Below are 144,179 nucleotides of genomic sequence, written 5' to 3' on the forward strand. Positions count from 1 at the left end.
ATATCATCTGACTATTTGTCTCCCCCTCATAATTATTATACAATGACCAATAAAAGCAACAAATAAAAAAACAACAAATAAAAAAGCTTGGTAGACTGAATATAAGACAACTGGAAAAGAATACATATTGCCCCCACTTTCACCTTTAAGCAAAAGTGCTGATTTAGGCAATTCTAATCCATCTCAAATAGTCCCCAAGCATCTATTCACATCCCAGGCAACTAACTAACTGCAAGTAAATACTGCAATGCAAAAACACAGTAAAGGAGATGTCTTTTCAGCCAACACATTCACAACAGTTAGGAGTTTTAATGACATCCGTGAGCTTCGTCTGCTGCCAGTCATGGCTAGAGAGTTTTTACTGAGAGGGAAAGAATAACAGGAAGGGGAGGAGCAAGACTTGTAGGCAGGTGGGTCCAAGATGCTGTCAAAAGCCGTTGGCACTCCACTCACACAATACAGATGAAAATAGCTACTCTGTGGAAAGTACAGACCAGTCGACTGTGATCACAGCTCTGGACTCTGGAGAAATAGTGAAGAGAACTGCAGGGTTCTTCATATAAAGAGAAAATTGGGGCTGTAAACTGTACTGTCAACAGTGAAAATGTAAGATTAAACTGAGATTAAGATGTTTTAAACATGTTTAAAGCTACAATTACATGACACTGTTAGGTTGTTGGTGTCACAGTGGCCAATGCAATGTGCCTTTAATGCACATAGAACATAACACATAAAATGAATAAACCTTCCCTCATGGATTCTGGACAAACATGCAAATGAAGCAGGAGGCAGCACTCATATTAACATATCACACTTCGCCTGTCAAACAGGGAAGAAGTGAAGCGAAGTGTTTTAACAAAAAAGTCAGTTTTAACAAAAGTGAAGTGATTGAGCGAAGGCAATAAAAGGCCAATTTGGACGAGTACATGAAAGAACCATTATAATGAAATGTTTAAAGCTAAACCACAAGAGACAAAGTAGCCATGTGACTGTTTTATGAATAATTACAAATGGAGACAATACAATGGATTTATGAATAAATGAGTCTCTCTTATAATATACAGCAAATTCTCCTAAAAGTGTGTTTTATATTTAAATATCGAAACAACCCTGGTCTAACGGACACTAGGGGGAAATGGTTTATCTGGTTGTCATAGATACAACCATTTAAAAAAAAATCTCTGTGAACGCCATTGAAGCTGTAGCAGATGATTGACAGAGAGGAAACCTCAGTGCTTTAGGCGAGTGCATGCCTGACAGACAAGCCAGCGTTTGTGGTGTTTGTGCTGCCAGTGATAAAAAATGCACAGCAAATTTTAGGTTGATATTTTAGTAAACATCTAAAGTGAGTATTTACTTTCTGAGCCAGCTGCCTTATGAATATAAATGCCTCTTCCATTGTTGCAGCAAAATAAAACTTTTGTCATTTCATCCACAGCTTCCTGAATGCATTATTCCTGCTCGCCTCTGAACTTTCTTTGAAATGGGTATTTTGCGCTCCTCTCATTCATATCATAGCTGTCCATGCATCTAATATAAACAAATGGTTTGCCTCTGCAGATGTTTTTCTGTCTTATTAAGCTGCTTCTCTCATCATTTCTAGTCTGAAACTACAGTTTAGCTCATCTAAAACTTTACTATCCAAGTCCTTCTGTGGAAAGTTTTTATCACTTTGGCCTGTGTTGCTGTCGTATATTAGGCATTTTTCTCAACTGACACATTAACTTCTTACACACTTTTGTGGGGATAATTCAACTCTAAATCGAAAAGTCATTATTTTATAGTGCTGCTGTCCTTTCCAAACCAAAAGCAGGAAATACAACTTTTTACAAATAAAATAATTATAAGTGTTTTTATGGTCATCTTTTCCACCTTGGTTTTTACAATGTGTTCTTTATGGAGCTGCACAGTGCATTGCAAAGTAGCAATCAGCGCTTAATGCCGCGGAAACGTTTCTGTCTTGCATTGTTTTGATTTTAGTGACACCAGACTTTAAAGCACAGTCATGAATGTGTGTTTGCACCTGCTTCCTCCTCTTGATCCAGTCTGTCTGGTCATGCTCAGCTCATCCTCGCGGGAGACGTTTCCCCCCTCTCTCTCTCTCTCTCTCTCTCTCTCTCTCTCTCACTACACCGACTGGATTCTAACAGAGAAAGAGAGGACAGGGCAGATTATGCGGCCTTGTAATACTTTAATGAGCTGTCACGCCATCAGACTCAGATGGATAATTAACCTTGATCATTTGTCATGTCATAATATCAGCTGAAGGTTCCTCTGCGAGCCTCACTGCAGACTCACTCAATCAGCGTGTAATCTGCGTGTCTCCTGGCTGCAGGTACGAGGAGATGGAGGAGAGGAAAAAGAGGGGATGAAGGGATGAAGGAGGGGGGTGATTGTGATGGAGGTCAGAGATTAGGCCAGCGGATGTTGATTCCACACGGAGAGATGGTCCTCTGGGAAGTCTCATTCTTTTTATAGTCTCAGCGGGCCAGGCTGGAGGAGTTGATGAGATCCCTGAAACCTCATCTCTTCTTGCCTTCCTTTGCCTGCTTACATTTCCTTCTTTATCCATCTTTCTCCCTCTAAAGGAAAACCAACATACTGTTTAGATTAGACCATTTACAGTAAAGTACCTGTGAACTCCCCATGACTCTCCCTCAAAGTGGCAGATGGGACAAGTTGTTGAGGCAGTTTAGGAGACTTACTGTTTGTTTCACTGTTATTAGACATAAATGGAGTTCATGACGCATCCCTTGAGATTTATACAACGATCAATACATCAACAGAATATCTACAACAGGAAGAGTATACGCACCCGCCAGCAGTTATGTAAAGAAACATGTAAATCACAAATGGAATGTGAGAAAAGGCAAGGTAAGGCAAGGCAGTTTTATTTATATAGCGCATTTCATACACAATGGCAATTCAATGTGCTTTACATAAAACAGAAAAACATGTCATTTGAGAAACTTAAAACATACAATTAACCCCCCCCCCCCCCCACTCCCACCCCCCGACCCACCCATAATAAAAACAAAGTACAGAAAAATAGAAAGACATAAATAAAATGATTGCAGCATAAAATAATAATAAAAAGGCAGAAAACAGCTCATAGAATCACCCAATGTCAACCATACAAGCATGTGCGCATGTGTATTCCACCAACACACACACACACACACACATACACACACACACACACACGCTACAATCACAGTGAGAGGCTGCATCTTGTCTGTGGGTGGGACAAGATGAGCAGACAGTCCAGCTTAACAAGCTGTGAGATGGAGCTGGAGCTTTTAAGTAAGGAAACACAGAGGCGTTCCTCTCCTTTTTGGCTTTACAGCTTTACCTCTCGTCTCTCTACCTATCTATCTGTCACGCACACACAAACACATCTCTAAACACCGCAGTCCTCCATCAAATCCAACGACATCCTTCTCTTTTTTTTGTCCTAACGTTTTGGTTGGCTGCCCATTCCAAATTGGGAGTTTTATGGCTACAGGCTCATGCACAATATGAACAAGACTGCTTGTATGTGTCCAGCTTGTTTTTGCTTTTGTCTTCCTCCCTCCATGTCCGACTAGACTGAGCATCCATTGTGGATAGTTTGAGAGCAATCCTACAGGTCACAAAAGGTCACATGACCCATCATCTCCTCTTAAAATTGGTGGCTGAAGTTGACGAAAGCAGAAAAATTTTAAGAAGAGGATAGAAGACATACTGCTCTCTGTGTTACAAGCCCTAAAAGACAAAGGTCATGACCACGATTCCTCGTCAAGTGGACCCGTCAGCCATGTTTAGATGTTTGCAGCCCTCTAGTTTCTAACTTCACATTTTCTGCTTCCCCTGCCAGGATAACTAAAGGTTTTAAGGATCTGATACTAAAACACAGAAACACACACACACACACACACACACAAGCACGCATACTCAAAGAAAGGACCTCCTATGAGAACAGGATAAGCCCTGTAGTTTTGGACAGGCTGACAGAAAACAAGGAAACTGTCTACATCAGGGTTTTCATAATGTGCTGCTTGCTCACATTAGCCAGTCATTTACCCAAACAGCCATGAGTGTCTGTACTAATGGAGTTTCTTTTTCTGTGTCCAGTATGATTAAAGTGAAATTACCATTTCCTACTCAAGAAAACACCCATTGGAACAAAAGGGAATATTCAAGTTTAAAAAAGAAAGTGAGGAATAGCACTGAAGCCCTCATGGAAAGAAAAACAAAAGGTTGTATTTAATAGGCGCGCTAATGCATTTCTGCATTTCTGCAGCACAAACAGGCAATTAAAAAGAAAAGCGTACATTTTCTTCCATTGTTTTTATGTGTTACTTGATGCTGTAGCACACTGAAGTCAAACCTTGTATAACTGTGCCTTTTATAAGAAAGAATCACGAATATCACAAATAAAATAGAACTTTTTTGTTTTGATTATTGTAGTTATGGTGATTGTTATGGCATCATTATGACATTGCAGCTCATGTACAATCAGCTACTATTGACAACAGTGATATTAGAGTGTGGTGGTTAACCTCTAACATATGCCTTACACTGCCACCTTCAGCTTTTGGAACACAGCCATATACTGTACAGTATAATACAGTCCACAACAAACAGTTCCTCAATTCAGAACGCTATATTTTTAACCTGAAATGAAATCAGATTTTAAAGTAGCTACCACATAAATAAGAAGGCAGGGTTGAACTTTTCCAAGCACCTAGAGAGAGAAGACATGTTGGACACCGTTCTTCAGCTGGTGTTCTGAAAAGTCCTCAGGATGACCTACCAGTAGGTCAGGCTTTCAGACAAGTCTGATAAACTGACCTCCCCGCTCAGGATAACCTACCCTAAAGAAATCATGGTAGCTCATTCCGTCAAGTAGGGTAGCACATACTGTCAGGTAGGAAATATCTATCAGAATGACCTACTACCCATTATATTATGCAGTAGGTCATTCTGATATTTCCTGCCTGACAGTATGTGCTACCCATGGTTAAAGCACAATTTCATTATTATGGGCGGGTCCTCTGTGAACAGCACATACTCACATCGTGTAGGTAGGTCATTCTGAGAGGTAGGTTAAATTTTCAGAACACTGGTTGGTAAAATTGGCAGCGAAAAAACCAGAGCGGCCTGGTGGGGCGTTAACAAGCAGCACGCCGGCAGGTTTACTCCTCCAGATGGGAAATAGTTCAGGAAGCAGTTGCGTGTCTGATTAAGGGAGGAATTACTCATCAGCGGATCTGACAGTCTAACACAGGTTCACCTTCCATGTGTTCTAAACTTATAGGAAGCTTAAATCCTACCACACCCTGCTCTGTATATTCACTTTCATTAAGTTAATATGTATGTTAATATGCCTGTTTACAGTGTTTGACAACTTACATAACACAATAAAAAGGCATTAAGATATTCTGAAGAAAATGTTGCATAATCAGATTTCAAAGCCTTTTCTTCTTTTTTTTAGGACTGTCTTCAAATGTATTCACAGGTTCCCTCTCAAGATCAATCTCACAAGCACTCCAGCTTCTCCTTTCTCACACATTATTATTCAGACCTCTCATGTTTCCTACACTCCCTCTTTCTTCCCCTCTGCTTTATACCTGTGTGATCAGCAGCTTCTGTGGATGTGTGATTCTGCCAACTGGGCTCTGCAAAGTCTTCAAACACCTTTACAGATCTGGCACGCGTACAGGCAAATGAACTGTTTGTGTAAGTTTGCTTCATATACACTTTAAGAAGTCTTTTCCTGGCCTTTTTTCCTATGTTGATGTGATGGTGGATCAATACACATTTAGCCTCTGTGTCTACATTGCAGAAGCAAAATGTGATTAGATAATGATCTTCTGTGTTAAGCTTCCATGGCTGTTTTTCTTTTTTTGGTGTTGCAGCTGTTGTGCTTATCCCAACACTTGAAACGGTGTTGTGTTTTGAGCTTCCATCACCTACGCTACCGAGCTCCACAAAGCCTCACACAACCAGAGAAAAAAAAAGCTTACACATGATTTACTCACCTGCCACGTTTTCACAACCACATCATCAAACACCCTTGGTCACTGTGCACATGACATACACCGCCCACATGCACAGTACTTCACTTTGCACACACAAATACACTACAAACGTGACAAATGAACTTCTCTCTCTTGCCAGTCTCTGTCTCCCCTCTCCATCGCTCATGGTGTTTTTAAAAAAAAAAAAAAAAACACCCAACATGCACAATTTGAGAGAGGCCGCTGTCCAGCTCCAGCTTGCACCAGATTCAAAGTTGGGCTGAGAAAAGGGCTGAGGTGTTAAAAGTTAGTAGGAGGTCTGATCACCTATATGGGAGCTGCGCCGCGAAGCATCGAAGCCCCTGAGAATTGCTGCTGCCCACGTTACAGTCTTTAAATAAAACACTGCCCTGATTATACTGCTCTCTTCAGACACATGCAGCAGAAGGCAGCTTTGCCTGCATGGCCTAGATGCAAAGCCCGGCTCAGTACAGTAAAACACAGTGTGATGAGGTACAGCACAGGACGGAGAGTTGCATCAAAGGACTCAAACAAGAGCGAGAGCATTCAAATTACACTGAAGTGATGGATGTGTTGTCAGAGCGACCGACTCCTCTACTAAACTCTGTCAGTGCAGTGAGAGGATTTCACCTGTTTCCAATGCAAGTCAAATGGCAGTTTTAAAAGTTCCTGAATGATGTGAACACTGTGTTAAGTAAAGCAGGCTAAGGTGCATTAAAAGTAGGTATAGCTAAGTCACTGGCTGATTTGCTTTTCTCTAAACTTCAGAAAAACTAGATTTTAAAGGCGCACTCCACTAAATTTACACATGACATTCAGTTTATTTATCACAGTCAGCTTGTGTGTGTTTGCTTTGGCAAGGTGGTGAAAATGACCCCCTGATGATGTCATCTTCTCATCACAGTTGGTTTAGGCTTAAGATTTCAGTATTTAAACATATTTCAGCCCTTGCTACATCAATCACAAATCTGTCTCTTGCAAGTCCCTTTTATGGAAATGCAAAACTAAGATCTGTCTTTTTTTAATGAGGACAAAAGGACCTTTTATGAAAATACCTGTTGACTGCTGTGGGCTCTGTCACAGGCCACAGTCAGCAGGACATTAGGTGAAGGTTGGTGAACCTGAAGCATGCACAGTATTTGCCTAACAAATGACAGCAAGCAGGGCTGAACACTGAATGCAAACGAGGGTGAGATAATAGAGACTGGGGCTGCTTTCTGTGTGCCACACGCTCTGTTAGCATGTGTGTGTGTGTGTGTGTGTGTGTGTGTGTGTGTGTGTGTGTGTGTGTGTGTGTGTGCGTATGTGTGTGTGTGCATCATGGCTGTTACCCAAGAAGGTAAAAGATGAGCTGGCGTTATGATTCAGAGTAAATAAAAAAGGTCGGTTAAGGGAGAATCCAAGCATACTTTAGCTCTCAAAAGCCATTAAAGACAACTGCGGGTGACAAGTTTTGGATTTAGCTAAATTGAGAAACAATTTTCAGAAATGTGCCCTTCATCTCCCCATGGTGCAACCCCATAAAAAACCCTTTTCTGTTGTGCTTCTGTGTTTATCTTCAACCAGCACTTAAAGATGGAGATAATGACAGTCTTGAATAGAAACATATGCAGACATATCAGGCTCTATTTTAGCTTTGGAGTTATCAGACTCTAATTTGGATGGTAATGAGCAAGTGCAGTGGTTTCATTATGTGATTATGTCTTCAGATGAGGCAAAGCTCTTGATGTGAAGTTGGCACAAGGCCACTTTTGCAATCAGGCATGAATTCTCCATATTAGCGCTCCATGAAAACAGGCTCCAAGCTAATTTGATGTCATAGTGATGCAGTGTGTCTCGTGGGAATCACTTGGAAGATGTTAAGATGTGTTTAAAGGAAGTTCAGAATAAAGATGTGTTGAGAGGAAGCTCCCCATCTGCGCTACCTTGTCCTGGACTCCATTATAGTCTGTGTAATGGAACATTTTTCCGTTTATGTGCGGGCTCTCACACAGGTGGCTAAGACACCCGACTCTTAAACGCAGTGACAAACCAGCTGCCTCTGACAGACAGCCAGAAAGCTGCTTGCTACAGTGTGAGTACATTTACTCCATTACACACCCTCTCTCTCTCTCTTTCTGTGCCTTCCTGGCTATGTCACACACCCTCTCTGACTCTGCAACAAAATGTGACCATTTGGAAAAAGGGAAATCCCGACAAAATTATTGTCCAGGGTTATTTTTCCTCTCAGTTTTTTAATGATTTGTTTTCCAGAGTCATCCTTGCTGACTGAGATTTCCAATAATTTTCCAGCTATTACAGTAACAACAATTTAAGACCTTTTCCTTTAGTCATCTGTAAAAAGGTTTCCCTCTTCATAAAAAAACAAACTGTGTCTTTTGGACAAACACTGGCACATAACTGAACATAAAAGCACACACACGCGCACAGGCTCCAAGTTCAAGTAATAATAGAGATGGTCATTAACTATTAACCAGCTCCTTTCATTTATGCTGAGGCTTCTTTGCCTGTCAAGGTCATTTGGCGAGAAGAGATATCAAGCCAGGAGGGCTCTATAAAAATGAGGGAATTAAAATATCATATTTCACTGCAAGGCAATGACTCCACTGGACCGTCGACATTTGACCAGAATGAGTTCTAGTACAGTGAGCACCTCAAGAACATCATTGTGCGGCAGGGCTATGAGTTAATGATAGAGTTACAAGTAGACCACTGCAGCACATTGCTGTGCATCAAAGTGTGACCTGAATCCGGGGCGAGTGGATGTGGAACAAGTGAGGCACGAGTTGTGGCACGTTGTTACATTTTGTCAGGTTAGTTGGGTTTAAATTCCATGTCAGAGTAAAAAGTAGACATATATGTATGTATATGTATATGTATATGTATATGTATATATATATACACACACATGTGCATATATAAACTGTATTGTAGGTTACATGTGCACGCCCATGCACACGTGTCAGACCTTTCCATTTAAACCAAAAGCACCTGAGCTAAAATAAGTCCATGCAGGCTGCAAGTGACACACTTCCCATTCTGGCGTGGGCTCAGATTTATGCACGCGAGGTGTGTTTCTACTATAAAACATACACTTAGGAGACCGAGGCAAGGTCACTGATGATGTGCACAGCTTATTAACTTAATTAGATCCTTGGTTTGTACTATAACTACACTGCAGTAAAACACAGGTCTTTGTTGTCACATGGCTTGGATCATCTGTCTGATTTCTGCTTCTCTCCAACATGACGTGCCTTCACATCAATGTGTCCACCCCTAATAATGAGAAACATGCAGCCAAGCGTGTTTAAAGTTTGCAATGCTTAATGTGTGTGGGTTTAAATCTCAAATGTCGAAAGTTACTGCAATGCTGTACCAGCAATGACCTTGGAGATCAGAGGCTGGGATTCTCTACTGCGTAATGTGTTCTCTGTCCCTTATTGTCTCTGTCGCTCTGTTTTATGAACCCCAGTGTGTGGATTTATGAGGGAAGGACTATCCTGCCAATCCTCTGGATTCAGTTGAACAAGCTTTCTCCCTGCAGGAGGCAGATCTCTAGCAAAACACTCAACATTTGCCCAAAAGCATCTGTTTTGGACTCATGACAGTGTGCACTTGTACAGCTTCTGTGCTCATACTGTACACTGTAAAACATATGTAATGTAACACTGGCTATATACCACTTCTTCTACATACTTTTTTTTTTTACCAGTTGCATACATATTTAACCTGATGTGACTCTAACCCTTTAGTCTGAGAATAACTGCAGACACATGTGGAGACTTAGTGTAATAATATGACCCAAGCTGTGAAGTGTTCTTGCACCAACAAAGCTACAAGATCAATGACTTGAATGTTTTCCCACGACTTACTGTATAAATCCCTGATGTTTGTTGCTGGACTTATTTGTTCTGAAAATGTCGCAGAGGAGAATACAGAAAAAGGATGAAAAGAAGAGAGGAACATAAAGGCAGAGAGAAAAAAGAGAGAGATGACAGAGACAGCGCTGTCCTCAGGTGTTGGTTGATTCACCCGGCGTGGGCAGCCGACTGCAGCGTGGAGACACGCAACAGAGACTAATGGAGGGTTTATGATTCTCTATCAGCATTCAGCTGTCTCTCAGCGCCTGAAAGCCTCCTACAAGACATGGCATCATAACAATCAGGCCTCCTGTGTCACAAATGAGCAGTGAAGAAAGAATCAGGTAGAGGCTACGCAGCTGAATCTCCAGGATATTTCTCACTTGATCTTCTTTGCTGTGCTCGGTACAAGCCTTGAGATGTTTTCCACCACAAAGGAGAGAGCCAAAAACATAAACTCAACTCTCTTACAGAGAAAAAAAACAAAAAGGTGAAGCTGGTGACGGTCCATTTGAGGTTTAGGAGTCATCGATTTCTTTTTGAACCGTGTTTATGCTGGATGCAGAAAGAAGCAGCACACTGTAGGAGTTACAAGCTGGCGAAATAACATTTGGCTTGGCTGTTAGAGAAAGATGGGAACAAAGCACAAACACTGATCTCTCACAAGCTTAAAGGAATGGTTCAACATTTTGGGAGTTGGAGAGACTGTTAAATGAGAAGATCAATATCACTATCATGTATTTGCATTAAATATGAGGCTTCAACCAGGAGATATGTTGGGTGAACTTAGAACAAAGGCTGGATACAGCAGAAACAGCAAGTCCAACTCTGTCCAAAGGTTAAAAAATGTGCCTAATAATACTCGATAAACTGTGGTTTTTAGTGGGGGAATTATGTGCAAGACTACTTATTGGATGGGAGCAGTAACCTCCTATATGAAAACATGGATATATTACAGAAGCTTTTCATAATACCTCTATAATATAAACACAACTTATCTTTTATCAGCTTGGTTTACAGCATGTATGGATTAAACAAATGAGATGTAACATAGCCGTTTCCCTGTTTCCAGTCTTTATGCTTCACTAAGCCAACTGTCCACTGGCTGTAGCTTCATATCTGATACGCAGAAAAGAGATTAATATCAATCTTCTCATCCAAATTCTGTGTTATGCTAAAAAGAGCATGTTCATTTGGAGTATTGCGTCTGACCACATTGGAAACCAGATGTGTAAGCTGTTCCAAACAGCCACATTTTAAAATGGAAAGAAAGGCGCCTCCTCTCACAGAGAGGCGTGAGTTAATCTGGGGTTAAATGTGGGGATAAAGGTGCACATTTTGGAAGGTAGCTCTATTCATAGTGTTGCACCCGGCTGTGCATATAAAAAGCCTCAGAAATGGTTCTGAAAACAATGAGAAAAGGCAGCTAGAGAGAGAAAAACCTTCAAACCCTGCTTCCTTTTCCAATATGTAAGGTTCTGAAACCAACCAACCAACAAGCAGTCCTGATAGAATATACTGGAGCCTTAACTCTCAGCTAGAAAGATAATAAGCATTATCTCCCAAAATGTAAATAGCCTGCATTTATATAGCACCTTTCTAGACTTATAACCACTCAAACACGTTATATTACATGCCAACATTCACCAGTTCACACACACTTCCATACACTGATGGCAAGGTGCAAGAACTTTCTAATAATTCTCACACAGACACAGACACACACAGACACACACACAGACACACAGACACACACACACACACACACACACACACACACTTCGGGAGCAATTTGGGGTTTGGGGCCCAAGGAAGCTTTGACATGCTGACTGGAGGAGCCTGGAATCCAACCACAGATCTTCCAATTAGAGGACGACCTGCTCTACCTCCTTAGCCACAGCCGCCCCTGAAATGTTTAACTACCTCTTTAAGACAAACCTTACCTCCATTAGTGCAAAGTGAAACTTCAAACCCAAACTCTTCTCTGATTGCTTTTAAAAGACCAGTTGAATTTAATCACTCTGGACATGGATAAACACTAACACCATAAATATTTTAAGAACTAAAATCACAACATGTGTGTGTGATGGTGTACATGAGAATCTTTCACTCACACCAGCTGTTCAAATTCCTTCTCTAGGGACAAAATACCAAAAGCATTCAAGAACATCTGTATCACACGTTAAAGGCCTTGTCATGTTTCCTTCTCACATCTTAGCCTTTAAAGTGACAATAAACAATATTTTTTATATCAAATTACACAATATATCTTTTTAAAGGTGTTGCTGACAGTGATGAACCTACAGAGAATCATCACCCAACTCTGCAGCTTTCTTTGGCTGTACTGCTCTTAGTTTAGCTGTCCAGCTGCGACTTTACTGTTTTGCTTCACTCTCAGTGATCTCATAGCTTCATTTCTGACCAGGCTGCTGTTCTTTTTGGTGAAATAGCCTACCTGCTCAGCAACAAACAGCAAACTGACACAGTTAGCTGGAGCATTTAGCAGCTAAAGAGCCAGATATTTCCCTCAGGAGTTGGTTCAGACTGAGAAGCTAAAAAATGAAAAAGAGAATGTTGCACTTAGGATCACAAATAAGCAACGGTTTGCTACTAAGTTTGTCAAATCAACTTAAGTGATGATGATGTTGTGATCTAAACTTATCCTCCTCCTTCTTATTTAATATGTTTTTAGAATTGTTGATTTAACTAAGATTTCATGTCCATGTATGTGTTTATTTATAAAGGAGGAATTCTTCTCCAGGCAGATTCCGCAGCTCTGACTTTTTGCGAGCGCCTTCAAAGATCAGAGGCTTTTCTGCCAAATCTAACTGTGTAATCACTTGCTATTATTGGTTCATTCCTTGACGTAAGTGTCTTTGGCGGAGCTGTAGTGACTGTCAGCGGGCTTACACTGATGAATGGATAAAGACGGAGCAACTCAACTTTGTCTCTGTGCTGTTATTTCCAAAATAGCTAAGGTTCATGCAAGTATGTCATGAGAAGTGGAAGTTGTGGTTTGATGAGGTAGGCAGACGTCCAAAATCTCAACTGTTACTCACTGGGCCTGACCCAGTGTTATCTGATGTCCTCAAGCTAATTTGACTGTTAGAGACCACCAGTTGCTAACTCGGGTCAGAAACAAACATACGAGCTTCTATTTGACACAGGCTCAGGGCACGACAGGTCAAGCCATCTCTTCTCATCTCCATCACATTAAAGCCACTATCTCCTTTTAGTCATACACAGCCCTCCTCCTAATGATCCAAATGAGTTAACAGGCTTGGCACCGCGGCTGTCATGTTGGAAGCCGCAGCTATCCATTAAAACCTAGTCCTTCTCCTGGTGCCACAGGTGGCCGTTCCAATAACAGCCTGCCTCTAACCCAAATAGGAGACGGGAGAGAAATGAGATCAAAAACAGCAAGCTTCTCTCTCCCAGTGCAATCAGACAATAGCATGTGCCGAGCTGCTAAATATGGGTGTAGGGCTTCGGTGTGTCTTATTCTCAATGGGTTATTTAAACTACCCAATTATCACAGAGCCCTCAGGAGAGGTGACCCACACTGGCCTCCTGTCCCACGAGGATGAGAGGAAGTAGGTCTCATTATGACAAGGTGGAGGTGGGGTTTCCTCCAGCGTGGCAGAGGCTTCATCTGCGGGCTCGGAAAGGGTCAAAGGTGCACGAGGAGTGGAAGAGAAAAGGTCGGGAAATGACTGGAGAGGAGGAAAAAACAGCGAACCCAGACACTGATGAAATAACAGAGCAAATTGAGCAAACCTTGTACCAACAGACATTAGAAAATGGGGTTATTCACTTCAGGAAAATCCTTTTGAAGTAAGTTTTCGTTTCAGGGGATTGGAAACCAACCAAAGCTCGGTTGAATCTCCCTAATCCAATTATTACAAAGATTAAAGAGTAACTTTCACTCTAGCTGAAGAAATGTTGTTTTCACTGACTTTGAGGGGTTAAACTTGCTTGTCAGTACACTGTGATGATAGGAGTGGGTAACAGGTGCAACAGAGCACACCTCTGACCACACAGAGGAGAAACTGACTGGAAACTTTCATTACATTTGTTAGGTTTTTTTCATTTTATAGATAAAATGAAATAAAATAGTATATAAGAGGGTGTTCTATAAGAGGGTGAAAAGTTAGGATGATTCTAAGGGAAAAAGTATTGAAACATGAGTTAATTTATTAACATGAATTAATGAACTTATATTTTATTGACAATGTACTTCATTTTTCTTGTTTCTCTGTATTTCCCAAACACTGTGCTCTATTTACATGAAGTGGTTCAGTCCTGTCTCCTATTTTCACAGCTGGATGTCAGTAGATATTCTACAGTTAGTATTAGACTATAAGAGAGTTGCAAGTCCTCACAGGTTACAGTAATTATGCATGGTTGGTGTTGCCTATAGGTGTGGTGGTGGGGCCCAATGTGATATGGTTTCATGGGGGATATACATTTGTTTTATTATACATTTGTGTATTACTTCAACAGAAAACTTTTATATTTTTGGAAAAATGTTGACATTATAAAGCTAATCGGAATGAATTAAGACACTTTATTTTAGATATAAGTAATAATACCTAAATATATTTACTGTTCATCAAATCTAAGGAATTCTTTTTCCCTCATTTCTACATGTCTTATTTGAGGCAAAATGTACTATAAAGATACATGTATATAAACTTTAGGTGCAATAGTGTATGGAATTTACGTTTATATATGTTCTATATCTAAAATATCTTTATTATTGCTAAACAGAAATGTTAAAGAGACAGTGGGCACAAACACAAACAGCAATGTGGATGCTTAAAAAAAGATTGTTACATTAAAAATATAACTGGAGCTTTTAGGATGAGCTTTGCACCGGAGGCAGCATCAGACACGGTTCGCAATCAAAACAAGTGACCACGCGTGAAGGAGCATTTGTTTGTGTGCCTCCGAAATGACGCAAACAACACACTCAGCATATGCCTGCTGACAGCTAAGATCCCTCAAATTGTGGGGGAAGGAGGGAATCACCGCAGCAGGGGAGAGATAGGGGATACAGATGATGCAAATTTAGGGCTGTGGGTAGGAGGGGGTGGTGTTTTGCTGCTAAAGGCAAACATTTTTGGAAAACGTCTGATTCATTTGATACTCATGGTGGTTTGTGATTCATAAGTGTAAACAGCTGACGGAGATGATGATGAGATGCTGTCGTGCTCATTGGAACAAGCTGTGTCAAAGTGGATCTTTTTTTATTGTCTTTTTACTTCACTTCAGTGCTGGTGGGGTTATTACCGAAGTCTGTGCATGCTGCCACATCTACTGTCTTTAGTGCTTCCATCATTCTTTAATACTCGACACATGGACTGACTTTGCAGCGGTTCTCTCTGCAGTGGAATCCTGCAGTCTGACACTGAAAGTTAAGTTTAGAAAATATGACTTTACTGTAATGTACGATGAGGAAAAGACCATTCCTATGATCATAAATATCCAATTTTTAACACACATTCACTTACCTGTGCCAGGGCATCCCCCGCATCGTGAGGACATTATCGTTTTAAGCTTTTCTTTTCTCACTACCTTCTTTTCAACTTGGGTAAATGAGAGCACTGGGAACCTGGGTGAACAATGAAAAGACGCAGGAGACAGAGAGGAGAGGAGAGGAGCAAGAGGAAGAGGAGGAGGAGGAGGAGAAGGGAAGCAGGAGAGCTGACTCACTCCGGTGTGGGGGCTCCGGTGGCGCAGAGGGGCACTGAATCATCTGGAGCCTTATTGAATATTTCCTCCATTTGATGTCATTATCGCCCCAGTGATCATCACTCCCATCATCAGCGTTGGCCCCTACGACTCCACATTACAGACAGATGGGGGGAGGGGAGGGGACAGACCAGGAGGCTGAGGGACTTTTGAGATAAAAGCCACTTTGCGAGAAGGGAGTGAATAAACAGGCATAAACAAAAAGCAGAGGAGGACAGAATTTAAAAGAGCAGATGTGTGTGGATGTGTATGATAAAGTGAAAGAGGCGTACTTGTTTTCTTAGAGGTAGAAAGACAGTGTGAAAGAGAACTATCGATGGGTGAGCCTGCCCTTGCTCGCCCCGTGTACAGTACCTGCTAGGAGTGAGTGTGTGGGCTCTGATCAATGCCAGGCTCTGTGATCAATACAGTATTTGATGCCGCACAGAAATTCTCTGTTCAACCTACACATAAAAAAAGATGACAGCAGAACTGAAATCATATTTAAGCCATTTCTATTTTTATTAGAAATGGATCACATTTCAACCCAAGCAGTACTTTTTTCTTATATTTTATTTTTTTACCTTCAATGTGCCATGCATACAAAAAACCAGAATCAAAGTGTCCGTCTGTTAGTGCCCAGTAAAGTTTATACTTGTAAGGGGTTGATATCAAAGTCTTTCCTCTGTGCAATTATTCACAGATATGTACATTCAAATTAGTCAGCCTCGTGTCACGCATCCGCACAAAACAAAACAGAACTATTTAAAAGTAAAAAGTTACAAAACAACTTCAAATTAAACAATATATTTCTCTTTTTTTAAAATAGAATTAATAACTATTCCACTAACATGAATTAAATTATGATTGCTTCATTATTAACCATAGGCACGTCGTAGATATGTGAGGCATGGTAGAAGCCATAATGGCGGCCGTGTAAATCTTCCTGTCTCCTCACTGCAGCTGATGTTTGTGTAAACAAAATCACTGAGCTATCCTACGGCCATTTGTAGGACCACTTCGAAAAAAAAAAAAATAACAGAACAGAACAGAACAGAACCAAAAATAAAACAGAATAATGTCTTATTTCCTGTGCTCCAGCTTCTCACAGGGTAAGCTATGTGATATGTGATAAACTGAGAAGTAACTCTTCCAGGAGCTCCGTCGGAGATGTTTCATGGCTCACAATGATTGGTTTCTTTGGTATAAACCACCATGACTTCCTATGACGACAAAGAATCTCTTCATCTGAAATGAACACAGTAATGATTGCAAAAAAAACAAACCCACCATTATCACCCCCACTCCCAACCCCCCCATCTACTCACTCTCTTTTAAACTTTTTTTTTTTAAAGATTTGTCAAAATACAAAACTTGATGCCGTCTTTAACATGAAAGTGCATGTGACTGATTGAGATCTCTGTGGGTTTGGCTACAGGTGGATCTCACTTTGTATAAAAAGGTGGGGTGAGTGCGATGTCACGTTAAACATTTAAGGAAGTGTCACGCCGAATATCTGTGGATTGCAAAATATGAGGTAATTAACTATTCGGTATTAAAAAGGAACTTTTATCAGCTTAACAAATATGACGTGTGTTACTGGTGAATGAGTGGGATAAAATGTGTTTACAGTCATATCATTGGATCAACTTCAATTCTTTACATTGACAGTTAATCTGTGTATGTGTTATACATAGCATTCATTATAATGTATGGAGAGATAATCATGTGATAGACTTTTCATTCACCACCATGAAAAACAAACCTTCATAAGCTTCAACTTAATTGTACATATGGATAAAAAATAATAATAATCAATAAATAAATTGGAGGATAAAACTGAAGGCCTTTAAGAGATTCCGGGTTTCTTTTTTTTTTTGCTGCTATTCATTTTCATGAATGTCATTTGACATCATAATGGTCTGGAGTGAAAATACTACAACATATTTGTAAGATTGATGTGGAGGAATGCATTGCAACAGTATATTATCACAGTTTTCCCTCAGCTGTATTGGTAATCCTCATCTTATGCAAAGACTATGGCTATTGTGAGTATCATCTTTGTCCCGTTCAGCCCGATCACAGTTGCAATGTGAGTTTTAGATACACTGATCCTAACCTTTCAACAAGAACCCTAAAAAATACCGTCATCTTGTTTCTGTTTTTTGGAGAGGCAATAAGAAAGGAAGACGGGGAGAAGTTGAGGAGGAAGAAAGGAAGGGTAGATAAAAAGGAAAAAGAAAAGGAGAGGAATGAGCTTGTAGGTCAGTACTTTCTCCCTGTGGTGACTAATGAGACTCCACTGTCCTGGACAGTATTTTTAGGATGCTCTGCATGTCTACTGAGACATACGAGTCGCCAAGGTGACCTGTTTTCACCGTGATCAACTACATAACCCAAAGTGGCTGTTGTTTAGGACAAGAAAAAAGAAAAAAAAAAAGAAAAAAAAGGAATACTTCCCCTTGAAAGTCGTGAATTTGGCACACTTTTTGTCCTTAAGCATGGCATCTTCAAGTAAAAAATTATCCTCAAGTTTAAAAAAAGAAAGAAAAAGAAAGAAAAATCAAAACAAAACAGACCCCGCAATTGTTCCTGTTCCAGTGAATGCACATGCTGATATATTGGATTCACCTAAGGCAAAAGGGATTTTGAGTAAGTGTGAAAAGTGCTCTTTGAGTCCCCCTCCACAGCTCAGGTCTGGATACTGCAGAGAGTTACTGGTGTGGAGGGTGGAGGTGGTGGTGGTAGGTGGGGGTGTCCTGTTAGAAGGAAAGCACTGGATGCTTAGGGAGATTTTTTTTTTCTCTCCCTCACCTCTACCTTCCTTCTTCAAAGTGATCCAGCTGAGTCAGGATGTGTCGCCCCCCCCCTCCTCCTTCTTCTTCTTCAGGCTGCTCCCCTCCTTTCTCTCTATGGATGTCTCACGGGGACATGTTGAGTAGCTTAGTAGATTTATTGGGGTAATTGATAGCCAGGCTGATGGCGGCGATGTTCTTCAGAGCCTTCACAATAAAAAACAAAGTGCGTCAGTATGTGAATGAAATACAGAAGAACGGGCACAGGGAGAACAGAATGGAGCAGAATATATTAGTTAGAAAATGAGATGTCACAAACCTGGGCTGTGCACTGCATGTTGAGTGATGTTAAAGAGGTAAATTGAGGCTCTACAGATATATGCAGAACAGCAACTTTTCAGAAAAATCTCCTCAGCTTTTTTGTGTCTTAGGCAAAGCTGGTGTCAAAACAGCTGGCTTTCCCAATCGATAGTGAGGGCTATTTCTCTTGCCTATACTAGTAGAGGCTTACAACCTCCAGTGAGTCTGCAGCCACACTCTACTACAGGTTTGGCATCATCATGACTTTTCAGGAGTGTGTCCATTCAGGACATCTTGCTATGTTCTACAGTACAGATGTTACAGCACCCTCCCAGGCTCACTCTGTACTGAGTGTGGGGGTGACTGATGGAGAGGACTACACATGCTAGAGTTGTTTCCTATAATGGGCTTATAAAGTAATCTGGGAGTCAGTATATCTTATAGTGAGACATGAAACTATGCTATGAAAGAGAATTGTAGTTTATTTACATAACCCTGGTTTAGTGGAATGAATGAGTGTCTAACAAGACCACCCTCCTTGCAGGTGTGAAGCAACGAAGGAGTGGGTTAAGTCCTAAATGGTGAAGGACAGTATATCAGACTTTTATATAGGGGGGGTATTGGTGACCTCCTATCAAATACATGTTAAGACCAACCAATCAGCTGGCATAATGCACTAAAAGGCTTCTGTTGAGTGTACGCAGCTCACTTGTGCTACTAAGAGAACCAGCGTTATGTAAATCACCTAAAGTTCTTAATGGTGGCTAGCTGGGCTGATTAACATGAGTTTTGTTGCTGGAGGGACATTTGTTTCCCAGGTAATGCATCAAATACAGCTGGTGTACCAATAAAATAGCTAATTAAGTTAAGCTATGCAAACCTACATCATTTACAAGGTGAGGATTTTGGTAATCTCAGGATGCAATGTTAAAGCAGCCTAAATGAGTTTTTTGGCTACTTGGGGGAGCAGCAGAACAAGTTGTAAACACAACGTTGACATTATTACCCCATAAAGCAAACAGGAGCCTATTAACACATCCAGCAGACAAGGCGCAACATTAGCATTCATTTGAAGTCAATTAAGGTTTTTGGTCTTATTCCACTTCTCAGGGAAAGATACAGGTTTTTACCAGCTAAATGCTAACTTAACTTTGTTTGCAGCTTGGTGCTGATGGTGTGTGTGCAATGGGTTTATAAGAACTCGTTTGCTGAAAGCAGCTGCCTGCTGAGAAATGTTGATGAGACTGAGAGCTGAAACAGTAAAGTTGCAGACCAGAAACCCAAAACAATGAGTTAAAAGACACTAAAATGCTCCACAGAGCTAAGTGGAAGGTTATACAAGGTACCTCTTTCACATTACACACTGTGATCCATTGTTAATATCAAAATATGTATAGGTGCAGCACTAATGAGAGGTACTTTAATATTTTTCGTTATCTCCTCAAAAAATGTGCTGCAAAACACACCAAATGTATATACATTTAGGTTTTAGAATAAATAAATATGCACGTTCTCTCTTGTTGTTGTGAATGCTGTAATCTCTGTAAAAACTACTTTACTCAAGGTGATTTCCTTGGATCTGAGAACTCCAACACAGCTGCAGGTAATGCGCCAACACACAGCAACACTTGCTGATTCGGCTGTTAACACGCTAGGATGGTTTAGTGGGCAATTCATTTGCAAATGTCATATGAAACAGACAGGTATCTTACACTGTTAACTGGGTTTAATTGAGTGAACAACGGGAAAAATAAAAGCTAGGGAATAGCAGAGTGAATACCATCCTCTGAATCCTGCAGTTTGTGCTGTGTTGTAATAAACTCATCAAAAAAATAACAGGTTAGAGGAGGTAAAGCCTTCAAGACGACTGCTAGCAAAAAAAAATGCAATCATTGGAACATTTCTGGAACATGTTTTTCCAGCTCTTTGAAAGTGAACCAAGGCCAATTTTCACTGGGCATCATTGTTAGAATAATAGTTATGACTACTGCCAAGTCACCTATGCTTTTGATTTCAACCTGACAGGTATTTAGGTAACTGCTCAATAGAACCACCTATAATGTCTTTTCAACTCTCCCCCCTACCTGTCCCCCCGCACCCCTTCTGGCTCCTCTGCTGTATTACGGGGTCCACAGGACTCGCTCTGCCACAAATGCTAATGGACTGTAATTACCAAATACATTAGTCCTGAGTGTGGCCCACACGCATTCAAAAACAAGTGGAAAGGGGGTGCTGAGGGAGCTGCTGGGTGTCAACGACTTGATGATGCACAAGCATAAGAGACTGACTCACAGCGGCTGAAGACCTTTCAATCAACTGGACTGTGAGGTTAAGACAGAGGGTTGCATAATATCACTACACTTCAGGAAACAGTGACAACTTCTTGCTATTATCATTCGTGTTAGTTGGCAAATGACAAGTACAAACATCAAGTGCTCATGTTGGAATATTGTTCAAAGGAGACCAGAGAGAGAGGCTGTTCTGAAAGGAGTAAAAAGGAGTAATGGTCTTACCATGGCAGTGTGGTTGAGGAGCTGTTCGTCAGTGGTCATGGCTAGTAAGTACTCCTGGAGGATGCCCTGTGCCTGTAAAACACATCAAATGGTTGGTAATGAGGTCAACTTCTACCCCGCATTCCCCCCAAAAATGCAGCTTACACAGAATAACTTCACAGGCCAGATAACTGTCAGGAATAGAGGGAACTTCCCGAGACGGACAGCTGAAGAGGTTACATAAGGGATGCATTCAGTTATAAATGAGGCCTGGTTCCCTGACCGCTCTTCGTCTCCATCTCCGCATCAAACTGAACAGTGGAATGTTGGAAAAGTCATTCAAAATTATAAACAAACTGAAGAGCGCTTCCACTAAAGCCCCACGGGAGAGACGTACCTTGGGTTACATAAGCACATGGAGTCGAGGAACACAGATAAGACTACATAGAGGCTAAATGGGCTGAGACTGGCCAAATGGAGCTTTTTACAGCGCTGGAGACACAGTCCAGAGCCCTGGCCCACCATCCATTTTGCAGCACCCCAATTGTTTATACTGGGGAACATCCTAGGACGATTTGTACAGTCAGTAGTGCGTGACATGCCGTTTTGATTCCTAAATATAACTTTCACTTCCTGGGGTGGAGAGTTCATTGGATCTCAGTGGATCTGGCAATGTGTGTGGATGAAGAATGAGGGCTGTCGCTGAAATGTGATCAGCACCTGCTACTTAACCTTTCAAATATGCTAGTTCAAGGCTTCACTGAAGAATCCATGGTGTGTGTCCAGTCGCTCATAAGCTTCCCACGATTTTACAGTCGTGTCAACGTGGAGCTGTATGTCAACACTGCAGTTAAACCCATATGTCAACAAGACATGAGAGCCATCAACTTGAGTCTACTAAACTAATCCTTACTTTTTAGGAGAATGGTGACAGATGGTGTGCCACTGACCCTTACACAGCTTACAAAGGACTTTTCAAATATTTAAGTCCGCTTCTAGATTGACAGTGTTTTAAATGGCCTTTCCCCTTTATATTGAGTTCAGTACAGCTCTTCCTAGGAAGCTGGCTCATAATAAAATCTGGATAAATGCAGATGTGAAGATGTGATGTAGTGGATACAACACATCCAATCTAGATGGTGAACAGCAAAGTTGTTGCGTGTATAACCTCTTATTAAATCAAGTACACACTGGAGTTTATTCAAGTTTTTAAATGTTTTTGTTATAGTTTGAACCACATCATTAACCAAGTGCAACCACCCAACACCATTCACTGTGACAGCTGCTGCAAACAGTAGCAGGTGTGTTCTTTTCAAAAACTGACCAAGGATTTTGTGTTTATGTAAATGAGAAAAGTGAATGAATGTGCACGCCTTTCTTCATTCATGTATTCCTAATTTCTGCTAAGACCTTCAGCTCAAACGTATCTCAAGTTGTGGGTAAGGAGGTGGAGATGATAAACCACTGCAGAAAACACATCTGCGTGGTTGTTAAAAGACAGCTCATGCTCTATGGAGGTGCTGCAGCGTGTGCCTACCACTGCTAACGCAACCCTGGAGTGTCCATGAAGGGCATCCCAGACAAAACGGCTCAGTACTGCTACTGCCCCCTAATGTTTTCTCAGAGGTACTGCTCCACCTGAGCGTTTCATTCTCCCTCACACGCAGCAACACTCAGTGGGCACAGATGGGAGCATGAATCCTTCCTCAGTGAAAAGTCGACTGATGTAATTTATTGTCAGATCCGCAGCCTCAGCCCCTCGCCGGCCTGAAGGCATTGTGGTTTGCCTGGACTGTCTTGTTTAATCGCGACTACAGATGGGGAAACTCCTGGCTGACGGCATGCTCATAATCCTTCAGATTTCTCTTAATTAATAATTCAACACAATTGAGAGAGAGAGAGAGCAAGAAAGAGAGCGAGTGCCCATACACATCACAAAATGGATAGCATCTCTTCCTCTCCCGTGCGGTCTGCAGGAGCCAGTGTGGCACTGTGCTTCTGGCAGATGGCAGGGCTGGGCTTTGGCCCCGAGCCCAGCAGAAAACAGGTGGGATGAGGAAAAACATGCTCATCTCACAGAGAGATGAGATAAAGACAGAGAGACAGAGGCAAAGAATAAAGTGTTGAGTAAATTTTACTCATCCTATTACCTTTATATTGCCTCATACTGAATATTTGATCAAAGAAAAATAAAAACAATGAGCAGTCTCAAAGGAAGGCAGACCAAAACATGGTTTCTATACAATCAACCATGTTACATCTATTCTATTTAAGTTAATAATGCTGTCATCACTGCACAAACACCAACACTGCTAAATAAATGTCTAAAATGTCATTAAGCCACACCTCCAGCTTTAACAACAATGTCTGTACTATATCAGACATTTGTTTTGTTTACATTTTCTTGTGTGTGCGCTTGCGTGTATGTATTACTCACGATGGCACGGGCCTCTGCGATGAAGAAGAGTTCAGTGAGTGCTCTGTGAAGAGGCAGCAGCACAGTGATACTGGTGGGATCCTGGCTCAGGCTGTTTTCCATGGACATAAAAAGCTGCCACAGAGGTCGCAGCAGTGTCAGCTCACAGGCTCTGGAGTGCACACAAATCAATAGTTAGACAGGCCCACAGATTACAATGTCAAAACAGGACAATAAAGAGTTTGATTTTGAGAAAAGCAACGCAAAGCTGTTGCTGAAACAGAAACAATGGCAGCCTTTGTTGTTCAAATGGATGTGTAGATTGTGATAGAGCAAACATTAACAGTTCAATTATCCTGCAGCACAAAGTCAGACTTTGATTAATGGCTCAATGCTCCCACAGGTAAGAAAAACGTGAAATGATTAAATAAATAAAAGAAAAGAAATATTTGCAGGACGTTATTTAAATTGATGAGTGCAGTATCATCATTACATAATCATGCGTTTGCGATCTGCGTGAGCACCACCTTCTCATAAATTGTGCGATGCTGTCATTGTGACTTCACGGCAGCTGAATCGGTCTGCACACATGCAAATACCTAAACGCATCCTGTGTCTCACTTCCGTGGTGACTACCTGGACATGAAAGCTTTTATGCAAACCCTGGAGCTGCAAAACACACTGCTGAGGTAAAACATGTACTGACGGGCGTACTCAAGTGAGAATGATCGTGTACATTACGTTGGATGTCTACACATGACAAGATAGAACCACAGTTAAAGGCCCTTAGACACGCACTACAAATAATCAACAAAAATAAACATCTTTAAGTGTGATTTAGAGTTCAACACTCTGCTTCACCGGGACTGTGTGTCTATAGTTTAATCAGATTTGATCAACAGTGACAGTTCACGTAAGGCACCATCACTCGTACTAGGAAACCGAACTTTAAAATGATTTCACTGATGACAGAAGCAGTTTGAATAGCAATGATAATGATCAGAGGGAAATAGATAGAACTCTGTAAGCAAGGCTGAACTCTTACGTCTGGGATTGACACTGCAGGAGGCGGAGCAACAAGTGAATGGCTTTGAGTCTCTGGTTCCCTGTCTGGCGACAGGCCACGCCCACCTGCCACTCCCAGATGTCAGACAGTGGCAGGTGACAGAGCACTTGGTCATCTGCTAACATTTGTTTCAGTATCTCGAAACCTGATGAAAAACAAGAAAGAGTGCAGAGGAGGTGAGAACCTGACCAACCTGAGGATTCATTTTAAAGATTATTCTTCAATCTATTAAACAGTTGGAGTTACTCTTAACCAAGGAACTATGAAGAGGGTTCACACAAACAATACAATACAATAAGTGTGTGTGTACCTGTCTGAAAGCGTCCCCTGTGCCCTCCTGTAATGGTGAACTTGTAGCCCCACTCTGTGTTGCTCATGTCTGACATAAATCTGTAGTACAGGGTGTCACCTGAAAGAAACCCACACACAGGATATATATCATTAATCATGAAATAGAATTTAGTTGACAGTCAAATGATTCTAAATCACACAGATGCCTACACTTGGAGGAGAAAATTAACTATCTAAATTAACTTTAAAAAATGTTCCTCACCGGGGATCTCGAAATCAGACCATTTCTGAGGAGAGCCGCTGAAATTGTGGACATCCTGGAGGAAATCGCTGCTGCTGGACATGATGAGCTCATCACAGCCTTCTTCTGTGTAGCAGCGGGAGTCAAACTTTACTGACAGGTAGATGGCCCCTGGTATGTGCACCTTGTCCTTAAGAGAGAAAGAAATCATATCATATGGGAGTAAATAAGTTGAAAATTCAAAAACATAATGGCACACACGATCCTAATCTTAATCTTAATAAAAGTCAATGGACTTCACTTATGGCAGCTGACGATTAAAAAAAAAGAAATAAATGCATGAAAATCAACTAAAAGGGCAGTTAACTCACCTCAAAGTTGGTGTTGTTATCATACGGGTGTTTGGACTCTCTGATCTGCACGGCCATACCCGGCTCCTCCATGAACTGGCAAGCAGTGAGAGACAGGCTGCACAGCATACTCTGGCTGCAACCCTTTAGCACCCTCTGCAGAATCTGATTGGTAATGGAACGATCACATTAATACACAATAACGTCTCTAATATACTTCATATGTGGAAGCACATTTTGACTCCTTTCCATGCATGACAAACTCTAATTCACCAAGAGCAACACAAGGCAACACAACTCCACATGCTTCATCCGTTATACCCACCTTCTCCCACAGCGGCCTCTCCTCCAGCTGCATTAACATGTCCAGGATGTATGCCATGTGCGAGGCGCCGTTCAGCTCCAGGGCCTCCTCGCTCAGCGCCGCCTCAGCAGGCCAGTCGGCCAGCAGTGAGGCCAGCACGTGGCGGGCGTACAGCGTGGCGATGGCCTGGTTGACCTTCACCAGGTATTGACGGACTGCCCGATTGCTGCGCACGTCCAATTCTTTGTGCAACAGAGCCGAGCTTTTGGTACGCCTCTGTTTCGCGTAGCTGAGCTGCAGGTCGGTCTCTGAATTGGTGATGAGCTTCTGGGCCACTACATTGATCTCCTCTGTGGCTTTTTCACAGTGACTGGGTTTAGACTGAGGGAGGAGGGAGATGACAAGGATAAATCAAGAGTATTGACATCGCCTCCAAATTACTTTCCATTGTATTTTATCTCTCCTTGGTATAGTTAGTGTTTGTAATATCCCAAACAGCCATTCTTAAGTTGTGTTTTTTGACATTGCAACAGCATATCAAAGCAGTGACAGAATACCTCTATTTAATGTAGTTGGAAAATTATAACATTTGCCGTTTTTAAACAACTCACCACGCAGGAAACAACAATCATGTCAGTGTCCACAGCCTTGGTGTTCCTCTCCTCAGAACGCGGCCGCCTGGTTGGCTGCCATTTCTGAGCCAGCGTACGGATTGTCTCATCTGTTTTTATCTCTTCTCCATCAAATCTGGAAAAATCACAAAAGGCATAATGCATGACAAAGAGCTGGCATTTGATTGTATAATATGACCTTTTACCACAGTGGATCATATGAAGGGAGTCAATTGAAAAGAAATGATTGATGCTGACCTCTTCTGCACCTCCAAGAAGAAGGAATCAGTTCTCTTCATCTGTAACTCATACATGGCTCGCAGGATGGGCAAAGGGGCATTTAAGGCATCGTGGGTGATCTGCATTTGAAATATTAGCTTTAGATCAATACATCATACTTTATTTTGGTGCATGTATTATGAGCGGTACCCTTTGTCACCTGGAAGCAAATCTTTGTCTCTTCGTCCAGGCCCTCCAAGGGGTCGGGCTTATTGACATCTGTGTCGTCAGCGCAGCTACTGGAGTGGTCTGAGTCGTGCTCTTTGTCCTGCTCTCTTTGGTCTCGTTCTGGGTCCTGGGCCATGGAGTGGATCTCTCTCTTGGAGGAGTAGAGCATGATGGAGAGAATCTCTAGATCTCGCAGCAACCATAGTTTGCTGAAGCCTGTGCCCTTGCTGCACTTCCTCACCAGCAGCTGAGTCAATCCTGACTGCTGGATGGCCTCCTGAGCTTGCTCCACTCCATGCTTCTGCACAAGAGGATGACACTAATTGAGAAAACTGCCTCTGGAGTCATTTTACATTTGCTACGCCAGTTGTTCCTAGCCTAAGTCCAGATGTTGATGTCCACATCGGAAATTTTGAAGTGATCAGGAAATACATCATAATAACTGCTGAATTTCATTTTCACCAAAGAGTGAGCCAATGGATCTACCAAAGAGACATTTTCAGGAGAAAGAAAATCAGCTGCTGTTTTGTTTGCTTGTTGAAGACCTGCACGCTGCAGGTCATAATGGTACACAACAAAGCACCGCTGATGACCTGATTCATGGTGTGTGAAATAATATGTGTGTTATAGCTGGATGAGGACAGGTACCTTCAGTGTGTTGTAGAGACCTTTAAGGGCCAAGGACAGAACCCAAGAAGCCTCTACGGCATCAGGAGAGCCATTGTCTTGGCTTGTCTGCAGCAAGTGGCTGATGATAGATGTAAAATTGCTAAGGTAACGGCTGAGCAGGGTCTTTGGTGAGCCCTGGTCTTCTGATTGCCCTGGAAGGCCGGCTGTAGTGGAATCCTGAGACTGGATGAGTTGGTAGTCCTTCACTGTGAAACGGAGGGAAGCACAGAGGGTTAAATTCTATGTTTAATTCTGAAAGCTGGCAATGCTGTTCAGGTGATATTACTACGCTAACCTGTTTTCCTCTTGCGCGTCTTAACATCCACCACTGCAGCGTGGTTCTTCTCTGTGAAGTGCTTCAGCAGGATCATGTTGTGCTGTTCGTTGGCGTTGTCGATGAACACTGTCTGGGTGCCCACACACAGCACCTGACAGGCATACACATGAGTCATGACTTGGTTTGGAGAGTTAGGGAGCACATTCTGGTTACACTGTGATGTGAGCCTTTATTGTGCACAACCTTACGCAGTGGTACACTTCTACTTACCTCAGGGAAGCCCACCAGCACCAGCAGGGTGAAGAGGTTGGTGCGTTTCAGAGTTTGTGGCAGCTGCTGAATGCAATGATCGGTGAAGGCAGCGATGACTGTGCTCCACTCAGGACAAGCGTTGAGACTGTGTAAAATATCTGCCACTGTGCAAGCCCAGTCCAGACCAATACGACTGCAAAGCACAGGAAATAAAGATGAAATAACAATACCAGCTGATGGAGGTTAAATGTTTCAGCAGTTAGGACAAAAACAAATGTGCAAACATCTAAAGACAAACTTTCTTTTTAATCAAGATTTCAACTGTAAGAGATACCACCAGTATCTCCAGCTCTACATCTATTAGTACATGATTTATTACACTATGGTGGAGTTAATGAGGCAAATGGATCCATAGATAGACTACAATATCTTCCTGGTACCTGTCTAAACAGACTGCCCCCAAGCTGAAGAGCAGCTGAGTGGTCTTCCAGCCCTGAGTGTCAGAAGTGGCTGCCTCTCCTTGTGTCAGTATCTCATATTTGTCAGCCAGGGCCTCTGTGACGGCGGTGTCGGCCTCCATTGGAGGGATTCTGAGCAGCAGCTGGCCTAAGAGTCCCAGGGTGAGGTGGTAGGTCTCGTTAAGAGAGCCAGCATTGGAGATTACTGCCCGGAAAAGTTGGGGCAGGATGGAGTTCAGACTGGGCAGAGACAAGGTGGCACCCTGAGGATACAAGAAAGAAACAGTGGTATATTTTAATGTATATGTGTCAACAAAGTGGCTACTTAATATTACATACTACATCATCTTAATCCTTAAAAACTGGTGTTTAGTTTCACATACTGGTTTGGCTGGTGGCAACATAGCAGCTAGAAGTCCCAGGATCCTCTCTCTGGAGCACTCTGAGAACACATGCTCCAGGAGAGGAACCTGAGGCAGCCTCTCATCTGTCTCCTTGATGTCTGAGGTTGGAGAGTTGACTGTTCCTGGACCAGACTCTGAGGCTGAGAATGGTAATAATAAGACAATCACACACACACATTTAATCCAGGCAGTTACAGTATGTGCTAGTCCAAAATCAGTACTGTAATCAGCCTGATGGAGGTAGTCTCAGTACTTACGTCGGACCACTGGAGAGAGAGGGTCCTCACTGGACACAGAGGGTGTCTGGCTGAGGCTGGCAGAGTCCAAGGTGTCTTGTGTTACCAGTTTCCTTTTCTCTCCCTCTACAGTGCTCGGGGGTGATAACATTTCAGCAGGAGCAGAGGGAGGAGAGCCTGCCTCCTTCGCCTTCTTTTCCTTTCCTGATGGTTTAGTCTAGTAGTGAGAGGAGGACACAACAATTAGATAGGTTGACAGAATGAACAGTATAAGCCCCTGATCTAAAATACTAAATACTATGCTGGCACTGTAATGGTGCACTCCCTCAGCAGCAACCATTCAAGTCTTCATATTACTTTACAACATGAATCCTGTTCCTCACCTTGTCTTTGGGAGATGACGGGGAACAGATGGCTGCAGTGCTGCCAGGCAGAGAGGAGGTGTCAGTGGCCGTACTGAGCTCCTGGGAGGACTCGGGAGAGACTGGACAGATCTCGCTGTCAGAGGCTGATTCATTGGACGACAGCAGAGCAAGCAAGGCTGAGGAACGCAGCCCTATGTGGTGAACAGCACAAAAAAGGACAAAAGATGATCAAATAGAGATTAGCAGAATCTGAGACAGCATGTGACACCTGCGTTATTTTGAAAATGCTGAAATGTGGTGATAAGATGCATAGTTTGTTAAAAATCAAATGACAGAGGAAACATATCCCTCCTCTGGCATTTGAACATTTTGGTATGAATTTACCTTTGCCAGTCTGACCCTTTAGCAAGCAGTCAGTGATGAGCTGGGAGCAGTACGTCTGCAGGGCCAAGGCCTGGCTCAAGATGTTGAGGTCCAAAGACTCTCCATCTATCTGCCTCTCACTGTTCAGCTCTGAAGTGTAGAGGGCCAAAGCAGCAAAAAGCAACCAGGAGTAGTTGTGGATGTAGGGTTGGATCAGGCGGTGACGGTCACTGATCCGAATGGTCACCATGGGGAAAACTGTGATCCGATGGGTGGGCAGGTGGCTAAAGGTGGAATTTGTTAAACAATAATTGAGTTCTTTACTCAATGGTAAACTGCTAGAATCACAAAGTGTGTGGCAACAGTATTAATTTTAAAATGTGTTACCTGTCTGGATACTTCTTTGCATTGTAACAACCGAAGCACAGGTCAAAGTCTTCACACACGTTGCAGTTGATCCTGCTGCCTACAATGAGCCCCTGGCAATGGTCACAGGCGTACTCCATGTTCACCATCTCATGGTCATCCTCATGGCCCTCAGGCTTGGCACCACCTTGTTAAAAATCACAAACCGATACTTTCATTGATACAATTTACCCTGTTTCTCTAAACTCTTGGCAAACAGTTCCCCCTGTGTAACTGCTTATATAGTATAGTAGAGTGTATGAACTCACTGAGGAAACAGGTCTTGCAGAGGTCCATATCCATACACTGCAGACATCGGTAGCGGTGCCAAGGTGCCATCCTCTCACAACCGTCACAGGATATCACAACATTGAGAAGGTCACAATAGCGCGCAATGAACATGTGCATCTGTGGATATAAAGTACAGTATTTACATCAACTGATAAAATGAAAATATAACATTCACAACTCCGCTTAGCAAACCTAGCAAAGATCCTGACTCAATCATCTGGTCTCTACAGCTCACTAAACTTACATCATGTGTATTTTTTAATTGGGTCATATTCTCACAGGAAATACACAGGGATAATATAGTATCCACTGCCGTATTAACCATTATTTTGTGTATGTGTTTGTGTGAGCTTGTCTTTTTAATTTCAGTCTTCTTCCTCATCAAAAACCTGGTACCTCACAATACTTGTCCAGTCTGGCAGTTCAGCCAGAAATTCAGGTTATGCTAGTGGCAGCTAATGCAATGTCAAGCAGAGATAAGGAGCAGGCTACATCGATCTGGTAACCTCAAGTCATCAACTCTCCCACATTTTTTTCATTAATTCAAACCTGTCTTCAATCCCTTGAGGTAATTTATCAGATTCCAAACTCTCTCTGTAACCAAGAAAAGGTTTCTACAACTTCTCTCCTCACATGTTATGCAGTAGTACTCTTCAATGCATGTGCAAACTGTAGACTTTCCCTTTAAAATATAAGAATGTGACACTTTCATGTGATTTTCACAACCATGACTACAAATGTTAAACATATCTCTTCACTGAATGACTATATGTGCTGTATTCTTGGATTGTACTGGGAAGAAAATAGAGAGCAACCAGAGAGGTACTTGGGGCCAGGTTAAACACTGACTGAAAGCATTTTTCCCCAGACAATTTCCCTTGTTTTCTAATGATTACTTTGTCTTTTATACGCTGTGATATACCTTTCTTCTGTCCTCCACGGAGTCCTCTTCTTCGATTTTGTCGTACCACTTCTCAAACATCCCATCCATACACTCATCCATCCACTCCTGGTTCTTCTTGTAGTCTGCAATTTCATCTTCCTCTGTCCATTGACTGAAAATCAATTTAAACCACAGAAAAACAATCTATAAGCAATTTCAGCAGCTGGGACACAGAGAGGGATTTTAAATGGACTCATGAAGTGTAAAGAAGAAAAAAAATGAAAGTTGTGTCCTTTGCTAGCATCCCCAATCATTATCAATAAGAAAAGCCTATCTGCAAAACTAAAAGACTTTTTGATATGGTGTGATATTACCTGATGGCAATGTCATGAACACTAATGTTCTCCTGGGACATGTTGAGCAGGAGGTCAGGAAGTTTGATGTTCAGGAAGAGAGGAAGGTCGTGCACCTCCCAGCTCATGTCCAGCAGGTGCAACAAGCATGTCTGCACACAAGACAGGGCTGGTAGCAGGGCCCTGATGAAAAAGGGATGAGGGTCAGTTTGCACCACTGCATACACACTGCATACCACATTTACACTAATCAGTACTGCAATCACTTTAAAATTTCAGAGAATCTAGTCGGTGGATTATGAGCTTACTTCTCGTTGAGGCTGTTAAATCCTTGAACAGCCTCGACCAGCATGAGCACCAGCTGATGATAGGAGTGTCTCACTTCTTCTCCTAGTTTCTGCCCGCTATCTGACAACTGAGAGAAATAACTGAAAAAAAAGACAAAGCAAAGAAGAAAGAAAATCTTGAGTGAAATGCTACTGCACAGTTATATATCAGCATGTTCACACTTGCAGAAATGGAAACTAAACTTGTGCTTCTCAAATTTGAGCTGATATTCAAATCACATATCAAACTGTATTGGTGAATATTAACAATAACCTCTAAAGAAACACAAATGTGGAGCTGATTAAATGGAAACATTTGCTATTGATGTACCTGGTGAAGTCTTTCTGGCATGCTAACAGCTCCTGTAGGAATAGGATGCAGGGGGCTTGGAAGAGGTGTGGCTTTCCCAGGGAATGTAAACACTGTTGAACCACCTCCAGGACCTTGCACACACTCACAGCCTGGGCTTTGTTCAGCGACAAGGTCTGCAAAATGCTACAGGAAGAAGAATCTGATTACATAACCCTGTGTGGTATGAACTACACAAATACACAAATCTTATTCTGCATCAACAAATAGAGTTTGCAGGTCAGTCACCTTGCTGTTGTGAGAGCCTGGTCTCGTATAAAGTTTATGATGTGTTTCAGTATTGGGTAGCGATCCTTGACAGAAGGGGTCATGCGAGGCTCTTCTGTAGAGCGGCAGGAAAGGAGGCGTAGGCGTGCTCTGCTGAACGGAGCTTTACGAGGGAAGGTGGAGGGAGAGGCTGGCTCCCCCGGCTGGGATGAGAGACTCTCTGTGGACCCTCTGTTACCTCGCCTGTTGTGCCCACAGGTAGATGAGTTTTGGACTTGAGCACTGGGGGGCTGGCTCTGTGCTGCCTTGGCCTCACTGCCCTCATCAGCCCCAGAAGTCTGAGGTCCAGGTGAAGGACTGGCCTGGAAGTCCCCTTCTGAGATGGAACTTGAGCGGAGGAGTGGAACATTGCTGCCTTCTGCAGCTTTGGCAGAGTCATTGTCCTGGCATGGTATTCCACAAGGGGAAAATCTGAACAGCAAGAGGCTCTTCTCAATGCACATTTCAGCTAAAGAGAAAGAAAAGATCATAAGGCATCAAAAGAATATCATGAAAATAATATAGAGAGATTTGGTATTAAATTAGCTGGAGTCCTCACCTAGTGTCTCCATAGTAACCTCATCAGAACCTCCTTCCTTCTCATCAGAAACAGTCATTTTGCCAACTAAGTATCTCTGCTTCATCTCCAACTGACAAAAAGAAAGACCCCATCAGTTCAGTAGCATGTCCATTTATAAATTCAGCAGCAGATATTCAACAGATATAAATCCTGTCAGTAATACTCACCATCCACGTTCTGATGCTGTCTGCCAGTGAGTACACCTGCACAAAATCTTCACTGAGACAGGACTTGCAATCCTGATTAACTACTCATGCAGAGACAAAACAGGAGGAGAGAAATCCACAAAGTCAACACACCATGCAAAATGGACATGAAATAAAGCAAGAAACTGAATAAATAGAGCAGCGTTTGCTCTGTGACCACTGATAATAGCCAAGGGTTACCATAGGTCTTCAAGGCGTGGTTGAGGGCTGGTGTATGATATACCATCGCTGCCCAGATGGCATTCACAGCTTGGTCTGCCTTTGACCCAGCGGCTATCTCATTCCTCATAGTCTGTTTCCTACAGGACTGCATGAAGGTCCTCATCAGCTCTGTTGCACTGTCTGTTGGTTCCTGTGAAGGGTTCCAACGGGCAAAGTCCTCCAGGAAGCTCTTTAAGTCATCAAGAGTCCATGAATTTGTCTATCACACAGAAAAACCATACAGTGTTAGAGCTCTATCTGGTGGCTGAGGTCATTATTAAGCTATGAGATAACGTGAGCCTCAGACTGTGACTTGTACATGACTGGATTAAGTCCATACCGGTACTGTTGCTGGTTTTGTCCGATCCACATCTCTGGTTTCACACAACCCATGTCGCAGGATGGGTTTCCATAGAGGCGAAGACTGAACATGGGACATATTCCCTGGTGGAAGCTCTTTTAAAGTGCGGATCTCTGGAATGAGACAGCAACCCAAAATTATCAACATTCAATAAATCATACATGAGAAATGCTTAAAATTGTAAATCTGCAGTGAACTGTCTCACCATGAGGGGATTTTAGTGCCAGGGTTCTAGAGGCAAGACGACCCATGAGGCGAGCTACCAGCAGCTGCAGATCTGACATCCATGAAATGGTGATGTCTGGCAGACCCAGGGCTGTCACAGTGAATTTATAACCCCACTCGTTATTACTGCTATCAGAGTGGAACAGGAACTGGAGCTGAGGGCCCGCGTCAAATGTTACTTTCTAAAATGAAGCAAAAAGAAACAGACATGTTATAAGAAGGTAATAAGAAGCACCAGTGATTAATATGTGGAAATACAATGGTTTCCCTTTTCCTACCTTTGGCCACTTCTCAGTTCCAACTTTCATGTCATAGCGGACCTTTCCACCTCTAGAATCTGTGAATTCTAGGTAGTCGTATCTATGAATATCAAAAGCATAGAAGAAGGGTGATTAAAATTCTCTCTGGGGATTTCAAAAAACAACAGCATATTTTACATTAGTCACCTCTTTTCTGTCTCGCAGCGTTCGTCAAATTCCACCTCAAAGGAGGTAGCACCAGGACAGGCAAAGATGCTGGTCTCGTGGCGGCTATTCTCATAGTTGTGAGGGGACTCCATGTTCCAGGTCCTCAGCACCACAGGCTGCTGGGGTTGTTGCCAGCTCTCTTGATCCACCTGACAGAGGCATGGTATGCAATTAGTAGTGTTGCGGTAATTCAAAGCCCTACACGTCCAAAAATACTGGTCTGCCTTTTCATTTTTCCATTCATCGTCATACAGTGGGATGGGAGGCTGCATAAATCTTAGAGCACTATAACACACAACAAAGCCAGAGAGTAAACCGACCTTGGAAAAGATGTCTCCAGTGTCACTGGCTAGGCTTTTGAGTAGCTCGACCAGAGAAGAGAAGCTCCTCAGCAGCAGACTGTGAGGGATGTCCAAAGAGCACAGCTCCAGGAGGAAAACCATCTGCCAGAACAATCATTACATTCATTCAGCATGTTCAACTCTATAACTGGACAAGCAGGTGACTCAAACATCACAAAATAAGATTTAATTACCAGTTGTCTGAAGACCGTGGCGAGGATTGAGCTGCCTAGTTTGTTAGTAATTTCAGCACCCGTGTACCTCTCCAGCAGGGAACCAAGTATAGTCTTGACCCTTCCCAAGAACTGATCCACATCTGTTAAAAGAGAAGGGTGACATAAGTCATTTAGACATTCTGAAAGCATACCCTCTTGTCCACTTATTGAAGTTGAATGCTGGTCTTATGTACACTGAATTATTACATAACAAAATGTAATTCACACATTCTTTGATCTTTTGGACTCCAAAACTTCAGTGATCAGCATTACACTATGTGCTCTCCTGAAAACACAGAATCAGCCTTTTATAAAAGAAGCTGTAGGAAGTGTCAGCAATGTAATATTGTCACAATGTCTCACATTTTAAGAGGATGTCTCTGGCCAGGTCCATGGCAATGGGGGTGGAGGCTCCCCCTTTGAGCTGCAGGTAGCACCAGGAGAGCAGGCTGCCCTGCAGAGCCCAGAACAAGGACAGCAACACCGTCCTGCTGGCTCCACCACTCTCATCCACCATCATAACCTCACACTGACAAATGGCAGAGAGTTGAATATTAGTAGACAGAAACATGTGATTTCACTTGATTTGAACTTTGACTCAAGACCAGTTGATTGAGCACAGCTCCTACTAGGGACAAAAGCCATGTACCCAATTGGGAAAAGGCAGATTTTTGGGTCAGTGGTTAAAGTTGCAATACACATTCAGCCACTAGATGTCACACCAAAACAAACGTGTGTGACATTTACTCAGTGCATTGTGTATTTCTCACATCAAATTTTTCAGAAACATATTTTAGTGTAGTGTTAAGCTGTAATTTGAGAAAGTTTGTGACATCTTGAAAACGGATGTGGAGAACACAGTGGGACTCACATGCACTAATATGCACACGCAGTCGATGCGGCTACCACAACAAAGAACAGAGAAGCTCAGATAACCACACACACACACACACACACACACACACACACACACACACACACACACACACACACACACACACACACACACACACACACACACACACACACACACACACACACACACACACACACACACACACGTAGTGTGGCTTAATCCTCTGCTCTGATCACCATTACTTCACTATGTCTCTACATAGCAAATCAGTGAGACTCAATGTCATTCATTGCACCTTTAAGGTTAGGGTTAGGTCAAGGTTAAGGTTAGGGCAAGTGTCCAAGAAATGAATGTAGGCCTATGTAATGTCCCCAGAAGTGACCTAAGAGTGTGTGTGTGTGTGTGTGTGTGTGTGCGTGCGTGTGTGTGTGCGTGTGTGTGTAGTCTCACTTCTCTTGTTGCCACCAACAGCAGTATCTCCATCACTGACAGTATAGGGCTGATGTCAAAGTCTGAGGGAGCTCCTTTAGGTGGGAGCAGGAGAAGGCCACTTGGGTCCTGATCACTGCATGGAGAAAACAGCTGCTGCTAATCCATTGTGTTCCACATATACAAGAGGATATGATGATGTGTTTGTATATCTACAGTGTGCTTACCTGAAGTAGTTACAAAGTGATTCAAATGTCACTTTCACTGACTCTGGCTGATCCTCTTCTGTAATGTTTTTCTGTAAAAGATAACAATTAAAATTAATATTAACATTAACTGAAACTGAAATTAAAAATAAAATGAAAACTGAAACTAAAATATCAATGCACTCACCATCATGTTGAAGAGCTTGTCCCGTCTGATGTGTTTATCAGGGAAGAAAACAGCTGCTCCATTGAGAATGGCCTTGACTGCTTCCTTGCGCAAAGCTTTTTCCACTGATGTCTCACCCTCTGGACCATCCACAACTGAAACACAAGCATCACTGATACTGTCACTACATAGATTTTCACACAAAAAATGTTACAAATCAACCAAGAACTGTCCAAGAAGTCTCTATGAAAAGCTGAATGGCTTTTACCATGACACAGGTGAGTGTAGAGTTCCCAGACGGCTCGAACAGACTCATTCACAGGCTCTGCACTGCTGGAGGTGGAAGGGCAAGCTGCTGCTGCTGCTGCTGCTTCTGCTCCTTCATTTGGCCCTTTACTCTCTTCTGCCCCGCCTGTCTCCAGTGGGTTGGGCAGCATGGGGAAACAGTTCTGCATCAACTGGAGCAGAAGAACTCTGCTCTTCAACACGTCCTCTCCCTCACTGAGACACAGACAATTACAGGTGAGACTTTCATATGTCTGGATGTGTACCTCTCCCAGATCACTGAGCCTGATCGTGCCAAAATGGTAAATATTGCTGTAGTAATGGCTGCAGTGAGTGTATGCATACAAAAAAAGTACTCACATTGTCCGGAGTTTACTGTAAAAGTTCCAGAAGAGGTTCAAGTTGAGACCACCACTGAAGTCAAGAAGAAACTTCTGCTTGAAGTGAGAGGCGTCCTGCAGAAATGCAAAGAGGAAAATCTCAAAGACATTCTTCAACAAAACTAAAACAGTACAACCAATGTTATGTTGCATGCTGACACACAATATACTGAATAATAATATACTGAATAATGCAATGTATAGAATTGAGACAATCATATTGATGTATACTTCATATACATTAGTATTATTTTATATACTATATATATATATATATATATGTGTATATATATATGTGTGTATGTATGTATGTATGTATGTATGTATGTATATACATATAAAAGACATTTCAATGATTGGCTACCATGTCACGTGTGAGCTGTTGGATGAAGAAAAGTGTCTTGTTTAGTAGACAAAGGCCGGTGACAGCATCACGGTCGTAGCTCTCTCCCTCTGGACTGAGATCATCCAGGTCTCCCAGCCTCTCTGCCCCAGGGCACAGGTAGCCGCTGAAGCTGAGGGACTGCACCCCAAGGCGTTCAGCAGAGTCCTGCCTGGTGCACAGGAATTTCACCATCAGGAACTGGGAAGACAAGGACACACAGGAAGAAAAGTTATGCCGACTTGTTAATGTCCTTTAGCTATTTAGTATGAAGCCGTAGTTTTTTTTCTTTCTGTTTTTTTTTTGGCAGAAGCCCTTAATATTAAGTAGCAAAATGTCTGGTGGCATGAAAGCATAATTTAGGTAACACAGCACAGTAATATTGAGTCATTAGATGAGATACAAAACACCAAAGTTAAAGAATGAGGTTCGAATGAATAAAGAGAATAAAGAAGGGAGAAAAAGTGTTTTTTTGTTTCAAGTGGATGCAGTGTGTACCTTTGCAACGCGACACTGTTGCAGCTTGATCTCCACATCATTCCAGTCATCCTCTAGCTCGAACCAACCAATCGGCTCATCCTCGGACTGTGCTGGAATCCTCACACTGCGGGTCAGGTGACAGGCATGGTGTGACAGCCATTTTACATAAAGTACTGAGGCAGACCCCCACACTGCTGAGGGGTATCCATAACACAGAAAAACTAACTATACTACTGTCCGGTGTTGTCTTATTAGAGTGCATGCTTAATTGGGGTGCGACATTACCCTGTACTACATTTAGCCACATGCACACTTCAACACCAGTACTTTTATCATAGCTGTCATCTGTTATTAAGGTCTCACCGACTTGTTTATCAAGATCATGAGCACAAGTGCATTTTGAAATTAAAATATCAGGAGTAATACATCTCAGATGACCACTTACTTGTCTTGTACAAATTCTTTGTAGTCCTTGTGGTCCCAGGCGTCATACTTTTTGAACCTTTTGAAATGTTTCTCTGCATCGAAAGGGTCTTCCTCCTTGTACGCGAACACCAAGCCGCATTTTGCTCCTATGGCTCCTTTTCGCACCTTATCACACAAAACAGCAAATAAGGGTTACATACAGTAATGATCTATCTCTGGCACTGATATCAGCATTGTCGGTAAAAAATGGTGAAATCAAATGGAGCCTCACTTTGATCTTCATCTGAGTGACCTGGAAGTTGCTCTGGTCTTCTGTGGACAGGATCACGCTGGCTTTCTTCCTGCCGCTTTCAGTGAGGAAACCTTCGGAGGCACAAAAAACATCCTGTTACGCTCGAGGGCATTTTCATACTTTTAAGCTAAAGCTGCATTGTTATTTTCTTGTTGAGTGAGGATTGTACCGTCTCCGGTGGAAGATTCTGTGAGCATGTTTTCTGGTCCTGATTTCTCCTCTTTACTCTTTACATCACAGGCCTGTAAGTGCAGCTGGAGGGACTTCCCTGTAATGAGACGTAAATAATTATGACATGTTCTATGACACCACTATTTCATCATTTGCCATGCGGGCTATAATCACATTCTTATACTGGGTGGCAAAAATCACCACACTGCACAGCAGCTTTGTAACAAATTTATCACCTCAAATAAAATCTCTCTCTGTAAGGCTAAGCTCTTTCTCTCCTAGGACAAATTTTAAAGGAGGGTTGGTCACATTACCATTGCGATAGAGTAGTCGTAGTCTAACTGAGGCCATAGAGGTGATGAGGGGGGAGGCCTTGTATTCGGCCTCTAAATGGTCACTGATGCAGGACAGGGCTTGGAGCACTTTTGATACACTGCCTCTGGCCAGAGCGAAGGCCAGGAGGGTCAGCTCTGCGTCAGGGCTCACACAGCAGCTACACAGAAACAAAAACACAAACACAAGTTAGTTTTGAGGTGTTTTAGCAAAAGAGTGTTATTGCTTTTTCTTTTTCATATATGGTCATAGTTTTCTAATATAATTCCATATCTTAAAGCTGTCCTCCAGACATAAAGAATGAATGAACTGTAAGAATATATTTGTGACTAGACTTGGTTTTAAAAGTGCAATCGATACAGAGCATATTAACTTGTTGAATGTGACCCAGAGTTATTATCCTGAAATAGTTCACACTGCCTGAGCTTCAGAACTAGCATGTACTAATTTAGCATTTGGTTTTTCTCTTTCAGTTCTCCAATATAAGAAAATTAAAAACATAGGGAAAAGATACATCTCAGACTATAAGTTTTCCTGCAGGAACATCGCAATTCAAAACTGGGTTATCGCAGATTAATTCCAATATCCAATTTAATATTGTCATAATTCGCCATATTTTCCTGTTTCTAGCAGTAGGAGGAAAATATGGCATACATTGTCTGACTCTAACAAACCCACAGCCAATTCTGGTGTTACTGCTAAATACAGTTTGTTGCTATTTTTGGTACAATAATGTGGTTGTTTGAAATCTAACAAAGTAACGCTTAAAGCCTCACTAGACAAATGTATTTTCTTCTGGATAAATACAGGACAGAATGTACAATACCGTTCAAAAGTTTTAGGCACTTTAGATGTTTCGATGCATAATGCAATGCCATCAGGGAGGCATCTGACCGGTACCAAATGTATTCTGCAGCATCACAATGACCCCAAACTATCTTGAACTGAACTATCTTCAGCTACAAGAACAAGGGGTCCTGCAACTGATGGTATGACCCCCACAGAGCCCCGAACTCAACATCATAGAGTCAGTCTGGGGTTACATGAAGAGGGTTACTTTTAGAGCCTCAAACCTTTGCACAGTACTGTATCTCTGACAATGCTGAATGCATAAAATAAACATCTACAGTAATAGTTTTGAGGATGAATTGTTTGATAGGGTTATTTCAGTCGGGTTGTTGCTGCTGTTTAAATGTCCTGACTACGACTGAAGGAAATACAATACATCAAATGGAATGGAATTAGTGTGGCATCACCGCACTGAATCAATACTTTGATTTTAGCCTGTTTTCATTGTGATGATGTCAGCATTATGAGCTCAGTGTGGCAGTGACGGGCGAGCGTGCTGATGTAATCCCGGCAGGTCCTTACTCTGCTATCCTGAGAAGAAATCCATCCACCTCCTCCAGGATATTCAAAGAGAAGAACTTGGGGAACTCTGTGGATGACGGCGTTAGGGACAACGGTGGCATGTGACGTAAGGCTTTTCTAGAAGGAGAGCAACACACAAAAAAAGCACCTCTCAGAACCCGAGCATAACTGACTCAATGTTATTAGTACTGAGACATATGATAGTAGTAGCGTATCTTACTGTGTGCTCTGAAGGACAGTGTGAGCCAGTGCAGGGTTGGTCTCCATGGAGGCGGTGACCAAGGAGGTGAGGAGAGACAGGTACCAGATGGCCGAAGCATCCGAAACAGACACCTCTTTACTCTTGGTAATCTGATAGCCCAGCGTCTTTAAGCCGTGAATCCGTGTGTCACATCCATCGCTCAGGCACCGCTTGATGTTGATTTGGATGTCTGGGGGTTTGGAGACGAGGTAATGTCGTTAGCAGAGTGATGGAATACATGCAAAAAATGCCACAGCCCTCCGAGAATTACGTAACAATTGATGTTGATTAACAGAGCCACCAACAAAACAAGTTTTACTTTTAGTCATTAGAAGGTGGATGATGGATTTCACTACGCTCATTGAGATCTAGAAGAATCATTCAGTCACAAAGCACATTATCATTTAAAAATAATACAAGCCTATGACTGATGCAGCCTGTAGTTAGAGATACAAACCATAATACAGTGCTGAATCTGTCACCATCATCTAAACCTCTGCTAATATTTGGCTGTCTGTTCTTGCTTGCCTCAGTGGATTCTCACTTGATGTCACTCTCACTGATATAACGCTGAGAATAAACAGAGCTTGTGAGGTGTAGCCCAGCTTCTGAGTGGTTATATAACTTCTGATTAGGTGGCTGTGTGGCCAATTGGCTAAGCAGATGGTCCTTTAAGACCTGAGGCAGAAGACGGAAAAACAAGGTTTAAACCCTGTCAGCAACAACAACCCACACACCAGTTCTTGGATTGAATCCCTGGATGCTAGCTGGATTTATTCCTCCGCTCCTGACAGCTTGCATGTGAATCCAACAGTGAAAGTCAAACATCTATGAACTCTACAGTGATGCTTAAGGATAAATGGATGCTCAACTAATCAGACAGACTGACAGATGGTGACTCACAGGGGTGTGTGATGTTGGCATTCTCCAGGAGTGCTACGTAGCCTGTGACATTGCTGGGGATACGGATATCTCTGATCTCCTGCAGGGAACGTCGGTTTTTCCCCACGGCAACCGAGACCAGTTGAGGCATGTAGCTGTGGTCATTGGACGCCACAGCGATGGCTAGACGTCTCAAAACCACGTCTGGCTTCATTTTTAATCTGGAAACAGAAAAGAGACATGGTTCCACCTTAAAATTGATCATATACGCAAGTATCAGGCATACATGACAATCAGTTGCAAAGCCTTGAGTCACATATTCTGGAGGAGATGCCCTTGCCTTATCCAGTGTGAGCGTGCACTGCCGTCCGACTGCCAGAAAGATGCAGTTTCACCGTTTGTCATCTTGTAAATATCGGCAACATTGGATGAAGCTTCTATTGTGCTGTAGCACTGGGTGACCACCTTAACCTTGTCCACCTCTGGATCGCGGTCCAGCTCGGCTCTGTACTGGATATCTAAATCTGACAGGTAAAAATGCAAAGTTAGGGCAACTGTCTGAAGGTTGTGTGACAGTGGGAGACAGATTCTGCTTAGTATGTCTTCATTGTTCAGTTTTTGCCTGTGCGCTTAAAATCTAATGAAGAACATTCAGAAGTTTACGGTTCAAATCACTTAGTCTCCACATCTGAAGCTGTGGTGCTCACCTTTCTCCTTCTGCAGGAGGAATTCCAAAAAGTCCTGGACCACGCTGGACCTCATGGTGCAGATACTGTTGTAGCCCTCTAAAATAGGGAAAGGGATGGCACTGCTGGGAATACGATTCCTGTGTAAGTATTTGAGGATCTTAGAGGCATGCGCCCCTAACCGGTCTTTGGTCTTGGAGAATATGTCAACAAAACCTGTGGAAACAATAAGAGCAAAGTGCAATATTGATATTAAGGGTAAACTCATCTGACACCTGTTGACAATACCTATTCAATTAAGGTTACCCTTGTTCATTCCTGTACAGAAAACACATCTCATACCTGGGGTTAAGGAGCACGCCTGTAGCTGTCTTATCACATGACTCAGCTCTCCCTGTAGATTAGCTCCATTGGAGTTCTTCAGAGCGACGAGCATGCTCTCTACATCCACCACTCCGTCCCCCTCTGCATCAAACTGTCCAAAGGCCTGACATGGGGACAAAGACAGTACACATTGTGACATTTTATGGGCCCTGGCCTGCACACCATTACAAACATTTACACAAATGGGGCAACAGTTGCCATTCTTCATTTAAAAAGGCAAAATATTGTCTCCCTCTAGTGCTTATTATTAAGTTATACTATATATGTCCTTTTAACAACTTCCGAAAGGGCAGCTGATAGGTCAAAGTCTTGCTGCTCTTGTGGGCTAGATTTTTAATAAACTAATGTTATGTGTGGTATCTAAAGCGTAGCTGTGGCATTCCATGTCGACCCACACAAAGCCAGATGCAGACTAAAGTGCACATTCATTGGTTAACCCATTCATCTGCGACCTTTGGTTAAACAACAAATGTCAGCCAACAGACAACAAAAGGAGCATGTTTTTGCCACAAGAGGCCAAAAGTGAAACTCTAAGGACAATAATGCTCAAATGCAAATCTGTCATTGACTGATTCACTGTACATCACTAGGAATAACAAACAGATTACATGATATCACGCCTGTTCCTCTCATGATATCACTAATCAGTCATCATAAATCAAGATAACAGTTATAAACTATCCTGCCTGTGACAAACATGACAAGGATAGACATTTAAACACTTGTAGGATTGATTTTTTTCCTAACTTTCACATTTTATACCTCTTCACACTCATCTCTAGGCGCATCTCTGCTCTCCAACATTTCACAAAACTGTTCCACATTGACAGACTCTTCTCCTCGGTTTAACCGGTCCTCCAGCCACCGGACCAGAACTCCCTCATTCCCGGCCAGGACAGACTCCTGAATGGCGACCCCCGAGTCGCTAATACGAGCCGCTGCTTCTCTTAGTTTCACTTGTTCTAAGAGGACGCCGGGGCTGGGTGGTCCACCGGTGTGTACCGGCAGGCTATTCGATCCTCTTCCGCTTCTGCCAGACCCGGAGCCTCCACCGCCTCCGACACCGACGCCTGTGGCCGCAGAGGCCGGACTGTCTTCCGCGAAGCCGGGGCTCTCCGTTTCTACGTCCTCCTCGTCGCCGCTGGCTCCACCGCAGCCACTCTCTGCGTTCCCCATGTTTGTTTCACCAACCTCAGGCTTCTCCACACAGTCTCTGCGGCCTGCAGGGATTCAGTTTTGAAACGGTAGTACCGGTCTGTACACAGACCTCTCTAACCTACAGCTAGAGCTCTGCTGTTCACTCTACTACCGCATTGACGTACCGTACGTCAACCTGGCTGGAACGTCCCTTTGCGTTAGTAGTCTGCGCACGCGCGCTGACGTTGGGAACAGACCGTCATAACAACGGAAGCACCTGCTGTGTCACATTTTTTTTAAATAAGGGAGGCGATGTGATGTAAATGGAAGAAATGTTTTAACAAAGCTTGAATGAACAGTATGTTTAGCTATGCGTTGGTCGCGTTGCTCTCTGTGTTATTAGCGGTGTGGTTCATGCCTAGAGAATGGCCCTTCAGTGTTGGGAATGAATCGACCCAGAGGCTCCTGAGCAGGCAGGAACTGTCTCTGTACGACGGGGAGGAAGGCAGCAGGGGCGTTTACCTGGCCATTCTGGGCCAAGTTTTTGATGTACACAAAGGATACAGGCACTACGGACCTGGAGGTGCTTATCATGCTATGGCAGGTGATTTCCCGCCGTGCCCCCATTTCGTATTTCCCCCCGTAAATCTCCCCTATTTCCATTTTTAAATTTGGCAGTTATACAGGGTTGTTAGTGATGACTAAACGCGGTTTAACTACCTCTCAAATTCTGAAATAGCATTCACACAGCTGTTAGTTCAGACTGACTCCCTCAGTAGTTTGGAGTCTGTTGGAGCTTCTAGGAACGCTCGTTTTTGTTTCAACATTGAAACATATGAGACAGATGCTACTATTTACAAGTAGTGGCCAACAAGCCACCGCCCAGCCGTGCTACGAAGATAATTAAAACAAACGAACCCTCCCTGTTTAAGCCAACAGGCAGACTGGAGCCGCTGTCACGAGACAGACAGTGAATCAGAGTCAAAATGAATTATGAAATATGTACTGTAATTAACACCACGCAAGTTAAAGTTCTGCTTAATGCTCACTGGACTTTGAAAAGAAAGAGTTTTTACTTTTCCAGCCTGAGTGAAGAGAAAGTAGAGATCCGATTTAAGAAGGAAGAAAGTCAACTGATTTAAGATTGAAAGAAAAAGTTTAAGGTGGAGGAGAGAAACACATAAGCAACCCAGTCATCAGGTGATAGACATGAACACATTCAAAGCAGGAAAAGTTTATCTAGATAAATTACTGTTCTGGTAAATATTTTTAAATAAATTGACAACGTTCAATATAAAAAGGCGTGAACCATGTGATTACACAATTTACAGTAGACTTTGAACCATTTTCTCATATGACACGGAAGGCATTAAAAATTACAATATTTTAATTCAAATAATAGACAAAACATTAATATACATTTAATCATCTGTGTATTCAAACTTTAACCTTCATGTTTAATTAACAGAATTAAAACAATTAAAATGAAATTGTCATGCAAATCAATTGACTGGTAGCATGTGATATTTCAGTCAGACAGTCATTTACAGATGTTCCCTAACTCAATCTTATAGGTGGGGGTGTTGTTGCTGCATTCAGACTGAGAAACCAGTTTTTCAGTCTTTTGAACTGAACGTATGCTGTGTTGTTTTTAACACTAGAGCTCAAACCTAAACCAGGGACATACATTTAAAATGAACTAACAATGACACATTCACAGCTATATTTCATTAGTATAGGGGAGACCAGGTACAGTTGTAACACGGGAAGGTTGTAACACCTCAAATTGCTCCAATCAGAAACAAGCTAGAGTGATGACACTCACTGTGAACATGCTCAGTTAGATTGTCTTCTTGCCCTAAAAAAGGAGCCATATCTGCAGCACTCAGGAGATTTTATCTACAAAAGTGTGTTTTTGAGGTAAAAATTTAGATTTTTCTATCAGATGTAGTTTTTGGATACTGTCATGAGATCAAATATCTAAGAATTCAAACAGTTATTACTGAATTCACTGTTTTGTAAGCTAAAACTAGAAATGGTTAACATGTGTCTAGTCAGCAGTCAAACTCTATAGCATGAGGGAGAAACATGACATGTTACAACTGTCCCTGTGTCATGCAGTGTTCTCACTTGATGATGCACAAAAGCTAACCTTAGCTAGCATAACATCAGCTAACTAAATAACATCACCACAGCTAGCCAAATGGGAATGGTGAAATGTGATTGGTTGATGCTTCACTGTGTCTTAATACTTATTATTACTAGCTTAGGTTGGCTTATTTGTACACACGCAGCCACAAGTGTCAGGCGTCAGAAGCATAGCTCCATGTTGCTGGCTTCCATTCACAATGAATTGTAGCCTGTCACCTTGCAGCCAGTAGTGTGAATGCCTTCACAAGCCATGTTTGAAATGTCAAACATTTCTTTTAGTTTAATTCTCTTTAAAAACCTAAATGCCCATATAAACTAGATCATATGCTTGTTTTAATTATTAAAAAGTTGTTAAGAGATGATAATAAGTTGCATGATAATAGTCAGTGTAAACACTGGTTTGCTTACAGCATGCCAAATATCAGAAAGAGGAAGACAGACAGACCACAAAGTCCCCCTAACCCCACCCATGTTCTGTTGCCTGGTTAACATTTTTTGAGGACATGTTCTGTTCATCTTTGTCACACACAAAGAATGTGTAGTGAAATGCAAATGTGGTCTAATATGGACTACCAAGCCCCCCCCCCCCAACCCCCCTTACTCTTTTGTTGGGAATGTTGTCTTTTGTTGTTTGTTGTATTTCAGCCATGCCGTGTGTTGTTACAGGTAGTCTGTTCTAATTATACATTATGTTTGTGCTCCATAAGCCGTTATCTATGTGATCTAGTTCTGAGGCATGTTAAATTAAATGAAAAGGAATGTTCACCCCTTGCATGTTTGAACTTTTTTGAGAAAGCATGTTATATGAAATATAGACATTTCTTGCTTTACAATTTTTTTAATGTAATATGAAAGAAGTAACCATTATCTTAATTTTAACTAATTAACAATACCAATAACATAAATGCTAAGTAATATTTAGCCTTTTGGATGATGATTAATTATTTATTTCTTAATTATGTAGCCTTGTAGACATGTTACAACCGTCCCTGTACACTGGGACGGTTGTAACATTAGAGTCACTGTCTTTAGGTGCATTTTGCAACCTAAATATATTTCTTAAAAGCACTTTCATACATTGTTTCTGTAGTTGACACATTAAAGTTTTTAATATAGCAAATTGGCTGTTCCAGTGTAAACAGTTTCTGATTTATTGGGAAAATTGCTAAAAGTGTTACAACCGTACCTGGTCTCCCCTACACATGTTGTATGTGTCTGTATTTCCAGGTAGAGATGCTTCAGTGGCCTTCATCACTGGGGATTTCACAGAAAGTGGCGTGACAGATGACGTGTCCAGTCTGTCCCCATTGCAGATAGTGGCCTTGTATGACTGGCTGACCTTCTATCAGAGGGACTACCAACCTGTGGGTATGTGATATTTGTTCCCCAACTGTTTTAAACACTCTTCAAGCATCATAAATCATTTTTAAATGGTTGATCTGCTGTGTGAATTGCTTCAATTATATTTTCTTTTCTAGCTGATGGTTAATATCCCTCATCAGATAATTTGATTTCTCTGCAGCACTAAATGAAGGGGTCTACCACCAGAAATAGCAGTGAATGGTTTTAAATCAAGGAGTTCTCCCTTAAAGTCAGATGAAGATTTGACTTTTCAAAACAGCATTACCAATCTTTGAACAGATGAGATTGATCTATAAATGGAAACATCCTAGAGAAGTACAGTCTGTCTAGAAGCCCAACACAGTAACAGCTGACTTAATGTTTCACATCAGTGGACATCCATATTCTTCACTAAAACACAAGCCTCCTCTATGTTGAATTTCAGGTGTGGTAGAAGGCCGGTTCTATACAAAGACTGGACAGCCCACAGAGGTCCTGCTGCAGGTACAAGCATCATTAGCGGAGGGTCAACGAATCAAAGCCCATTCTAATGCTGAGAAGGTTCGCTTCCCATCCTGTAACTCAGAGTGGAGTGCTGCTAGTGGAGGAAGAGTCTGGTGCTCCACTAAAAGGTATGGATATCATTCTGAACTTATCAAATATTAAGAAGCCTACAGGACATATTATTGCAATCGTGATGTACTACTTACCTGTAATGGAGCATGCATTACACTAGTGGAGGATAATTGGTACATATCATGATTTACAGGACTGATATGTTTTTGTTTTTTCCAGCGGTGGAGTAGAAAGAGGCTGGATCGGGGTGCCACGGAAACTCTTCTCTCCAGGCTCCAGCAGTGCTCGTTGCGTCTGTGTGGAAGACCCGTCCGCAGCAGAGGAAGACCCCAACCTGCAGAAATATGATGGCTGTCCTCCACATGCCGACTCTTGTTCTGTTGGAGATTACTAGTCCCCGATCCAGCCAAGAAAATGGACCCATTCATGACTTGCTTTTTTTTGTAGCAGCACAAAACTCAGGACAAACACTATATGGCTTCTGCCAACAACTCACAGCACTGAACTTTCACATAATAATAATAAAGAAGTAAAATGAACAAACTCAATGCGTTGGTTTTCGATGACCTTTATGTAAAGTTGTCCTCCCTTTCTCTAAAAAGGATACACCAGGAAGAGACAGGCTAGATATCTGAGCATACAGATACAATACAATGTGCATAAAAGATTAAACAATGTGCATAAAAGATTAACAGAGGCAAGATTTAGGTTTGTCACAATGACAAGCACAAACTGCATTAAAGTACAAAACAGTTGTAGTGGTCAAAAATATCACACATTTATCTGTACAATTTAACAATACTTAAAGAGGCCCCATTACCTGGCCACCCCCCCACCCCCCCTCCTCCACATTCTCCCAAAAAAAATGATCAGACATGTCATGTGAACTTGTTAAAGTGCACCTGTTAGGCTTAGAAAATCAAGAAGTGTTACATGTGATGGGTCAAGACAACTTGACTTGAGGCAACATCGTGGGGGGTCTTAATGATCACAACTTCCTGCGAGGAGCTCGCAGCAGGTCAAAAATGGAATGTATTCGTTTGGTGACTGATTTTTTAAAAATACGATTCATGATTATGACAAAGACACGTAAAAAGGCTACAAATTATAATGACATGCATAGGCATAATAAGCATTTCTGTAACTGAGGAGGATTGTTGTGGGGATTTTTATTCCTCTGGTGATAGAATATGCTTTCTCAGGTCACATTGTCCAAAACTTGCCTTGTTAAAAAAGAAGCGAGCGTCTCCATTTCACGTGGCTGCTGCCCATAATGGATACATACACTATGTACCAGCTGTAGAGGAAAAACAGTTGTGCCATCTTTCACCTCTAATGGTGAAGTAATACAGTGTCAGTGTTATAATTCTGAATCTAACTGAATGGATTAGATCCCATTTGGATATGATGTTCATTTTAAAAAGTAGGTTGTGTTCCCTTTAAATCCTCCTCGTCTGTCCCACTTTATCCAGTAAGTACAGAATGGGGTTGACAGAAGAGTGAAAGATGAAATAGTACAGAGAACATGCTGACAGTTCTGTCCTTGCAGGTCCTGTGATTTCTGGGGGGTGATTTACAGTTACTCTGCTCTTGGTTGGCAGCAGCCTCTTCTATGAATACAAGTATTCATTTTTGTAGCATTGAATTAATTTTGTCTTTGGGCAGGTCACATAGCTTGAAGGCTGCCGATGGTGACATAACCCAACAAAGAAAAAAGTAAACAACCCACCCTCCTCCCTTCCAAAAAGGTGATTTGATAATTCCAATGTGTATCACTGATTTGACATGACCGTAGACAGCAGCTACCTGCGTGTGATAATAAGAGCTAATCATTACAAACATCAAGCTTGGGAAATTGATTGACAACTCAGTCCAGCCGTCACCGAGCTGGAGAGCTGCTACTATCCACTTCAACATACTTTGATCAAAAACAGAAACAAAACAAAAAAAGACAATGTTTCACTTTCTATTTGGAACGTCCCTCTAGACATGAATTGTTTTTTACTGGAATAGTATAAATGGTCCGTAAGTGTCGGGGAATCTCTCCGTTCGTATGTCCTGCTACTGATGTCCCTTCTCCTAGTATGCCAAGCTGGGCCCGGCATGGTCAGCGTTAGAGGGTGGAGGATATCCAGGCCACTGCAATTACGACACCCCACCCAGAGTTAGTACATCAAAGCAGATGTCACACACCCTCACCGGCTTGTTCAAGTCGAACTTGATGATGGGGATCTCCTTTATAGAGCACTTGTGGCACAACAGGCGCCCACAGTGGCGGCTGAAATGAACAGGAGGAGGAGGAGGAGAAGGGATTAATCACTTACTGAAATTAATTTAAAAAAAAATGTTTTAAAGCCACACTACTCACCAGTGATGTTTCCGTGTTGTAACACCAAACTTGGCAACACATTCGTAGCAGTTGGACCCATCACACCAAGGGGGCTCTTTGGACAGCATATCTAATCAAATGCAAAAAAAATAAATAAAAAATAAAAAATCCTTAATTAACTCGTTATCGACCCAAACATCACCAAGGCAGCCAAAAGTGTTGTAGCATATTTAATATATATAGTATTTAGTATATTTAATGTGGTGCTGAATGTGAAAGCTTACCTAGAAGGCGGAAGAGCAACTGTTTAGTTGCAACTTGGTAGTTGAAAATGTTAATGCCCTGATTATTATTGATGCCCAGTCGAGCCCCAGCCCTCACAATGGCACGGCACAGGTTTGCGTTTCCTTTCATGTAGGCCAGGAGCAGAACTGTGATAAAACACAAACAGGTCACCACCATCATATCACAAGTGTACTGCCAGAATGTATATACTGTTAACTGCAGTTATAATGAGGCAAGATGCAGTACCTGTGTTCCCTTCATTATCTGGTTTGTCCAGAGGGTATTCAGGCATACACTCCAGGAACAACTCAAAAATGGCAGCGGCGTTCTCTTTCCCGTAATGCCCCAGTACGTGCATTGGTGACTGACCCCTAAAAAAAGACATAATTATATGAAAAACAAGCTGGTGAGTCAACATTAGTCTACATAGTTATTTGTTATATTCTAACATGTTTAATTGTTACATTCATGTTTGAAAATATTCTATTTTTCTACATTCGATCATGTTAATGTTCCTGCTGCAATGACCTAATTTCCCAAAAGTCTTTTTGATGTGGAAGACTTTGAAGGAGCAGAGTTTACCTGAGATTGAAGGCCTCTGCATCAATGTTGGACTCTGTGAGAAGGGTTCTGACATTATTAAGGCGGCCCTGCATCACAGCCAGGTGCAAAGCTGAGGAGACAAGGATAAAATGATGCAACATGGTGGTAATAATAAACTGTTAACTATATAGAACTGAAAGCAAAATCTGCTGTAAACTCATCCATGTAAAACAACAATTAATAAAAAAACATTATGTTATGAAACATTTTAGTTAAATTACAACAATAACTAGGTTATTAATACAGCTAGACATCTGTGGTGTAAATGTAACATCCGCAGGAAGGAGCATCCGCCTCTGACAGTTGTGCAAATCACTGATGTTTGCATGGTCAGCCGTAACAGTGCTGTAATGCTAACACATCACTGGGTCTCTTGTTGAGTCACTGCTTTAATATATGACAGCTGTTATCTGGAACAAATGACACTCTGAACCTAACGGACATGAGTTTCACTTCTTCTAACCACTGATGACATAGAGGCAACCCTCTCTATGATGAGATGAGTATGGACTGATAATTGTTCTTTTTCTAAAGAACAGTGAGAGGTGAGAGAGACTGAAACACAGACCAGCCTCTCAGCTGATTGATAATATGATATTTGTTCAGATTGGTAATTTGTTTAATGGAAGAATCGCGGATTACAAATACAAGAAAAGGCTTCATGATACAGATTTTAGAAAGGTACCATTATTTCCGTTCTCATCCTCAGCAGCGAAGTCGACTCCATTCTCCAACAAAACAGAACAAATAGTGGCCAGGTCCTGCTGGGCAGCCAAATGTAGGGCTGTCTGTCTATGTTTGGTCAGCTCGTTGACTTTGGCACCGGCAAGCAGCTGCGGACAGAAAAATATAAAATAAAAACAATATCAACTGCACTGCTCTTTTAATTTAACTTAAATTGGCTGGAATGGTAAATGCAGAGAATTAAAGAAAAAAAAAGGTTATTACCAGGTTGCGGACAATGATCTCAGACCCAGCCTGCACAGCCAGGTGAAGGGGGGTGAGTTTGGCTGCGTCCTGAACCCTGGAGTTAACATTAGCTTGGACGCTGATGAGAAACAAAACGCTTTCAATATCCGAATTTTGAACAGCAACGTGGAGAAAATTGCGCCCTTTGTTGTCGACCTAAACAAAAAAAGAAGTTTAAAGTGAGGAGAGGCCACACATGAAGAGATGCAGACAAACTGGTTAATTCATATCTGTGCTACCTGTTCAGCAGCACCTGGCTCCCTCTTGAGGATAGCCTCTGCTGCCTTATTGTTCTTGTGTGTCATGGCACAGGCGAAGGGTGTCATTCCTTGACGGTCGCGGATGTTAAGACGAATATCCGGATGGGAAATGAGGAGCTGTATAATGACGTTGTGCTGATTGCTAATGGAAGGGTGGATGGGAGCTCTGCCCTCTGCATCCTGGTAGAAGGTGACAAACGCCAGAGAAAAAAAGTGTTAAAATGCAACACATTACGACTCATTTATTAATCTTTCATTAGCTGTATGCTTAAGTAAAAAGAAAACAAATGTGCAAGCAAGATCAGACGAAAATGGCTGTGATGGGACTGACCTGTGTATTAACATTGGCTCCAAACTCCAGAAGGCACTGCACCACCTCCTCCAATCCCCAGCTGCTTGCCAGGTGGAGGGGTGTTTGTCCATCTCGGGCTTCTTCGTCTCCCTCACCGTTAGGGCCTGGCTGTCTGGGGCTGTTCACGTCACAACCGCTGCACAGACACGAGACACAGAGAGTGAGTCAAAACAGCTTAAAAATTGGACGTCGTCGGCACATGTTGTTTTACATAAGGAGTTTGCTCATATGCAAAAGAGTGCCAGCGTAGGAAAATATGTGTATCCCAAACCCCTGATGAGAAGGAAAGCTGACACACCTGCGGATGAGGAAGCAAGCGGTGACCTCATTGTTTTCATCAACAGCTCTGTGCAGGAGGGTCTGCTGGCAGCCGGACGGGCCTGTGTTCCAACAAGTTGCATCACAGCCATGGCGGACCTAAGTGGGACAAATGGGGGTCAAGGTCAAAATGCAAGACAATATTATTGATTGACAGGGCAGAAATCTGTAAAGAGTAACTACAATGAATCGCTTTACACTGTACACATAACCATACAGGTCTCTGTTGGCATATGATGTTAATACAGGTGATTTTCCAGTGATACACATTGTGTTTAAAAACTACTTTTTTCCTCAAAATTTCCTTTATTTCTGTCTGCTCCGATTTTAAAAATTCAGTTCAGCTGGACCAACAAACAATAAAACGGGCAACACCCATTTTCTAAAAGCAGAAACCTCAAAATAAATGTGATAAGAGATAACACAGCGGTGACATTTTGTGCTACCCGGAGAACCATGGTTAGGCAAATCACCATAAGATGTATTTATTTACTGAGGTAGAACACAGAGCACGTGGTACTATTGATAACCAGCTGTGCTATATTCAGAGCTTTACAAAACATTCAGGGCTGACAACAGTATGACAGTATGATGATAAACAGCCGCAACAGCTACATACAGACCCTACAGACACTGGAGAGCCTCTCAGCCTCTCTGAGCCGCTAGCTCAGATACAACACAGGCTTGTTTACAAAGGGCAGTGAATAGACAGGCACTGAGAGTCTGACAGTGACGTGGCTGGTTAGCTCTGACTACCAGCTCTACATCACTGTTCCTGCCAGTCATCCTTTGCAGTCCTCTGCTGCATTTTTAAAAATATGGTGGGATGAACAGAGCAGAATTTGGGTGTGTAGTTACTCTTTAAGACATATACACAGTTTATAATCAGGCTATTGGTGTGAATTTTGGGGGTTTGTGCAGCTGTTTGGTATGTACAATAACTGTGTTTTCACTCCTTTTCTATGTCTAATCACAGATGACAGACATGAAGCTGTGCAAGATGTCAGATGTTATGTTATATTGACATAGAAACATCTCTACTGTTTCAATTTACTCAACTGTAATTTCATTTTCCCCATTAGGCCTGTCACAATTACTACTTTTGTTGGACGATATATTGTCTCAAAAATAATCACGACAAACGATATTATTGTCATTTAAAAGATCATTTTATACCACTGATATAATGATAATATAGTAGCATAATAATGCAAGGGAGACAGGGGATAGGATTGGAGAGTGGGCGCTATGATTCTGTAAAAACACAGTCTGCCATTATGGGCCAGGACAGCTTTAATTCCATATAAGTGGCACTGCACCCTTCTGCAGTCTCCACTCACGACGTCACAGTGACAATGGAGGCAACTACTCGCTTAGCCAATGTGACATGAATTGCCTCTTAGCTGCTAATGTGAAGTGTGGCAAAATTGAGGTAACAAAAATAATCAGGGTCATGTCCATGTATCATAGGATAAGTCCATATATAGACATGATGATGTTGATAATTACATTATTGTACGTTGAGTCCATAACGTAATTATTGTGACAGGCCTATTTCCTGTTTGGACAAAGTATTCCTGCCATTAAAAGTCCTTACAAATGTAATTTTAATGCTGCAATTTCCCTTTCGACTTAATAAAGTACTCTATCAATATAAAAGCGCTTAGAATTGCAGAGGATTCCAGGGACAACTGCTGCCAACAAGATAACCACACGTATCTCACCCTTAGCTGACATCTCATTAAGGTTTCATTTAACTCGAGTACGGTTTCATGGTGGTTCACAACAGGCAGTAAAAGCAATGAGAAACGAGGATGGAACTATGATCTCTAAATTGGCTGCAGTGCATGCAATTGTCTCACCAGCGTGGACGCGATATCTTCCAGGCCGTTCTCCAGAGCCAGCCACAGAGGAGGGTCCCCTTTGTCATCCACCACAGACATGTCAGCTCCTCGTGTGCAAATGGCATCCACCACCAGGGGCAGCTGGTTACTGATGGCCAACTGTAGTGCCGTTTGTCCCTCCTGGGTCCTGGTAGCAGAGAGAAAGAAAATGCAGGCATAAGATACAGAATAAGTACTAATCAGTATATGTATCAGTTGTTGGCAGGTTAAAATCATACCCTAAGATTGTGTCACATTAAAGACCCTTAATTGTAACATTATCAGAGACAGTGTATGTCCTCTAAAATAATGGCACATTACTCATGCATCAATCCAGTGCAGCAGTTTTATGTTTCAATTACAGTGTCACTGTATCTGCTTCAAACAAAAGATAGAGGCACAAGGCTCCATGGCTAAGCAGCAATAACTTCAATGTCGGTGTTAATATCACTTTGTGTCTGGCCAGAGACTTTTGTTGCACATCATTCCCCATCTCTCTGCTCTCATATTTCCTGACAATATCTCTACTGTCTGTTGACTAATAAAAGCAACAAACAAAATACACTCATAGCTGCAGCATAACCCAGGCGTTACCTGACATTGATGTCTGCCTGGTGTTCAAGCAGGAAGAGAGCACTCTTGCTGTCCTGTCTTAGGATGGCCATGTGAAGCAGAGTTTGTCCATTGGACATAGTGTCATTGATAGAAGCCCCTGAGCCTAGCAGCTGAGCCGCTATGGTGTGCATTCCTGACAGGAACAGAATATACATGGTAAGATCACATACACAGACAAGCAACAAGACTATGCCCTCCAGTGATTGTTTTGATAATGCACAAACAACTGGATTACATCTTTCCCATGAACATGTACTGCTGTGTACCTGTCCAGAGGGCCAAGCCTAGCACTGTCTGGTCCATGGAGTCTTTGAGGCCGAAGTCTGGAATGATCTGGAAGTTGTTGGTTGCATGAAGTGCATTTGCTGAAATAGAGTCAACCACATAGATATAAGTAGACACATTTCAGGACATGTGAAGACAGTTATAACATGGTGAGGTCAAGCAGACGTCAATTAACACACCTGCCATTTGTTTGCAATTCAGTTACAGGTATTCAAATGTATAAAACACGCGCTGACCTTTTTGCTCGAGGATGACAGAGACCACGTCTGGGTGGTTGTGAGCAATAGCCATGTGGAGGGGGGTCTGCAAGGCCACATCAAGGGTGTCGTCAGAGAGAGACTTCTGGGTCTGCAGGTTGGGGTTGGCGCCCTGCTGGAGCAGCTCTGCTGTGAGGCTCGCCAGGCCACAGCGACATGCTGTGTGAAGCGGGCTCTCACCCTGGAAGAAGGTAAAGGGATAAATAACATCTTTTATTTGTAACTAAGAATTTCATCTTCATCTGAAGTTATTAAGCTCATTTCTTTTAAGGCAGATATCAAAATGCTGGCTACCTAATGAATGCCAATTTATGACTAAAAAAACTGATGTGTATAATCACATATTCTAATTTACACAATGAATACAATCTAATTTTGTCTCTTGAACCCATGAATAAAATAAGGAGGATGGAGAACAAAGCTGGATTTGTCATTTTCTCCAGGTGGTACAATTTTGATTAAACTCAGAAAGGTTGATGCATTTTGTCACTGTGATCTGACCTTTACTACAGTGGCCTCAGCACAATCACTGTTTTTTTCCAAACTGTTAAAAAGGACAAACTACCTGGTCTGTTTTTATTTGGAAGCCTCACACTACTAATTGGTCCACTGAATACCCACACATACTATTATTGTTTTAGGTAATGACTAGTAACTAGCACAAATCTCACCTGTGAAATATTAATCAAACCTATGGCATGTTATGTTGCTATAACGTCTTATGTAACTGTCATACATACCCATTTGTTGATATGGTTGACCTTTGCCCCGTGTGTGGCTAGGAACAGAGCAGCTGCCTCATTGCCTGCCCGTGCTGCTCTCTGCATGAGGCAATTTTCTACAGGAGATAAAAATGAAAGGAGATGAAGATAAAAATGGCAATTAAAAAAAGACACCGTACCATTCAGCACAGTGAAGTTAACACACAGCACCTGTAGTGGAGTCAGGTGCATCAGGGTTGCTTCCTCTCTGGATAAGCTGGGCTGCAAAGCTGTTCTCATCGAATGAGGTGCCATTCACCACTGGAGCATCATCCTCAAACGGGTTTACTGAGTTGTCTGAAGACACAGTGATGTACTGCAGGGCCAGCCACAGAGCTGTGCTGCCCTCATGGTCTTTAAGTTCCAGGTCAAGCCTGACAAGATGGGACAGATTACATGCAGGATTATCATTAGAGTTTTACTACTTACACATTATGTGTTCTGAAATATTGGTGCCTTCAAATAATGTGTCCAATAGAAATTTGGAAATTAAAATTGCCTGATGATGGCTTTAAGTTCACAGGTTCTGGTGTATACTGATGTACTTAAAATGACTCAGCCTTTGACACTAGGTTACATTTGCCATTTGTTCATATTGAATTAAAAAAACATAAATTCAATATAAATTCAATAGGAAATAAGAAGGGATCATACATTGTGCATTTTAGACAATTACTGAGCTATGGTGATCTTATGACTTCATATAATTGAAGACCAGACACGCTGTGTGTGACTTTCTATATCAGAAACAAACTCACTAATTCCATTAAAAGGCAGAACAAAACTCACTGTTTGCACTGTAGTAGCTGGTTGAACACCGGCTCATTTCCTGAAGCCACAGCTTCATGCAATGGAGTTCTAAAAAAAAAAAAAAAAAAGACAAAAGACAACATATATTTTAAAAAAGCCCGCCTTCGACCACCTTTGCAAATCTCATGAAAGTCCATTAACCAAGAGTCACATGACCTACCTGCCCTTGCTGTTCTGCATGTTGGGGTTGGCTCCGGTTTTGAGCAGAGCCTCTGCGATCTGTGCCATGCCGCTCATCACCTCCACCGAGTGTTTCTTTGGGCTGAAAGAACAGACAAGGTGCAGTGGGGTTTCCACCGCTCCAACTGTCGCTGCGTTCACCTGAGCCGAGTGGCGAATCAGGAAGATGGAGGCAAATTCATCGCCTGGAAGGAGAGGAAGAAGAAAAAAAACAGTAATTAAAAGAGAGAAAGTTAATCTAGTGGATTTGCTGTTTTCATGCATGAACTTGAAAAATCTGTTATGGACACATCAACCAAGTCTGGACAAGACACAAGCTTGAAAATGGGTAAAGTTTGATTTGATGAAGTTTATATCTTGGCTGATGTATTTCTAAGTGAAGACCCTTGACAACTTGGGCACCCGTATATTTTTTTGGAAACACACAGGAAACAAGATACATATAAACACATGGGTGAGAAAGAGCTTTACTGGAGAAGTGACCACACACCTCTTTGGATAGCCTTATGCAGAAGACTCCAACCACTCTGGTCCACCATGTCCACGTCAGCTTTGTTGTTGACCAGAGTGGTGGCGATGCTTTCCAGTTTTCGAGAGAGGGCCAGGTCTAGTGCCAGATCACCATTGTTGTCCAGTTCATTCAGCTTGGCAGGTAACTAAAACCGAGATATATCATCAAAAACAACATGTTAAACCTGTTTATCGCATAATGACAAATGTTTATTCTACCCTGCTGGTTACACTGTGACAAATGGGTGGGAGAAACACTAGTTAGTAAGCAGTTATTGAAAGGATATCTGTGGGGAACTGACCTGTGAGTCCATCTCAATGAGATAGAGAAAGACCACATCTTCTCTTTCGACTTTGATGGCTTTGTGGAGAGGATACTCTGTTTTAGACTTGATCATCTTGTAGAGAAGTTGGGCGCTCATAGTGCTGAAGTCTTCTTTCCTCAGATCATCCTAATAAAAAGAGGGGTCAATGAACCACAACGCACTGTCAGTGTTAAATATTACAACAAGACAAGAGTCACCTATTTTCTAAAGATAGAAGCTGCGATATAATTCTGTATATATAAACAGACATGAGGGAGAGAGAGAGAGAGAATTCCTCTCTTTTGTGAGAAATGATAACAGTAGAAAAAAAGAGACTGAGGTGTGAAAAGCTACTGCCAGTTAACAGCCATTTTGTTACTCTGAGTCATAAAAGACAACCTTGACAAGTGTCGAGCTGTGGCCGGTCTGGATTTATTGTGTCGTAAATGATGAGATGACACATTTTTGATGTGACAAAAAGGCAGTACATGTGAGGAGATTAACCCGCAGAGAAACACAAGGTAAGGTTAAAAAGAGTCGTTGGTGGGTTCAAAGGTGGCATACTTGTGAAACAAAGACATTTTGATCGCATAATCCACACAGCTGCTAGCAGGAAGCAATCTGATAATAAGGTTTGGTGACGCAACAATTTCCACGCCGGCAGCTCTGTGAATACGTCAGTGAAAAACAATCTCAACTGTTCATCCATCCTTCACACCTATGCCTAAGCACACTCTGTAAGTTGGCCAGTTGGCCACACACAAACATTATCTGAAGGTACTCACCCAGTGACTGGCTATGATCTCCCCACAGTAGTTCATCAGGGTTGTAGCATTTAGCTCCTCAGCTGTTTGGTAGAAGCGAATGCAATTCCTGACATTCACTGAGGACATCACGCCTTTTTCACACCTGTCCCAGAGAAGAAAGGAAATGTATTTTCAGACCATTACGCTGCCACATATGTCACACTATAAAATGTGATGCAGTGGCTAGCAACAGTTTAAGCCTGTAAAGCAAAACTGAGCATGTGTATGACTGGTCCTGACCTCTCTCGGAGAAGCTGGAGCTGGAATCGGTTGGCCAGCTTCATCAAGTCAATAAGAAAGGCGTCGTCCTGACTAAGTTCCAACTCGTCGGTGTATGCCCAGCGCAACATCGCCATAGCAACCTCAGGCTTGCAATCTGGAAATGCATCGTGTCACACAGTCAGGAATTAACAAAGTGATTAATTACAAAGCTGCAAGATTACTGAGGATAAATTGTTTTCAGTCTAAAACAATCAAATTAAAGATGACAAGCAAAATGACATCCATTTACTGCTTTATTTTGATAAACTAGGATACTCTCTATGAAAACACTTGTTTAAAGCTACATTCACATTTCTGGAGCAGTCATTTGCTCACATTCACATGAACACAAACACTACTGATTCCCTTACTGCAAAATCTGCATGGAGGCCAAAACCTACCCTGAGCTGAACTGTGTCCAATGTTGGACTTTGACAGTCTGCACAATTCACTCCAAAATAAATATTCAGTTGTCATCTATTAACTGTTAAGTGTGTTGACTGAGACAGGGGTGAGTGGATAATACTGGATTTTCACTATGATTTTAGCTATTACATTGACACAGTGATGTCATGACAAGGTTGCGCACCAGATAGGTCCAGTTCAGAGGTGGAGGCCAAGTTGGCCAGACTCCAGACATCACTACGAGCAGCCAACACAAACTTATGGGCACGGAGCTTCTCCCCTGCGACGTTCACATTCAGATCACTGCAAAACCAACACAGTCATCACTGAGAGACCAAGTAGATATTATAAATATTCTAGTCCTTCAAAAACATCTATGTTGCCAAGAACACTCAGCAAATGTAGCAGCATAGACCGGCTCTAACATCAACAGACACCAGAGCAGAAATAACAGAATAACATTAGCAGGACTGGTGGATCTGCTAAATCTCAAATAAAACATGTACTTATTCGTTACAGCAATAGTGATCCTCACCTGTACTGCTCCTGCTGATAGAGGTCAGCCACGATGTCCAGCAGACGGCTGATGAAGGTGTCTGCAGCTGCGGGGCTGGGGGCACCCTGGCTCGAGGTTTGAGCAGCGAGCACGGCACAGCGCCTCTCTGTGTCGGCCAGCTTCTGCTGCATCTTCACATACTCTTGCCTGAGCAGGGCCAGGTGCTTCTGCAGCTTGGCCACCTCCTCTGTCCCATATCAAGGTAAAGAAGACAGACGGGAGGACAAAACAAGACGCAAGATTAAAAACAAGTAGGTTAGAGAGGTCTATTTATGAACACAGGTTAGAACTGGACTATCCGAAGCACTTTTCCTGTTTCCTGTGTTTGGGATTTATTTTACATTTATTTCCACCAAAATGTGTTTTTACCAAAACTGCTGTTACTGCTGTTTAAAGATGATTCTTACATCACTGATTATATAGCAGAGAAGAAACATACTATTAAGGGTGTGAACTGGATTTGAACACACAGTAAGGGTTGAAGAAATGTGACGAGAGCCATGATTACTTTCCTTTTCCTAGATTCTCACTATTTCCTGTGTAAAGCATGCATGAAGCAAATTGTTGACACACAACTACAGCAGAACTGAAAGATAAACCATTCCCTATTACTCTACGTGCAATTCCCTTTTTTTAATTTACAGTGTCATGTCTCAGCCAAGAGTCCACCAAGTTTCACTGAGGCCCACTTCCTTCCTCTAAACCAGTAAAGTTTTAGTGAAGAGAGACTGCTGAGACAGCACGTTACTTTGGCCTCCCTTGTAAACCGTTACTGGCACAGCTACTGGTCATGAGGAACAGGAGGAGGGGGTGTCTCTGCAAACCACCTGATCAGCTCAACGCAGGAAGGGCGATAGTGCTGGAGCAGCAGCTTAACACCAACTGACCAGCCTGGACAAGATTCTTATACAACCCACCTACGTTATGCATAATTTAGCAGGCATCCCTAATTAATCTGCAAAGCAAATACACAAATCCAGCTTCTGGATAATTCATACCAAAACAGAGACACAATAAACAATGCATCCCAAACTTTCAATACAGTCTATTTTATCAGGACTTATGCACATTATACAGTCTCTTCTACACTTGGCAAAGCAACAAGCCACTGTTTAAAAAATAGAAAAAACACTGTGAACATACTATGAAACTTATGACAAGACCATTCTGGAACAGCAGGGACATTTTTTTACACAAAAACATGCCATCACTTCTTCGTGTATTATTGATTAGTGTAAGTGAAGGTCCAAATGTCCAAATAACTGTTTTTTCCCCTAGTAACAACAGAGCAGCTGCACACTCAACACTGACAGCACAGATCGGACTGTTTGTTCTCTGGATTCAAGTTGGTAAGTAGATTTCCCTTAAGGAGCAACACACAGCAGACGTTCCCTTATATCTGGGTGGTGTCCTTGGCCATGGCACTTCTACCAGGTGGTGCAAATGATACCTGTCAGGGAGTGACACCCTCCCTGCCCTGTGAAGCCTCCCGTCCCGCTGCTAACCCTCTATTTAACGGGACAGGCGTCTAATTGTGTTTACAAAGCATGTATTCAAAAGCAACACAGCGACAATTAACGTTCACTCACTAATTGAAACTAATGTTGACAATATGATGCGTCCAGTAACGTTGACGTTAAGCGAAAAAAACTGGAGCTAGCCGAGATAAATTACACATTGCGTAAGATAAAATAGGCTTTATTTTTTCTTAAGTAGCTAAAAAGAAAACTGACATAACAAAAAAAATATTCTCCGCAGTCCAACCCATCAACATCTCTTGCTCGGTGGGGCTAAATCGAAGCTGTGAAATCCAGCTAGCAACATCAACGAGAGCTAACGGCGGAGGTTGCTCACTGAGACAAGACGACTGTCGCAGTGCTCCGTATTTTCAACTACAGACAGCGTACGGGTCATTAAACAGCCAGGACACTAGTTGATTCAGCATGATAGAATAACAAGCATACCAAGATAAAGGGTGGTGTACCAAATAGTAAAAAATATCTATCTCATACCTTCCGCCATGTTGCTCAGCGTTAGCTCCGTGGCCTGACGGTCTCTATCGCGATAAGACAAGCAGGCAGAGAAAGGAGAGAGTGCTGCTGCGTTCAAGTGTTGCTCAAAATCACGTTTACTGACCGCTAATCACATGATGACCATTATCATTCCTGCAGTGAATTAACTGTATAATTAAGGTATAATTTGAGTCGTGTAGGAACTTGATAACAGCGCTAATGTGGATGCTTTTCCATAAGCTGCTAAAAACTAAAATGTGTTATTACATGGATTTTTCTCCCATAAAAATAAAGTTGATGACATTTTATACTGCCTCTCACGAGTTGATTGTGCGCATGAGAGTACGGAGGATTATCTCCAATGACGAGTTTAAAAAAAGACAGCATGTACATCCAGATCATCCAGAACACCGGTCATGTTGCCTTCAGGTGCTCGTATTACAGTCCTGTCACTCAGATGAGAAGACGTGATAATAACAGTGAACAGTGAAGACTGGATTCCACTGAAACCCCCATACTTCATTGCTCATCTTACTTTTGTACAGGGTTGAGTATCAAAGTGGAGATACGACAAATGATGGTTAGAAAGGTACTGCATACTCAGTGAAAACTACAGACATATTAACCACAAGCTAAATTTACATATTAGACCTCTGTTGGTTTTCCATTTTGTCACCAACGCTTGATTTTGTTCACCATAATAACAATAAATGCAAAGGCTGACACATCCTATTTATCTGACTCTTCTATTAAAATTCCCTGCAGTATGTAGGATTTTTTGCAGCCTGTAACAATTAAGCTCTCAAATCCATGCAGATACATTTATCAAAGTACTGTATGGTGGAAATAGGACTTCTGTTGTTTGCTGAGCTATAATCAAACATAGCTGAAGCTCACTTCAGCATTAAGTATATTGTCTTAGCCCAAGGACAGTGAATGCAACAAGACTGGAAAATCTTGTGGTTCTCAGTTTGTGTGAATTTCATATTTCTAAAATGTTTCAGGTTGACAGCGATGTGTTTGTGGAGAGGCAAGACTGAACAGAAGCAACTGTGTACACACTTACTGGTGCCTGTGAACCACAACTAAAAGCATATTTTGTATACAGGTAAGAGTGATTTTTACCTCGCATGATTCAAATATTTGGCAGTGAGCCTTCATCAACCACAGTGGATTCATTTAGTGACTGTAACCGGAAAAGGACGTCAAAATCTATGCATTAAAAACAATTACTGACTAGCAGAGTTCAGAAAAGATAAGCAGAAAAAGAGGCACAATTCCCTCGATCCATAATAAATGATTACTGTAAAGAATAACATACCATAATATATGTTTTATGATATATGATTGTCTTATCTGTCAAAGTCTGTAATATTTAAATCATGTTTGATTTTTGATATACTGGAAAATACCAGATCTTAAAAATACCATTCTAAAATGATTGAAAATACTTTGTGCACATGAGGTTTCTGTCATCTTCATCATGAGCGATATGTACTTCATGTATCCAAAACACACCTGAATGAAATACACAAGTAAATATTGAAAAAAAAGTCATATTTTAGAAGAACTCACTACAGGTGACAGGTTTCATAACATGAAAAATATACATCAGTATTTTGTCTTTGTACATTAGGCAAAACTGCAATAGTTCAGTGAGCAGAATAATCATGAGATTGTGGATCAGGGGAAAAAAAGAGCAACGAAACAAAATGGGCACACATACTGTACACACAAACACTCAAACATTCGCAAAGAAAAATTCCAGAAACATTCAGCAAAAATAAAAATAAAAAAACAAAAAAAAAGTAAGATAAAGCATGCATAACAATTCCTACCGAGGACAACACAGACGAGGAAAAGAGCGGCTGCTAAAATAACAGAATACTGGAGAAGAGGAGTTCAAATTGTATCAGGATATCAAAAATTAAACGGGTACACTTCATACTAGGGAAGTTATTGCTACACCAAATTGTTTCCAATACCCTAATTATACAGATTCCCTTGTGGACTGGCTATTAAATAAATTCATACATGGGTGATACACAATATTTGCATCTTTTTTTCCAACATTTTCGAACACTTGTTCAATGCAGGGTGAAGTGGCCAAGCATTTTATTAGGAGGCACTTTTGAAAAAAGATAAACAAAATTTCTGCATGCACAAAAAATGATCAGGTATACGTTGCTTTTCATAAGTCAACTTGAGTGGGATGGTAAGACTTATAATTGATAAAGAAAAACTAAACCATTCAGGGTACACACATATGATGATGTGGAGTTCGGAAAGTGTTAAAGAATCCACGACAAACAGCTGTGTATTTTAATATGGCGGTATTCCATGGAGAGAAAAAAAAAGCCTTCAGTCACATCATTCATCTCGCTTGAATCAAATTGAGCTCTTCACAAGTGACATTCCTCAGACAGCGTCACACTTTTCTCTCTCTATTTAAGACCTGTTCGAACAATCTAAAGACAACAAATGCATGCTGGAGTTGAGAAGAGGGAAAAATGGACAAAAAATAAATCTATCTGAACCAGCGCTATTCATTTGGTCTAAGTGTCTTGATGGATGGAGAGGGAGCTTATATATTATCCGGTTTAGTCTGTGCTATATACATGTCTTTACAATATCTTCCTGAATGTTGAAGCAGTTCATAGACTTGAAAAATGTTTGTTTTTTTAATCATCTTCTGTTTGTTTTTTGTTTTTTTTGTTATTTTTGAGTTGGCACTTGCTTGGCGGTTTTCTGTCAGCCTTGGTAGTCACTGTTATGTTCTATTGCAGCCTACAGTAGCCAGTCTGTTCCTGCCAGAACAAAAAAAGGAGGACAAGCCTGGCAACAGGGTGGAAGAGTGCAGGAAACAGTGCCATGTTGATTTTCAATTGGAGACCTGTGAGAAAGCACACACATACATACAAAAAAGTAAGAAAGAAGAAAGACCAATCAGCAAAGTCATAATATCTTCAAATAGAGGCATAAACAATTAAGGAAAGCTTGATCACACATCCAGTTAGTGTACCAGTCTGTGAAGGTGCTGCTATGATTTCTACTTCAACAGTAGTATATTTGACATTCGTTGTTGAGCTGCACTGTTGGGTTAGAGAACACAGTATAGAGACTACTTCAAACTAATGCCACCAACACATCTACAGTCAAAGGGATGAAGACAGCATCAGCAACACCTGTCTGCTTGTTTACATTTATGCTTATGTAAAATTTTAAAAAGAAGTTTCTGACTGAACTCGATGGTCATTTTAGTTTTAGTTTATGGGCTAAAGAGAAGAAGAAAGGGTAGATTTAAGTTTTAAATGGAATAATATTGTAGTGATGAAAACCTGCAGTGTGGAACTTTCACATATAAATGAACGTCTATAACATTTAAGTCCTTGCTGAATGAGTTCACACATTGCTGACTAAGCTTATCGCCACCAGACAAATCTGTCTATTTCACAGTATTCACAGTTTTTAAATCTGGTGTCTGTGGTGATATTACTGCGGAAAATTTAACTGTGCAAGCTCTTCTAGACTTCCCAAATGTTACCAGACCCAATGGATCAAATCCTTACTGCCGTTGACATCTGAACTGGATGACATTTGTACTTAAATGTACCTGATGGAACATATTTTCATAGTTAGTTGTGAATCTAAAGAGTAGCTAAGATTTGAAAAGGTTAAGAGTTGAGAATACTTGCCCTGAAAACATGAAGCTAGATCCTCGCTAGACATCACTCAAACGCAGTCTCTTGGCTTTTTCGTACACAACGTGCGACTTTCCTTTTGAATGCGCCGTGTCTGTCCTCCCTCCACTCTTTCTGCAGAGGGGAAGGGGGAAAAAAAAGAAAAGACAATTCAGTAAGAAAGGCACATCAGTTTATTCAAAATCTATTTCTAAATCACCTTTTTTAAACAAGTAAACTTACTGCAGCGTCCACGTTGGCTGGCGAGTCACCATTTGGGTCTGCCAGCATAGAGATAACACTTATCATGATGGTTTCCACTGTGTGGATAGGCAGCCAGCGCTCCTCTGGTTTCTCATAGCCGTACTTGTCCTCCCCGGGCTCGTGCAAAATTGAAATACATACATCTCCATTCTTGTCCACTAGAAAAAAAAAAAACATGAAGGGGAATAAAACTTATGAAGCAGAAAATGCTTTCTCTTTCCCCATAATGGACGGTAATGTTTGCTTTTAATACTGATTTCCATGTGAAATTTAGTAAGTAGTAGCAGTGAGTAAAAAATAGCCTTTAAATCCTGCCACAAACTCTGTATTGGACCAAGGTCTGGATTTTGACTTGACCACATCAGGATATTAAAGGATTTGGCTGGTGATTTTCTATATTTTTCCTCCGTTGTTGTCCAAAAACTATTAAAAACATGTCAATGAGTCACACCGTTGCACTTTGTCACATGTTCCTTCGTCCCTGAAGACAGTAGTACCCGTAGCTTGTTTGGAAACAGCTCAAAAAAGCAAAAAACAATGATAAGATAGTAACAATAACGACTGTGCAGGATACATACATACGCACACACACACACACACACACACACATAAACACAATACCGAAAAATTCCAGCCAAACCTTGTAACACTCTCAACCTGAAACTTGTTTTTTCTCATATTTGAAATATATTAATTACATAAAGATTTTCTGATTAAGTTACTTACCAGTGTCACAGCGTGTTCAACAAATAGTTGAATGCACTGTTTATACTATGTTTATAAATGATTAAGCAATGATGGTTTATTTTATTTCATAAGCAACAAAACATATCCTGTCACACATACTGTAATAAATACATTAGCATATTTTATAAAGAGTAGTGACTTAAATACTATTTATATTAAACCTACAGCTACTCAGTTTTCTCCTAAGTGACAATGGTGAATTATTTTTGATAGATCAATTTAATTTAAATCCAGATTCTTTCATAATCTGATATAACTGTTAAAAGTAGGCTCTGGTAGTCTGCTGTGAAAAAGTATTCCTCTGGATGTTTCTTTAATTTAAAAAGAGTCAGCTGAAGATTAAGAATCAAGCATGAAATGAAAACAGGTTATCTGGGGGGGGAAAAGCAAATATCATCCACAGTGTAAAACACCTATACCTACCGTTAGGGTGCCAGATATCTGTGATAAATTTCATTTTAGGAGGCCTGAGAGGGTAGTCTTTGGGAAATGTCAAATGAGCTTTAAACACACCACCTTCACTGTAGATCAGAAAGAAAGAAGAGAAAGATCAACATAATATTGGGTAAATACTGAGTATGCAGATCAATAGAAGTGATAAGCATTGCTCAGAGTACAACAAAAGCAGCTCTCCTGCTATATCCCGTATGTAAGAGAGTGATAGACTTACTATAGTGTGTCTGGTGGCCCAATGATAAGGACTTCCCATCTGTAGAGATCGCTATCCTCGATCAGTCCTGCTGAGAATCCCTCCACTGGGTTTTTATTCAGCTCTAGATAGAAAAACAAAAAGCACAGGTATGACAAATAGTCACTGGTTCATGTCACAGTACCCACATTATGTTAACTAAGCGTATGTGTGTTTCTAAAGACCACTGAGGAGACACCATAACCCACATCTCGCTTGAGGGTTGAGTAAAGAGCAGTGTGTTGCTGAAACCACACACCACACCAATAGTCAGCAGCCAACTCATATTCACTCACAAGCAGGGCACAAAATTAGAAGCAGCCACCAGACACATGCTGCTCATATATGCATGTGGCTGGTAGATTTACATCACCCACCAAAAAAAAAAAATCAATGATAATCTACTGAGCAGCTGGTCAAATCTGAACATTCACTAACTATTTGGCTGGTGGACAAAAAAGTTAATTTTGCACCCTGCTCACAAGGCCACACTACAGTTCTTTAGGTATATACTGCACTTTGTAATGACTCAATTTAAACATAATTTCATTTTGAATTATTAATTATATAATAATTACAAACTCAAAGTAGCAGAACCTTTATATAGGCGATGTTAAAATACCTATTCTTCTATCTTCTGCTTCTTCTGTAAATAGGTGTCGTTTGTTTTGTATCTCCTGCATCACAGTGCTCCCATTTGTCTCAGTTTAAAATGACATTTAAAATACTACTTAGAGAACGACTCCACCTGCACTTTTTTCTGGCTTGTTGAAATGGAAACGTCCACTCAGTCGTTACCAAAAAGCAGACACGTGCAGTTTACCAACAGTGTCGTCCTACCATACTCGCTCGCTGTATGGTAGTTAGCTGCTGAGTGCTCAGAGCTGTGAGGCACTAAGAGGTGGATATATTGGTAGCAACGTCATCATGCAGAAACCTACATCAGGTCACATGGGAGTCATTTTTTTGAAGCGCTTGGGGAAAATGACATTTTGATGCTGAAACAGTAGAAATAAAAGTATGATATAAAAACCTCTTTATAATATTTAAAAAGTAATAATAGACCCAACATTTGCATGATTTCAGTTAGGCTTAGTGGTAGGTACACAATGGTTTAAGGATGAACTGATAAGTTTTGATGCAGATATACCAATATGTGGTCATTTAGATCATCTTCCACTTATGCTTTCTAAACTGAGCCCATAAAGTAATCTTAGTTTTTTCTTAGTTTCCAGAAATCTAGTGAAAACAATAATTTTCCATTATTTTAAAAGACACTTTTGTCACAAGTCTTCTCACATATCTTATTCAATTGTCATCAGATTTGATGGTATGTAACCATGTATGTATGACCATCCCATTTTGCTGAAACTCTTATAGACTTGGCCAATTTACCATAAAGTATTGTCATTCTTGAATGTAGCGTTCAACTATAAACACACAGATCACATCCACATAAACTCCAATCAGTCCAGCTTCACTTCAACAACATGACCAATTTAAAACAGCCATAAACATGTAATCTTGAGTCCTTCTCAAGTTTAACATTTTGCACCATGAACTAGTTTTAAGAACTGTCCAACAATCTGTACAGCTGTGTATTTATATGTGTGTTTTGATTTATTGGGCAGCCCTGGCAGATGTGACAGTATGTGCTCTGAGCGCTTCCCAACTATACATAATTTCTTGGTCAGTTGGCAAACTAACTGCTATTCTTCCTTTGTTTTGTACATTCAATTATTGTCATATTTTTAGAGCAGCTGTCTCTGTGTTACAAGTGAAGTCTGAGATCTTTTGAGGTAATACTTGATGTCTTGATGTCAAACGTGGCATGGGTGAAGGCTTTGGTGGGTTTCAATGCCACTAATTTTAGACTTTAAGCTGTTTTATGTCTACAACAAAGGACATGAAAATAAAAGCTCATTTGTATTTATTTCAGCAGCCTCTACAACAGAAGTATGAGCAGTTTCTGTCAAATGAAATATTTCCTTATTAACTGTACAACATTAAAGTGTGTGTCATTTTTTAAGTTCAGGTTTTAATGGTCAGTTAAAAAATAGAGAAGGCAAAAAATGCTTACTGTAATTAAGGAATTGAATTTAGACATAAATTATTAATTTCAATCAAATCCTACTCTAAAAATAATCAGGTCCAGATTAAATACCCACAGAGAGACAATATCTGAAAGACTACAAAGGAGCACATTATGTCCCTGACAGTTTGCATAAGAGATTCACAATCTTAAAACAAACCCTAACATTTGCTTGAGCAATGAGCCCCAAAGGATACGACTGCTTTTATAAAGTGACTAGTACTAAGGTGGCTAAATTAACTTCGCATTAAACTGCTAAAATAGCGAATAGTGGCAATGTAAGACTAACTAATTAGCTGGTTAGCTCTGCGTGTTGCAGCTAACCACAGTGACAGCAGCTAAATATATCAACTCTTATATGGTTTACGAAAGAAAACGGGTCAACTAGTGAAACGTCACTTACGTTTTATGCATAAAACAGTCATTATCATCGCGTTAATCACATATAACTACCAAAAAAGCGTGTCCAAAAATGTCAAACAACATGTTATGTCGGTTAAAATAGATGTAAACACATCGAATCAGCTACAGGCTAACGCTCGGCTAACTGATTGCTGCTAGCCGGGTTGTGGAAAGTCGTTGGGACTTGTGACAGTGGCTTTCTACTGGAATCCGTAAACAACGTCGAAACGTATGATTGTGAGTTTGTCAGGAGTTTATACCAACATCCTCTGCTGTAATACCCCTCAGTTTGTTTGTCACGGAGCTGTAACGTTGATGTGGAAGGTTCAAGAAAACTGTTTCAATCACAGCTAACGGCAGCGTTCGCGAAAAATGCACCGTTAGCATCAGTTAACACCAAGGTTTAAATTACCTGCAAGCTGTCTCCTGAGTAACAGCGCTGACTGAGGCTCTGTCATAATTTAGCAAGTGTAATGCCGCTGTGTTCAATGGTGAATGTTTCGAGGTAACAGCGTAAAATGAACGATCGTTAAACAGTCCTCCGTCCCCTCTATTTTCAGTTAAGCGTTCTCGTCATTCTTCTTCGTCGTCACCTTCTCCTGCTGCAGCGTCTTCTTCTTCTTTTTTGGTTCTTTAATGGCGGTTGGCAAACAGCCTTTAGGCGCGTTACCGCCACCTTCTGGATTAGAGAACAGTTACTTTAGTATTGCATTATATACTCTTCTTTTTAAAAAATCTGAAAATAGCCCTGTGTCCTACATCGTCTGGACTCCTCTGCAATATTTCTCAAATAACAAGTGCCATGTGATACCTTTGAAGTGTATCTTTAACTTTGTAACTTTAAGTGTCTGTCTCTTGCTGATATCCAGGACAGTATAAAAATAAATGTCCTGTAGCCCACAATGTTCACATCTAACTGTAGCCAATTCATCACGTTTAATGTACTGTCCAAGTCGGTGTGATCACATCGCATCCTTGATATAATATTCTCCTCCTTTCAAATTATATTGTTTCCTCTCATTTCTTTTCTTGAAATGCTGTAGTAGTTTTGGCCCTTCTGCTGCTGCAACATCTACTGCTGTTGATATCCTTATTGGTGCATTACTGCCATCTTCTGAATATGTCTTTAGTTTGAGTTGTGCGGGTTAGTCCTTGCATCATTCCTGTCCTGAATTAAATGCAACCACACAAAGCAGCCATATATAATAATGGAGGTCACAGAAGGCCAATGCTTTGTAAACATTTCCCCTATCACAAACCCCCCAGACAAACTACTACTACAAACATACTAATGTCCTGCTTCTGGCTATGTGCAAGATTATTCTGTCATAGACTCCTATTGGATGTCATTTTGATTCATAGATGCTTTTACGTGAAATATTTGTTATTGTCGATATACAGTAGTATAGTGTTATAAAACTGATGGTCTCTTGTCTTTCAAGGCATGTATCCAGTATGTATGTATGTATCCAATAAGCTTTTACTGGGATGTACTATAGAAACAAATCTTGCTTTTTTATGTGAAACAGAAATTGATGGAGTCTACCTTTTTACCTGTCACTGATTATGGGGACGTGTTGTACATGGATGCCTCTGCTGGATATTGTGTATAATGGGGCTCTGAGACACATACAAACTGTGGATCACTTACTCATTATTGTGTATTAAACTCCAAAGTCAATTGACCTGTTCTATGTGCACGCTGCCACAGTCATTGATATGTTTTGATTTACAAAGCCATTCCTGTCAAATCCCCTACTTACTTATCTTCTCTTTTAAACTTCAAATATGGAAATTACAGTCTTTGTTCCCATGTGATTTGTAGAGTTGTTCCCAAAGTCTGAAGAGAACTGTGAAAGACAGCTTTTAGGCTTTCTGCCACTGCTGCATGGAACAATCTATAGACTGATCTTAAACGTCAAAACATACTGTAGTATCCCTAAACTATTAGTGTCACTGTAAAACTACAGTGAAATGTGTGGAGTCCAGGTTGTCTGTGTACAAATGTTTTATCTGACCATTTTAATGTGACTCAAATCTAGGTGCTTTTATGTTAATTTAATCTGTTGCTGCTATTTGGCCAGGTCTCTCTTGTAAAAGAGATCTGAAGGGGACGAACCTGGTTAAATGAAAGAGGAAGAACTCACACACAGTACCAGGAAGCAGCACCTCCTGATTTTGCTGCTGATTATTTTTTGTATGTTTGTTTGGTGTAAATAACAGATTAACACAAATAGTAAGTTTGTCACTTACAGACTTATTGACAAAAGAGCTGCCGGCTACTGCCACAAGCCACACACTCAAACCACCAGCCATGATGTATAAAATAAATATACTAAATTCAATAGTAGTAGTAGTATTTTCAAAATCATTCAACCACTTTCATGGCATTTCTTGTGGCAAATTATAATAGCTTACCTTATGTGTAAAAAATCAGAACAAATTAAATGTAAACACAGTGTTTTCTTGCTTTGGAAGTTATGAACAGCCATGCTTGCAATTATTATTATTTTAAAAGCCATCGTCTCAGGATCATGGGTTAATTTATCTCATTGTCTCAAAGAAACAAAAGGCTCATTTCCCAAGATAATGAGATCATTTATCACAAGATTTATCGTGGGTGGGGCTCATTGTCATTTGTTTATTCCTGTCTTCTCCTCCCCATGTCTCCCTCACACTTTGTGCTATTTATTTACTTTCTTATATACTTCTTGATGTGACATTTTTGACTTAAATCAGTTGGTACAGTTGTCAAGATGCCATTTATGCATGCTGGCATGGAACTCCTGATCTCTTAACTACAAACAGTAAGTAATAAGAGGAAATAACCTTCTGTTTTCTAGTGGTAATGGGTTAAATATCTCAATGTAGATAACAAAGCTCATTTTGAGATAATGAACTCTTGATCTTGACATAACTGTTTTAAAAACATTGCACAGCTGTTCTGGGTTGCAGTACCTTGCTTGCATTACAATTCCCCATCTAATCAGTTAACCCACAAGATGAGACTAACTCTGAAAGGCCACTTGAACACACAAAGCCCTCTATGAAGCTTTTCAGCTTCACCATCAAACCAGTTTAATCTCATCTTAATCTCATCTAATTTAAATGTTTAATTTAATCAACCCAGTGTCAGCTGTACTACATCACAGTAAACACTAGATGGCAGCAACTGATGTGATGCTAACAGAGCTCAACAAAATTTACTACGACAATTTACTTTTGTTGTACTCCCCTATGATACTTTCATAACGACTGATAACAATATCAATAATAAAAATTGATCATCACAATATTAATGAAAGTACATAGAGTTGTGTTGTTGTTGGGGAAATAACCTCCATACAAATATATAAGCATAATATAATCTAATAAATGTTTTTAGATTATTTTACTTTTTTCAGGTCAACCCATTTTTTCTGCAGCTCTTACAGTACAGTGTAAGTACAGCTCAGTTTGGTTACTTCTTAATTTAAAAATGAGGAATGATCTTAAAGTTTGTAATGATCTCACTTGTGTTAAGAGTTAAGGAGGAAGTTAATTGGTAGATTGTAATTGCAGATTCTCACAAACAGTGACCACAAATTCAGTTAGCTCTGTCGTGGTCAATGTGTGTCTCTGCTCTTGTCATGGAGTCATTTTTAGTAAAGGAAAGCCACTGAAATATCTGACAAAGTGGCCCCGTGACTTATCTGAAGAGTCCATAATTGGATCAAAGGTTTACCATGTAGAAATGTAGACTTATATAGACCATTTCTATTTCATGGGAATGAACTTGATGTTCTTACTGTGGGCCACCGAGATACATTTGTGAGGCTTATGATATGTAGAGATTCATTATCTCAAGTAGGAATGTCCAAAGTATTCCACAAAGGGCTGTGTGGTTGCAGGTTTTCATTCAGCCTTGAATCATTTAATCAACTGATCTAAGTCTTCAGACAATCTTCAAACTGGCAGACACATGGCCCTTCATAGAATTGTTTGGACATGCCTCAATCTGTCGACAAAAACAAACAAATCTCTAGGCTTAAGTCTTGAGACAGAGGCAATTCTTTCACAATGTCCTGTTAAAGATTAGAAGCTTTGCAATCTTAGTTGAAGCAATCAAAAAGCGACCTTTTTAAGGTCACCTTGACAGAAAACAGAAAACATTTGAAGGATGTGTTGAAAATAGTGATATTCTGGATAAAATTGTTTCATATTAGGGCTGCTCAATAATGAGCCTATAGACTTCATATGAATGGTTAATATTACTATTGAACATCCATATGAATAGTGAATGGGTTTTGGCAGCAGTTTATAGGGATTCACGTAAGGAAGGAATGATCATATAAAACATATATGTGGAAATCTTTCACATAGCAGATTAATTTCACTTAAGCATCTGTTTTGAACATTCAAATTGGAAAGAAAGTGGTTTCTATGGAAGAGAAGGTACTGAAGATTCATTTGTCTAAGGTCACAACTTCACGTGACTGAAATGAAATATTTATTTTTACACTTTCAGTGTTTTTATGCACAGGAATGTAATATCAAAACCGACATAAATGACCAGAGCAGTGGTAGTACGCCACCAATTAAACAGCAGCAGGGTTTCAGATCACAGCCTTGCTCAGACCTAAGTAAAGTTAACAATAAAGCAGCAGTTTTTATTAGTCCTATGAGGGGGTGCCTTGACTAAAATATTATATCCTCAATGCAATCCGAAAATTCTATTTAGGGTATATATACCTCAGCAAGATTTTGAAGACAGGCATTTTAAACAAAGACATCAAACAAAGTGTTTTTTTAGCTGTGGTGGAAATGACCATCATCATCCTTTGGACTAACACACACTAATGTATCAGAGGCAGTATCTCTCTTTAAACATCCAAATACTGTATCTAAGCAATTCCTGCTTTAATCACGGAGCTTGCACCACTGATGAAAGTCACAACACATTCATCTATAGTTTACCACCTAACACCCACATCTGCCATCTGAGCCATTTTGTCCTGCTGTTGTGTGAGTTGTGTGTATAAACATAAAGTTTTTTTTAATGAATCAGGCCAGTAGCATTAATATTCTTTAACATTCATGTTTATTATAAGAAAGAATGAAAGAAAAAGTATAAACCAGACAAGAGAATGAAAATGGTTATTTGGCTTGTTTACTGCATTACATCACAGTGAAAGCCTGTGTGAAAACATCTGACCAACCCAAAAGGGGCTGGTCCCCTGCTAACCTAATATCTCTTTAGGCATGTTCAAGCTCAGGCCTCATTTCGCTTCCTCAAGCCTCAGAGACACACTAGAAACAACACTGTAAGCTGACAACTGCAACTATGGAATGAATGGAGAAGACTGCATAAAGTAGACATCATCAACACGTACGTGAGGCTATTTATCATTTACATTTATAGAGACTGTTCTGATAGCTATGGGGTTGTACATGTATGATAATGTAATAAGTACCTGAAAGATTGAATCTATAGTGAAAAAATGTTGAATTCTTGTCAGCTCATTTATGCTCATATATTGTAATCCATGACCTTTACATGTCTTTTTCTGTAATTATTTTGTAGTTTTAACTAGATAACATTTGTTAGGATTCTACATTGTACACCCAGTGTCTTATTACTCTCTCAGACATATAGCTCTGAATTCCCATAATCACGTAATAATTGTCTAGTGGTTGGTTACAAAGCTATCATGTGGTGTTGTGAAACTACATGCTGGAGGAAAAAGCTGAAAGACTAAGAATCTTCCTTCTCCTTTCTCTGTCTTTCTTGCATAGTTGCAATGGTTTGTTCTCAGTTGTGTAGTTGCCTTTTGTGTCATAAGGACTATTTCAAACGTGGTACCACAAACCACATTATCTGATTTCCTCTAAACTAGATTACTCTCAGGAGCACAGGAGTCAAAAAGAAACCCATAAGAAATCCTTTGGAATATAATCTGAACACTTCTCACAGTGAGTCATGAGTTGGATAAATGTACAATGGTATAGAGACAGTCCTTTATTGTTCTGTGAAGTAATAAGACCTTATTTTAAAGATGAAAGCAGAAAGTACAATTTGTAGCCACTTGATAAAATAATTTCACCCACCCTATATACTGTATAATCTATATCACTCTGTATACTGTGAATCAATCCTGTCTGAGCTGTATTGAGTTGTCCAATAAGACTTGTTTCCAAACTACTGTGTGCACCCTCCAATATGAGTGTAGAGGAAGATATTACTCTAAAACTAAGTCCTGCATTCTCCATTTCCAGGTAAAGGAAAAGCTGCTCACTATGGAACCAAAGGGATCCATCACGTCCCCCAAGGACAGACCTCAACGGAGTCTGAGCACCAGCTCTGGTCTACGCTATGGCTCTCTTGTTAACAGCGTTACATCCCTTGCACCGGAGCTGGCGGACAAACCACCCATATCAAATACACGGGCCTACATAGCTGTAGCTGTGCTTTGCTACGTCAACTTGCTCAACTACATGGAGCGGTACACAATAGCAGGTTAGATGAGATCTTGTGTACACACGACAACAAACACCATGTACTGCTTTTAATTTGGTGGTCTTACATATGAATTGTCTTTATTTGTATGTAGGTGTCCTTCCCATCATTCAGAAATACTTTGACATAAGTGACAGTACAGCTGGACTTCTACAGACAGGTATGATGATGCATCACATTCACACACTCACACATACATATATAGGATGTGTTGTAGATCTCTTACTGTCATGTTCTTTCCTAAGATAGAATTTTGCAACATGTGCTGCAAGTAAATTGCACTTGCTGCACTGTTGGTTATTGCAAGACACTTGGTGGTTCAAAATTAGATTAGTCATCAATGCTTTTATGAATATACTTTGTTAATCCTTGTTCTTGCAGGGTTTCCAGTGTGTTTTCATTCATTGTTAAATTATAAAGTCAGAATTTCTTCTGAGCATTAAATACTAATGTACTTACAGTTTTCATCTGCAGTTTCTTACTTTTGGCCCCTTTCTTCGGTTACCTTGGTGACCGCTACAACCGGATATACATCATGGCTGGTGGTTTGAGTGTGTGGCTTGTGACAGCAGCCGGCAGCTCTTTTGTCAATAAGTCTGTAAGTGACAAACTTACTATTTGTGTTAATCTGTTATTTACACCAAACAAACATACAAAAAATAATCAGCAGCAAGATCAGTAGGTGCTGCTTCCTAGTACTGTGTGTTAGTTCTTCTTCCTCTTTCATTTGACCCTTATCACATGCTCAGTCCTCATGCAGATGAATTTCAGGGCAGTTCAGACAGGAAGTTTTCGATGAGTTTGTTACTTTTTTAGGATACTCATTCTTAGGGCTGCAACTAGAAAAACCACAAAGAGGTGCTCAAACAAATATTGTATGAGTCAACATATTATATTTGTTGTTGTTGTTGTTGTTGTAACTGTTGTTGTAAATTTGTTTAGTGCACTACATGAAGTCAGTATGAACATGAAGTAGAAAAGAGCAATCCTGCAGTTTCTTTAGGAAATAAATAAATATACATTAATGATTAATTGGCTGTAAGAGCAGCATTATGTCAAACTGTGAGAGGGTCTCTGTGGTCTTTGGGATTAAACGTTGTCTTGATCTCGGCAGAACTTCTGGCTTTTGGTGGTGCTGAGATCTTTGGTCGGGGTAGGAGAGGCCAGCTACTCCACCATTGCCCCTACCATCATTGGTGACCTCTTCACTGGGCCTAAGCGGCTCATCATGATCTCTGCCTTCTACATCTTTATCCCTGTTGGAAGGTTTGAAACAACATTACTTTAGGTCCACAGCTGCACAGCACATTTTAACCCATTAACTATACATGTACACCTTTTTTTCAGGCACATTTTCTTTCAAAACAGCAAAAGGCGTTTTCACATTTGACATTGTGATATGTTAAAGTAGGAAAAGGCAATTGATGGTGTCAGAACTCTGGCATAACACATGTTAGCTCATTACTGCACTGTCAAGGCTTAGTGGGACACTTGAGTAACACCAGAGCTTTTTCTGCAATGACTAGACAAAATGTCAGCTGTAAAACAGCTGTGGGTTCATGTCAGTACAGTATTGAAATATATTACGTCACAATAATTGGCCCTGATTTATCTGCTTTTTGAAGCAAAGTTACAATGTGTTGCTGTTGTGTGGGAATGCAATTGAAAGCATGGATTGTTCAGACATGCCATGTGAGCGCTACATTTACTGGTGGTGGGAAACTCCGGCGCCTGAACATTCACAAACAGTGCTGCTGGAAAATCAAATCAGAAAGATGGACAATAAAAAACCATGAACAGTGTAAAAAGGATTATGGGAGATAACAACCCATGACAAGAACTTCCAATCTCATTTTGCAAGTTAATTTTGCTGAAAACATTCACTTGGTAAGCTGTGAAATTAGTTGGAAAATGAGTTTTTACCATATCAACTACTGTCCAAATCCAAAGGTGATTTAAACTGTTCAAAGTTAAATCAATATGCAAAGAGGTTTAATTATTATGTAAATACCAGGGGACAGGCTACCACATTATCAAGCTTGTTTATTATTGCCATTCTTTCTTATTTTACCCTTCTATGTGTTTTCAGTGGTCTTGGATACATAGTGGGGTCATCAGTTACTCATCTCACAGGGGACTGGCACTGGGCTCTCAGGGTGAGAACTGTTGCATAATCAGTCATGTAAATATAAGTTGAGCACTGTCCATAATAGACATCTTTGATATTTTTTTTGTATTATCAGGTCACTCCCATCTTGGGTTTACTGGGACTTTTGTTGTTGGTGCTCTTATGCCCAAACCCACCCAGAGGTGCTGCAGAAACCCACGGAGTCGGAGTTACAGGGAAGAGCTCTTACCGGGAGGATGTCAAGTACCTTTTAAAAAAGTAGGACATTGAAATGAATAATAGATACAGCTATATTTTAAGAGTAAAATCAGTTATCAGTTATTTTGGTTATTAAACAATTTTAACCTAGATATTATGTGCTGAGCAGGACATTCACACAAATAATTATGTCAGTGCCCTCTGGTGGATAAACTATGCAATAGCATCACTGTCTCTAAATGATTTAACTTAAGTTTTAATTTAAGTTTCTTAATCTCCAAAGTATTTAGGTATTGATATATACTGATATATCTGCAATAAGCTAATATTGGTAGATATATTGTCACAGCTGATTTATTGATCAGACATTCATTAATGCTGTAGTATTAACCCTAACATTAACAGAGATATTATATTTTCTAATCCTATTGTTTTGTTACTCTGACTCTAGTAAAAGTTATGTGTGGTCATCGATGGGCGTGACAGCTATGGCCTTCCTCACTGGAGCTCTGGCTTTCTGGGTGCCTACTTTTTTGTCCAGAGCTCAGGTCAGTGCAGGAATCCGGCCGCCGTGTACCAAAGAGCCCTGCAACGCCCAAGACAGGTGCAGTGTGACCTTTGACCTGCACCCCTCTTCATTCACTGCATGTCCTTCAAAATGTCTAGAAAGTTTTTACAATGCCGCTTTCCTCTGCTCCCTTTACAGTCTTATCTTCGGCGGTGTGACGGTGGCCTCAGGCATTCTGGGAGTGTTTCTTGGCACCACTTTATCCAGATATTTTAGGGACAAAGTGTCTTATGCGGACCCCCTCATCTGCGCTGTGGGCATGCTGGGATCGACCCCCTGCCTATTTGCTGTCATCTTTTTGGCATCAACTAGCATTCCGGTTACTTATGTAAGACAAACTTGTGTCTTTGCTGGTGGCCTCAAGTGAAATATTTATTTTAAACAATGGATTTAGTTACTTGAACGTCTGTGCTACAGTTTCTGCAGTGTTAGAAGCAGGACAAAACTTAAAGCGTAAATTCACAGAAATGTTATTAGTCGCTGTTATCACTGAAGAAATCCTTACTAGATAAGTTTCCAAATCTTCTCAGACAGCGTAAGTGAGTACCTTCCAAAATTAGTCTTTTTAGTATGACATTCCCCATGCTACAGCTCAGCACAGAAACACTGTGTGTGGAAACACAAAGAGGGACATTCACACGAAAAAGACTCTAGGAAGTTAGGCATTTGCCTTACTGAGACTTCTGGAGCCTCACATTAGGTTTGGCTAAGGTGTGACAGGGCATTTTGTTCAACATTAAGAGATCTCTTCACAATAACTATGGTCAGGAAGCATGATTACAGCAACCAATGACTGTTTCACTATACATATGAGAATATGAGGATTGTTTTAAGAAAAACTTAAGAAAATGTGAACCTATCCTTTAACAATGTTCAAACTCTCTCCTTGTGATTCTGATTATGAAGAGCCGATTTATGTCACACAGCGATCTAATAAATTAACTCTAATCAGCAGCCAATTATCCAGCTGAGACCAATGACAGCTTCTCTAACATCTGGAGTCTGCAACAGCACCGTTTCAATTTTGTCAATATTGAACAGTGTCATCACCCAACAGACATTAGACTTTAAAGTCAATCTGTTTATTTGTGAGAGGGATGTTTGCCCTTTAGCTCTTATTAAACATATTACAGAACATAATTTTAAAAACACTTAATAAATCAAAAATGTAATTATTAATCATTTTAATGTTATTTATTTGATTCATTTTGCAATATTTGTAATTTTTGAAAAGTTGTTTGATCTTTTTATATATTTATTTATTTTACTAATATGTCCAGATGAGCTATGGGTAATATGGACATACAATGATGCACAAAATCAAATGTAAAAATGTTTAAATCATATATTAGTGCAGTTATGGCATGTGGAGTTTTTGCTCAATCAGTATAAGTATTACAGCTTCAAATAAATGCTGAAACAAGCTCAAGAAGAATATGTGATAATGTAAAAAAGTGAAAATCAAAAATCAAGCTGCTAATTTATTCATTAAGAGATAAGTGAAGAATTGATGAATTTATAAGTGGATCTATTGCTTAATGATTGTCTTAAATATGCCCCTAATTAATGTCTCATGTGTCATTTCAGATATTCGTTTTCTTGGCTGAGCTGCTGTTGTCACTGAACTGGTCCCTCCTGGCAGATATGCTGCTGGTGAGTGTGAATGATGCATTTGGAAACAAAAAAAAAGATGAAACAGTCTACTGAACCTTGGAAGTCAATTGGTGTTTTGTGTTACTTTTCTCTTCAGTATGTTGTTGTACCGACCAGAAGGTCCACAGCCGAGGCTCTCCAGATTTCAGTCTGCCATCTTCTGGGTGACGCTGGGAGTCCTTATCTAATTGGAGCGGTGAGAACCAGTTCCAATTACCCACATTCAACTTGTTTTTAACTGTATTGTTTCATCACAGCACCTCTGACAGCTTCAGTAAACCAGTGGTTCTCAAATGTTTTCACTCCAAGGACCTTTAAACTGACACAAGTTTAACCACAGACCCCCATTTAATTAGATTTTGTTCCAGTGTTCCCCATCTGAGAAGATTTTTTTCTTTTAGATGTTTTATTACAGAAATAACTCCACTATGAGAACCACAGGAGTAAACTACTTTGTTTGTGTATGACTGAACACTAATGCTGCGTTTACACTTGTGCCAGTAGGTTTCTGATGCTATACGCAATTCTAAACCTGCAACCCCTCAGTGGAGCTTCCGCAGTCTGAAGTACAGTTTCCTGATCTGCCCATTTATCGGAATCCTGGGCGGACTGTTTTTCCTCATGACTTCCTTCTACATTACTGAAGACACGAAGGCAGCCCAGCAATTGGTTGAAGGTAAATTGATGGTTCTTTGAGTCTCTTGAGTTGCCATTGGGTATGAAATGCGCCATATGAATAAAGCTGCCTTGCCTTGCCTTGTGAACATGGTGAAAATGGTGATACGGAGTCAACCAAGGCCCAAACAGAACAATTGTCTGCAAATTCTACTATTCTTTTGAGCTCTGGTAACATATTAACATCTAATATTCTGAGAAATAATCCACTATAAATCATGTGGCAGAACCATAAATAGCCTATTATCTTTTTTTATTTCATGCATTCTTCCTCCTTCCCAAAGCCTGGCACCTATATTACCCACAACGCAACTCAACCACCAGATTCAAGTGTGTTATGCTAATTGTGGCTAATATAGCCTAGAGCAGAGATGAGAGCAGCGGTTTACAGACGTCTGGTATCCTGACTTCTTTCTAATTGTACACTCAGATTAATTTGACTTTATTAACTTATAGTCTTCAGCCCCAACAGACATCATAGGGAATTTATCACACTCTGCATAGCAGTAGTTTTCACTCATGAAAACTACGCATCAGGCTTTTTGTGCAGGCACATGATTGAGTATTAAGTTTGATCACCAATAAATGTGTTTCTTAATGTAACACTCATGCTGCAGTGTCAGTCTAGCCCTTCCCAAACAATAATCTTTATTCAACTCACGTATTACTAAATAGTAATCCTCCTTATGCAGTTAAGAACAAATTCCCCTTTTCTGCACACATGCCACACTAACACTAGCAGTCTTGTAGGTTCTCTAACAAGTGAAAGCCAGAGATGGGCCAAATTTTATAAAGACAACATTGTCTTTCTAGTTTGGATCTGAGTTGACTACATACTCTCCATTCTGCTGGACTGTTTATCAGTGTACGCATCACAGCTGCACGAAGAGGCCTACTTAGTAGATAAGAACTGGTTCCCTCCTAACATGGTCTGACACACAGTTTTCTCATCTAGAGCTGCATGGAGTAGTCTATTCATTTATTATTTAATTAACAAAAAAAGAACAACTATTTTGATAATTAGTTAATCATTTTTTAAGGTGATTCCAGATTCTTAAATGTGAATGTTTTCTTGTGCTTTAGTCTTCTATGATAATAAACTGTATATATTTGGGTTGTGAACACAAAGACAAAACACAAGACATTTTAGGTGTTCGAGGAGCAGTGATTAACATTTTTCACTATTTTCTGATGTGTGTGTGTGTGTGTGTGTGTGTGTGTGTCTGTGTGTGTGTGTGTGTGTGTCTGTGTCTGTGTCTGTGCGCTTTAACAGGAGACCCCCCACCACAGAACGGTCCTGTATTTGAGCCCTCTTTGGAAGTGAACAATGATAGAAACAAGTAAAGCTGAACAAAAGCAAACATGCAATAAAAGTATTTGTTAATATGTGAAGTTGAATATAAAAAACACCAGTGTGGAGACCGGGACGTTGGAGCTGCCTTTTTCATCATTTTACAGGCACACACTGATGACAGATGCAGACAAATTTGTGTTAATTCTCAATGTCAGATCGAATACCATATTGTGTAGATGTACTTAATACTTAATTTAGGCTTGAATCATAAAGCCCAAAATCACAAATAGGTTTAGATGTTTAGATTTTATATATGACACCCTCTATTCTTACACCCTATATTTGGATAAGGATGAGCCCCCTTGCAAAAAAGTGTTAAAAAAAGTAAAAATAAATGTGTAAATACTGTCATTTTTTACTTAACTTTGTAAAAAAAAAAAAAAAAAAAAAAAAGTGCATCTCATTTGTCTCAGTGTAAGTTCATAGTGGGAGCAGGTCACAAGCTATTCAATGGATGAGTGAATGTGTACTATACTGTACTTGAAAATGAAATGCTTATATTTTCTGAATTGAAATGTTTTTTTAACTTTTCAATAAATTTGTAATAGCATTTGTAAATAAATGAATTCTTTTATCACCAAACCGTATTACTTTAAACCATACATCTCCTTGTTTTTGCTGAATATGTCAGTTTCATAGATGACGCCACAATATCTATCTATCTTTCATCAAAGAAACAATGCATAAGCTGACTCTACATCCATAAAAAATATATACCTCAATAAACATTAAGCTTTCAGCAGGTGATAGTTCAGCCTCCATTAGAATTACTTTGCTGACATGAGAATTTCAGGTCTGAATGATGATAATCTACTTGTTTTTCTCCCGAATTTTGCTGACACCCATCTATACCGAGATAGCCAGCTGAAGATCCCTGATTCTGTTACTCAATCTAATTCATAAACCCAGGGCAGAATATGTTGATTTTGCCCATGTATCCATATTGAGAATCATCAGATTAACCTCTCCATCTATGAAAGTCCCAGCCAGAATGCAGCTGCTGCCTCCTAATGAGGTGCAGAGGGGCCTCAGGCTGGACCACAGCATATGCAATTATAGTGGAGTTAAAGATGGCCATTCTCTACTTTCTGTTTTTAAAGTAACTGTGTGTTGGCAATGCATCCAATAAATTCCATCTCAGTACATATTTCAGTTGATCCACCTTGAAAGTGTCTATTTCTATTTCACCTCAAGATCAAAGCATAATCTTCTAGTTTTTTAAAGTGTCCACTAGATGGCGCAGCTGCATCACTGTAAATAGATGCTATTATGAGGATGCCGGTTGTGTAGTATTGGAGAGGTGCAGTGGATCTGCCAGATGTTTACTGTTTAGGGACCGCCTGTAAAGCTGACCTAAGCGTTTTCTTGGCAACAATTGTGCAGAATGGCCTTTATAATGTCCCTTTTGAACAGCATTATTACATGTAATGACCTCACTCTAATGATATGACCTAAGTCAGGGGTTTTTAAAGTCTGAGACTTTTGGCCTACACTGCTGCAAATCTTGGAAGAAAGCACCCTGCCACCCTCACTCAATTCCTAGACGCCTATGGGATCATGATTAAGTTATTTGATCCCATAGACTCTCAACAATTGAGCCAAGATAGCCTGATTTGCTGTTTGACAAGACTTCAGACTACACCCAACACATAAAAATGTCTGTCTGAAGGCATTTATTAGTATCTGACTCAGGGGGTTTGAGAAAAACAATAAAACTTCCCAAAACTACAGTGTCTCTTTAACTAAATCACACATTTATTCTATGCTATTCTATAGCTAATGTAATAATTAATTCATAACTTTTTTTTTCACAGTTTGAAACAGTTTCTCCAAACAGTTTCATGGGAGGCCCAGTGGGGGGCTCTAAACCACATCCCACGTTGAAAACCTCTGACTTAACTAAACATGTGTTTTTAGAAGTTATTATTCACTGCCTGGCAAGCAATTACTTTTACCCCATGTCATAAGGTAATAAAGGGAGGGAGACAAGGTGTTTGTCCTTAAAGTGTTTTTTACTGTAAGAGTAGGCCTTCAATATCACATATCACATAGCATTATCACATTTCATATTGTATGGTAAAGGCAGGTAATACACACATAGTACAGACTGAAATGCAGCAGTTTTTTCACAGGCATGTCACTCGTTACTGTAACCATGACACCTATTTCTCTCAGATGCCAGAGAATCTCGTAAATAAAACTGCCTCCAACAGTTGTGTGAGATACAGTATGTTAAAGCAACCGCACAAGCGTTTACCTCTGACACTTGCACTCCGTTTGAGTGTTTATTCACTGAACCCTAAACTGCGAGTGCAAATCTGTGACCTTTGCTGAGTTCATGGAACATGATAGGTGTTGACATTCACCGTCTTCAGCATTGCTGCTCTCAGAAAAACCTCACACACAGCAGACCAACAGGACATATTTACATGCCCTGGTATGACAGCAGCTTGTCAATCAATTTCTAAACTGTTCAGACGGCTGTTACAGTGGTCTCTAACACCCCTTGGAAAATCCTAACAGCTGCATGTCATTGCAAGTCCCTATTGTTTTGTACTGGAGTAAACTATGCAGGGAGGTCAAAGGTCATTGCCCTGGTTGCTGTCAGGTACAAGGCCAAGCAATAACTGGGCTTCACCATCATCATGTTATTGGTTAGTCTCAATGACTGCTACACAGAAACACTAGGTGGGTACAAGAATGCAAGATTTATTTTTTTTTTTGCTGATTTGTGACATTTCTGCGTAAATATTTCCTGTATAAGTGTTGAAACTGTTGACCGATCTTGACATTTACAAATGAATGAAAGCTGTAGTTCAAGGGCGCAAAGCCATTGTTACAGGTTTCATTGCCGTATTGTGGAATTGACTGGTATTTCCTTTTGTTTTTGAACAGTTCAGACTTATGCTTGTGATTTTCCAGAAGTTGTGATTAGTCAGTATGCTGAGGGAATAGATTGGGCACAGGAACATGTATGGGGGATAACAAGCAAATACACACGCACACTAAAAGGCATGTGGAAAACATTCTAGAGGTAACAGTTCAACCTGCAATTAAAACACAATAGGTATTGTGGACCATGTTTCTGAGCACTTTATCTGCATACCTCTCCGTTTCCCCTGTCGACCCTGGCTGTACAGGAAACTGTCACAATGGCTAATAAATTGTCCAGGCCGATCAATGAGGGAGCCAGGAGCCAGGAGGGTGAGCGGATACTGTCAGTGTTTACTCAAGGATGGGGAACATTTTAGTCGTGAAAACAGTCGTGCCTCGGATGCAGAAGGATCCTATATAGGTCCTATAAATGGGCGTAGTGTTCAATCAAAATATCATCATGATATATTAACCAAAAAATGGTTCATGTTCATCACACATACATATTTACAGTAGCAGGACACACAGCTTATCTTCTCACACACATACCGCAGGACAGTGATAAGGGGAGTCAAACCACATTTGTGGATGTGAATTTAGACTTTTTCCTTATCACCAAAAAACTGCTGCCATGACATGACATCATACTGAGGAAGAGCTGTCTCCACCCTCTGTACGGATCTTTATTCGGAAAATTACATCATGTGCCTTCTAATCTTTACACCTCAGTGTCAGGATAAAAAACATCAGAGTTGGTTATACAAAAAAGAAGAGAACAGAATACCTCATCAGAAAAACAAACATGTTGGCAAACATATTATGAATATCAAAGTGTTACCATAGGAAAAAGTGCACATTTCTGTGTGTATTAGATGAGTGATAGTGTACAAACAAATGTGTTTATTGGACTGTTGGGGTTGATGAATCATACAGGCATCCACACAGGGAAGTTTTTTAAATGGTTAGTGTTGATTAACATGGGTATTTGGTGATTGTTAATGCAAGTAAGCCAGTTCAGTCAAAGAATGAAACGCTACTGGAAATAACAGTGGGACAAACTGTTGGTTAAAAAAACAATGACGGCTCTGTTATTTATTTTCAGCTTGATTTGAAAAATGAGTTTTAGATTTTATGAATTATTATTGCAGTTTGCGTATGACTACATTTTTGATAAAGGCTGCACAGCAGATCAATCAAACCGTGTCTCACTGTCAAGCAAATGACTTTGTTTGAAGCAAGAGAACAAATATGGACTACAACGGAAATCCAGCCAAATATGTGGTTTGTCCTATAATGGCACATGCACATTCTGGTCCTATGTATTTAGCATTCCTGTTTCAGAGGTTTGCTGGCCACTGGGCTGAAGAGAACTGATTCACAGACACAGCCATGGCAATGGGATAATTACAAAGTCTATAAATATGAACTACAGCACCACATGGATCTGGTCACACTGGAAGTCAACCTCAGCAGTATAGCGGCTCAAATTTCTTCAATTAGGCAGAGCTGGATGCAAGTTTTTTAGTAAGGAATGCAGTTGGAGGGAAATGATTCAAACAAAGGAGACAAACATGATGATATTGAGGCAGACAGTGGAGTCTGGGCTGGTTTTTACGTCCCAGACAGATCAACTGAGACTGATGACCCAGGCCCAAGGAGTCCGGCTTGGATGGAGCTGTCGAATGAATAATTAAAAGGGCAGATAAAAGTCGCTGTCTCTGCCCCTGAGCACTATATTTAGTCGCTGCTGTCTCTCTGCCTCCTGCTGCTGCTGCGCTGTACAGTACAGCCCCAAGATCAGACTTGCGAGGAGCGGAGACATCAGCCCAGATCTATTCAAATCCTCAGCTGCTCCTCCGCCAGACACTCTGTTGCTTGAGTTTGGGAGCGCATGGCAGGAGGGCCGGGGGTGCGGTTGTTCTTGCAAGCCACAATCAGGCACAGACAGTGCAGGGGTCAGGAGGTCACAATGGATGAGAAAAGGTCAGAATGGCAGAGCCCACACCTCAAGATTGACTGAAGTCCAGACGGCTCCGGCTCCAAAAACAAATATGCAGAGAAGAGAAGTGGGGTGGTCTAATGCCACCAGACATTACTCAAAAGTCATAGTTTCAAACATGTGTTGATGATAAGAGCCTAGCCTTACAGTAAGCTATGTCATCTTGCTGACTGACTTGCTGTCTTACTGCTGCATAGCTCTGATGTGTTTCTTAATAAAGACCCATTTAAACCCATCATGTTGGTCCCACACAAACATTCGGGCAATATAACTGCATCAGTCCATTGAAGGGACTATGTTAATGCTATCAGTTACACCACTTATGAATGGAACAAGACCTTTCCTAGTCCCTTGCTCACTGGCCTGGGTGAAATGAGTCCAGTTAGATGCTTCACTGCCTGATCATTGAGTCAACCAGTCCTACCAATTGTATGAATGGATGACATGGGTCAATTAGAAATGGAGCAACTACAGTTCTCTTCTAAGAATAGATCAATTACAGAAGAGTTGGACTGAAATGGAGCCCACACAACAGGATACATATATATCATTGTATTATTTGAATGAAGAGATGCTTCAAAATTAGGGTTGAACACTTTTCAATGCTTTTCATGAGCCGAAGAGGTGACAGCTTCCGTGATCAAAGCTGTGACTATGGAACTCTAATTATAACAGGAAGAAAAACATATATGTGTGACGTTAGGTGAACAAAGCATCAGGAAAGTGTGCTCATTCTCTCCTTCAGGAACTTTAACGTACATAGTGTACTCAAGGAAACTAGGCCAATTGTTCCACAGCTTGTTCCTGAGCACAGGAAGGGGAAATATGCGTATTTAACTGGATGTAAACATGGCCAATCGAGGCAACAATGGGAGAATTGCAAACTTTCGTGTGATTACTGTATTCACAAAAAAGCCTTTGAACGCTTGCTTGATTTAATTGCTCAGCAGTTTGCTTAAAAGTACTTTATTTGGAGAATCACAGTTCACAGAAGAAAAAGCCAAGAGATAGAGAATACAATAGATATTTACATGTATTAAAACAGCAGCTTTTGGTGTGGGATTAACTAAGCGTAACTGCAGGGGGAAAATACCAAATCATCATAAAGAAAATGATGAGATAGTCAAAAAACACAACCAGTTTTACAAGCCTGCCTGTACAAGTCATACAAGTTAAACAAGAATGGAGATAATACCCTATTTTGTCTAATCCCATTACTGAGCTAAAACAGTCAGATAGCTCCATTAATCTGCATATTTATTATTATTACTTTTGTTGCAGTTTTTTTAATGAAACTTAGAATATCATTACAGCGTGGAGACTGTATGTTCCTTAGAATTTCATGAGCAAAAAGAGGTGGAGACATACCAGAAGCACAGCTGATAGACACACTGTTGATAGACACACGTGTCAGTGGGACATTTAAACTTTATTGGCAGCCACATGTTAGAGTGCAGAAAGAGTCCGTCTTATCGTCCTGCAGGCGCTGGGCCCAGCGATTAGCGGGTTTATCTCCCATCCTGCACTGCAGGCTTGGCCCTGGGCTGAGACAGGAAGGAAGGCCGGGGCAGTGACTCAATGGCTCCGGGCCACAGAGCAGTATAACACGAGAGATAGGTCCAGGTCCACCAAGCCTTTCTGAGCGATGGAAAAACACACAGGATCCCACAGACATGACCAGCATATCAAGCACATCCAAAAGAAAGAGGAGGGGAGGCAGGGGGTCCGGAGAGGGAGACAGGAACAACTGTTTACTGGGGCTCCCTCCTAAGCTCTCTGCATGAGCCCTTGGGCGACTTTGGCCCTCTTCTCTTTTCCTGCATCCTCTGTTATCCTGGATGTCAGTCTACTGAGTTACAAAAGCAATTCTTGTCAGTATCACTTGATCATTTTCTGCGTTGCCTGCCAGGCTGCACTGTTTGCATCATACTTTCCAGAGTCAAATGAAGGGGATTTTCACTCATCAAACAAAACATTGAGAAATGAGTGGATGATTGTTTTAAAACTAGTTCTGCAAAACAAATACCACCAGGGGTTTAGGTTTTAGCCAGCAGAACCTCTTCATTTCAGAGTAAGAGAGCGACACAATACACTTAAGCTCAGTGCATGCGAATGAATTCAGACCTCAACTCTGATACCCTTATAATGCCAAACGCCTGCAGAGCAGAGCCAGGCAAGCTCCCAGCCTTCTCTCTGACTGATGCCAGGATTTAGCCTCCATCTTCTTCCGCGTATACCCACCTCCCTCCCAAAAAGCTTGATTGTATATTTCACTTTTAGGTTATACTTCTACGGTGAAGTGTATGATAAAATAAAAGGTGCCAGGGTGTTTGTTACACAGTCATAGGGAGACTGTGTTAATCAGGAAGAAAGTCTATTGGCTAGTGTCCCCTCCGGCTTTCAGAGAAATCAAGCTACACTTGTCAGGAATGCCTCCTCACACGCCCACCTCTCACTCACAAACTGAACTCTGCACTCATGCTAAATCAACAGCATCGCCACTTTTATTTCTCTGCCTCTCACCCTTCTGTTGATATTCAGTAGCCTGTATTCAGAATAATAAAATTTCCTACAATCCTCTCTCTGTGGCTTACAGTTGAGCAGATAATTCGGGGTTCCCATCTTGGCAAAGTCAAAATAGCTCTGTGTGTACAATGGACTAGTCTGACAATTAACTGAAGATGTTTTGGCTGCTTTCTAACAGAACACAGATGGCACAGCAACACTCATCAGCATGCAGGATTGGACGTTTCCCAGTCATTCAGAAACAGGTAATTTTCCTGTTCAGGCGTTCAGTCAACCAACAACTCTGGTGCCGCAATCCTCATCTTCTGGAAAATATGTAGACACTCTGCTAAAAACTTCCTTGAGATGTAAGTGCTTGGCAGTATTTCACATCAGACAACATGATGTACCGTGTTATGGGATCCTTTTTCAGTTCAAGCCATCAGTGAAATGTAATAAAAACCTAACTGTATTATAGCAGCATCAACTAAAGGAGTTATATCCAGATTTAGTTTTGTATCAGTGGAGACCAAAGTCATTTACGGTTCCCTGTACCTTTATTTTATAACATACAGGATATACAGTGGCTATCAGATGAGTGCAGGAACAAGTAAAAGTGACCGAGCCCATCGCTTTGCACCCGTCTTTCAAGATGATTTTCCTCCCTCTGGGTTTATTCTGTAACCACCAGGAATGCCACAGACAAACATGTCCAACAGTAGGAATCATCCAGCGTTACTGCTGCCTCCACCGACCGCTGTGCCTGGAACAGCTTGTGGTTTAGTGACTTACAAAAACATGGTGTCTCACAAACAAGGTTGGATAACCAACCAGGCAAAGAGGGCAGCTGTGCAGTGCCCTCACACGCCCATGGCTCAGTCTGGCTCAGTAACATTTGAGTTTACAAAATTTGATTGATTAGAAATTTGTTGGAAATTTGCACCCCTGAACTACAATATCAACAATGACTCATCCTAGATCTTGTGGTCAAAGATGGACTATGTGTTACAATCTACTTTTAAGACATGAATTGTTTTGGTTCATATCACGCTCGTTTATAGTGAAGATGTGTGTTATCAAATTTCACACAGAAAATTGAGGTAAAGGTAGGAACACTGCAACCAGCAATTATTTACATTATCAATAGCTCTATAAAGTATATATACTATATGCAGTGTGTTATATGTAGCAAATAGTAAAGAATGCTTATCCTTATTCCCTGAAGCCCAAGTTAACATATTCAAATTACCTGTTTTGTCTGAATGACAGTCAAAAACCCAAAGATGTTGAGTTTACTATCATGGAAAACTGGGAAAATGAGCAGATATGTAAAAATGCTACCAGTAAATTGAGGAATTTTGCATTAAAATGACTTAAAGTATTAGTTTTATATAATGTATGAAACAGACATTTCCTGCCAATAAATTCATTAAAGAAAATTCAGCTGTAGAGTAGTTCCATGTATATGGTGGGGGGCCCAAAAACAAACTTCTGCCCCTGGGCCCCATAGGAGGTTCATTTTGGCCATGCTGAAGATGCACTTGGTTAGGTGTTTTTTTTTCTTTTCATCTCTTTCATCTTACAAAGAGTAATTTTGGGGGACATTCCTTATGCAGACCTTAATCATCTGTAATACAATCAGTGAGAGCTTTACAGACAAGGTGACATTTGAGTCAGAGTGAAAAACCAGCGGTCTAATTAGGCTGCTATGCTGGTGGATTAAAAATGAGAAGTTTAAAATGCAGTACTGCAGTTACAATAATCAGTTATTTTCACAGCCTTGTCACTGTCTGTTTAAACCTCTGCTGTTGTCTTCTGTATAAGTATCTCCCAAATGTGTGCAGACAGTACAGGAAACAAAACAGATGAACAGGATGTTGAGATTGATAAACAGTTTGGGGATCAGACAGGTAGTGTGAAGCTAATCATTTGATATGAGATGTAGTAGCAGGTAGACTTGTCTTAAATCTTTTTTTTTTCACAGTGTGGAATCAGTCTTTGCTGTTGGCTCAAGGTCACACTAGCAGTTCCCCAGGAGCCAATGACCTACTTGCTCAGCACATCTCTGTGAATGCTGGATACCAGAGGAGGCAGAATATCACAAATCTTCACTTCCTCTTTCGTTCATATTTAAATCACTTATGATATGAAATGAGATGAAATGAGAATGTAATGTGATGAAATCTGTACTCATAATTACTACTAATAAAAGTAGTCCCTTCAAAGCAGAAGGAAAGGAGCAGGAAAAGACTAATTCTACTTTCCATGTATTCAGTGCATCATAGTGATATACTTCGGGTTTCACCTTAGAGTGGGTTACACAGTTAAATTCCATGTATTGAGTACAGTATATGACGCCAGCTATGTAGATCTGAAACTTCTGAATATCAGTTGCACTTCTGTCACTGCCTATTGTTTGTGGGACTTTAAATAATGAAATATGACGTTTCATTTCCGATATTTTCACAGCAGTTACTGTACAGCTGACCTGAAAATGTTTACAAAAGCTATTAACATATATGGCACCCCAAGGCTTCATATTGCGGCCTATTTTATTTCTTATATGTATACACTGTATGTATATACATATGCCAGCTATTAGTATCTGGGAAAGATTGAGATCACTCTTAGTAAAGGGATACGTAAGAGAAAACATTTTCCACACAGTTGGGTTAAACTGAGCCAAACAGGTTGACTTTTATGTGTAGCAGAAGTGAAATTGTATCTCTGACATGTGTTACATATTTAGAGATAATATTGAACTTGTCATTCTCCTGTGAATCGGTTGTTGCTAGAATTTTATTCAAGAGACATTTTATCTCGAGGTATTTTGCACAAATTGCAGGTGATGTAAAATAACACCATGCAGTATTTACTACTGTAAATGCTCATCCACAAGCTCATGCTGGTATTGATGTATTTAAGTAAGATGTGTTGGGACTGCTGCTCGTACAGCTCAGGGTAGAACAACAGACGCTACATCACATGTATGGTATTATCAGTGGGCATGCTTACAATGGTCCATACTCGTGCCAGTGTGTGTTCATATAAAGTGGCTTCAGTAAATAATGTAGGCAGAAGATCTTTTATTTTTCATGCTGGTGGTGCACTGTTGGCAAAATAACAAGGACACAGAGCTCAGGTTAGATTATATTTATGGAGCAGTACAGTAACAGATTATTAATAATAACAATAATAATAATAATAATAACTTATTAATCTGCTTTTGTTATTAAGTATATTTGCATGCATGCTCTATTTAGGGTTTAGTTTGCAATGCTATTTTCATTGCCCCTATTTTATATAGGCTATCTAAACATAGGCTATCTGGGACAATGCTGGAAATAATGTTCTCACTTTAACCTGGTATTAGTGGATAGGTATGTTTTGCACACCCACAAATAAATAACAACAACAAAATCTGATGACTAGTCATATAATTAAACTATATATAATATACTAAGCCTATGCTGTTATACACTAACTGTTGGAGTAGGTCACTAGCATGATTATATGAAGGCTTAATACACATCCTTAGAGCCTTAGAGACCTGAACTAAATCCATCAAAAACTGGCATTTAACATAGCCTATATAAGATGTATAAATAAAAAAAACACACACACAAATTAACCCACAGATCTATTTGGGATCCTACACTAATAATAGCTATGAGACTAGAGAGCGACCTACTTATATGAGCCTAATTATTCAGTAGTATAGTAGACCTCTAATGGTCATTTTCTGGAGTCACTGATCCCTTACAAATGTGATTACAAATAAATAAATAAATGAAGTCACACCCACCCACACGTTTCCCACCGCCGCCAGCCTCCTTTAGAAATAACAGAGAAGAATTTTTGCAACCACACCACACTCCGGTTGCATTTCACCGGCATCTGCAGCAGTATCAGGTGCGGCTCCATCATTCGCTGCAGGGTTTTAAGGGGAGGAGTTACAGCCACGCAGGTCACCCGCCCCCTAGCACTTAGTCCTTAGAAGAAAAAAAAAGAAAAAAACTAAGGAGCGCACAACCCGTCCGTCACTGCACACACTGGTAGAAAAATATGATCCCGAGGAGAGCGGCTCCTGCGTTTCAATACTCAAGACAACAATTTCACCGCGACTCATTTCAATAGAAATCTCAAACCCATTCACCAGTCTGCTCCTTGTTGAACTCTTTTTCTCTACTCCATCCTTTTTTTTCTTTCTCTATTTCTTTTATTTTTTAAAAATTCTTTTATATTTTTTGCGCTGGATCTTTCGTGCCAAAAAATGTGTGTGGAGAGCGATGGATGTGAGATAGAAGGCTGCAGCAGTTCGGATGAGGTGCGCACGCTGTCGGGCAGCATGAGCCCCGCACTGAAATCCAACCCGGACCTTCACCCCTGCAAACCCGGTCAGAAATTCCGAGCCGCGCTGCTCAGATGCCGTTCACCGGCTGCTGCTGCCGGGATCCTCAGCTTTGGGAACGTCCTCAATTATATGGATAGATACACTGTGGCCGGTAAGAAAGCTGACTGACTTCTCCTTTTTTTTATCACAGCTAGAAAATGATATTTATGTATTTATAATAAAGGCTCCAGCAAAGAAATATAACAAATAGAGCATCTTTCTTTATTTTCTGAACACTGTGTATATTAATTGCTTGTTCAGTCTTGAAGAGCTGCCATCAGCTCACCTTTAGCTCAGACGGGCGGAACAATGGGTTTGCCTAAGCGCAGTGGACAATCTGTTAAAAAAACAGCAAGCAGTGATGTGTTTTCACCGATGTATACAATGTGTGCGCTGTGATTAAATCAAACAGATACACGTCTTCGTTATCACTCAGGAAAAAGGCTTGACAGTGTTGTCTTTTAACCCCGGGCTGGTAGATAATTGCAGATCGATCAATTAAGGCGATCAACTCTCCATCCCAGAACCTGACTGCATGCTTTTGCATTATAAGTGTATGTGCATGTGTGCGTGTGTGTGTGTGTGTGTGTGTGTGTGTGTGTGTGTGTGTGTGTGTGTGTGTGTGTGTGATGTCGCTGTAGGCTCATCTGTGAGACCGGTTTCAGCGACTGCAAAATGACAGAAAGACAGAGAGAGAGAGAGAGAGAGAGAGAGAGAGAGAGAGAGAGAGAGAGAGAAAGAGAGCGTATCACTATAGAAGAATCAGTCATTAGTTCCTCGCCGTTTCTGGAGGCGATATTAGTCCAGCTTCTAATAGCCTGTGTTTTGCTCGCTGTGAGATGCTGTGATGAGGCCATGTGGTGTTAATCCTCCTCAAGCGTCCTGCATTTCCTCACTGAGATATGTATAATGAGCCAAACACCCTGCTTTACTGATAGAAAATGAAGCATGTGCTATTAGAGAGTTTACAAATGGATTTGGTTATGAAATGGATAACTAATTGTGACAAAGACTGCTAATTAGATGTGTTAAAAATAAAAGTTAGTAAGATGAAGGGCTGATTTTTAAAAGCAAAATGGTTTTCAGTCTGTATCAGAAGGAAATGATTTTAAAATAAGTGAACCAAATCATTAAAATAGTCCACTTCTCACATGTTACTATGAAGGAGGTCTGTTGACATGACGTTAATTGTACACTAAGAGTTTTATGAGCCATTTTTACAGTTAATGACTTAGACTTTGATTCTAATCTCAGTCTGTAGTTTTATTGGATTGTGTAGTTACCTATCAAGGCTTGAACATTGGACTGTGGCACTGAATAGGTTAAAATATTGCAGCAGCATGGAGAATGGAGGGAAGTGTGTTCATGTGGAGAGTAGGTTCATCTGTACAAAGAGATGCCTTCCTAAGTAAAATTCAGTTTTCTATTGATACACTCCCTCACTGACTTGTTACTGTCACAAAACAGTTAAAAATCTCTTGTGATATTTATAGATTTATAGTATCCTTTTACCTCTTTGTTTATTTGTTGATGGATATCATATCAGACATGAATCTGAAATTAACAAATCTGGCTACACTGGTGAATTTCCCTCTGTGGCCCCTGGCAGAAAGGAGTGGCTAATTCATACAGAACAATGTGTTCACTTAAGTAGCCACATGCCTACAGCTCATCATCCTCAAGGCCTCTGGTCCAGTCCGTCCACTGTAAAGAGTTGAGCCTCAAAGACTTGGGCGTTGCACTGAATGATCATTGCATCAGGAGACTTTAATTGCTCTGACTACAGCCGGGCTATGAATGCGTTGATGTACAGTGGCATTATCTTATCTTAACATCAAGCACCACTCAGTCAGAGCAGATAGCTTTAAAAAGCCACATCCTCCTCCTCCTCAGTCATGTATGAGTCAGTCTCCCTACACCTCTTAATTCTTTGATCAGAGGAAATCCCTCGTTTAGTGTGTAAAAAAAGGACGCTTTCCTCCTCCGTCCTCTCCATCACAATCCTCTAAACTGTGCCTCTGCCTCTTTATAATATCTCATGAATGGCAGTGGTTAAAATCCTCTACTAAGCTGTTAACTTTGCCAGACCTCCAAGCACATGCTGTGCAGTGACAGGAGGAAGAGCGACTGAAGAGAGATGGGGAGAAAGTGGATATAGGGAGCGCTGGATGATGGGGTAATGTGGAGGGAGGAAAAAAGGGGGGGGGGGGGGGGGATGCAGCAGCTTGGGCTAACCCTCGTGGGGAGGGGCTGTGCTGAGTACATGCGGCGCAGAGGGGTCCCTTCCAATCCCTGGCACCTGAACGCTGCTCAACTGTTTTGCATTATGCATGGGCAGCATGTGTGCTGGACCCTCGCACAGGACGAGGAGCAGTAACCATGTGCAGCCAACGCAACTAAAACATACAGCATGAGCTTATCTGCCAGTCCTCCCTCTTGCTCCGTCTCCTTCTATCTCTCTTCGCCTGCTGTGTGAGCTACATTGCAGTAGTAATTAGGTTGTGGAAGCAGCGCCTCTGTGTTGGCAGCACATTGTGTGCGTGTGTGGGGGGAGGCAGAGCTGTGTGATACATCAATATAATATCAATACTGTGCACTTGGACTACATATCATGGAGGATTTTAGTTATTGACAGGTGTGACGTCTGTTTTAAATCTTGTCTTTTCCTCATTCAATTTATCAGCTTATTAGACTGTTAAAAGTGACATTAAGTAGCAGTTGGTCCTTTTCCATGCTTTTCCATTGCCACCTCCTCCTTCCTCATGCACCATCGGGACCCGATTTCCCTTTTGCGCTCCTCGTTTCTATCCACTCCGCTTCCTCCTCCTCCTGCTTCCTTCTTCTCTTTTGAAACTCCTCCAGTAGCAGGTACCCAAAGTGTAGCCCTCAACTCATAGATCTTAATGTCAATTAAACAGGCATGAGCGCACACCCACAGAAAGCAAACACACATTAGAAAAGGTTCTCCCTCCCAACCACCACCACAATTCCAAGAGAAGGGCTGAATGAGAGAGAGAAGGGGGGGGGTATGTGAGGGGAGGGGCCAGCTGCTGCAGAGGCAGAGGAAAGTGGACGCAGTATGCAGGCGGCGTGGAGAAGGAGTGATGCCCCCCACCCCACCCTCCTCCTCCTCCCTAACACCCCACTTCCCCCTCACCACAACGTCAAAAGGTCTTTGTACCAACAGCCATTACTGTAGTGTGTGTGGATCACTAAAGCATTGTCGCCGAGACAGAGGGTGACCATTCCAGACACCGGAGCTATTCTGCTCCAACAACAATGATGGGAAAATTGCACCCGGCAATGCACAGCAGTGTCACAGACTTGGATGTTTCTGTTCATCTCTTGTGTCAGAGGTGAAACCACACACACACACATAAAAACACAGCGCATTCATACTAACTACAGTTTATGATTCCAACACTCGACTGATCCAAGATGATGGTGAGAACCACAAAATAAGAGAGAAGTCACAATGTCTTTTTTTTTGTGTCTTACTTTAATTTTATGGGAGGTTGTTTTGTTCAGGATTTGACAGATTTACTGCCAATATTCTTTATACAAGACTTGAATATTTAATACCACCACTTTGCGAGGTGGGACAGCTTCAAAACAAAGTAATTACATGAGACTCAGGCTGCTGCATATTGGAAGGCAAGTCTTAGATCTTACTAAGGTTTTAGAATGAGTGAAAACACACTGTTTTACACACTATTATATTGGTTCATTTGAATCACAAAGGAGAGAAAAAGTTAACCAGTGTAATAAAATGTCTGTAAATATCATAAATATTTAATATTTCTAACACTGAGTTCCCTTTCATTTCTTTCATTACATTTTCTGTATTAAAAAATGTTTCCTTCCATCACAGTAACTGATCTTTTTACCTATCTTAATAGGAATTGCAATATTAATTCACTATTGTAATGCAGTGTGTTTAGCTCAGGATCATCAAGCGGTTAAAGGAGTTTAAATATCTGCAGTTTTCATATTTCTATGTTGTGAAATTGACAAACAGGTGATCTGATTTTTTTCAGACACACTTAAGGGACCAATCCAAGTGTGAGCAGGCACAGAGGACACCACTATTGAGTTTCAGTGGTGCTGAAGAGAAAGAAGGTGTGAGTGACTGTAGTACGAGTTTGACTTTAGGCTCAGCTGTTCAGCTGGTGGTACAGATCTGACCTGGAGTGCTCCTTTAAAAGCTTCTACTCGTTTTTTATGACTGTCTGATGCAGACAAGGCAGAAAAGAGGAGCGTCTGGAACATTTCAGGGTGTCTTTATGTGTGGTTGCTTGATGAGGTCGATCACTCACTTACTGCTCGTGGCATTTCCAAATCGCAGAATGCAGGTAAATGAAATCCAACCCCACAAAGATTGGATTGGGAGCAGGAGCGGCTGGTCGGAAGAGTTACGATGCCCTGACTGGGTCACTATGTCCGCCTTTTTTAAATCAGCCATATAACCCACTGCCACTTATATTCCATTTACATTTTAGAGTGCGTAAGAGCTCTGAGATTTAGAGGACCACTACGTTTAATTTAATTTTGAGGTGGCTTTGAAACCTTAAATCCTTTGTTGGTCTCTCTGTAGCCCCACAGCAGACAGTCCAAGCTCCTCGACAGCTTATCATAAAGAGGGGATTAGCTGTTTTTTTTCAGAGAATATGAGGATATGTGAGGCAGACACTCAGCACTTAAAGTTATTTGCTTCATAAGTAAGTCAACCCTGATCTGCGTTAACTCTAGCCACCCCCCTGTGTGCACCCAAAGTCACCCTCTTCTCAGCCAGCAAAGGGCCAATTTTGAGGGGTACCCACTGCAGTTTAATCTGAACGGGAATGCTGGGGAGCTGCAGATTAGCGCTTCTTCCAGGCACCTTAAGCTGAGTTGTCTCAGTCAAGCTGTCACTCTATGAGTACCCCCCCCCCAAAAAAAAACCAAAAACAAAACAAGGGTCACATCCTTTTGGACAAGTGCCTTGCATGTGAACTTTTGGCATCTTTGCATTAAAGACACAGATGACCGTGTGGTAATAATCCTCTTAAGGCAAGCTCTTTGTCACACAGTATGAAAGATGCAGCAATCTATCCTGTCTGACAAGTTATGTAGATTCATTCCTGATAGCTTCGCCTGGTTCCTTTGTGGCCGCTCATTATCACTATCCACGCACAGTCCTGGAGCATTCCTCTGCATTACCATTTCCACTCCAAGCAATCACAGGGGTAAATGCTGAGTGCGTTTCCTGCCCTCAACCTCAACCTGTCGCAACCTTAAAGCTCTCCCTGCTGTTGGATGTACTCGTAATGCAGGAAGGCGCTGGACTTTCGGTTCCACAGATGCTAGAAAAAGAAGAGAAGTGAAGATGTTGTAGATGTCTCACAGGGACATTCAGGAATAAATCAAACTCTACGCTGATATGGAAGTAGAAAAGTGTGTCACGCCGCTGGTTGAAATGTCTCACCACAGATCTCCCAAGAGTTTGACTATGTGGCGGAATATGTCAGGATGAGGCATGTGTGAAAACTGTGCGAAAGGCTGTGTGGGCCATGCTTGAGTTGTTTTAAGCTTTAGTTGTTACTTGTTTGACTCTTCTCCCAATTTCACCCTCCCTCGTTTTATAGTGTTCACATTAAAAGGTCTCCGAACAATAGCAGAGGCTTTAAAAAGATGGAGAGCCCTCGAGTAATTTACTTTATAGGGTTGCTGCCTCTTTTTTTTTTTTTTTTTTTTTTGCAGCGCTTTTTCCATCTGATGTCGAGCTGTTTTGAATTAGGCAAACTGCTCCGGACTGTACAAATCCTTCAGCATCATCGCTTCTACACATTTTTCATTATATGTCAACACCGCCCCCTTCCAAACTTTGACATCTTTTATTTCGCTGTTGACAGCAAAAATATTGATGCTGTTCAACAGATGTTATGAAGTGGGTTAATTTACAATTACTTGATATCCCACCAAGTGGACTTTTCCAGACTGGTTTCCCACAGATCCTCCTAGTAATCTCTTTATGTCTATATCCTGGTGTGCCATTCCTGCTGCTGTGAGAAAACAGTCTGTGTGTTCTTTAGGCTCCGATTTAGCCGACGTCTGTAATAGTAACCAGTGGAATTAGACGGAGCTCCTTCCTCTGCCAGTGTAGGCCCTTTCATGTGGCTATTCCAGATTTCACCGTCAAGCTAGACACACTTCCCCTCGCAGCAGCTTTCACCCCGTGACCCCGGAGCGTTAGGAACGTTAAGATTCATGGCCCCCGCTGATGGTCACTTTGGGGTGACTCTTTGACACTTCGCCCCTTTTGTACAGCTGTTATTTAGGCATCACCCCAGCTTTGTATCCCACCATCACTCATCACAGCTATGAGGCCATTACATGTGTTGCATTCTGGAGAGGGTATTTTTACTCAGAGCTGGCCACGCTATAGATCCACACACACACACATCCATTTAGCACTGGAACAAAAGCAAGCAAGTTTTTAACCAGATCCAATATCAGGCAAGGATCTGGAGTGGCTGATTCAACACACAGAGCCTCTTATTATCTTTGAAATTCTTATCTGTTTAACTGTCAAGTCAGCTTGTAAAAAGACAAGAGTATTTTGCTCAAGCTGTCTGTTAATGTTTGGCACTTGAATGTGAGTGGCAGTCTTATAATCATTATTACAAGAGGAGTTTGTGTTTTTGTTGGTATAGCCTCCACCTACAGAGTTTCCTTTAGGTTTTACAGCCAGGAGATAAAGACGGTATCTGCTTCAGTCCAGTTTCTGACACATGTTGGAGTGAGACTGAGATGAATCATCAGCAAAAGCGAAAGGATTCTCCCAGCCTTCTACAAAACATGCATCCTCAATATGTAACCATGTTTAAACCACCCTCCCTTCCTGTCTCATTATCTACGAAGATTGGTGTGTTTACCTGCAGAAGGAGCTGAACTCCATCTCTCCAGCCAGAAGAAAGGAAGGGGGAGTGATATGGGATGCGTTGTGTGCTTTGGTGTGTCTGACACACTGTCAAATAACGGCTCATCCCTGCTTAAAAAATATGATAGGAACATTTTTTTGTTTTTTCACTCCCTGCATTCCATCTCTTATGATTATGGCAGTAAAATTGGGCAGCCGCAATGTTGCTGAAATAAAACATACGAAGGGATTTGGATTGTTTCTATTTTAATAATGTTATAGATAACGTTGAGCAGCAGTAGCATCAGTCAAAAACAAAGCTGACACGTTTTTTTATTTTGTCAGACAGTTGACCTTTTCGCTGCTCAGACAATTCTGCGCATTTCCCTTTCCTCCAGCTACCCAAAACACTCTGTGACATTCACATCCATTTCAACACAGATACCAAGAGAAAAATACTGGGTACAAAAAAAAAAAGAAATCCAAAACAAAGCAACACAAACAAGTGAAATTTCTGTGTTGTGAAGGTCATATTCAAATGTTCCCATGAGCCCGGTGCTTTGGCAGAGGCCACCAATATTTGAGGGGGGATGAATAGAAATGGAAGCTGGAGCTGAATCTATCTCATATATTTGCGACACACACACACACACACACACACACACACACACTGAATATTGATCAACAGAACAGCAGCTTGGAATTTGGTACATGTGATGAAATTGTAATGTCCTGAGACCCACTGAAATTGGATTTTTTCTCAGACACATTAACAAGTTGTTCTTGAGAGGATCGGAATCTAATATTGACCCGTTACACCCTGCAGTTGTGAAAGCAGACCTGTAGCTAGCAGTAATATTAGCTCTCAGCCCCTGGAAGTTCCCACAGCTGCTAGAAATAATATTTAGAGTGTTTATTTACAGCAGCTCTATATCTGAAATGCCTTCCTTATTGAGGAAAAATGTAATCTTTTCCCCAATTAACTTGTGATAGAATGAGCGGTAGAGCAGTGGGATTATGTAATCTTTTATATCCTCCAATCAGGCTGGAGATAAGAACTTGGGTGTGTTTGTGCATAGTTGTGCTTATGTTTCATCAGCTCTTTTTCTGATTTCATTTGTTAGATATCTGTCAGCATGAGACTGCAGCACGATTTTCATTACTGTGTTTGTCGTATGCATTATTGTGTTTGCGGGAAGAACCGGGGGTGAATGAGGTCGCTGACCTCAGTCAAAGACTTAGATCTTGCTGCTAATGCCTTGGGTCAGAGGTGGATACACACACACACACACACATATACACAAGCCCTTAGTGTGTCTTTCTGCTGTAAAAGGATCACACTTAGGGTTGAATTCCTATGAGAATGTGTTGGTTTTGTGTTTCCAATACATCAGTGCTGTCACAGAGACAAAATAAGCAGGTATTAAATCTAATATTGGACTATAGTCTGGCATTATACTTTCCAATCAGTCCAGCCTCTCATTTAAATTCTGGATAATGTTGCATTGCACAGCTTGACTATGAGGTAAGCTGACTTTTACATCTGTGTGTTTTTTTGCCTGCGCTGTGGGAGAATTTCCTTATGAGACAATGACAGGCTGAGCTTAGGTGTTTGTTGAGTTGCACAACAGAATGGTTAGTCACACTTCACTGCTCAGGGTGGATTATAACAGTGTTCTTTAGATTCTTCAGCATCATTAATGTTTACTGGTTAATGTTTAAAAGCATCAACCCTGCAAGCAAGCTGTCACCACGCCACCATGTCACAAAAATGACAAAAGATATGAATGTATTTATATAACAATGAACATTTGACATTATACATCTTGGCTGAATCTGTCGCTCAGTGTGATTGTTGCAATTGTTTCTTTGACTTTGATTCGCTGCATCGGCTTCCTGTCAAATCCAGAATAGAATATAAAATCCTGCTCCACACCTACAAAGCCCTAAATAGTCAGGCATCATGATAGCTTAAAGAGCTCAAAGTCCCCCACTAGAAAACTGTGCTCACAGAATTCAGGCTTACTTGTGGTTCCTAGACAGACGCCTTCTCTACATTTAGGCTTCAAACTTCCCCTTTTGATAGATCTTATAGTCAGGACCAGCCAGGCTTGCCCTAGACCAGCCCCTATTGTCCCGTTAATGTAGGTTATTTACTTGGATCCGGCCCAAAGTTTTTGTGTTTTCTTGTCTCGTATGTGACCTTAGTCCAGCTTGACGCCACCTGTTACTTCTATTATTTTTAGTCATGTTTGGCCACTGCTACCACGACTATTATTAGTCACATTTCTATAATTATTAATGTTGATATTGTTATTATTGTTGTTGCCGTGCTCATCAAGGCAGATGGCCGCTCACCCAGTTTTAAGGTTTCTTCCCATTAAAGGACCGTTTTTCTTGCTGATGTTGCTCATTGGGGAATGTTGGGTCTCTGAATGAAAGAGTACACACCTGTTAAAGTGCCCTGATATAACTCCTACTGTGATATGGTGCCACATGAATAAAGTTTACTTGACTTGACTTGACTTAACTAGACTATGTTGTCATTCAGGTTGCAGCTTAATGAATATTTCTCAGTATAGTTTAATGGCTGACTGATAAGTGTGTCAGGCCTGAGGCTGTGTGCTGTGCTGTAGGTATGTGAGCTTTAATGAAACAGGCCCGGTATGTGGAGGAAGTTAGAGAGGCACAAAAAAGATGCTTTGGTGTGTTTTCCCACGCTGAAAAGAACTCAGACTCAACTCACTCGATGACACCTTATCCAATTGAGAAGTTTGACTGAAACGCGATAGAGTTAAGCAGAAAACAGGGTCACATACTTTGTTTTTATGATATAAAATGAGTTCAGACACACTGATAAAGAAATATGGTTGTGTTTAATTTTCATTCGAGACCCACGAGAGATTTTAATATGGTATCTGAGGTCGTTCTTTATAAGTTTGTGCAAAAAGACATATTTGGGTTTCTTGGGGAGCAAGTAATGAGATCCATATCTAATTCATGAGACAATGAAAGATGAAGCTCACAGCCTTAGCTAAACTGTCCTCCCTATAACTAGGCAGAAATTGAGTTGGAAATTAGCAGCTTTTCCCTCAAATGAAGACGCAGTGAGAGAGGGACATCGGTCAGATAGTTATTGCTTTTGAGTAGTGTGCGATAGAGAGGTCACCTTGACAGTAACTCAGGGAAAAAAAGGCCTTTATAAATGTGATGGATCTTCCCTCTGGCTGCTGTTCTGATGGGAATTCAAGAGGAAGCCTGAAGATGAAGATTCATATTTATACATCTATATACTCCCAGGAGTCATCCTAGCATTGAAGTGGGTGTAGAAGAGTGTAGACATTAATGTACACACACAAATAAATTGCACTGGATGGAAGTGACAGATTCAGTATATCCCATTAGTAATGGCCCAAATGGAGTAGTTTTGGCTGCCGCAGTGAATTGTGATTGATGTGTAGAAACAGAAGAAGAGCCCCTCCTTGTTTCAGCCGTCATATTTGTCCTCTGCTCGTTCCAGTCCAACAGCCTTGTAACAAAACGGACAATAAGTCACATGGCAGGGATGTGGTGTCATCCCAGGGCTAGAGTCAACAGATCTGAGCTGCAGTCAGCTCCTAATGTCACTGAAGTATCTTATTATTAATGGGTGTGCTGCAGTCCTTTTTGTTCTCTGTCACCAAAAACTACCATGCCTTTAAACAAAGATTCATTTAATCTCAAATTTATTTATTATTGTTTTTTTATTGCAATTAAAATCCCTTAAAAATGTCAGTTCTAAATTAGATGTTTTTCTTGAACATTGAAAGCCAAAAACAATGTGTCATAAATATTAGCCGTATAAGATTGGCCCCTGCTGTCCTCCTGTATTCTCCATTTTATGGAGCTTAAGCACTGTGATTGTCCATAGATGATAGCTGGTTGAGGCTATCTGAGCTAAACTGAGCTGAAAATACAAATCTTAACCAATTTTCTTCTCTTTTTGTCATGGTCTTTTCAACAAACAGCACTCGGGTCTAGACAGTCAGTTTAACAGCCTGTGGACATCTTATAGTCCCGCTTTGCAGTTCATACTGTGGTTGAATCAGGGGGAAGTCAGACGAAGTATGAGTCAGGTGTCAAACAGAGAGCACACAAATGTATTATTTTAAAGGTAGAACGATACAGTGTGGAAGAAATAATGAATGTTAGAGCCTGCTGCTTTATCTTCAAATAATTCAATTGGGTAAATGAGTGTCAGTAATTAAGCTAATGTAACAAAGCTTGTTTTTACTGTACAGTTTATGATGATTTTGCATTAATGATGTTTCAATACCACCCAGAGAGGATTCACCACATCCTCATATTAGAAAGAATATAACCTCACATACACCAGAGGCGAGGTGAGAGGAGAAGTGAAATCTTAAAAAACACTACATAATGACTTTAATCCCCAACACTGTTATGTGAAAAAACACTTGGATTACTGTCAGGATTTCCCAGATTCAAACATGCTGATGCTGGCCATGTGCTGCATGCACACACGCACACACACACAAAAACACACAGTGAACTTTTACCAACTTCTAATGGACAAATTGTCCATACACTCACATAACCCAACGTTTATATAATTAAAAGAGCACAGAATAATGGGGACAAGGGTGTAGTGTGTGTGTGTGTATGTGTCTCTGTGTGTATTTTTAGCCACACTAGTGGTGTGTGTATAAGGATGGCAATGTGAATTGGTTGGTCAGTCTGTTTGTGTGCCGGTCTGTTGGTTGGTCGGCTGGTCAGTCACTTTGGTCCAGACTGAAATAGTTTAACAACTACTGGGTCCATTGGAATGAAAATTTCATGTCCACTTCAAAATGAATTGGGCTCTTCCCTAAATTTTCCTCTTGTGTCATCATCAGTTTAAAATTATATGTTGTCCAGTACTTTGGTTTGAGTAAATAACAGAAAAACATTCCCATCAACTATATCTGTATCTGTTTTGTAGCCCACTAATTAGCAAATGCAACATACTAATGTAAGATAATGAAACATGTGTAAACATTATTCACTAATCGTTAGTATGCTGGTGTTGCCATTCTAAGTACAGTTGAAACAAGTTGAAAAAAGGTTCAGATATATATTTTTTCAGTAATGCACATCATCTCTAAACAGTCTGCTCATCCATTCATCACAGTGAATCACTGTAATTAATGTCTGCATGCAATAGCTTCATAATCAGTAATGAAAGAGGGCAGACCTTCCCACCATCACTCATATCACACTGTAAATGTAAGAGTAAATGAAAGTAAATGAAAGAATGTAAGAGGAATACAATCTAGTGTTGGGTTGATGATATAAATCTGATGCTAAACTATATTAATCAAAACCTTTGTTTACCCTTTTGCATGAATAATAAATTCTGCTTAAATGCATTGACACAGAGCTATTAGCATGGCAGTAGGCTCTTTGTCTTGTTGTGTCATATGCAGCCGCATCAGAGTGCTTCAAATTGGCTCTGAGCACACTCGAAGTGTAAGTGAGATAACTTGCTTTTGGCTGTTTGGTTATAATTGTCTGACAGTTTTAGAGCTCATTATTTCATCCTGGCTTTATTTGCCTTGAAATAAATAGTTCAGACACTGCGTATGTAAATATATGTAGGATTATTTTTAAATGGATTAAGACTCTGAACATAAACCGACTATAAACTCTTGAGTTTGCTGAAGGGACATTGTCCATATCACTTCGCTTTTACGTAAAACCGGACACCGTTGGAGCCTCTCTCAACAATTTTCTCCGGGTTAATGTGGCTCTATTTCAAAACTCTACATAAACACTCCTCCATGTCCACATTCAAGGTTGAGTTCAATTGCTGTTCAGTATTCCTGGGAGACGCTGGCGTGAACAAGTGCAGTTCACGGAGATCCCCTGGCAGTCAGACAGTCTCATCTCATCTCAAATACCTTTGCTTCGCTTTGCTGCGTCTCTTTCAATCTAATGCATTATCTCATATGAACAAGCCTCTGGATGTATTATTGATGAGCTATAGGTTAAGTCTGTTCCCTTGATGCTTCACTATGCATCCTCTCTACCGCCATCAAATATTTAGCACGTAATGGCTGAGACTAATGCACTGTGGCTCTTGAGCTGAATTCAAGCTTTTGCTTAGTGAAAGAAAATTAGGTAAAAAAACAAATGGTCTATTAATGAGAGTGGTTAAGGCTGGCAAACATATAGGCCTTTAATTTGATTTTGCACCTGTTTAGCTGTATCAAATGTTAAGATTAGACTGAAAGCTGTTTCAAATGTCAGGTTTTATTACTGAAATAACTGAACTCATTGTCACACACTGGCCAGAGTTGTGATTAGAATATATTCATCGTGTTGTATGATGATAGCGATGTGTTGCTTAGTAACCTTTCTGTAAATAGCGGCATTTGGCAGAAAAACGAACTAAAACCACAAGTTTTACTTGTGGTTTCTGTTTGAATATACGTCTTTTATAGTCAATGCAAATGTTTGAATGGCAGTGAATGGTTCTCCCAACAAAAACAAGTGGCATTTTAACGAAACTAAAACTCCCTTGATATGGCATTCACACACCAGTCAGCAAAATCTAAAAAGAAACATGAACTGAAACCAAAAGACTTAGTTACTTGTTGTTAGGAAACACTTTTACTTGTTACTACAACTGTTATAATGGTCGTGGGCCGAGGGCTTCAGACAGAATTTTAAGTGGCGGAAAGTAGAATTGGGGCTGGTGTGTGGTCGTGTTGTTATAGGACATGTATCAATGAGAAGATGAAATACGATGGGGGAAATCCAGTTCAAATTATACATCTGTAAATTTGAAGTCTTACTCATGAATGAGGAGATTTTTTGTGTCGATTTTAGACCACTATATGACCCTAAAACTCTTTCAGCATCAGCACTGCAATGAAGGTAGTGAAAAATCAAAACACAAAAAACTAAATTGAACCCTAAACTGAATGAATATGCAAAAAAAATAAAATTATCATTAGCTGCAATATCCTTTACACATACTATGATTTAGGTGGGATTTTCTCCTCTGCATCAATCACTGTGTTTAATTAACATGATTTAACTGTCAGACAGCTGTTTTTTTTACACATTAGCCCTAAAACACTTTGAGTAAATTTGTGCTTTAGACTACCAACAAAGAAGCAGGACTGGGACTTGTTGATTTTATAGAGGAATCCAGCTCTTGTACAAGCTTTGTGCAGGCAGCTCTTCACTGTTTCCCAGACATCTGCACTGCAGCACGTTTCCTTTCTGTGTGGCAGAGAAAGGAAGTGGAATGGAAAAAGCGCTCCCCCGCCCACTGCAGCCACATGGCAAGGGAGGAGAGCAGTCGGTCAGGAGCCCGCCGGCCACAGTGCCTCTGCACTCTGTTGCTCTCTCCCCGCGCTGTTTCTTGCCGTCTCTCACATGCTCAAACCTAAAAATTGGTTACAAGAACAACCCCAAACATGCACTTTCTCCTCACTCATTATACCCCCCCACCCCCCCTTTTCTCTCTCTCTCTCTCTCTCTCTCTCTCTCCCAGACTATTTATACTGACAGGGGTGACACATGAAAAGATCACCCCTTTGCAGGAATGGAGGGGAAGGATCTGGCCACATCAGCAAAGCGGTTCACCGCTGCCCGTCACACTCTGGCCAGAATGAATGACTTCCATCCATTGGCTCCCTTTCACTCACACACACACACACACACACACACACAGTAAAATCAGGGGAAAGGGGAACACATACACACATATACTATATACACAAACACTGGAAACCATGGCTTTACAAAATCCAACTCTGTCTGACCTTATGTAGCTACCACCTATTTCTTCGCCCCTCTCGTCTATCTCTGTCTGTCTGCCTGCGAGTGTGTGTGTGTGTCTCACTCTAATGCTTGCATGTTAAATTGGACTGCTATTCTCTCCTTCCTCTTAGCCTAGTTTCACTGAGCAGAAATAGAACCAGGGGGCCAGAGATCCACCAGTCTCTGCTGGGGATTTGATATGAAATCTGTCCTCTCCAAGCGGATGGAGGTCCATGTGTGTGCCTGTCTGTGTATGGCTGTATGGGTGTGGTGTGTGTCTGTGTGTCTGTGTGTGATTGTTCAGTTATGGTGTAATTGTGAGTGTATGGTGGTCCCAGAGGAGCGATGCCGGCAGCGTGCGTCATTGCACGAAAGCTGGCCTTGCAGAAACAGCATGCTGTATCCTCATTTAAAGGTTTCCTCTGGATCACGCCGTCATGTTATTTTAACTGTGGTGGCATCAATATGTGTTTTTTGAGTTGTTAATGTGTTGTTGTCTTTCTGTGAGAATGATGACATATGAGAAAAATGTTTTTTCTTTCATTTCTGGAGCCACATTGATTTACAAAAGCCAAGCCTACACTGTAAATAAACAGTGAAGTGGTGGCCTTATAATAGAAACTGCAATGAGTGAATGAAAGTGCTATTCATATTGAAGAATGATCATTCACCATTCACTGCTGTAAATGCAGCATTTGTGGTATGTTCACCAATTTGACTCATTTCTTCTTGAGCTACATAGAAAAAAAAAAGTGGCTATAAAGGCGGACTTTATGAGCGGGTGGAATAAGTCTCAGCTCCACACTGCACCCGACTTTGTGTCAACTCTGTGTTTGGACTGCCGTGAGCAACTGCAACCGCATAGTGTGTACAGTTCAGCATCACAAAAAATTCATGCAAAGGGTGCTTAAGCGTCAAAGAGTACATAAGACTGTGCTATTACATACCGCAAAAACAAGTCGGTTGACTCATTTTTACGAGCCCTAAACAAATGCACTAAAATGACAGCTTTGTATTTAGTTAGAATATTAAATAAATTACTTTTAAACCTCCAGGCTCATTGTTCACCCACTTCTTTGAGCTCACTTATTATTTTCTCTGGGTGTAAAGGTGAGCTGAGGGAGTGTACAGCACTTTAGGGAGGGACGGAGTAGCTTACATGGTGGCTGTTAGTGTACATTGCTGTGAGTGCTGTCACTTTGAATGAAGATGCAAGAAGCTAGGTGTTATTGTGTGCTGTCAGGAAGATCCACATTCCTGTAATGTTTCTTGCTTGGCATCATGCTCAGATGCACACAGACCCCAGGAGGCCCGAGGCTTGAGAAACTCATTAACATTGTTCAATTGAATGGATCAGTGCTGTTAAATGTTCAGTGTTGTGACAAACACAGTGGGGGACTGATACTGTGTGTTGCTATAATGTAAAATATCTCTATTTTTACTGTTGCTATGGTATTGTTCTAGGTATTTCTGGCCTTGTTTAATCACCTGTGTTGTTTAGGAACACCTGAGCAGACAAAAGCCTGGTGCAGAGAGGCTGATGTTCACTGGACGCAGCTGCAATGAGGAATTTTGAGGGGAATATTAGAAAAAAGACAGTTTGGAGATTTGTAAAGCTAAGTTCCTTTGTGGTTTCTCGACCTTTATCTCTTCTAGTGTCCGTACAAGCATTGCCATGGCAACTAAACTGGGTGCTGCCGGCTTGGGCGAAGGTCTGTCTTTGTATTACCTCATCATCTGAATCACTGAATCTCTCTGTCTTAATAAGACATGGTCGTTAACATTTGCTGGCTGAAAAACATGTTGCCTGAGAGAGGAAGAGAAATGAAAGGAATATGTAAGAGAAATAGTGAGGACAGGCTTTGAAAGGCCTCACTGAGATATAGGGGAGATAGTTCTGATAGGCGGCTACACAAACACAGAGCTGCTGGCTCTCTGTAATCCCTTACAGATTAGCACAGTTCATTACACAGCTCATTGCACTTGAATCCAGTACAACAAACACTTACTTAGATCTGACTTCTACCACTTATTTAAATGAATATGCATGTAGCTGCTGGAATACAGAATGTCATATAGTTTTTTAGTAGACTTGATCCTGTTGGATTTGTCCGTACCCGACTTTATCACACAGCGGCTATGGCTCTGTTTTATCTAACATGCATAGTGCTGTTTTCCTTATCTTAATTTGCCAACTCTACCTTTTTGTATTGATTGTCTGGTAAAAGTGTCTCGAGCATAGACGGGTGTGGCACAGACAAATGCAGACAGTATCCAGGAGGGACGCTCCACCATCTGGTGTAGGAATCCCCCTCCCAGCAGGCTGTTTTAAGGGTGTGTGTGTGCGTGCGTGTGTGTGTGTTGGGGCACTTCTTCCAGGATAATTAGAGTACAGCTGCAGTTGTACCGTACACTGTTAAACACCGTTGTGGCTGGTTGGCAGGCTTGACATAGGGGTGAGAGTCACTGTCACAGCCAACCTGTCTTCCCAGGGCGTGAAGGGATGACCACCTGATGTGTTTCTGAGATTTCGTGGGGTTTCGAGTGCGTGTGAGTGGCAGTGTGTGAGTGGCAGTGTGTGAGTGGCAGTGTGTGAGCGGCGGTGGCAGATCAAATCAGCTCAGCTCGGCAAACTCTATACCTGCTTTCTTATTTTAAGTCCCCTCAGGCATGAGAATTAACTAGATCCCCAAGGTGTATAAATGAAATGTGACATATGCTGTCAGATGCTGATCTCATCCACAATTCAGCCTTACTTGGACTAGATGTGAACTGAGATTCACCTGCACAGAAGTGTTATAATTGAGCCTCGCTGCCTTGAAGCAGTCGCTGTATAATTGCCATATTGCTTGCTTTGGCTGTTGTGGGAAAATACTAACAAGGAATGCAGTTCCACATGTTAAAGCAGAGGTGATGTAGCAAACTGAAGGATGTAGAAGTTGATGTGTGCTTTGGAGAAATTCTAATCCTCATTATTATTGATTGTGTAGGTGACTTGCTGAACGGGCGAGTTTCGCTGAAACTGGGTGATTACCAGCATACCAATACTGACTTTAAGTCGTGTTATTATGAAACAGAAACAAGAGCAAAGAGTTGTGAGTGTTGTGGCTGTACAAGAATGCTGCCTGTGGTGTGAGAATGTAAGCAGGTGCTTCAACTCAGATGATAGGAATGTATGTCTCTGCCCCTCAGCTCCCAGTCCAACCCACACCTGCCTCTCCATTGCACTGTCGTTGAAACAATGCCAAAGATAGCAGAATCGACAGCATCTATCATGTTTAGTACAGCTATTTACCTGTTTGACTTTGATCTTTCTCATCATCCCCCAACATATAAAAACCCACAGGTGACACGATGCATGAGTCACTGCTGAAAGACACTCGCAGAGACTCCAGCACACTACTGTGGAGGTCAGGTTATGCTAGGTCATGCTGGTCTGCTGGGCTCCGAGGAGAGGAGAGGAGAGGAGAGGAGAGGAGAGGAGAGGAGCAGACAGATCAGAGGCGGCTAGCTTTTTAAAATGTTAGTCATGCTGCTGTTCCATTTTCATGAGCTGTGTTGCAATCCCCCAGACCAGCCTGCCAGTTTCACAGAGAGCCAGCCAGCACCACCAAGCACACCACACTGCATCTGGACTGCGAATAGTTCTGAGATAGAGATGCATTATGTCTCTTCTCTTATCTTTTTTAGTAAGAAAACAGCCTTTGAACCTTTCCAAGCTGGTGGTCTCAAGAGGAGCAGAATTCATTTGATGAGATTTCTTGTAGCTTCTTGTTTACTGATGCTTTAAGTTTTTTTTTTTTTAAGGGGTTTCTTTAACTCCAATTTATCGCCCTCTGATCTTCTTCTTCATTTTCATCTTCTGATGTTTACGACGTGTTAAAAAGTTTATGAGATTACTTTTACGGGTTTGACAGCATGTTCCCTGCATTGGACACACGCTCCATGTTATAATGACCACATATTCTCTGTCCTATACCTTTGGCCGAGCGCCAGGTGCCATTCGTCTCATTATGGAATCAGAGCGATGCGTACTATGTGAATTTTCTCCATTCCGGCATCACTGCTCTTGGGTTACAGTAACAAGATTAAGATGACTTCAAAGACCTTGTGGTTTCTCACAGTGCAGGGGTGTTATGGTGCTGTGGACGGATGAGAGCCACCAGATATATTTAACTTCACACAGTCGGTTGCAGTATCATCTGGTAAAACCCAAATCAACTCCAGTCACTGTGTGTTGGAGTCGCCCCCCTGAGCTGTTTACATGAGCCAATGGGAAGCTAATGGTGGATAAAGTGTGTGTGTGTGTGTGTGTGTGTGTGTGTGTGTGTGTGTGGGTGCACATGTGTGTGTGTTATTGAAGTGTTTTGTGTGTTCAGAGGAAGGTGCATTTAGCGAATTAACACCACAAATTGTTGGTATACAACACCCTACAGCAAAATATTTTACTAAAATATACAGCAGCCAAGAGAGCACTTATCACAGATATTATGTTGCTCTCCAGGGATGTTAAGTGCATGATAGCTTCCAAGTGCTGTCTATCAATCATATTCAACAATAATCACAAGCCACAGAAGACTAACACAAAGCCAGAGCCGTGTCTTTTATTATCTGTAGTTATGATTATCATCATGAAACCACATTTATGTTTTTCCTCTCCTCTTTTTTTTTTGCAGGTGTTCTGCTTGACATTCAGCGGCATTACAAAGTATCTGACAGTGGAATTGGCTTGTTGCAAACAGGTAGGTCTCCTTTTATCCCATAATTACTTGTGTGAAAAATCTCAGATCAACACCTAAACACACAGCCTGTGTGATGAGGGTAATTATATGCTCTGATAATCTTGTATCTAATAAGAATGGATGGAACAATAGAAGGCAGAGGCTCCGGCCCGACTCTGCCTACTGTAACAATAACAATGATGACAATGACAAATACATGAAGGTGCTTTTTTTGTAATCATAGGATTTAAATTTAAACGAAACAATGATTTTGTCAGATGTGTCAACACATACAAATCCACCCTGCCTCTAATTTGTCTGCAAACATGCAAATAAAGCGTCGTGTCAGAGGCTGAAGTGAGGGAGTTTCTGGAGCAGGAGGGCAGGTCGATCGAAAAGAAAACAAAGTAGAGAGCCAGGCCAGGCTGTTTTCCTGCATGTACCCAGGGTGTCTACACACTGTGGCGTAGGGCAGGGTTTCCTGCTCCAATCTAAACCTTAATGAATTCACCTTTTTAGGGAGATACCTTGCTAAAGCTCTCTCATTGGAGGACAGGAGCCAGTCTTGTCTCCGTGTGCCCTCAGAATCATTCAAACGGCAACAAACTTTTCACACAAAGCACCATTGAGGGCAAAGTAGGCAGGTTTGAGTGTGAGGGGAAAGAATACAGCCCAGTGTTTCCTCCTTCACTTGAAGTTCCTAGGCTAACTTTGTGGTGAGGTGAATGGTGTGTTGAGGACAAAAATACCCTGCAGGAAAAAAAATAACTGTAGTAATTTCTGTCGGCTTTTCAGTGAATAAGCCATTTCATCATCTCCAAATCTAATTTCCTACCTAATTTCAATGTACTATGAATATGTTTCTCTGAAGTTACTTTTCTATCAGTTCTTACTTTACACATTGCTTCTCTTTTATCTCGTCTTCTATGTTTTTGCCATTTTTCTGGTAGCAGCTGTCAAAAAATTCATTCAGAACATCAGTCTGAACTCAATTCCACGTCAACTTTATTTCATATGTCTAGAATAAATATACTTCTAGGAGCTTGGCCCAAGCAAAACAAGAAAGCGAGAAAACCGACATCATTTGTTTTATGGGTGTTTTATTTGGGGGGGGGGGGGTTCAATCTTTAGCGTGCCTGCATTTGTGAAAACACTCTGACCTTCCCAGGTGTTGTCTGCTCTGACCAGCACGTTCTGCACCAGCAGATTTTTATGAAATCTTAACAAGAAACAGGAAGCCGTGAAGGGTGTTTGACTCTTAATTCTGTTTGCATTGGCTCATTATTTGGCTTATGCATACAGACGCACTGGCACAGACTCACATGCACTTAAACACACACGGTTTGTTTGTGGAGGGGCATATGTAGCTGATTTGCCCTCTGCACCGTCTGCATTTGCACTTCCCTGAGAGAAACCCAGCTGGTCAGGCTAAAAAGCAAGCTCGCGGTGAGCAGCTTGGCCTGTCCTGGCAAGTCGTGGTTTCGACTCCGCTTGGCCCCTGATCCCCAGACGACCTCTTTCTCACAGCGGCCTGAGGAATGCCGGGTGTCCGGGCTTTGAGCTGCGAGAGCGGGTGGGCGCAGACAGAGCCTAGGTGTGAAAGAGAGGTTACAGGGCTGATGTAATGATGGTTTTGTCAGAAGGGAGAATCTCAGCGTTTGCGTATGTATGTGTTTACAGTATGCACATGTCCCTTCTGTTTTCCCCAACCCCCCTCCACCCCACTCCTGTCTCCAAAAGGAACAATCCCTGCCTCTGTGAGCACCTGCAGGCCAGGCCGGCTCTGCCTTCTTTCCTTCCTCGCTGCCTCTGTCCTGGCAGCTTCCGTCCACCTGGGAACTCAAACTGCCAACGTAGGTGTTTTACAGGCAGTGGGCGTTGCGTGCGTTGAGGCTTTTTCTCTTTCTCTGCTGCCAGGTCACCCTCACACCTTTAAAAAAAACACTGACCACACACTGCATGATCCAAGTCTAAGAACAAACAGAGCAGTCTGAGTCAGAATCCCTTTATGAAGTCTGTTCTTGTGCAGTTTGAGGAGACATTTGACCCTTTTCTTTGGCTCTTCATCAAAACTACTGGAATGAAAAATTTCCCATATCTACATGTTACTGACAGGTTGTTTGCTTTAGGGAAATACTAGTCTGACTGAGCGCCAGAGAAGCCAAGGAAATCTGCAGCAGTGTTTGCATTTTGATTTCTAAGCTGGAAAAGTATTCTTGGCTCCTAAAAGAATCAAAATTAAAAATTAAAAATTCTTGAAACAAGTCAAAAATCAGTCAGTGGCAATAGATGATTTTATCTGTTTCCAATAAAAATCACTATTTTTCATGACTTCTCCAAAACTAAGTGTTATTTTGTTTAATATGGCGTAGCAATGTGTCTCTCACTGGGTTGTAGGAAAGAAAATAGCTTCGTCTCACCCCATTAACAATAAAATCAGAAAAATAAAAGGAGATTGAATTGTAGAGTTTGGTGAGATGAATGTTATTGCAGTATGGTGATGTAAACTGGTGCTATAAATGTAATCATGCTAAAAGATAACAAATGGAAAATACCCTCAGCTGAGCCCAGCCTCGACACAGCTCAGCGTCTGGAGCACTAGTCATTTATATTATTTAGCCACAGTGACCCTTTCAAAAACGGCGTACACAACACAAACTGACAGAGGTATGCGCTCATTTCTATTGTCCATGCGTGTGTGTGCATGTGCGTCATTACTGTTTGAGGAGTTGAGGCCTCAGCTTTCCGTGGAAGAGGATGAGGTGTGCATAGCTGTCAGTCAAGTCAGGGTAAAGGCATGTTGTTTGAGCCTGGAGCTCTCCGGCCCGTCCATCATTTAAGAGATAGTGTCTCACCTGAGCTCAGCAGACCTGTCAGTACTCTGCACCACAATTTCCTGAACTCAGCTTTCCCAGTGGAAATGACAGGCCTCTCTGCTAATGGCTGTCGGGTAAGGTCTATCTGAAGTGAGTGACACTCACATGCAGCTGTGAACTGGACCCGTCCCCGAGGGTATGGAGGGTACAGAAGGTTAATGGAAAAGAGAAAGAGGAGAGGGGGTTCACCTGGATGTTATAACCTTTGGCTGAAGGGAGTTTTGAACTCTTTTGTTAACCAGACTGAGAAATCTGAGAGAAGTCTTCTGTTAACATGCTAAGGTTATTGTACTGATTTGTGCTTTGAGGCATATCAGGGAGAAAAAAAGTCTTAATGGGATAAATTATCCCCTATAATGGAATCTGGCATAGTAATTATCCTCCACTGGTTTAGCATGGAAGCTGAATTATTGGGATCAGTCAGGCTGGATGTACTGAGGGGCGGCGGCTTAATATGGAGCCGGAGCTCAAAACAGCTCGCAGACTGTCTGTGCCCTGTTCTGTGTGTGGTTGCCCACCTTGTCTGAAATGCGACACTCGCACATGCACGCTCATACATACACACACACACACACACACACACACACACACACACACACACACACACACCAACTGACAAGTGCCCCAGTCTTTACATGGTGTCAGTTTGCCATTGAGCCAGTATGTGAGCTGTAAGGAATGAGGCCACAGGTGCTGTATGAGACTTAGGGCTTGAGCTCCGCTAACACATCAGACTTAAAGCTACTGCACACAAAAAAGCTTGGAGCCTAAACCGCCAGCAGTCAACATTGTGCTCAATGGAAATCAGGTCCATATTTTTCTGCCATTGAGGCTTTAATTCCATCCTGTAGCTAAGCTCGTGCTGTAGCTGTGGCTGTTTGGAAATCATTATTTATTCAGGCCTAAAGTGAGTCAGGTTTATGGTCAGTGTCAATCAAAATTCTCTACTGTTGATAGTAGGCTTCTCTGATTTCCTTCTGCACAGTTGGAGGTAGAGCTATCAGTGCTTGATCAGCTGTTTTGGCCACTCACAGCTGCTCCTACTTTGTCTCATGCCCTCGTTGGTATCCCTTGGTACCTCCTCTCTCTCTCTCTCTGTCTCTCTATCTCTCTCTCTCTCTCACTCTCTCTCAGCAGTTTGGCAGCTGTTGTTGCCTTGTTGTCACTCCCACTGGCACCTTATAAGAGTTATAAGGGATGAAAGGTAATGGAGGGAGAAGAAAGAGCCACCTGTGACTTCCTCCCTCTGGCTATGCATGGCAGCGAGGCTTAATCTTCTGCACTACTGACTCCAAAAGTCAAATAATTGCATCGCAATGTCGCTCGCCATACCTCTCTCATGCTGAGACCAGAATAGAACGATGACCTGATGATACATCGACATGTGTGTGTGTGTGTGTGTGTGTATCTCTATCTCAGGCGGTTTTTATAGGCCGTGTCTCGGAGGAGGGCAGCTGTCGGGCGATGATTGGCACCCTTCTCCCCCCGTCTTCTTCTCCCTCATTTCCCGTCAACGAACCAATCACATCGCTGATGAGTGACTGCCAATCCAATCAGGATTTTAAGGCCAATTAAACAAGCATGTTGTCAACTCCCCTTTAATCTAAATGTCCTATCAAATTCCCAGCCGTCTTTTATTTCTAAGCGTCATGGAAACTACCCAAAAGGGGAGGTGGGAGTGAGAGAACGGTAGAGTTACACAGGTTTGAAAATAGGCCTTTTATTTCATCATCTTCTTTTGGTCGTCATGGGGATGATCGAGCATTTATGGTGACGAAATTCTCAGGGATATTTTCTCTTGCTCCTTTGAAAAAGAAGCTGAACGCCAATCGATCGGCTGATGCCACAAGAGACTGCTCCCAGTGACATCAACAGATCAATTAGGAGCGCACACACACACACACACACACACACACACCCGCCACACCCCTCCCAGCTGAGCACTTGAGCTTGATTCACACAGATCGTACATCAGCAGCCAGTCAAGGTCAAATATAGGGCTGCTGCTCACTCATTTGCTCTCAGTCATCATTAAAAGAGTGTGTGTTTATGTAAGTTACGTAGAGGAAATGTGCATGTGTGTGTGCCGTAGTTTTCGTATCCCATTAGTTCCAATAAGAAGGGTAGCAGAGAAGAACATAAACACAGACAAGTGAGGCTCTCTGTCATTTCAGCCAGAGCTTGTCATTAAATCAGCTGCTCCTGTAGTTACTGCAGGAATATGGCAGGAAAGAAAAACTCCTCGCCCTGCGCTCAAGTGCTCTGCTGGATCTCCCCTCTGTGCCATGTCACCAGCCACTGGAAAGTATCCCCCCCAACAAGAAAAAAAAAACATGTTTTTATTAATACTGCAGCTTGGATAGCAGTCTGGAACTTCACCGAGCGCACATCTCACTACTGTTTCTGCAAGCACATTTCTTTGTTCCTACCACATGTGTTTGCTTCTAATACGTACTGGTAATGTGCAAAAGATGATGTTCCATCACGCTCTTGTCAGTCAGTCTGGTATTTGTAGCAGCGTGTAATTCTCCCCAGCTGCAGCTTTCTCACACTGAGCAGGTAGTAGAGAGATGTGCTGCAGCTGTGGTGACAAGCATAAACTATCAGCTCTCATGAGTAGCTGAGCGATTGAATCAAATGAGAGGGGTTTAAGCTGGCATTCGGTAGCGCTCCATGGCAGCTCCTGCAGGAGTTAGCCGAGGAGTTTGTCAGAAAGAGGCGAGAAAGCGCAGCATGGGTATTTCCCAGGCCGCATGTGGTGTTTATCAAAGAGCGACCAACAGATTGGTAATCCAACACTGGTGAAGTCTGAACCGAGAGGTTTCGCTGAGAATTCGGCGGCGATCAGAAATGCGAGGAATGCAGAAATGTTTGGTGCACCATATGAAGGGGAATCCATGAGGGAGAGATGTGATGTATGAGAACATCTGAGTTAATGTAAGACACATTGGTCGGCTCTGGTGTCCGAAGCCAAAGTTATGTGCCGCACCCTCCGCAGGCAGTCCCATTAATCATTAGGGGAGAAGAAGAAACAAATCTGCCGCTCCCAGCAGAACCGCACACCTGAGAGAAACCATAACACACAACCTTTACTGCCACGGTGCATAAGACATGATGACTTTTTATTTCCTTCTTCCACTGTAAGATATTTTTTAGTCATCAGCAGCAAGATGAAGACAATAAAATATATGTAACATCTTATACAACCTTTGTAGTAGTGTATATTGATTTTTCTCTCATTACTATTTCATCAGAATATCATAGCGAACAGGCAGAAGGAAGAATGACTGCTCCACTCCATATGGATGCACAGCAGCCTTTTATGAGGCCCAGATATTGCAGAGAGAAGAACTGTCCTACCAAAAATTTTAAAAATTCATTTCTCTTTTTATATATTGCACACACATTGTAATGATTGCTTTCACCTCTCTCACATAATTCATAGTGATATTTGAATTATTACACCATCTCTTCCTGTCTGGAAACAACCTGTAAGCTTACTCAGGAATTCATCAGTGTTGCTTCATATGTCTGACTGGAAAGCTTCAGGGACTTTTCCCCTGTTGCACCTGATTAGTTTGTTTTCTTGTAGAGACAGCAGGCGCTAATATCAACAAGTACCAAAAAAAAAGTTCACGGAAAGGTTCACCCTCTCAACAGAAAGCTTGAAAAAGATAATCTGGTTTTGCCACTGATTTAGTGGGAGGTGTTGGCAAAGGTGAGTCAGCCGGCAGCTCATGTTAAAAACACAGCAGCAGCAGTTACACATTGCAACATTGTGGACGGATTCATTTATTTGGTTGCTCGCGTGTCCATAACTGGCTACGCATCTGTGTTATGCATTGCAGACTGATACTATTATGTATTATTCATGGTGTTACATCCCTTTTCTGGTCTGAGTGGCTGAACATGTTCTGTGTGTGATGAGATCCTGCATGCCGGGTTTGGTTCACCTGTTGTATTTTCACAGCAGCGCCAGTGTCTTCTACACAATGTTCAAACTACAAAATGTTTTTATAAGTGCAGTTCTCACATTGTATTAAAAGACTCAACTATTATCTTTAAAGGTGAGTCACCAACATGCCATAATGACACATATATGTTACCCAAAAATAGCAACAGCAAATCTCGCATTGTTTCTGACTAAATGGTTCTGCCCAGGAATGCTTTGTTGAAGGAGTAATTTACGTGATTGACGCATATTTCCTGTGAAATATATGAATAGCAGTTTAGTCCTGCACAGCTGAATATAAAAAATGAGTTCATCTGTGTCATAACAGAGGCCATATTAGGCAAGATTTGAGCATTTCTTAGATTGAGCTAATACAAGAGTGAGGACAGACATTACTCATCCATAGTTTACTCTTCATACAAACGCCTCCAGTTGCAGCAGGCTGATAACCTCGTAATGACTGGAAAAGCAGAGGCACAAAGGTGGAGGAGAGTCAACAGGCACCGAAAAAAAAAGACGGTCTGTATTTATGGACGTGTTTGCTATGTGATGAGCCCTGACACCTAGATACACACCTCATCCACAGAGAACAGGTCACAAAGTGGCACTCAGGCATCGCTGTAAATGGCAATGAATGACAACGCCTAGCCTGCAGACATGTACTGACCTGCAGATAGGATGTGCTTCTCCTATTCCTCTAATTCTGTCTCTGGCAGCTGACGGACATTCAGATTCCTCGAACTGCTGTCCCTCCGGTTAGACTGTCTGTCCTGACTGTCAGGTTTAACAGCTGTAAGGATGACAGTGCCTTCAGTTACTGTGGGAAATACCCAAATTGCACACCCTGAAAAAGAAAGAGGACAGGATCGCAGGAATTTATCTGAAATGTGATCTGTTGAGCTCTGGCTTTTAGGGGGGTAAAGAACATGATGATATGATTTATTACTATACATACTGCTTTTGCAACGCATGCAGGCGACAAGTAATGTTTGACATTGCTATTTTGTCTCTGTTAAGCTTTGTAGTTGCGATGCATTTTCATTTTCAATAACCTTAAGAATCAAAAGTGAGCCTGAAATAGTTTCTCCTATTTTTTTTGCTCCTGCAGAACAGAAGCAACTCTGTGCCTCTTGATTTCTATATTAAATAAAAAGCTGATTTTATTAGCCAGGAGGAGCACTCAAATCTGTGACTAATCATATTTTCTTCAAAGGTCTGCTCTGAGATGAGGGTTTATAGGCAGCACTTGAAAGCAGCATTATACTTGATGTGTGTATCTGCATTTGTGCCATAATGTATTTTTTTATTCCTTTCCACACTTTCAGTTCTACATTGTCACACTAAACCAACCACCTTCAACAGAAATGTAAATCATCACACATACAACCAGACAAGTGCCATGAAGCCTTTCTGTGGAAAACAAATTTTAAAAAAGGATCAAATGGGCTGCTCAGCTTTTTTCCATCCCTCAGCCAGATGCAGCAGAGCCTCACAGGTGCTCTCTTCAGGGGGAAACTAGTGTTTCATAGGGAAATGCATCAGCACAGGTTCAGTGAATATCAATCACATATACACGTACACACATTCATACTGTATAAACATACGTGCGTCTGCATCTCCTCCTCATGATCTATTCACAGTGGCATTGAATCATACAGGATGAGTCATCCCAAGAGGTATTGTTGTTCTACTGGCCAATCAAAGCAAGAGCTGGATGTTCAATGTTTGTAGTCTCCCTCTTTGTGTGTGGCAGGAATAGTGTGTGTGTGTGTGTTTGTGTGAGGAGTCTCCCAGTGGGGGTAGTAGCAAGCAGCTTAATCCATTGTGTTCACTTTCTGAGTAGAGTTATATTCAGTGTCATTATTTTCTTTTTGCAGCAAACAGCAAGCTGACAGGCTCTACTGAACACACTGATGTTTAGGGTAACTCATATGCTGTGAAACTCTCTTTAAATACTTCCATTTTAGTCATTTCACAGTCTTGCACACAGAACTTTCTAACATCAGACTACCTAACTGAAGCATGAAGAAGACGCCAATTTAAATACATTTTTAGAGGATGATACTTTAAAGATATATATTTTTTAAAAAGGACTTGGGTACCTATTCACCATGCAACTTATTTGATGAAGTGCAAAGAGGTTCATAAGGTTCCACTAATGTTAAGGAGAATAAATTAGGATGGTGATGTTAATAAAACGATAAATGATGAAGCCAGGACTCACTGACATTCGCCGTATTGTTTATTACTGCAGACGTAATGGCTTATTGTTAAATGAAAATCCATCATTAGTAAAAGGTGAAGAGTTGCACCACTTGAAAATGAGACGGTTGTAAATATCACAGAGCTGTTGGTCAGTGTTTTAGCTTACTGATCACACATTTGACTTTTCTGTTGTGACGTATGAGCGAGGTAACCATCGGACAAGCTCAGTGTGACTCACCTGTGTCTTTCACTATATAGCTAAACAGTAATGTTGCACCTAGATACCGAACTCCAAGTGTCTCTACCTGTTATTGTATTCACAGCCTTTGTTGTGTCATGGAATGTCCTGTGTCTTTTGGTAATTGATGTAATTTGCTTTCTTACAGACTGTGAGAAATATGCACAGCATCTTATTTGCGATTTCAATAACATTCGGAAGAGGATCGGCACTCCTACGTGAGACACATGTATGACTGACATTAGAATTCAGTGTGCTCTACGTGGGAAAAAATGTAGTTAATCAGACTGCTGTTATCTATTCTGTCAGAAGTACACAGAGAGTTCAAGAGATTTTTTGTTTCGCTTTAAGCCCTGCTGAGAGAAAATGAAATATATATAATGAGAAATAATAATTAATTCATCTATTCTATAGAGGCTTTAAAATACAAACCCACTTCTACTAGACACATCTCAAAGGGTTCTCTGCTGTCAGATGAGGTAACACTTAAAATGACTTGGTATGGTTATAATGAATCGTCTCCATATTCACTGCTTGGATTTGTGCGTCATTGTTACAAGTACACATAATAATTTAGTTGCACAAGTCCTTGCCGTTAATTCTTTACTGCCACCGGTGTGGAATTGACAATTACTCATTGAGGGAGGGAGGTATGAGGTGAACAATGGTTTTAAAAGGAAAGGAATCTGTGTTTTTTAAGCTAATAATGGGGCAAATGTTACATAAGCCTGATGATAAAGGCAGGATGTCAGGCAGAGCTGATGCTGTAAGGCTTGTTGAAGTTGCTTTTGAATCTAAGGTTGAGTCACTTCCCTTGGAGATAAATGTCTATGGTATGTAACTTACTGTGATTGCACATCAACAATGAATAATTCAGATAAAAGATTCTTTAAAAGTCTTATCTGTTAGAAAGAAAGATATCACTGTTTTATCACTGTATTATTGTGCTGCTTTCTGTGGAAATCTCAATTAATCAGTCAAATGTGAAATTCTGCCTCAAACAGAAGAGGCTCAGTTGTGAAAGGTGAAAAAACCACTGAAAATGCAGTTTGAGTCTATTCAAGCCTATTATCACGAATCACAAGTTCATCTCAGGGGGCTTTACAATCTGCACAGCACATCCTCTGTCCCAAGACCCTGGAATTAAGGAAAAACTACCTCAAAATAGGAAGAAAGCAGTAGAGGAAGGAACTCTCTCCCACGATGGACAGACTTGGATGTTGTGTGTACAGAATAGACCAACAAAGCAAACTTACAGAAATACAGCATGGAAAACAGTTTTAAATAAAGGAGGGTCTGAAAAAGTAGTCAAAGCTGAGCATTGTTCTATAAATGAGGTTGTGAAAACTTTTCCTTCCCTTTGGTCCACAGTGTAAACTTCCACACTGTTTATCTGCGGTGTCCGCTCCAGACATCAACTCATCGCTGTTTTGGACTCTCCTGTCACACACTGTACAAGCTTTATTTAATGAGAGATCACCATCTTTGGTAACTTGTCAGGGCTTATCTCCGGTGGCACTTGGAGATCACACAAACATGCAGAATCGTGGTGTTCCACTGCATAAACAAGAATAAACATAGAAACAATGGCGGTCAGCTGAGGAATGTGACTTGTGTGGACAGGCAACATTTTATACATGTTTGATATTCAAGAGCTGTTTACTGTATGCCAATCAAACCTTTAGTCAACTGCCTGTTCAACAAGACCATTTAAGAGCACGTAATTATACACACATTCTCTGCAGATTGAGTTATGAATCAATTGAACTTTTGCCATCAGTGCTTGTAATTCACACTGCCTGCACTGAGAATTTGGGTGTGGCCTTAGTTCGGTGGAGACTTATTGTTAGTCATGGTTTGTTTGTCCTCCCTGTATTGTCTTGAAATAGACTGAACACATTTATTTTCTCATCAATGTGTCCGTTCTTGTTAATCAATCCAAAGAATGGGTCTGCATTGCAGATTGTGCGCTTAATGTTCAGTCTTCTGCAGATGGTGCTTATTAAAACTCAAATAATATGATGTGACAATGAGCGAGGGTCTGAGCTTTAGTTTATTTTTTTTTAAAAAAGATCATTCCATATTTGTCTAAGTGAGATGTGCTGGAGGGAGGAAATCATTGTTTTCAAGCATGACAGATTTCTTAATGTGAGCCCCTGTAGGTTTGCAGCTTTTGATGAAGACTGACACGGGAACAGTGTGATCGTTTCATAGACAGTCTTTGTTGTGACAGAGTATTTCCTGGGAGCACATGAGCCTCTCTAAAAGGTTATAAGTGCATCCCGTCTCACTGTCGCTATGGGTTTTAGTATATAATGCAGATTATCCCTCTGTTTATATGTGCACTAATGTGTTTAGTGTAACACAGGATTAATTATATAAAAATGACACCATGACAGCCTCCTGTTTATTTTAGCACAATGAAAAGAATGGATATGTCTCCTTTGTGAATCCATATTATGTTGTATATTGTGTTGTGCAAAGCTGGAGATATGTCTCATTGACACTGTGAACATTTCAAATACTTCAGTCTCTTGTTGATCAACAGTATAAATTACGTCGCAGACAACCTTGTCATTGCCGACCCAGATTGGAAAGAATATGATGAAATAAAATGCAGAAATATATAATCTAATGCACCCTGATTCTGTTATTCTGTGACGGTTTGTTTTTTTCATAAAATAACAAACTTCTAAAATTCCTCTTTGTCTCTTGTCAAGTAAATGAAGCATCTGTTTGCAACTCAAGTGTTGCAGTAATTCATCATCATATTATTCTGGGAGAGCTCAAAGCAGCTGCATGAGAAAATGTTTATCTGACAGTCACGGTACACTTGCTCTGTTGAGTTGCTCAGTCGAAATGAATGATGGATCCAAATTGTGTCTCTTTTAAAATGGTATCACAGATATTTGTTTGGATTACATTTTTGTACCAAGGAGTTGCTGATATCTCCTAGTCTTTGCTTACACTGAAGCTAAACACACAGCAAGCATACACGATATTAGACCCGTATAAACACGAGGCTCCTTTCCCCTCACTCAGCAGCAGCAAGGTTAACACTAAATAACTGTGAACACAAAGTCAAGACCCGACTTCATTCCCATGTGCTGACACTGCCAAAAGGTGGTAATTAACCATTAGAAAACACCGCAGCTTATCAACAAAATCACAAAATAACATAAAATAAAGACACACAGAGAGAAGGTGATGTGTGGTCCCACTAATGACTTAAAATAGGCCAGTTAATGATGTGAGGATATGTATTTGTGGCCCCTGGCTTTTAAAACGCACATGGCCCAGCTGGAGGTGGATGATTGTGGACCTCTCCCCGGTCTTATCTATAGCGTGCACTGCAGAACACCCCTTTCTCTATGTGTGTGTGTGTGTGTGTGTGTGTGTGTGTGTGTGTGTGTGTGTGTGTGTGTGTGTGTGCATGGGTTTCTCCAGCAGTGCTGTGGCTGCAGGGCGAGTTGGTAAAGCTCTTTAGAGCCAGACCTGCACAGAGCAGTCATCAGAGTCATTTAACATTACACAATAGACCTGCAGCACTTAGCCACATAAATGCTCATGATGGAGGCTGCAGAAAGAGAGCGAGAAGGAGGGAAATGCAGGCAAAATGAGAGAGAGAGAGAGACAGTGAGAGAGAGGAGTGAGATTACGAGGTGGAGGGTAATGCTAGCACCTGCGAAACGTAGTAATAGTGCAAATGAGTTTTAAATTAGATTTTAAATTACGTTTCACTTTGTGTGATATGGGGTTTTTTTCTCTTAAAATGACATAGTGAGGTCACACAGAATAACACCTGCATTTTACCAAGATGGAGGTATTCCATTGTTTAGCCAGTACCCATTCATGTATTATTATAATATTCATTCCTGTCTTTAGACATAATCATTTAATTGAGTTGTGAATCTTTTCTAAAGCAAACCTGCATCAAACATGAAATGCAAAGATTCATCAAATCAATGGAGGCATTTTTCTGTGATATAATACTGAAATAACAGAGGGCAAGAGTTATAACTTTGACTTTAATTTTTAATTGTCATGCTAAAATAATGAATTGAATATCACATAAATGCATGAATCATTGGCACCCTGACTGCACTACATATCAGTATATCTACTTTCATTCTCAGGCTGAACATCAGGAGCTTTGAAATGAACTAGTAGTACTGTACAGTCATGATCTCTACTGGTTGAATGCAGCTTTAGAAGAATGAGTACTGACAGAAGAACTTCATCTGAAATTCTGTCAGAACTTTTATTCTATTTGATGTGTTTTATGTGAATGTTGCTGCTTAGTTTTTGCAGGTTTTTCCCCCTTTTGTGTCAATTTCAAGCCATTTTCAATCAAAACATGCAGTGATTGTTACACATACTGCAGTGCATAGTGGACTTAACTAGCTGCACAAAGAGAGCTCATGTGAATACCTGCAGTAAAGTCATTATAACTTTATCATTTTACTCTTTTCCCAAAATAGGGTCATAAAAGGACATGTTTTCCTTATTATAATACAATAACATCACATTTCATCCACAACTAGTCATGTTATAATCTGATTTCTGTCCCTTATCCTGTTGGTTGGCTTCAGCAGCTGTGGGACTGCGATGACTTATATAACACCCCCCTCTCCTCTCCTCTCCTCTCCTCTCCTCCCCCTCCTCCTCCTCTTCTCTTTTCCCTCTCATCTCCTCTCCTCCCTTCCTCTTCTGTATGTTTATGCTGATGATGTGTCAAAACACTCCAGCCTGCCTCCCCAGCTCCCCTCGTCGCTGTCAAGAGTAACATCTCGGCCCTTTCTCCTCTGCAAAAAAAGACACAAAACTCAGTTGGAGAGCATTAAAAATTCAGGTCTGTTTGGGTTGGTCCTCCTCATAAATATTGACTATAAGCTCCGAGAATGAGGCATAGCTGTCCAGTCAGCAGTGGTGCAATTAGGGGGAACACATTTTAAAGCGCTCGTGTTCCTTTCACCAGGACATAAGTTCAGTTGTAAGAAATTAAGATGGAGGAATTATTTATGGCCAGGCAGCCACTGCGGGTCCTCTCTCTAGAATACAGTGTGAAAGAAATCAGTGCTGGTGTGTGATATATTGCTTCCAATTGTCCCGGACATGTTTTACTACTGACTTGTTTTTCCCTCCACCACATTTTAGATTAGTTGGATCTAAACAAACTGACATATGAGACTATCTAGGTCTCTTTTCTCTCCCTCTGTCTCTTTTAAGAGCTTCTGTGTCGGGCCATTTTCCAAACTGTAACGTTATGTTTGCACAACTCCCTCTCCTCTCCTCTCTTTTCACAAATTGAATCCTTTACGACCCGCACCACCTTTCCCCAGTCACTGTATCATCTGTATTTAATATTCTTTGTCAGGTTTCTTGTAGTAAGAGTAAGTGAAGTGTAATGTAATCCTAATTGGTTGGAGTTGAATGGAGGTGTCCTCTGGCAGTCCTTCACTGTGTCTCTTTCCCCGGCTGGTATCACACAGTTGATCTGGACGGAGCTGCGGCTTAATAAATGGCTGTGAGCTGAAATACTTGGCTTAGTGCATTAGGAATTCAAGGATCTTTCCAGCAAAGTGTGATGAACTAACACAATACTGTAAAAGAGTTCAATCATTTTCTACCACCAAAAGTAACGTTTTCTCCTTTCTCTCTCTCTTTTTTTTTCCTTCCACACAGTCTTCATCTGCAGCTTCATGGTGGCAGCTCCCATCTTCGGTTACCTGGGCGACCGCTTCAACAGAAAGGTCATCCTGAGCTGTGGCATTTTCTTCTGGTCCATTGTTACACTGTCGAGCTCCTTCATCAGCAGAGAGGTACGGCATCTCTACAGCTGTAGAAAACTCGTGGCACAAGTGTAAATGTTATTCTATTAGGCTGTCGTGCCTGTGATATGGTCTCCACTGGCGAGCTAATTATGATGTTATGATGTGGATATGCTTGATGTTAAGGCTAGTGAAATGAAATGACACGCTTGTTAAGTCAGACACCCGCCTTGCCTTTGCTTTGTAGGCATTCTTTATGTCTCTCTCTCTCTCTCTCTCTCTCTCTCTCTCTCTCTCTCTCTCTCTTTTGCTGGCTACCACACAATCAACTAATGAAGGCCCATGCCTCCGAGTTGTCTCAATTACAACGCTGAAGCAGATAAGACTCTGACATTCCACTGCCCCATGACAACTGGATTTCGATTTGATATCTCTAAAAGCCCCTGTGCTTAAACAATGCATTAAGCTATGACATTATTCTGCGGAGTGATGACATGGGGGAAGGGTGTCCCGCTGAGAGTAGCCATCACAGTAAAAGGCTCTGTACAGTATGTATATGCGTGGGTGTGTGTGTACGCCAATCCATCCTGATGGACAGTTGCATTAAAAAATCTAACAACCTGACAATCTCAAGTCCCTCGACTGGCAGGGATATACCGCATTAAAAGCTAGGCTAGTTCAATTTTTGTGGCGCATGGCATATCTGCAGAGCAACGTCACGAGGTTGCACTGTGTCGTGTCTCCAGTGAGTTAGTAAGCCAGTCCTCTGCTGAGGCTCTTCAGCCCAGAGCTGTAGAGGGGAATGACAGCTCAGAGATGTGTGCGTTGATGGTCTCAGGAGGGCGTTCCTTTGGCTTAAACCCCCATAGACTCGTCCTCTAGGAGACAACATGGCAGTCATTCGCCTACGCGTGAAATGCATTCAGGCAGCTTATGGCTAAGGGCTTCTTCCCCTCTGACAAATGCCACAAATGCCACTGATGGCTGTTGAGGAGACGTAAAAGGGGATCCGCAGCGCCCGCAGTCCTTCGCCTCAAACTTTAACTCCACCCTCAAGACATGTTCCTGACTGCGCCAATCAAACAGGACAAGAGTAAATGGCTCTTACGTAACAGCTCTACAGCGCTGTCGCCATGAGAGATGAAAGACATGCTTGTAATGAAATTTTAATAGCCACTTACAAGTGAGTCCTATCATTACACATTTAAGACACTCTGGGGCATTTTGGAAGGATTTGCAGCGGATGCAGAATTCACATCTTACGTAACAGATATGTACAGCTGTCATGAAGTGAAATCTCTCACTTTTATCTGCGTGACTACCAAAGATTATCACCATTACGATTGTAGGCCACTTGAAATTTGAAACAAATAAGCAGTGGACTGTGGCTCACTGTTCCTTAACAGTGCACCAAAAAATGGAATATGGAATTTATTTTCTTCTATCTCCAAGTTCATCTCTATTTATAATTTTATCCAGTGGAAAGCAAGACTCATGCATTCAGTCTTATCTCATAAATATAAAGAGGGTGAGAAAAGGGTAATAACTGCTAATGTTGTAATAAGATAATCCACTTTTTTATGACAATTTATCAATTTTATGACCATTTTCACCTTTATCACGGTAATATTTTATAATTACCACCACTAAATGTTGGAGCGATACTGTACCTCAAACTGTGTCAGTCAGCTGTTATGATATTAGTAGAGGTACAGCCCCAGTCTATCAAATGTCAAGTTTGTTAGTGGTAGTAACTCATAGTACAGCCTTAGTTTAAACATAATAGGAATAAAACTATACTCTCACTATTCAAATTGCATTCAAAAGATAGAATGAATCTAGCAGCTGCTGACCTGTGAAAAACATTGTAAAAAACACTGTAAGAAATCATTTAAGTTAGTAAAAGTGGATGACGCAGGCAGAGGTGAAGTGGGTTGTAAATTACAGCATTTTTAGTATGAAGTATCTCCTTGAAGAATGCACTGAAGGAAATGATATTATCTAAAAGTTGAAATTATGCAAGAGCAGATAATAGTCCAATGTGCCATTTCTCTCCATAATTAATGTCAAGCATCCTGTGTCTCATTACGTGGATATCATTTCGTTCTGTGCATTAAGGGAGACACTCTGTGCTATAAATTGTGAAAAACATTAAGTGCTAAGAGCACTTTTTCTAAATCTTTTACGACTGTTCAGGATGTTGCCAAATGTTTTTTGTTAAGCTGATAGATCATGCTGAATTAAAACTCTGCTTCTGGATATTTTGGAAAAACACAGAGCGGTCAATTGTCATGATTCATATTCAGAGATATTTCTTAAAACTGTGAGAAAATAGGTTCAAAACAGTCCAAAACCTCTTTATTCTCTTTTATCTCTTCCTACTCTTCAATCTGCTTTTACAGTGCCTAAACCTCATTTTTGTGGCGCTTTCCTGGCGTCGCTATTTGGAGTTTTTCTTGTTGTTGTCATTGCTGGTAGCACTCCTGTTCCAGATGCCGATGACAGTCTGTTGACCACACACAGAAGGAGAGCTACCATCATGATCCCACTAAACGAGGGGCCATTAAAAGAAGAAAATAGACTAGAGCTGTAAATCGCTCAAAAACAATGTAACACACACAATGATACTTGTATACATCAGTGAAAGCAGAGTATAATTCAAAACCTAAAGCTGGTAAAAAACACAGTTTAAGGTAAACACATATCACTGAAAATAATACAGGCGAATGCCACAGTAAAGATAGTTGTGGGATGCCTCCTTTGAGTGTTATCTTACAGTGAGGTGTGTTTGTGTGTGTGTGTGTGTGTGTGTGTGTGTGTGTGTGTCTGTGTGTGTGTGTGTGGTATAGTCTCCAGGGGATGTTTGATGGCTGTGTGTACGACCTTGTGACACAAAGTCTCATCCAACAGCATGAAGCCTAGAGTGACGGCTGTGAGCTCAGGTCAGCTCCGAGGTCACTGTCATAGCTCTTCCTTTGCTACCTACAGCAGCTTCATTAATCTCTTTTTACAGCTCACAAACACAACGGGCCTGTAACCTTATCACACATACACAGACACACGCACACACACACACACACACACACACACACACACACACACACACACACACACACACACACACACACACACACACACACACACACACACACTCACATTATTAAGGTCCACAATGTGCTTGCAAATGTTTAAGGTGTAAATAAGAAAAGCTGACATGGATGAAAACTACAAATGACTATATGTTACCATTAATGTGTGTTAACTGCATTATGAGTAAGTTGCACCAGTCTATTTAATCATGGGACTAACCTACAATAAACAAACATGTGGCCAATATTTGCATTTTGCGTCATTACAGTGTGCGGGAGAACCAGATTTCTTTGTAGCATCACAGGCAGACACAGGAGTCTGTATCCAATGAGTTGTGGTTGCCATGGAAACAGTTAACAATCCCTCAGCCTACGCAGGTGCCAGCGTGCAAGCCCCAATAAAAGCCTTTAAAGTAGTCATCATTTTATTTATCAGTTGATTGCCTGTAATAGAAGATAATAGGCCAAGGTAATTTAATATAGCTAAAAGGATTCAAACATATTAAGATATTATTTTATAATTACATTAAGTGAGATTTGATGGTTGATCAAGATAACTGCAACTATCTTGAAAAATCTGAACGTTTAAGCACAGCTCAAAGCTACAGTTTATAGCCTGTGTGTGTGTATGTGTGTGTGTGTGTGTGTGTTTTGCGACAAAACAACATTGTGGGATTGAACTTGTGGAACTCATCGCTTCTCATTAATAAAAAGCCATATAATTGTGAAAATGTAATTGTGTTTCACATGTGTGATAATCCATTGTTTAGCCTTACATATGAGCTTTAGGAGTATCCACCCCTGATTTTTAGACATGTGTCAGAACCCACACAAGCACACTTTGACGCTGAATCAGCTAACTTTAGAGGCTGAATGCTAGTAACTATATCTTGTACAGTATGTGCTTTGCAAGCCTGATTGTATTTAATGATAATGACAGTAATTTAATGAAAAGTCAGGGTGGAAAACGGAAAAAAAATGTCCATGCTGCGACAAAAAGTGTCCTGCAGCGCTTGATCGTAAAAAACTCACAGGTTCTCTTTCTCTTTTTCTCTCTTTCTTTCTCTCTCTCTCTCTGCAGTACTATTGGCTGTTTGTACTCTCCAGGGGACTGGTGGGCATCGGCGAGTCCAGCTACTCCTCCATCTCTCCCACCATCATAGGAGACCTGTTCACTAATAACAGCCGCACCATGATGCTTTCCGTCTTCTACCTGGCCATCCCCCTGGGAAGGTAAGAGGCAGACAGATCCTGCACTCAGGAAGCAGACACCTGCTATATGATCTATTCTGGGAGATACATATGCTTAAGAGACTATTCTGTGGGTGTTATAGCTCAGTGTTGACATTAAAAATCACAGTCATTTCATCTAACTAGAGCCTGCCCTGTAGTCAAAAGGTGCACAAGGAATCAGGAGAATTAGCATAGATCATTGAAATAATCCTCACATAGAAAAAGCTCAGGCTCACCCTGCATGCTTCTTTTTTTTCCCTGACGCAGTCACACAAAGAGCTCAGGCACTCTGCAGAAAAGAAAAGCAGAACTTACAATTGGCTGTGAGAAGCTTAAAAGGAGGGTGGGAGGCTTTCTGGAGATGTGGCGTGGGGGTGTGGGAGTTGGAGGTATTATTAAGCTCAATTCTCCCGGCTTTTCAGTTCATTCAATCAGAAAAAGGGCCACAGGGAGAAAACAAACAAAGCCAAGTAATAAAAGATGAATGTACCGTCGGATGCAGCGCGGGAGCCACTTGAGGTTTATCGTTATATACAGTACAGTGCTTAACAGCATGTGTCTGAGCTGTTTTCTAGCTCCTGCATTCAGAATGGCACGCAGTTATCAAGAAGATGCTGAGGAAAGGAGAAGTGTGGTTGATGCTGTAGCATTAGGTTAAGATAATGAATATAAAGCATGTCACTTCAATTTTGTTTCAGAGTAAAAAATAATAGTGATGAATGGTTATGTAACTTATTTTTGTTAAAAAAAACAGACACAGTACACTTATCATATCAGTTAAGAGATTTGAAGACAGTTGGATAGATGAGGAAATGAAAGACTAAACTACCCTCTGAGTGGTGGTGTTAAGAACTGCCAAAATGTCTGGGTCACATTAAACTACCCAACAACATAGACAATAGAGGGTGAAAGAGTGGTCCTCAGTAAAGTGCAGTCAAACATCCTATCCAGTCTCCTACTTGTTTGTCTTTACTGAGGTTGTTATGACCGTTTCCAGGAAATGACCTCAGGAATTAGACCGGATTCACAGGAAATGGATTCCCCTGTCCTCCTTTTTCTTTTCTTTTTTCACCCCTGTAATTTTTCAGCCCGGCCTCCACAGACAGGGTTCTACGTGACGCCGGTGTTTGATGTGACCATATTTTTTCATGCTTGTGATTTATTGTTGGTGTTGAACTTTCCAAACACTCCATGGGTGGACTCTGATAAGATTAGCTGTTAGTCATTGGCTGGAAATATCATACGCCGTCTGAGCCTGTTATACTGTGCTGTTATTTTTGGAGAAATAATCGGGCACATGGAAGCGCAACCGTAGACCGTTTCCCCCTTTGCTCTGACTGTGCATGTGTGTGAGTATGTGTCGGTGTGCTGTAAAACCAGTTAAACATTTTTCAGCCTTTTGGCAGTCACTGGTGATGATAAGAGCCCGATAGGCTACAGTTGATCATCACTCCATTGCTCCAATCAGGTGTTAATAGAAAACAGCGTCTCCTGGCAAGATGTGCTTGTACATGCAGACAAACTGTTTCAAATCAAGAAATCAAGAAGTTTGATTGACTTGTACTTACTAAATCTAGTTTTAGAAAGCGGCAATTATCTACAGATTGGACACAAATAAAAGGATAAACCAACATCAAGTGTCATGAGACTCCAGAACAGTTTCAGAGCTTTTGTGGAATTGATTGTCTACATTTATTGAACTCCATTAAAGGGATAAACACCATTCTTCCCAATTATATTCTCTCATTCAGTGTTTTGCTGAGGTAAAGAGACAATTTTAAGTTGTCGGTATTAATCCTGTATGAGAGCATCTGGGTTAAATATAGAAAGCTGTGTCATTCTCAAGAAGTTTACTATACTGGAAGCTGTTCAGGTCATGGTAATCACAAACAAATATCAAAGAAGAATTCACTGTTGCATGACTGTTTTGGAGATAACACCCACATACTAAACTGGCAGTTAACACATCTTTTGTCACTTGTACCTTCAGGTTACGGCTTGAATCCTGTTTGTCCTTTAAATGCTGATGCTATCTTACAGCACTAGCAGGCTTACCACAGCATAGGAGCCCATTTATCTGATCTGATCTGATCTAGCAACATTTCTTTCTCAAAGCATTTCACTGTTATTTCCCTTTATGACACACAGACAACACCCTTTACGTCAGGTAAACTGCAGCAGAATTCAGTTACTTTCTGTTAGACTACCGTGTAAGTGCTGCGTTGTGTTTTCTCATGGGCGGTAACTTTGCACCTGCGTTTCATGACTACATGCGCAAATCACACGTCCACAAATAGACCAGCTAGCCAAGTTGCTACCGGTGCTTTGATCAACAACGCTGTCAAAAGCTCTCCACATCAAGTGCCCAAACACTCAACACTGCTTTAATCAGACTGCAAACAGGATGTAGATGTAAGCTTAAGTGATGGAAATGACACATTCTGTCAACTCAGGACACTGACTCATATGCTTTATATAGAATGTGTGCAGACTAATGTATATAATGTTGCTAATACGCAGTCTTTCTGTCTTCCTGCAGTGGTTTGGGTTACATCCTGGGCTCCAGCGCCAAGGAAGCTGCGGGAGACTGGCACTGGGCACTGAGGGTAAGGGCATCACCATCATCCTCCAGCACTGCACACACTCACACACACGCTCACAAAGACAGATGAAGAGCCCCTCCTGCAGGGCACAGTGGTGAGGCCTGTCATGGATCTGGGGTCAGAGGGGTCAGTGGTGGCAGAAGCACCACGGGACACACATAGTTGAACAGGCGGTCCAGACGCTGACATTGCAGTGAAGTGACAGAGCAGGGAGAGCTAACGGTTGAACAACTTTCACACACATCAACATCAGCATTAGCTCAGCCCCCTAAGCCTCCTTCAGGACCCCTTTTAAGAATGTTGTATATAATTAAAAAAACATTTGAACATCAAACTCAGTCAACATCATCTCATTTGTTCAAACTCAGGAGCCGTATACATAATTGATGGAAAGTGGATTTCTATGAAAGTTCAAGGTTGATGCCAGCTCATTCTTTCTCAACTCATTTATCTTTCATTGCGCTTCACCCACAGGGGTGGTTTCTGGTGAAACAGGATCAATGTTGGCCTCACTGACATATCTTGGTGTCAGTGCTTCCTCAACCTTTGTATCATGTTTTCACTACAGGAACTTCATGAAAAATAGCTTAAAGTTTCTACATTTTTTTCATTGTTCTCTGCACTCTTTGGGTGGAAAAAAAATACTTCCTTTAACTGAACCTGATACTTGGTGCCAGGTACTTTCAAGAGTGCTTGTCTTTTGTGTTTGGTCACTCAAATGTGTCTTCACATCAAAAAGGACACAGCCACCAGTTTCCATCTACTCTACAATAACAAAAAGAGAACAATTGAAAGTGAATGGAAATTCAAGTGAAAGACATTCAAGGCCCTGATGAGCATTTGAGGAGAAGCTGCTGTTGAGAGAAAGCTAAAAATCTGTTCCATGTCAGCCTCTGTGATAGTGAAGGGGACAAGGTTTCAGTTGAACTTGACACAAAGACTCATTGTTTCTACATTATGTGCTCGCAAAATACTCAAAAGGTGCTCCAAGAACATTAAGCTGGAACACTATCAAGAAAAGGTTCATTTCAGCTCTTGAGAAATCTATCAGTAGATATTTGCTGACGTGTCCCAGCTTCGTAGGGCATTGCTTCAAACCCTTGCTGGACTGCTTAATGTGTGCTTATAGGAGCAGACACAGGTGTTAAATCAGGAGCATAAATCACTGTTTTCATAGCACTTTTTTACTGGGGCTCCACTGAGTACAAGACAAAACGTTTTAGAAGAAAACAGCTCTGTAAGGCATACCAGTCGTAATGGAGAGAAACCAATGAAAAGGTCTAACAGGACTCCACAGGGGCCGCCGACGTCGGGGTCAGCTTTTAAAATCCTTAAAACAAATTATGGCCCGACTCTTCTTATGAACCGACTGACATTCAAAAAGGAAGACATTAAACACTCCCTCAGCGTGGAAGAGATTCCTGGACATGACAGCTTGCTCGGTTTGAGGAAACAGGAAGACCATTCTCTTCTTGTCTTGAGTAGAGCATTAAAAAAAAAAAAAAATTAACAAAAGATCAGGGCGGTTTGTTCCACAGTGGTCACAACGACATTCCAATAAAACAATCTCAAAGCCAATTAATCACCGGTGTGGCATGTAGAGGAAAACAAATACCAAGACATGAAACAGATTCTCTTACGCTGGTATCCTGCTTTAAGGAAAAAACACTGCAAGCACTTCCGCTTGTTTTTGCCCGCCGTGTTCCAGCCACCTTCCTTGTTTGGAGAAAATGTGAACGGCGAGAAGGAACAAGGGGAATAGCACAGAAAGGAGGAGTAGGAGAGGGCACTAGCTAATTTGTTTGATTGCTAACCATCCATGCAGGAAGTGTCTAATGGGCCCAGTGGGAGACACAGGTCGAAGGTCACAGTCTCCAAGTGTCTCCTGAATAATTATGAGGGGAGTTGAGTGTAAAAGTTGAGCCAAACAAAGCAGAAAGTCATTTTCTTTATGAAAAGAGGTGAATCTCTGAATCTGCCATTTAGCTGCATGTCATAAGATGCTTTTAATGTAGAGGTCGATACAATTAAGCTGAAGATTGCAGAGAAGATACAAAATGAGAAAGAAAACTATCTGTGTTGGTGTAATCCCCCACATCTTTGAGACCATAACTACTATGTTGTGCTGCATCAATATGAGCCACATCAGACTCAGAATTACTCCCTGCGTGAAAATCTTTAGGGCACACTCGCACATGCACGTCTCCACACACACACACACACGTCGCACAGTACCGCAGTACTTATGCATATAAATGGGCTTTTATAAGCTACAGAATATAATATGATGAATTTCCACTGACAGATGAAATTGGTTTTGCTTTTGTGAGCTATTTATATGAGTCGAACAAATCTTCTACCGCACATCCCGCCCTGCCTTTTGTCTTTGTTTTTGCCCCCCCCCCCCCCACACACACACACATGCACAAACATGCTCCTTCATAACCCATAAAAGATGATGGTGAATATAATAGCAGATGGGCACTTTTGAGGTTTTCACCTTAGTGCAGCGCTCACAAAGCATCTCTCAAAGCCAAAAGGCTCTTGTAGAGTCTTGTATGCATACACAGACACACACACACACACACACACACACACACACACACACACACACACACACACACACACACACACACAGTGCCAACTGAGTAAGCACAGGGAATGCTCTTAACTGTAGAGGGCTTATATAGACTGTCAGACATATTGGCAAACACAGTGGCCGTCCATTCAGATTGCAAACACACTGTTCTTTGTCTCATGTGTCCCCCTCTCCTAACCCCTCCCAAGTCTGACCCCACTCTGAAATATCATGTCAAGATGATGTGTTCACATGATCTGAGAACTCACAAAGCTGTCATGTTTCAATAGGTGTCCCCGGTTTTAGGGATGACGGCGGGGGCTCTGATCCTGCTCTTCGTGCCTGAGCCAAAGAGAGGCTGCGTCAACCAGATGGGAGCATGCATCAAAACCTCATGGGCCTGTGACATGAAGGCACTCGCCAAGAAGTAAGGCCTGTTCATTTTAAAAAGGAAAACACCAGGTTTTAGGAGTCAGCTAGGCACCCTGTATTATATATCAGATCTTTTGAATGAGTTTTATTGGTTTTGGATATAAAAATACACTTATTTGCATACATTTATTCATGGTTTGTCTATGGAAGCCCTTAAAGGCATGGAAATATCAACACCAGACACAGTGAAGCAGTATCATTCACTTGCTACTGCTCTGCAATGCTGCTGAACTGTGAAGGGAGCTTTGCATCCCTGACACTGTGTGCTTTTGTTACTATATGACCTATGGGCGACATTTCTTTTTTAAAAATGTTGTTAATGCTATAGTTAATGTAGCCACACAGGTTTATTGGAGCTATTTTTGGAAAGCAACCACATTAATTTGTCTTGTGCACAGTGTGACTTCTACCTATTTACGATCTCCCACATTTACCACCAATGGAAACACGAAAAGCGTTAAACAGTGTGTTATTTTGGTCTCCTACATAAAACTGTCAGCCCGAGCTGCATATCATCCAGTTTACATGCCGTTTAGCATCAGAGCTGCTTTGATTTCTCATTTTCTCACCTCGGAGATTAATCTGCCAGATAATCTCAGAAAATCCTCTTGTATTATCTTTTGCAGTTGTTATCAGATTTGGTTTTACACAAAGAGAAAGTCAGAGCGAGTGAGATGTTTGAGATTGTGTGACAGATAACGCTGCTTTGTTTATTTTTGGCTTTCATAAGCTGACATAATCACCTGTTTATTTGTGTATATCTGTGTTCCTTCACGGCTAGTCGGAGCTATGTGTTCTCCTCGTTTGCAACTTCTGCCGTGTCCTTTGCTACGGGTGCGTTTGGTATGTGGATCCCCATCTACCTGACCAGAGCCCAGGTGGTGCAGAAGACAGCAGAGCCCTGCACCAAAGAGATCTGCAGTAGCACAGACAGGTGAGAGGTTGACTAAACTAAACTAATGAGTGAACAAAGAGTGCAGGCTTTGAAGTCACTGCTGCTTCTGTTTGACTGCTGTAACCTGAAACCTTGCAAAAAGAATGAAACCAGCAACAAGTAGAATTAAGTAAGATTAATTAAAGTAGGATTAACTTTCCCTTACAATGGATGCCATTATATACTGAGAGTAGCTCTGTTAAATAAATATAATTATAAATGAAATAACAGTTTGTTTCTTCTCTTCTCTGCTCTCCTGTCTAGTCTGATCTTCGGGGCGATCACCTGTGTGACCGGGCTGTTAGGCGTGGTCATCGGGGCGGCCACCACACGACTGTGCCGCCAGAGGACCGAGCGAGCCGATCCGCTGGTGTGCGCCGTCAGCATGCTGGGCTCGGCCATCTTCATCTGCCTCATCTTCGTGGTGGCCAAGAAGAACATCATAGGAGCTTATGTAAGGGTCATTTCCTGCAAATCTTGTGCATGAAATGTGCAGGCTTGAGGAGTAACTGAATATATGGAATGGTGTTATGTAATTAGGATACAGAAAAAAGACAGGCTGTAGTCCATTAAAGTTGCAGAAAAAAAGCCGAAGCAGGAACATGAAGACAACTCACTGATCCATGATAATGAGTAGAGGATGATACCACATGGCACATACAGGTGTTCACAGCTGGTACACACACGCACAAAGTGACGGTCAATGTGCTCTGTGGCAGTCCAAAAGACTCTTATAAATAAGTTAAAAGAGAGGCCTGGGTATATGACAGCTTGTAGAGCACATAACACATGGCTCTCCTCCGGGATGACTATGCGTGTCTAACATGCCTAGAGCTGACAGCGTGTCACTGGTCGCCGAGCATGTTCAATACGACAGTTATATAATAAGTGTCAGATGTATCACGTAGACAGAACTGCATGAAAAAGGACATAAAAGTCTGTCGCTGCCATTTCTATAAGAAGAGCTGTGGAGGGGTACTAAGCTCTCACGGAGGAGGAACGAAAAGCGGCAGGAGGTCTTCCCCTGCTGCGACATACAGTATGCCTGTGTGATACCTCCACACAGCCAGTGGGCTGAGCGCTGTTTCGTCACAGGCTTTCCCTGAGAGTGTTCTCTGTGACGCACATCATGTGTTGAGCACCTATATAGTAGATTTAAGGGCTACTGCCTAAATGTGCTTCATGGAAAAATAGACAGAGGAGAGGACACATTTTGATGCTAAATATCTTTCCCCATTTTCTTTTCCAAGATGCCTTTTTTTTTGTCATACAGAATACACTTAAGTAGAAGTCTTTTTTTTTCACATCTTTATTTGCATATTTGATACTAAGGTCATCCAAGAGTAATCAAGTTGCTTTAATATTTTGATACTTTGATTATGTTACTGACTACATTTTTAAAGTATCTCTGATTATGTGTTAGTCGAACAGTGGAGGGAGTTGTAATTACGCCTGATTTTACTTTCCTACCTTCAAGAATCAACAAGTCCTCAGTGAAAAATGTCCCTCTGACAAATAGCGACATTAGTATGTTAATTATGGATTAGCCTAAGGGTCTGAGAATTAAAAGGGAAAGTCTGACAATCAATCTAGTAAGTGAAAGCTCTTCAGGGTGGCGTTAATGTTTAAATCTGGAATAAAGGAGTTAGAGAACACCTTGCCTGAGGGTTGTGCAATCAGACCAAAATCTCATGTCCCAGTATAAGCAATTTTATATCCAGATACATATCACAATATAGCACATTTTCTGTAAATTCAATACGCTATCCCATACATGACAGCAAAGAGCAGTAGAGCATGGGGTCTCTAACTCTCAACACATGGGCAAGTCACAGCTTCCCCCTCCACCTAACACACACACACACACAATTCAGTACAGCCTGTCACTTGATATCAAATTATAGCGAAATACAGCCCACAAGTTCTCTCATGCAAATGAGTCATTGTGAACACCGAGTGAAACCAAGTGGAAAGAAAAAAACATTTGGCATCCTTCTAACATTATCTTCAATGTTCAGTCAAGATGTCTCTTTCAAAAGCCAAAAGAAAAGTTGATGAAGACCACAGACGGTTTCAGGAGAAGTGAGAGATGTATTATTTTAATTTAAGTTGAATGGAAATGCCCCCTACCTCAACTGCAAAGAGAAAACTGCTAAAGGAATATAACCTCAAGTGCCATTATTCAGCTCAACATATTGAGCAGTATGTGAAGTACCAGGGAGATGAAAGGAAGAAAAAAGCTATACAGCTGAGGAAAGAGCAATTGATGCTTTCTTCCAGAAAGCAAGCAAGGAAAATTGTGACAGCTGAAACAAGTTGTTTGGTGAGTGAGATATCCAAAGTTCAGCTTATAAAAGACTGCATGCTCCACATTGCAAATATTATCTGTCCAGAAAAAAGGAGTCAAATCAGCAGCATCAGTCTATCAGCCTGTTGTCAGTGGTAGAGCGGATTACTGAGCTATCATGTGACATTTATTATCAGTTATGTGACAAAGCCAAACGTTTCAGTGTGTATTCTATGGCTCATAGTCACCAAGTTGCATGCAGGAATAACCACAGTGGGTGCAGCATCAATGACAGGCAGGAGAAACTGACTGGTACTGTTTCAAAGAAAATTGGAGGAGGAAGGTGTAGATTCAACGATCGCTCTGGACTGCATTATTCATCAGCAGGCACTTTGCAGCAAGTGCTTGAAGTTTGACAAAGTGACGTCTGTCATCATGAAATGCATCAGTTACATAAGATCCAGGGCCTAACAG

General features: G+C 41.2%; 6 protein-coding genes across 12 annotated transcripts in view; 3 read left to right on the plus strand and 3 right to left on the minus strand.

Moving 5' to 3' along the window:
• Positions 1-17,480: 17,480 nt before the first annotated feature.
• zzef1 (zinc finger, ZZ-type with EF hand domain 1) lies at positions 17,481-44,683 on the minus strand. 2 transcript variants are annotated; one of them, XM_053331548.1, is made up of 54 exons: positions 44,156-44,683; positions 43,352-43,496; positions 43,031-43,225; positions 42,664-42,847; positions 42,345-42,544; positions 41,421-41,631; positions 41,201-41,317; positions 39,811-39,989; positions 39,495-39,593; positions 39,305-39,396; positions 39,053-39,198; positions 38,626-38,731; positions 38,110-38,328; positions 37,726-37,820; positions 37,349-37,581; positions 37,102-37,235; positions 36,936-37,006; positions 36,730-36,844; positions 35,787-35,952; positions 35,403-35,524; positions 35,188-35,310; positions 34,847-35,016; positions 34,679-34,760; positions 34,381-34,582; positions 34,155-34,288; positions 33,794-34,034; positions 33,575-33,654; positions 33,387-33,477; positions 32,810-33,296; positions 32,543-32,707; positions 32,194-32,313; positions 31,907-32,068; positions 31,572-31,704; positions 30,628-30,766; positions 30,341-30,506; positions 29,975-30,237; positions 29,609-29,781; positions 29,247-29,442; positions 28,969-29,129; positions 28,568-28,848; positions 28,146-28,320; positions 27,894-28,026; positions 27,578-27,804; positions 26,922-27,227; positions 26,741-26,841; positions 26,483-26,618; positions 25,893-26,252; positions 25,589-25,732; positions 25,239-25,407; positions 24,996-25,094; positions 24,665-24,830; positions 23,641-23,791; positions 21,225-21,296; positions 17,481-18,618 (listed from the first exon to the last, which is right to left on the minus strand). In XM_053331548.1, the coding sequence occupies exons 1-54, from the start codon at positions 44,567-44,569 to the stop codon at positions 18,538-18,540; spliced, it is 9,132 nt and encodes a 3,043-aa protein (XP_053187523.1). In that variant the 5' UTR covers positions 44,570-44,683; the 3' UTR covers positions 17,481-18,537. The 2 variants fall into 2 exon arrangements, with proteins under 2 accessions (XP_053187523.1, XP_053187522.1); XM_053331547.1 differs by having other exon boundaries at positions 26,922-27,230.
• A 105-nt stretch (positions 44,684-44,788) lies between these two features.
• Positions 44,789-49,125, plus strand: LOC128371941 (neuferricin). Of its 2 annotated transcripts, none has more exons than XM_053332357.1 (4): positions 44,789-45,134; positions 47,909-48,049; positions 48,468-48,654; positions 48,818-49,125. In XM_053332357.1, exons 1-4 carry the CDS (start codon positions 44,882-44,884, stop codon positions 48,990-48,992), a joined length of 756 nt encoding a protein of 251 aa, XP_053188332.1. In that variant the 5' UTR covers positions 44,789-44,881; the 3' UTR covers positions 48,993-49,125. The 2 variants fall into 2 exon arrangements, with proteins under 2 accessions (XP_053188332.1, XP_053188333.1); XM_053332358.1 differs by having other exon boundaries at positions 44,789-45,113.
• Positions 49,126-49,195: 70 nt separating this feature from the next.
• On the minus strand, positions 49,196-63,438 carry ankfy1 (ankyrin repeat and FYVE domain containing 1). Its single transcript, XM_053332359.1, has 25 exons — positions 63,361-63,438; positions 61,328-61,535; positions 60,977-61,095; positions 60,367-60,502; positions 60,106-60,229; positions 59,318-59,467; positions 58,996-59,161; positions 58,486-58,690; positions 58,305-58,373; positions 57,687-57,889; positions 57,495-57,592; positions 56,734-56,935; positions 56,479-56,577; positions 56,192-56,345; positions 55,577-55,745; positions 53,695-53,813; positions 53,376-53,532; positions 53,024-53,224; positions 52,764-52,940; positions 52,501-52,648; positions 51,795-51,885; positions 51,459-51,583; positions 51,212-51,358; positions 50,967-51,057; positions 49,196-50,876 (listed from the first exon to the last, which is right to left on the minus strand). Exons 1-25 carry the CDS (start codon positions 63,368-63,370, stop codon positions 50,744-50,746), a joined length of 3,501 nt encoding a protein of 1,166 aa, XP_053188334.1. The 5' UTR covers positions 63,371-63,438; the 3' UTR covers positions 49,196-50,743.
• On the plus strand, positions 62,632-84,887 carry spns3 (SPNS lysolipid transporter 3, sphingosine-1-phosphate (putative)). Of its 5 annotated transcripts, none has more exons than XM_053332363.1 (14): positions 62,632-62,697; positions 64,365-64,468; positions 77,489-77,729; positions 77,824-77,889; positions 78,191-78,327; positions 78,844-78,995; positions 79,819-79,885; positions 79,973-80,115; positions 80,507-80,659; positions 80,762-80,951; positions 82,211-82,276; positions 82,374-82,472; positions 82,781-82,952; positions 84,225-84,887. In XM_053332363.1, exons 3-14 carry the CDS (start codon positions 77,510-77,512, stop codon positions 84,293-84,295), a joined length of 1,536 nt encoding a protein of 511 aa, XP_053188338.1. In that variant the 5' UTR covers positions 62,632-62,697; positions 64,365-64,468; positions 77,489-77,509; the 3' UTR covers positions 84,296-84,887. The 5 variants fall into 5 exon arrangements, with proteins under 5 accessions (XP_053188338.1, XP_053188335.1, XP_053188336.1 ...); XM_053332361.1 differs by lacking the exons at positions 62,632-62,697; positions 64,365-64,468 and adding exons at positions 74,981-76,601; positions 77,110-77,185; XM_053332360.1 differs by lacking the exons at positions 62,632-62,697; positions 64,365-64,468 and adding an exon at positions 66,150-66,255.
• ube2g1a (ubiquitin-conjugating enzyme E2G 1a (UBC7 homolog, yeast)) lies at positions 66,054-72,219 on the minus strand. The gene is made up of 6 exons (XM_053332365.1): positions 71,646-72,219; positions 68,722-68,824; positions 68,475-68,572; positions 67,284-67,462; positions 67,056-67,175; positions 66,054-66,253 (listed from the first exon to the last, which is right to left on the minus strand). Exons 1-5 carry the CDS (start codon positions 71,689-71,691, stop codon positions 67,089-67,091), a joined length of 513 nt encoding a protein of 170 aa, XP_053188340.1. The 5' UTR covers positions 71,692-72,219; the 3' UTR covers positions 66,054-66,253; positions 67,056-67,088.
• Positions 84,888-95,732: 10,845 nt separating the features above from the next.
• Positions 95,733-144,179, plus strand: part of spns2 (SPNS lysolipid transporter 2, sphingosine-1-phosphate) — a 68,673-nt gene continuing 20,226 nt past the window's right edge. Inside the window, exons 1-8 of the mRNA XM_053331791.1 lie at positions 95,733-96,188; positions 115,463-115,528; positions 130,464-130,600; positions 134,720-134,871; positions 137,411-137,477; positions 140,343-140,479; positions 141,266-141,418; positions 141,683-141,872. Coding sequence (XP_053187766.1) covers positions 95,957-96,188; positions 115,463-115,528; positions 130,464-130,600; positions 134,720-134,871; positions 137,411-137,477; positions 140,343-140,479; positions 141,266-141,418; positions 141,683-141,872 — 1,134 coding nt within the window. The 5' untranslated portion in view covers positions 95,733-95,956. The remainder of the gene's footprint in view (positions 96,189-115,462; positions 115,529-130,463; positions 130,601-134,719; positions 134,872-137,410; positions 137,478-140,342; positions 140,480-141,265; positions 141,419-141,682; positions 141,873-144,179) is intronic.

Source organism: Scomber japonicus, chromosome 13 (assembly GCF_027409825.1).
Source record: "Scomber japonicus isolate fScoJap1 chromosome 13, fScoJap1.pri, whole genome shotgun sequence".
NCBI classification, from domain to species: domain Eukaryota; kingdom Metazoa; phylum Chordata; class Actinopteri; order Scombriformes; family Scombridae; genus Scomber; species Scomber japonicus.

Bases quoted from the DNA above. Each gene is read 5' to 3' on its own strand.
- zzef1 (XM_053331547.1), bottom strand. From the start codon at position 44,569: ATGGGGAACGCAGAGAGTGGCTGCGGTGGAGCCAGCGGCGACGAGGAG. The intron at 43,497-44,155 runs GTATAAAATGTG...TCCCCATGTCAG, and splicing joins CTAGAGATGAGTGTGAAGAG to GCCTTTGGACAGTTTGATGC. The intron at 43,226-43,351 runs GTATGAGATGTG...TTGTTTCCACAG, and splicing joins GGCGTGCTCCTTAACCCCAG to GTTTTGTTGACATATTCTCC.
- LOC128371941 (XM_053332357.1), top strand. From the start codon at position 44,882: ATGAACAGTATGTTTAGCTATGCGTTGGTCGCGTTGCTCTCTGTGTTA. The intron at 45,135-47,908 runs GTGATTTCCCGC...CTGTATTTCCAG, and splicing joins TGCTTATCATGCTATGGCAG to GTAGAGATGCTTCAGTGGCC. The intron at 48,655-48,817 runs GTATGGATATCA...TGTTTTTTCCAG, and splicing joins GTCTGGTGCTCCACTAAAAG to CGGTGGAGTAGAAAGAGGCT.
- ankfy1 (XM_053332359.1), bottom strand. The intron at 53,533-53,694 runs GTGTGTCAGCTT...GTGTCTGTGCAG, and splicing joins GCTTGCTTCCTCATCCGCAG to CGGTTGTGACGTGAACAGCC. The intron at 51,886-52,500 runs GTACCTTTCTAA...TTGTCTCCTCAG, and splicing joins GGATGAGAACGGAAATAATG to CTTTGCACCTGGCTGTGATG.
- spns3 (XM_053332360.1), top strand. From the start codon at position 66,232: ATGTTGATTTTCAATTGGAGACCT. The intron at 66,256-77,488 runs GTGAGAAAGCAC...CTCCATTTCCAG, and splicing joins TGATTTTCAATTGGAGACCT to GTAAAGGAAAAGCTGCTCAC. The intron at 77,730-77,823 runs GTTAGATGAGAT...ATTTGTATGTAG, and splicing joins GGAGCGGTACACAATAGCAG to GTGTCCTTCCCATCATTCAG.
- ube2g1a (XM_053332365.1), bottom strand. From the start codon at position 71,691: ATGACAGAGCCTCAGTCAGCGCTGTTACTCAGGAGACAGCTTGCAG. The intron at 68,825-71,645 runs GTAATTTAAACC...TTTTCTATCTAG, and splicing joins ACTCAGGAGACAGCTTGCAG to AGCTGAATAAAAACCCAGTG. The intron at 67,176-67,283 runs GTAAGTTTACTT...TCCCCTCTGCAG, and splicing joins CAGCCAACGTGGACGCTGCA to AAAGAGTGGAGGGAGGACAG.